Raw genomic sequence first — 144,179 nt, 5'->3', positions numbered from 1 at the left:
TTTTAATTAGGTATGGCGCTTGGAGATACATGGTGACTTTGAGGTATCCAGAGTAAAAACACTATAGATTATGAATAACGGGACTGCAGTTTGACTTCGAGAGATCAAGGGTTTCGAGAGATCAAGAGTTCGAGAAATCAAGAGTAAATTTCCTTAGTTATGTAGGGAAAAGAATCGGGACCCTGGACTCAGTTCGCGGGATCAAGAACTTCGAGCGATTGAAGTTCGAGCCATCGAGAGTTACCTGTATAAGGTCTGTTAGATATGACCCTGGGATCATCCCCACTCCCCAGGAATTGAAATGGTCCATATATCTCAGAAACTGTTTGAATCCCGACCCCTAATCCATCTATATTCTTGTTCCATGTGTTAAGGGGCATCAAATGGTATGTAGGTCATGGACCCTGGGGGTGGTCCTGATCCCCCACAAACAGGAAGTGCACAAATAACTTGAAAACGGATAAGATCCCCACCCTTAAACCATATATATTCTTGTTCCTTTTGTCAAGGGGTATCAAATGGTTTGTAGGTCACTGGCTCCGGGGGAAATATCTTGAAAACTGTAAAAATCCTCATGCCTTAACCATACATATATTCTTGTTCCTTGGGTCATGTTGGTTCATCTGATGTATAGTAAAGGACCCCTGGGGAACATCATAAATCTTTAGAAATAAAAATAATCAAGTTCTAAATCTGTTTGTCTGTAATGTTTGACCCATGTAGGTCATCCCTACTCTCAATGATAGCTTCGTTCGTTTTGGAGACTTTATAATCACCCTGATTATTCTTACATCTTGTTTATAATTTTTCTACACCAAAATGAAACCTAATTAAATAAATGCACATATGAGACTCCTCAACAAGTTTGTGTATTGGTTACATGCTAAGGTGACCGTTTAGGCAAATTGGCCTCCTGTTAATTTCAACTTTGAGAATAGCAATTGATAAGTTCAAATAGCTAGTGCAAAACAGTATTATCAGAATGAATTTAAAAAAGTTAGAGAATTTAGGTTATTTAAAATCATTAATCTGAATAAAAGTGCACAACTAAAATACATAAACTGTATATTGCACTAAATACTTCTTTAAAATGCAGGTAAATATCAGGTAAAAAGCAGACTATAATTGTTAATAGAATATAATGCACACCTGTTGTTTTGTACTTACTTATTAAATGTATGAAAAGCGGGAACACACCTTAGGATAGTACCGTTATAACAACAATGATATACCACAGTCTTCCTATCAACCATTGTTAATTGTAATAAAAGCCTATACCAATTTGCAGTCTAAGTTCAATACACATAAGTACAGTCATTTATGTGTAAACGGTTATCTGTTTAATCTATGTAATTAAATCTGTTTCTTGTTTGATGGATGAATTAACGTCCTTTCTCATTGGAACACTTAGATATTTACGCAACTCAATGAAAATAAGGTGTACTATAAATGCTTGTAAAAATTGATAACTTGATATCTGAATTAATTCTTCCGTCGAGAATTTTTGTTGTTTAAAAACATTAAACATCTAAACTTAGAGAGAAAATAGAGAAAAACCTACTAAATGCTGGTAAGTGTAATCGAAAGTAATCATAAGTAATCATGGTTACAAGAACGAAAAGTAATCCAATGTAAGCGATTACTCTTAAAATTGTAATAAGCTTGTAATCGATTACTTTTGAAACCCAGAGTAATTGTAATTTAATAGATTACTTTTGAAATCATCGACCCATCCTTGGCTGTTGTTATTTCAGAATTCACCGAAAATGTAACTTGTCCTTCAAATGACATAGCTGCAGATCTGTGAAAGAGTTTCAAAAAGGCCTCTGTAGTACGTCGGTCCGCAATTGATTTTTATTAATATAACATTATTAATATTCTTAACTTGTACTGTACTCATTGATCTCATTTATAGGTTAAAATCAAAATGCAAAAGAATTAGTTTATAGTAATCACTGATAATCATTTACCAGGACATATATATGTCTTTGTAAATTAAACTTGCTTGAATACCACGTTTGCACTTAATAAAATATTTGCATGGTCATAAGCAACTAAAGGGAATTTTAGTTAATTGCTTCCTTGGCAAATTTTCTATCTACTTCGTGGTCACTAAAAAGATAAAAAGAAAGGATATGTGACTTCATGTACAATACAAAACAAAATGATGTACCAAGCTTATTAGTTTTAATTGACTTTGAAAAAGCTTTTGACACTATCTCATAGACTTTTATTCTGTAAGCATTAGATTTTTTCAGTTGTGGACCCTCCTTTAAAAAAGTGCCTTACAGCCTTCTAAAATGGAACAAAAGCTTGTGTAATGCAAAACAGTGTATTTTTACACAGAAAGAGACCGTAAAACAAGGCGATCCAATGTCGCCATATCTATTTTACTTTGTGTTGAAATTTTAGAAATGACTATAAATGATAAAGATATCAAAGATAAAATCTTAGACGGAGATGATATTTTTTTTTAATTTATGGGGCGATAAAGTGCAAAGAGTAAGGAAGAGTACAACTTTACAAGATTACTGCAATGGGGTTCTCAACGTTATTTAATTTTGGCGATTCAATTCAAATCTACTTGGAGAAAAAGACTTATTAGGACTGACACAAATTAAAATGGATGAGGCTTTTTGAATTAATTTTGGAAATTAAAATTCCAGAAATATGGAGAAACGACACATATTAATAATATAGTTTCTGTGAAAAGGAGAATTTTTTCTGGCAAGAGGTGTTTTGCGGTTGTCATAACAGTGTTTCACTGAAGTTTCACGTCAAAACATTGCTGAGGCAAAAACTTGAATTCCCCATTGAATTAGGGGCGTTTCCGCACGGGACAGGAGCTGATTTTTTATAAATTGAAATACAATGTGTAAGAGGTCTAACTATTCCAGTTTTGAAATAATTCGACATTATTTGAATTGTTGATGCGTCTTGTTTCCTGAGGGTGGGGGATGAAAAGGCCCGAGCTTGATTTTCAAGCACATGTGCAACTTCGAGAAATAAAGTCTCACGCCTTGCTGGATGCACATGTGTATTTTGCTAGAAAATTGTAAATGGAGCGTTGTTTAAAAAGATGTCAAGAGGATTTTTTCCTGAAGTTCGTTATGAATTTTGAACCTGTTTCTAAAGCTACGCAATTTCGGTAAGAATATAAAAAAAAAGTTAATACTGTAGAGACACCTGCAGCTGGTTGAAAATAGAGAAAAAATGTGTTTGGTTAACCCTAGGTTATAAATTAACATAATTGGAGCAATTCAAAAATTAAAGTAAACAAAAAATAAATATTTTTAAAAGCTTTGCTAATACATGATTTATTTTTGTCAATGATTTACTTAATGTTTTTGGAACATTCATAAGCTTTGAGAAATTGAAACAAATTAATCCAACGACAAACTGTTTAGAATATGCATATTTAAGAAATGCTGTAAGGACCACTTTGTATACACAAGATTGGTACTTACCAAACTTAACATAAAAGAATATGAACCTGTTATTCCTATTAATATATATTAAAAAAAATGAATAATTCTATGATTTAACTAAAACTATGAATCTATATTTCTAAAACATCTATAATTCAAATTTACCATACATGTAAATGGAGCTGTCTTTGTACATACATAAATGAGGCGGTGAGCTTACAAGAAAGTAAGCGTCCATGTACCAAATACAAGCAAGCGACGTATCAGATAAATGTTAGATGTAACAACAAAGTAAAATTTACCGTGATTTTTTTCTCTACAAGGTCATGTATCGAAGTTATGAAAATATATTTCAATTCAATAGCTTTCATGTTTTCCCGCTCTTTTTTTTAAATCTTTGATGTATTCGATCTATGCTTTCAAGATAATATCCTCATCCAATTCATTATGTCTGAAAGGATGAATTTTTGTTACTATTTTATAGAAATAGTATATATCTTATAAATATATGCATTATTTAGCATGAACACATTTTTCACAATTATAATTAACATAAAAGTTTTAAATTTGGTGTTTCTTTTTAAAAAAAAAAATTCGCTTATTTTTTATTTGATTATTTACATCATAATGAATTACAAATATTTTAGTTACTTTTCACCTATAAATATAAAAGAAACTTACAAAGAGAAAGCAAGACGTCTTGGTCTGTGCTTCATCCTAAATGCAAATACATGTATGTTTGCTACAAAAAATATGCTTTAAAACTCATCATATATTTTCACTAATTTTCTTTTCATGAAATAAAAATAGTAGCATTTTCTTACCTATTTACTTATTTTTCTGCTTAAAAATATACCTTGTGTATCCTTTGAATGCAGTTTTGTCCTAGTTTCAGTGTTGATACAACTGTACTTTTCTCACTGTCAAGGTCAGTTCGTGTAGGTGATGACATGTTTAATTCATGAACTTTGTAATTACTAAAGAATAAAATTTTGATTTAAGATGATTATTCCTTATCGTTAGAGGCTAATACGATATTTGTAGAATATATTTTAAAACGTGTGTAAAGAGAAAGTAATTCATATGAAAACTGTTTAATCGTTTCACTAAATAACGAATCTACCAAATTCGATATATTGTATTTTCTAAACTTTTTTTAAATTGTCTGTTTTATTGTACTGTTTATTGTTTGATACAGAGCTTAAGTGTAACGTAATTTAAAGTAAATAACTCAAATTTAGAGGCACCGGGCCACCATTTTATTGGTAGAATAACGTATTTTTCTAAATGTTACCTGAGTTACTTACGTAACATATTGCCATTTGTCTTCGTTCGTCGTCGAGTGTTGTCCGATTATTAACTTCTAGTAAAAAAGGTAACAAGCTTATTGTTAGCGTTTTAGGTTTTAATCATCTACAGGTTCTAAGGAATATAAAATGTGAGATATATGACATTATCCCAAAAGTCGATTACAAAAACAAAAATAAACGTTTAAAAAACAGCAAACCATACTGGACTGATCAATTAACTGAATTATGGAAAACCACTAGGGAAACTGCAAATAAATTCTTACGATATAACGGTGGAAGGAAAGTCAAATCTTATTTAAGGTAGTCCTATACTCGGCACTAAATGCGCTCAATCATTAAAAGCTTAGCTTTAAATGATAGATATACATTCTAGCAATACAAATACAAAAGAAAATATGTATGTTAACATGCTAGTTTGTTTGCTATCACCTCTCAGACGGGTGTACCCCCTTGAGAAAATTATTGACAATTATGAAATTTGCCAGACGTCCGTTTTTCCTAAAAATAATTACCAATTTTGGGAAAATTAGAACTGAACATACAAAATAGAGTATATATATTTATATAAGCCATATCTTATCAATAATTTTGCGCAAATTTTTGTAAGTAAGTACGCTTTATGGACCTGATGTATCAAAATAGAATACAAAAAATGCAATGCTAGTATCGCGTTTGGTAATTTTTTTACTATTTTATGGACTCAAACTTAAATTCATGGTGTATATTCTATAGATTGACATCTTAGAAAAAAGATTTGGTAAAATAAATTATATGTTGACGGATTACTTTTCACTCTATAAGCTCTAAACTAAGTAGACCCTGACGAAAAAATCCGTAAAAATCACATTTTGCTACAGTCTACTGCCTAGATCTGTCAACAATGTTAGATATCATTTAAACATTAATTAATTGACGATTGATTAAATTCGAAATAGCTTATGTCTCTAAATTTAAACCGGTTTTAGGAAAAGAAAAAGAAAAATTCGGGGGGGGGGGGGGTCAAAACAAAGAAAATATAAGCATACCTGAGATCCTGGTTAATCAGAAACTTCGTTTTTCATTTTACTTCAACAGAATCGAGGTTCTCAACATTAATCATTTCTATCTCTCTTAGAATACATATATTACCGCTCTGATTGCTTATTATTGCCATTGTTTACAACAGCGATGTAGGGCAAAATCAATACCGGGTATCAAAAACGCTTTGTAAAAGTCGAACCAATATTGTAAATCCGTATTATGACGTAGTGCGATACTCGGACTACTTTAAGAAAGGAATACATCAAAGCACGAGATACATTTGATAAATCTCTTAGACGTACTGAGCGCGCGTATAAAAGATCAGTTGCTAATGATATTGAAAACATGAGCTTTAGAAATCCCAACGACTTTTGGAACAAAATAGAAAACCTGGGACCCAGGAAACACCACAGTATACCGATGGAGGTATTAGACAACGATGGTAATATTATAACAAATGAAGAGGACGTGTTAGAAAAACGGCTACTCGATTTTGAAAATTTGTGTAATAGAGGCACAAGCAACGAATTTTAGAACGACCATTATATTATTGCGAAATCTGATAAATGTACTAAAGATATCAACATGGAAGAAAAGTCGTATCGGGTTAATAAAGAAATAAATTGCGAAATATCTTTTCAAGAAATATCTAATGTTGTGATGCATGCCAAATCTAAATCTTCATATGGATTCGACGGAATTCCTTACAGTGTCCTAAAATTCTCCGTAGTTATCGATACGTTGCGGCATCTTTTTCAACATATTTTTGATTCAGGCATTATTCCGTCGGTGTGGCGGAAAGCGCTTATTTGTCCGATCCTCAAGGATCCTACATCAGAAAAACGTCTCCATATGAATTACCGTGGAGTGAGCCTCTTGTCCTGCATAAGTAAACTTTACAGTTCTTTTATAAACGAAAGAACCGTGTGTTATTTAGAGTCAAACGACCTATTACCAGACGAACAGAACGGTCTCAGAAAAGATAGGTCATGCGAGGATCACTTACTTACTTTGAATAGCTTAGTACATAACAACTCAAACCTTTAAGTCGCATTTATTGATCTACAAACATATTTCGGCTTTGTCGATAGGGATATGATGCTATATAAATTGTTAATCAATAACATAGATGGTAAAGTGTATAATTCGATAAAAGATATCAATCAGAGTTCAGAATCATGTGTACAAATTAATGGTGTCCCCACATACTGGTTTGATTATAAAACTGGTGTAAAACAGATGATAATTTATATCCAAACTTATTTTCAATTTTCATCAATGACCTTGTTCAGGAAATTAATAATCTATATGTAGGAATAAATCTTGTAAATCATAAAGTATCTATGTTATTATACGCAGACGATATTGCTTTCATAGCCAAATCTACAGAAGATTTACAATGTATGTTAAATAAATTACATGAGTGGTGTAGACATTGGAAAGTACTTATAAACACCAACAAGTCAAAATGTATGCATTTTAGAAAAAGTAGGACAAGAGCAACGAATTTTGAATTTACTATTTGGTCTAATAAACTAGAAACAGTTGATAATTATAAGCATCTGTGAATAACATTTACTTACTCAGAAAACTTTATGGAAAATGGAGAAAGGCTAGCTAAAGCAGGGGGACGTGCTCTTGGGAAGATTATTTCCTCAATACTTGATAATAAAGACTTAAGGTTTAACTCATACGAGAAACTATTCTACTCTTGTGTCATTCCAGTTTTGGATTATGCATCCAGTGTCTGGGGATTCAAAAAATTTCAATCGATAGATAATATTCAAAATAGAGCTATTCGTTATTTTCTTGGAGTTCATCGATTGCGCCAAATTTATGGAGACACTGGATGGATACCTAGTCAATATAGACGTTGGATTAATGTAATTAGATATCGGAATAAAGTTTTTCCTTTGAAAATGAACGGATCACAAGAAATGTGTTTGAAATTGATTACAACAGATGTAGGAATAATTGGTGTAGTGATTTAAAAGAAATATTTCACTGTTTAGATTAAGATTACTACTTTGACTCTAGAATGACCGTAGACACAAATATAGTTCAATCAAAAATACACTTCGTCTATTCAAATTTCTGGAACAGTGAGATTATCAATATTCCAAAACTACGTACTTTCACTCTTTTCAAAACAGTTTTTGGTAGAAAAATTATGTAGTTTTAAATACGCCTAAACATTTGCGATCGATTTTGGCTCAGTTTAGATGTGGGATTTTACCATTGAAAATTGAGACGGGTAGATACCACGGTGAACCCATTGAGGAGCAAATTTGTACTTTTTGTTGTAAAAGTGCAAACTATGTAAATCGTTTCGGGCAAAGCGTGCGAGAACCGTGTGAAACGTTCATCAGATTTCATTTGGAACTCTCTGACAATTTAATTGTTTCAAAATAGCGCTCGTGTTAAACATTACTTTGAACTGTTTAATTTGTGATTGGCAAAACTCCTTTGTAGATATTCTCGTGAAAAAAATCTATAAGAAATGATATACTTATGTTTTTACAAAATTGAATTAATTTTTAACAAACAAAAGAAAGGTACGCGTATTGAAAGAAGACTAGTTACTGAGACTATTCGGCTGTGTACAACCAGCACACATAACCTCGGACATCGGGTACGACCTGCACCTGGCTGAACCTGTCAATCAAACTCTGTGTATTCGTTTTCATTGGATGGCCACGCGTCTCTTCTTTTGTCAATAGCCAATAGAAATTTAATGACTTCATGGTAGTCGAAATCAGTATTTGTTGATGCACACAATTTAAATGATTGATTATTCAACACTAATTTGAACAAAATTAAATTTAAACATAGAAAGAAAATATACTGTTCGTTTCTATGAAATGCGAGAAGTAAATTCTTCTGAATCCCGATAAAAAATATTTCTACAAGTTATTATTTTAATTATTTAAACACTGATAACAGAAAACAACAAGTAATTAACACACTGAAATTTTCCTAAAATGTACACATGCAATTAATTATTATGGGAATCTATATGGTACTTAATTCAAATAGATTATGATAGATATATTGTACGCGGTTATGCGGGGCGCCGGCTATGTATACGAATATTGAGACAAAAATTTAAATCAATTTTATTTTTTGTTCTTTCCGAAATCCGAAATAGTAGTGACAACTTTCTTTATTGTTTAATCGATTAATTATTTCTGTGATTTTATGTACGAAACATTTATTTACGCGACATAAAAAAATAAACCGTTGTTTTATAGCATTTTTCTAACTTATCTGACTAATTTTATATTTTACATAACTTTCAAAATTATCAATGTAAATAATTACAGGTTTATTTACTGTTAGTATGTTTACATCGTATTCTCTGAAACCAATAAAATACTAATATGAGAAGAAAAAACAAATCCCACAGTGACCGAATACTGAAAAACCGGTTTCAGTTTGTAATCATACGGATTTTATTTTTGGTATTGAATATTGTGTTACGATAACTTTTTTCTCTGGAATTTTTTATTATTTACGGCACTAATAAGAATCATGGATATTTCTTTTGAGCAATAAATATATTTATAGAAGTAGTATTTTTGGCTAATTCTGTGAATAAATATTTTTTTTGATTTACATATTAGTACCTTTATTTTATTAATCAATTCGATACTTATGTACATAATTATATGTTTCTAATATCAGAATTTCTATTATTTCGTGTTTTCATAAAATTAATTCTTACAAACAGATCTGTTCAGGGTAAAAATCCGAGAGCACCCGAATCGATCAGGATTAAAAGCGTGTCTAAAGCGTGTGAAAAGCGAGCAAATCGTTTCGTGCGAGAATCGTTTCGTGTAAACCGTTCAGCGTTTCGTGTAAATCGTTTAGCGTTTCGGGCAAAGCGTGCAGCGTTTCGTGTAAACCGTTCAGCGTTTCGTGTGAACCGTTTAGCGAGCGTGTAGCGAGCGTGCAGCGAGCGTGTGGTGTAGTAGTACGTTTCAGGGTCTGTATTCTAATTTTTTTTATTACTCCCTCAAGTGAATTGAATTATTCCAGGCTCACGCCTAGCAGTCTATTAAACCTTCCTGTCTAGTATTTTATCTTTTTATCAGATAGATTATGTCATTTTTGAAATACCATCAGTCTGTAGTTTGTTGGGGGTTTTTTTGGCTTGAGAAAGTGCTTACCTATGTACTGGCTATAATTATTGGGACAATTGCAAATTTATTGTTTCCGAGACAATAACTATATCCCGAGGCGAAGCTGTCTAAATCTTTCTCTGAAACAGGATCACCTACCACCAAATATAAATTTATGTCCGTAAAATTCTGGAGGAATAGCCATCTGTACTTGTAGATAAACCACACTTTTCTCTTAACGGAGCTATTTAGAGTGTATGAGAGATTTTAGAGCATTTCCGAGACAGGTAAATGATATAATTGGGAAATTTTGTCATTATTTTCAAAATGGACATCGTTTACTTTTTTGTGTTTTTTGTGGTCTTTTATTGTGTTTTTTGATGAATCAATTTTTTTAAAGGTACTTTTATCAATTTTTTTACTTATGCATATACATGTATGTTTTTTCTAAGAAATCAAATTAAATAATTTAGGTTCTTATATTTTATTTTTTCATTTATTTGAATGTTAAGATATTTAATAAACAGAAATGTAACAGAAAAAAGTGCTTAACTTATAATGTGTTTGAGAACTAAACTATTAGGAATGAAAAAAATAAAATAAAAGACTCATAAGCAGAACAAAACGTGTATTATTATTTTTTTTTAGAGTCCAAAAAGGTAACAAGTACATATAAAAGAAAGAAGCATAAACCATTTTTAATGTTTTTAGGGAAAGAAAACTTTCTGAACTGTAACGAGGTGGATAAACATTTGTCTGATTATAAATCACAATGACAATGCAAAACAGAATACATCATTTTGCCTGACTATCCATTGACAAACCACGAAATAAAAGGGTTACTCTATTAGTCCAATCTGCTTTTATTTTCCTTTTTATAATGCACATTACAATGCATACTTGTCTATTTCATGAGCAATCGATTTCAAAATTGAAAGGAATTAAAAGTACCAATAGTTACGAGGTTTTATTTTTCAACATTAATAGATCTTTTATATGTTTAAAAGATGTCATTTACTGAACCTGGAACGCACTACTACACCTAAAAAGCGTATAAGAAGCGTGCGACTTTCGTATCGTATAAGAAGCGTATCGTATCGTGCGAGAAACGTACCGTATCGTATAAGATTCGTTTCGTTCCGCGCGAGAAAAATTTATCGTTTCGTATAAGAAACGTATCGTATGAAAAATGTACTTTACCGTATGAGAAACGTATCGTATCGTACAAAGTGTATAGCAAGTTGCTGTCCTTTAAAAAAGGACTACAATACGGTGACCATTTGCATGTGTTTCCAACGAAAACGCGATAGCCTTAAGATTATCAGAGATTCCACCCACCCTTGCCCCCTGCTTTTAACCACCAAATTTGTACGTTGTAATACGTATATGTATATATAGCCCTGACATTTAATCTCAGAATTTAAAGGGTTCATACTTCTAAGATACATGTAATTATGATATATCTATTAATGAAGTTTGCATGTATAATATCAGGCATTCTGCGAATTCAACTACTGTTAAACAACTTTTATTCGCTTGCGAAAAAATCCGCAAGGTTCGCGAGGGCCTCGTTGTCGCGAATATTTCTCGCAGCGAACCACTAGTTGTCGTATGGTTGTTATAGTAAGACTGAGAAGGCTTAGCCGCGAACATTAGTCGTAGCGAACCAATTTATCAGAAGTAAATCGCGAAATAAAGTCGTCGCGAATAATAGTGGGTTTACAGTATTTAAAGGGTTCATACTTCTAAAATAATTATGATCTATCTGTGAATGAAGTTTGCATGTATAGTATCAGACATTCGGTGAATTCTACTATTTGCGCACACATTACGATTTGCACTACTTTTTTAATTATGCAGTGACAGGTTTGTGTAAATTAATTTCATATTTTGATGCATTTTTCTTGAGATTTAAACTTTTATACAGTGACATAATTATTTAATAACACTTCAATGCTTAAAAAATTTTAATCGGAAAGTACATGTACTCTATCCTCGCCTATTATAAAAGTAAAGTTAAAGCTGCTTGGTCCGATTTTATATCAAATTTTATGCACGCTTTTAAACGATGGCTATGCTTAGTATATGTATAATAATAGACATTGCAGTGGTTTTACCCGTCAATCATGCCAAATTTCAGTGAAGAAAAATACGTACAAAATTTGCTAACAAAACAAACGACATCTAAAGGTACCGCATTATTTCGCCTCATGTTAAATTTCACCCCTGACGACGAGATGGGTATGGTTGTATTACGAATTTGTCATCGCTTTAAATAAAGGTCGGAATGATCAAACAAATTACAAATTAACATTGTACGTTTTGTTTGCTAATATCTCTAAAGTCTGCTTTCTTTATAATCGATGCACAGCATACGGGTTGAATAACCCCAATCATTCGGGGGACGAAACCAAGCGGTTTCTTTTTCTAAACATTCCCGTGATGCATTTTGGTTTGTTTTTTCGTTTGCCCAAAGAGAAATTATTTTATTTTCTTTGACTATTTTTAACTTTGAAAGGAGACTGATTCTGCTGGTGTAAATAGGAGAAAGTCCATAACTTTCTAAGATAAATGATTTGTATGAAAAATATTGTGATACTGTAATTACAAAAAAATCGGACCATGCAGCTGTAAGTTACATGTGTATTCGGAAAACAACAAAACATTGCAAATATGCTATTTGATGCATGTTATAGTTTCGGCATAACATTAACTTATTTCAAAATACTGACATTTCATATCACATGCCGATCATTTCTTTTAAAGGAATACTTTGTTTCTGTACTGTTTACCGACAACTTTACAATTACAGCACCTTTAAACTTATGTGTGCATATGGCCTGTAATCCCGATCCCGATTCAGATAAACGTGTGCTTGCCTGGTTCCCTAAGCTACCCATTACGCACAGGAACCAGGCTAGCTCATGCGCAGGCTGAATTTTCCCCATAGCAACCGGTTTAACCTCGCTTATATATTTTCTTCGTGGACCTCAGGGTCCACGCAATAACCGTATAAAAAGCGTGCGAGAAAATTACAGCTTTTTATGAGAACTTTACTTCCCGGTACGTAACGAATAACAAAAATTCATGGGGGAGGGGGCAAAATGGCCGGATGATTTTATTTCTGCATTTGCTTTGAAAAAAATATCAAAATGATAAATGAATTTGACCACAAAATATAAGTGCATTCTTTACAGAAATATATTTTAAGGTCAGACGACATGTTCCTCAATTTTAGATAACTTTTTCCAGGAATTTGTTTATGGTTTACTACTACTTTGACAAGCCTTCTTGCAAAAAATTAGGGTACCTTACCAGGCATTTCTGCAAAATAATAGAGTATGCAATTTCCTATATAATCTTCTTGAAAATACACTTGAATTGATGATATAAAAATAAATACATCTATACCACAGTGAAATTCACAATATTAGAACTATATTTCCGATGGAGCGGGGCTTTGAACTCATGACCTCTAGAACCTATAAGCTTCTGACAGTGAGTGGCCACGGTTCTAACCACTCGACCATATAGACATATAACCACATCTAAGTAAATTTTGATCATTTTTAAAGTAAGTATAAAACTAGTATTTTTTATTGGAAGTCTTTATTACTAGGAGATAAAAAAAAAGATTCTCGAGGAACGTGTCGTCTGACCTTAAACTTGGACACAAATAAAAGACCGGTACCGATCAATGAGTTGAAATTTCCGTTTTAACTTTTAAAACATGCAAACATGAAAATAATTCTGGATTTTCTTTGATTTCGTCTGATTTGTTTTCTTTGTAAAGATACCAACTTTTCAGGTTAAGAATAATATACACCCGGTTTTCACACCTGGCCGCGGTCACCTGTTCACCTTACAAGCCCGGCGGTGCGTTTGTATACTGCTGTGTTTATGTTGCTGAACTGAACTGTTGCGTAATTTCTGTTGATCCAGACCATTTAAGGTTCATACCTTTTTTTAGATATACACTGAGAATTAGAAATGTGCTGCAGATTACCAATTAACGAGGAAGTATTATCCCATACAGTGATGGCATATGTACATGTACATGTATTTGTATTCGTAGAATTAAAAAGAAAATGTAAAAACTCAAAATGAATACTCTACGGATATTTTATAACCATGAAATAATTATTGAGAATTTTTTAAAATAAAATGCTTACTTTATCGCATGTTTTTCAATTTTCGGAATTTTTTAAATAAAATCATTCTATACTCATTATAAATCAAGTTTATTAACGTTTTCATAAAATATTCTGCCTAATTCGTGAGTTTGAAAGCGATGAAATTCAAATGTCGCGATATGCATATTTTCTCTCTCGATCTACCCGCCATGATGTGTGACGTCATATGCGACCTCGAGCGAGAAGGTGCTGTTAGCCATCTTAGTAATTGGATTAGATTTAAACGACAATTAAACTAATTATCACCTATTAAATTGTCGATAATGGGACATGATGGTGTTCTGTGCCTCCTGCGGGTGATTTAGCCACCGAAAATGGGGATTTGAACTGTTGTTTGTTTAAGTTTCCCTTACGAAAGTATGCGGAAATCCTTTGACAAATAGGGGTCTATCTGTCGACGAGAGGATTTATAAATAAACATTCAATTCATATATTATTAATTATATGGTACATTTTTGTAATTATAGTTTCATAAATAAATCTTATTCATTTCTCAAAAAGAAAAAAAGAAAAGTTTATGCAAAGGGGCCTGTGTACAAAACGCAAGTTCATCGGAGAAAAATAACGAGAGGGGACGCCATTTTGGATACCGCCTCGCTTCATTAGCTGTTTTCTTTTTCTTATTGTTAAACTATACGTTCATGTATGCATTGGTTTTGTATACATGATTTCTTCATTCATACATGTAGTTCACCTCTGCAGAAATCATAATTTTAGTACGGGAGGTGAGATTTCTATGAGTTTTATTTTTTGTGGGAGAAGTCATGGATCGAGTTGTCGATATTGATTGTTTAAGCAAGAAATAGACAAAGTTTGTTGATATACATTTATACGTACATGGATAAAAAAAAATACGGAGATAGGATCTTACAGAAATAAACAATAATTAAGGAAAACGTTCTTGCTTACTTTTATAATCCAGTGTAATATAGAGTAAACAACCTTAGAAAGTCGTGATCACTTACTGCCGAAGAAACAAACTTCTTGTGCACCACAGTTTTACAATAATGAACATTCTGAGTCGTTAGGAACGCCAAAAACCAAGACTGTTGTAGATTTTAATAAATAAACACCTTTATCAGATTTATTTGAGCTACAATCCTTACTAAGTTGTGTTTACAATGTTTACACGTCGATAAATTTGATCGTTATTGCCGACTTCATCGTCGCTTCTTCGGCTATATCATCGTATTTTATCAGTACTGGTGGCTCAAACATGTACGACTGAATAATAAGATTCTTTTAATTTAGTCAGCATGTAAAAAAAAATAACTTACATGGTGAATGAATGTCAAAATTTAAAGAAGATAATGCTAATCCTACAATTTGTTTACAATCAGCTGTTCGAAGAAGGTCGCATGTGACGTCACTGTACCACGTAACACGCTATCTAATTAACGAGTTTTTAAACGATCGGGGCTATAATTTAAATTGATATTATGGCTAATTACCGCTTTTATACCGTTAACAAACTATTAGGAGTAATTATTAGATACACAAGGAAGCCAAAAAATGTAAAATGTCGTATACTTTAGAAACATGCGATATGTCCTTTAATGCGAGTACAGAGGTAGTGGAGAAATTGCCCGGAAGATGAAAATATACAGCGTTAATTCGCACTAAATTATGTTACAATTTCTTTCTTTTCTTATTTTAGTATAAAGGGTTAAACATTGTTACATGTAGTAAGAAGGTTTATTTGCAGAAAAGAGTTTCTGCGAGAGAGAGAGAGAGAGAGGAGAGAGAGAGAGAGAGAGAGAGAGAGAGAGAGAGAGAGAGAGAGAGAGGAGAGAGAGAGAGAGAGAGAGAGAGAGAGAGGGAGAGAGAGAGAGAGAGAGAGAGAGAGAGAGAGAGAGAGAGTGAGAGAGAGAGAGAGAGAACGTGGTACATTTACATAACGGAAACTTCCGATTGTTATAATGCTAACCCCGGTTATACCTAAGTAGAAATTATTTATTCATCAACGGATAAACTTGCTGTAATGTACAATAAAATCTGATTTAATATCATACAAATGTAATGTTCCTTTCTGAACGAATTCCCAAATCAATGCGTGTCAAACTAAATACGTATCTCTGAAATCTCTCTCTCTCTCTCTCTCTCAATCTCTCTCTCTCTCTCTCAATCTCTCTCTCTCAATATCTCTCTCTTCTTTTTTTCTCTCTCTCTCTCTCTCTCTCTCTCTCTCTCTCTCTCTTCCTCTCTCTCTCTCTCTCTCTCTCTCTCTCTCTCTCTCTCTCTCATTAGTCCGTCACCGCAAGTTTTACAGCAACGTTATCGGCGGGCATTTGTCTATAAGGCCATATTTAAGTAGTTATTGACGATATGAATTATTTATTCAAACTTGTGATTATCATAATTACTTTGAAATTAAATGTGAATAAGATGTTGGTTTTTTTTTATTATACTCATCGATTGTTAGAAATTAAATTCATATCGTACAGAAACCGTACAAACTGTATGGAAAGCATATACAAAACGTATCGTTTCGTACAAAAAACGCGCTATGAAATATTAAAAAGTTTTGTTATAGCCAAAACATTTTTGAGTAATAATAAAATTATTATCAAATACCAATGTATGTTTTATTTGAATTTTTTCATTCGAAAAGTACTTTTCCTCGCAATTTTCATTTCATTATGCTGATTTTAAATTTTTTGTTTTTGACATTGGGCCGCATGTCGAATTTCTGATCTAACATGCTTTCATTTCACTAATTTAATCTCAAACAATATTTGATTTTAAAACATTATTTGAATGCAAATTTCTTGAACCCTTTGTGGCACAAATTTCATCTTCCTTTGTCATCGATTAACTGAATAACCCACTTGTCTACGCTATTTTGGGACAACCCTCGTTTGTCCTTGTAATTTATGATTTAAATACATGGTGATAAACTCCGAGTGTTCTGCATGTCCATTTATCATAGAGTTACTTTGAGTTAGTTATTTATGAATAATAAAATTGGAATATCAAATTACTCGCCGACACGCCTTTTTGACGGGCATCAGTTAAATAGATTTACAATGTTACTAAATCAGTCTAGACAGCTTTGTTATGAAAACGGTTTTAGCCCACAAAAAGCACAGTGTTTCTAAATCTCTATGTTAATAAGTACATACTTACAAAAAAGATTTTTTTTTAAAATCAAAATTTAAAACCTTAAGCCTGATCTTCTAATATATTATATGTAGAACCTAGTAAAAATCTTAAATTGGCCGATTTTGCTTTAGTTATGCATATGACTTTCATGCATTCTCGAAAATTAAAGCTTAAAATAAGTAATGCATATTCTTAAGTAAAAAATCATCATTTTTGTAATCAATAAGTCGCAAGTTCTCTTTAAAATGTTATTGTTTAATTATTACGAAAATAAGATTTGAAGTAGAAAAGTATAAAACTAAAATAACGCTTTTTTACATTTGAATACGCCATTAAGTTAATATAACATTTAAATGCTTTAAATTTCAACTTGCAATATTTATAACGTATGTCTTTTTTAACGTGCGGAGATCATAAGTACAGATTTTGCAGAAAAAAAAAAAAATTGTTACCCTTCCTTTATAACCTGTCATCACTAACCACCATTTTTGTTATTTCGTCGATTTAATACTGAATACATTAAACTGCTAACGTTACTGTATACAGACATTCGCACAATTAGGACTGCACAGCCCGTACTTGTAATTAGTGGATCCGATTAAACGGATCTAGCTGAATAAAAAAACATGTTCACTGTACACCGCCTAAAATAAACACTTTACGTTTAGCACATGTATGACTGAGTGATTAATATAAGAAAAAGATATTATTCTCTTCTGAAGTCCTTTTACATTGTGTCTGACGAATAATTTCTATAGCTAGCCAACGACTGACACAACACATCTAAAAGCCGTCAAAGGATAGCCCAATGGCATATTTCAAGAGCTATCATTTGCTTCGTATAATTAATCAAAGAAACACAAAAGTACGGGCTTGTAATGCTAAAAACAGAAATTGCTCTTTATTTACTTCCGCAAATTATGTAATATTCTTGAGATCCTGATACACTGTCCTTCTGAACTTTTCCTTTGAATTTGAGCTTGACTTCCTTTAACATTGTAGCTTATATTTGATACTTCATCTTTTCTTATAATTTGAAAATAGGGATTCTCATGAATCTATTAAAAATTCTTTTTAAATTTTTTTATCTTCCATAAACAAATCCAAATTAATTTTTGTCTTGACGTTTCCAATATCTCCGAGACTATTTTAAACAGCATTTAGTTTTATCCAATATACAAGTTTGACTTTGGAGTAAAATTCATATATGATGGAATTGCTTGTAAAGAAAATATTACATTACCTTTGAATAATTTCATTTTTTAATATGTGCATACGTAAAATAAGCGAGACACTTAGATATAAATTCTGTGTCAGAAACCTCACCTTTTTACCTTCAGAGAGTTCTCAAACAACACATAAGTTATCATCAGCAATCAGGAATTCAGTATTTGATTGTTTTTTTTTATCTGAAATTAATATATTGCTTTAGTACGCTTTTTAACCTTTAAATCTTCGTAATTTGTTCTCATTTGTGTATATTACAGGAGAACTAGAGGATTTTTCTATCGTTCAATTACATGAAATGTATATCCAATTTCCCTTTTTTATCATACATATTCCTTGAAAAGAGAACAAACTAATTTTTAGAGCGTATATGTAATCTATGATATAATTTCTTTGTATCTTCTTTGACAGTTTATGATGTAAATTAAATCAATAAAACTCAGTCTCTTTAAAGATACATTCAGTATTGACACGGCCCTCTTTCTTTGGCATGAAAGTTTTAATTTAGGACAGTATGATTTTAAAGTTCTTCGAAAAAAGTCGTATCCGAAGAAAAAAAAAAGGCGAATAGAAAATTTATACCTAAGGCGGAATAATTCACGTTTAACTTAGCGAAGAGCGTCATTTTGTTTCGTACAAAAATACAGCGATATTATGTCTATTCGTGTTCATTCTAGCAAAGACGAATACATAATTCAGCAGTGTATTACATATATTAGTATATCTCAATATGATTATTCTACATAACGCAACATCTGATTGGACAATCACGTCCTAGGGCAATAAAATTTCATATTTCCCTAGCTGTCATCGTCATATTCTTTATCATATTTCACCCCCTCGAATCTTCTTATAGAAAATAAATAGTATGAGCATGTGATGCAATTAAATGAATAACTTTATTAACAGATCGTTTTAAATCCTTTTTATTTCAGAAACTGTATTAGAAAAAAAAGGTAAACATTAACCACGTTATTGCTTTACTAGAATTGAGAAACTGATGCATTCTTAATTATCACCTGTCGTTCGGTATGAAAAAAACAATTTATTGCATGATTGTGAGGGAAATATGAAGATTTATTCCCCCAGAAAAACCGTATTTTCCTCGGGCGTTGCCCTCGTCAAATATTTTTTATGGGGGAATAAATTTTCATATTTCCCTCACAATCATGCAATAAATATATAATGTCATTACATTGTTTTAAATAGTCATTTGAAAAGTGAACAAGCCACAATTGCATCTTCTTAGTCAGCTCAACAATGCTAGTATATTGAATCTCTTTAACATCATTTAATTTCTTGATGATTATCGGAATAAGACATTAAGTTTGAAAATATGTTCTTCATAAGAATTTGAAAAAGAAGCTAACATAATTGTAAGGGTTTTTGTGTAAGTGAAGTAAACCGGAGGTTAAATTATTCACACTGTTCATAGTTTGGTATTTTGAAACACGTGCGAGCGTATTTCATATTATATAAAATTGGTAATAAAGAAAACAAACTGCCTATAATGTCAAACGTCAGGTGTGGAAAAACGTTAAACAAAATGCAATGATTTGTGAAAAAGCCCTTGTCAATTTCACATCCACCAACAAAAAATAGTAAATAATTGTGTTACCATTTGTATGCTACAAACATCAGCAATGCAGTATATCATATATCAAATCCTGTATGAATTACCCTTAACCTATAACTATTAAATAAATCAAGTGTGTTCAGCCTATATGTACATCAATGATTGTTGATACTGGTGGCAAATAAAAGTACATATACATAAAGCACCAGTACGTAAGATGGTTATTCTGTTCATAGTCCAACAACAAATCAAAGGACTGAAGTACTGAAAGCCGGGCTCTTTTGGTGTGTCTTTATGCTTATTGTGTAGTAAGGACTGAAAATCTCTCTCTCTCTCTCTCTCTCTCTCTCTCTCTCTCTCTCTCTCTCTCTCTCTCTCTCTTAATGTCGTCAAAGCGTCAAAGAGCGACTAAATTTTGTAAGCGGCTATAAACAATAAACAAAAATATGTCTGTCTAGTTCAACAGTTGCTGCCTTAAAATTAGCAACAAGCGTTATATATTCAATCCCAATTTCTTCAACGCGCAGCAAAGTAGTTAATGGAAATTTATGCTCATTGTATGTGTCAAAAATGCAAAGTCTTGTTTTTAAAACATTATTGATAAGAAAACTAAAAAAGATAGACAATTTTCTCGAAATAAAAAAAAAAAATGCCAACACTTTTGACAAAACGTGACTCTGTGTAACTATTTGGTATAGCGGAAGCTTTTACTTTGACGCTGTTTGGTTTTTTGTTTACTTTTGAAGTTGTGCTATTCATAGTAGCATTGGCGATTTGCCTGCTTACAGCCAGGACTCTGCTTTCAGCAGAGCCCGGCTAAAAATATATTCGATAAATGAAGCAAAATCCTTTAATTAATAAACCCCATAACATAGAACATTTAATATGTGAATTAATCAAAACAAAAAACCAAAAACTAATAATATGATTATATAACATATTGTTTGTCTGGTTGCTGATAATGTTTTTAAGGTAAAGCTCAGTTTATTTTCTATTGCTTTTTTTATTGTATTTTAATATCACTACTAAAGAAAAGATAAGAAATAATAACAACAATATTACATATAGCTTTCTCAAATATAATTTTTTTTTGCACAGAATTATTCACGCCTAATGAAACTCATATAAATAATTTAAGTGGTTTGAAATTCAGCAATGATTGATAACATATTTACGCATAACTCATAACGAAAATTTATTGATACAGTGTCAACGCTTCTTCTATGAAGATAAAGCACATAATTTGTTTATAAGCAGTGGCTAAGTTATAAAAACCGCATTTTTCTGGTTGAAACGAAAGTGAAAAAGGAATTAGGTTTTCGTCGCCCCTTTTCAGACAACAAAAGGCTTTGCTAAAAACATTTTTGTTTTTAAATTCTCCGAACTTTGACTTCATAATAAGACCCAAAAATGTAAAAAAAAAAAAAAAAAAAAAAAAAAAAAATTAAAGAATCTTTTCCATCACACATTCGGAATTAACAACACAGAGGTCTTTTAAATCTACGACGTCTGATATTTTGAATATCGTTCACAAGTAATTTTTCCCCATGCAAAAAGATTCTGACGTAGTTAAACGTTTAAGGTAGGTCGTAGCATACAGTTCAATGTTATTGGAACATGTGAGACGCTGGGAGACGATTTGACGGACATAAATCCTGACATCCAAAAGAGGAATCTTAAAACCAAACTAAGATATGCTACTGGAGTAAGTGTCTCATAACAATCAATACGGAACTGTCGAAGCGCCGGTAAACGACTATCCAGGCGTCCAAGATAGCGCCGGTAAACGTCTATCCAGGCGTCCAAGATAGCACCGGTTAACGACTATCCAGGCGTCCAAGATAGCGCCGGTAAACGACTATCCAGGCGTCCAAGATAGCGCTGGTAAACGTCTATCCAGGCGTCAAAGATATTTTTTACCATACGTCACCGAAGTTTCAATCTAATCAGACTCAACTTTATGTCATTGATGGGATTTTAATTTTGAAAATAAACTATTGAAATTCTTCAGCAAGATTGTATTCATTTTCTTTTATGACTCGAAGAAAACATCAATCTTTATGGTTACATGCATGTTGTCAGATTCTAGAAGAGAATAATTAATGACTAATTCATCTGATCTGAATCCCATGCATTGAGTAGGGGTTTAATGAATATAGAAAAAAAAGTAAAGAACAAGCCCCCCCCCCCCCCCCTCAAAACACAATGATCCAACTTAGCGACCGCATACACCAAAAACAAAATAACATCCCTTATAATAGCATTAGGGATGAATTGTAATTGTAGCATTTGGAAGCGTTGGATTGCCTTTATAAAAATTAACACTAATAAAGGACATAGTCAATGACATTTGACTTGATGTGACTTTGCAAATTAACCCCTGGTGTTTTTAATTTATTGTATGTATAGTAGTTAACGTTTTGAAATATATGTATGTTATCTATTATAAACCGTCCAGAAGACTTTGAAAAAAAGGATATAATAATTTGTTGCAATGCAATCCATGTTAAACTGACAAATATAATTCATAAAGATTTTTTTTGCAATGTTTGATTATAATTAACTACTTTCAACATATTATAAATTTCATAGTAAACTAATTAAAATGAACTACTTAAAATAAGCACATGCAAACGGCCCATACCTTCTACTTTTTTAAAATCCCACAATTACATACATGCTTATACTCACAAACGTTTTAAATTGTTTACCTCTAAAAATTGTTTTCATTGAACATTTTTGATAACGAAATTGATAATTTTGTTAATGAAATTGTATATGACAAAGTAGCACACATCAACTTTATTCCTTTCAGATTATTAAGCGGAAAATATTGGTTATTCTTTCAGAAATATAAATTACCTCCAAAGCATATAAATTCATGTATTGTATTTTGTTCTTTATTATTGCTTTTTTTCGGATGTTATGTTTTGCATGTTTTGTTCATTGTTGTTCTTTTGGGGTGTAATGTTTCTCTAACGAACAGTTTGGTTTTGATATGTCGAAATCTGTGACTCATATGCATAATTGGTCTTTAGCATAACAGGGAAGTCAATTAAAAATGTTGATGAGTCAAATTAATCCAATAATGATTAATGGTGACGTGTCTGATCCCGGTGGCCCTCTTAATTTTAATAGTATTCTACAACGGTTATTGCCCCGAAATCAACGTCATCAGTAAATTATCTGATCAGAAATATCTATTTGTCTCGCACTGATCATGAAAGTACAAATTCAAACCGTAAAAAAGTTTAAAACCAGGTCAATTTCACGTGTTAGTTCCAGTTTAAACAATGAGATCAATGTGGCTGTTACTAGGACCTCCCTAGCACATTTTCACTGCTTTTTTTCATAAAATATATAACGTGTAGTAGTACTAAATGTATTAAATTGCCTTTAAAATATCAGGAAAATGATTCAAAGATGTTTTATAAATAAGTGAAGAGTTTTAAAAATCCAACGAAAAATTCAGTCGTCTGAATGATCGATACACATGTAAACATTACTAAACAGAATCGTTGGGGTTACACAGAACAGCCGTCAAAATGACCTAAATCGTCTCTCTATAGGAGAAACAATCTGTAGAAATACTAAGCTGTTAAAGTTCTTGTTATCATGAATGTTGCAGGATAACTTCCGAGGTCGAGAAATGTTGTTTAAAATATTAACGCCTCGGCTTTTGTATTTCAAAACAACATTTCTCGACCTCGGAGGTTATTCTGCAAAATTCACGAAAACTAATACTTTATTTCTTTATTGTTTAGTAATTGGCTTACATATTGCAACAACGATTGATAACAGATTGAGAAACAAGCCAAAAGGCTAATGTCAATCTTGCTCCCGTCAGATTACAAAGGAGAGGTGAATGAAGTACAATAACAAACACGGATAAAGAAAGATGTAGGGAAAAAAGGTGAAAAAACCAAGAGAGAATCGAATAGGAAAGTGAGTTTCAAGTTTCAAATATTGCTATCGAACAAATTCGCAAAAATCAATAAGGCAAGTCGTCTTAAAGAACACGGTTTGAACGAATGAAGAAATTGAATTTTGTCTAGTAAATAAATATAATTTGGATAAGCAAATTCCAAATCAGAAACATTCTAAAAAAGTTGGAAGCAAATTTTAACATAACTGGATTATCAGACATTGTAAAATGATTTTACATTGAAATTAAAGGTCATTCAGTTCCCTTATGTAAAATGTGAAACTTACGTTGCATAATCTGGCTCTTTTATAACAAAGAGCTTATCAATATGCCTTACAGGACAAGATTATGAAACAAATTTTTTCCATCTAATTATTCAAATCTCAAAAAGGGGGTGTTCAACAATTAGCTCATCACTTTTTCAATTTCCTTGTCTAATTCATTTACATAATATATACTAATATAATGAACAATTTTTACATTAATTATTTTCGAGTTGGTTCATCAAATGTAAAATCATACAACTTTTGGGGTAAGGTTGTAGCTAATAAATGCAAATGTCGACAGAACATATGCATATTAAATAATAAATCTTCTTAATATTATTTCGTATTTATATCTGTATTCAATGGTTGTCCCAAAATAGAGTAGACAGAACACAAAACTTAAAATATGTTTCCTTTAATTTCATAAGACCTCAATGTCTTGTTCAAAAACCAAAATTGTTTTTTAAATTCCCTTTATTTATTTCTTGAGAAAATCAATTTAGTAACAAGTTTTGCCAGGAGGCGCAATGTACGACATCAAAAATGCTCAGTCTTTTCGTCGTTGCTAAACCCCTTACATCGTTTCGATAACATTTAGGTTTAATTTTCGAAAATATCATGCTAGATTTTATTTTCCTTGAATATGTACACCGCTTGCACATTCAGTATACATTTCTTGTCTCGTTTTAACAATATTTTATAATACAAGCAATCTGCCGATTCATCAAATGCCTCGTATTATTGATTGTATAATGTGTGCCTTTCCGATATGTGTCTATCAGCATTTTTTCGTCTTTATCTATCGGTAGAGGTTTCATATTTGCTGGATTACGTAGTATTTGTCTGATTTTTTTCTGTGTTCGTTGACAGGCAAGTAGCGCCGAGGTGGGGGGGGGGCAACAAATGTTTTTTCTTAAATTACATAAAAAAATTGAATTAATAACAATTATCTTACAAGTTTATGTCGGCCCCCACTTTTATGGGACCATGTAAAAAATTGAATTGAACCCCCCCCCATTGTATTATGATTTTCAGGATTTCGGAAAGTAAACTATTTTTTGGCTTCTCAAGATTTTTTGGATGAGTCTGCCCCCCCCCCCCCCCTCCCCCAACGATGCTACGTGCCTGGTTGACAATATAATCAATGAATGGATTTATGATCGATTTTGTTTATTTATTTACTTTCAAATTCTCATAGATCTATTTCAACATTTTTTACAAAATTGTGTCAGTAAACGTTACGCCGCCTCAAAGGCTGACATCACCATTTTACTACGAATTCCAACAACAACTTGTCGCACAATTACTCGAGATTTTTTAACTCCTTTTCCATTTTCTGAAATAAAAAAATATAAAGTAATAATCACATACTGTGGTTTCATTAATATTTAAGGGTATCAATTTTTGTCGATAAAGAGAAAATCACAGTTTCAAGGATACGTAAATTCGTGGCCAATGACCCTATCAATACAAAATGTTAATAGAAATCGTACTTCAATGAACATCAAGTTTCGTGGATCAACTAAACAACGAAATCAACGAAAATTGGTATTCAACGAATATTGATGAAACCACAGTAAGTTTTATTCAAAAACTGTTTCAGATATTTTGGACATGTGTCTTTTCAGGGAAAGGGATATTCTATTATTACACATGTCGAGCTTTAATGAAATATATACTGGTGCAAAAATTTCAATAAAAATGTCATAATTAACTTTATGTTACCAAGACATCATTGCAGCTTGTTTGTGTCCGTAATGTAATGGACATTTAACCATATTGACCTGTGAAATATTATCATTTATCGAAAAATTCGCAAATATATAGATATCTTAAAAAGCAGTAAATGTGACTGGAATATAAAAAAAAACAGTTGACAAAAAGCCAAATATATTAGTATAAGAAATGGATTTCCCAGCCATAGAAATGTTAGGATTATTACACATACTAATAAACTAAAAAAAATTACAAGAATACATAAAGTGGCGCAAATCTTTAGTAAATATGATTTTCCTACACGTTGCCAAACTACTGCTTGTTTCAAAAATTTGGCTCTGTTGGACCTCATGATATTTGCAAAGCAATATCACATATAGTAAAAATGCGTCCTCTACAAGATTATTCGAAAAATGTTTCCTGTTAACCCTTATCTTTACTTTTCTTTTCCTTATCTATTTTTGAAAAACTTCGTATCGTTATGTGTGTTTATAAACGATTTTAACATTTTCATAATAACATTAGTATTTGCTTATGTTACTATTTAAGTGATGGTTGTATGTTTTAACACGGTTCAGTACTTAGAAGAAAATAAAACACGACTAAAGTTTGTTGACAGACATACAGATAAACATTCAATTAATTTTAACAAAATTTGTTAAAAATATGCAAGAGTTAAAATAATATTATACCATTTTCTATATATATACCGTGATTTTTTCGTCCAGTAAGTCATGCATCATATTTATCAAAACCTGTCTCCATTCAATAGTAAGGACTTTAATTTCCTTTCTTTTTGATTTTTCAATGTAATCAATGAAAGTTTTCAGGGTATTTTTCTCCTCCAAATCCATATTTCTGAAAGGTTCAAACATAAAAGGTGTAGTCATTTTTTTTTCTTTGATATAATAATAGTAATTTAGATGATATCATCATAATCTGGTCGTAAACATCTTTTATATATTTCACTGACATGTATCTAGTAATTACCATATTTTTTTTATATAGCGTGCTTCTTTTTTACCCGTTTTGCTTTAATTACATGTAATTACAAACTATTTCAATATCTTAGCTGAATTGGAAAAATGCATATAGTAGGAATAACCGTACGAGCTACAAAAGAAAAGAAAAGAAATTTCTATACGTGTACATTGTTATTATCTATGTTGTTAATAATTTTCTTTGCTTACCCTCCATTCAAGAGGAATGTACAGTTTCTCTTAATACCATATATGCCATAAAATTCAAAAGTCTTAAGAGGAAGTCATTTATTGTAATAATTTTTTTTTTCAATCTTTGGGTGTTCTTCAGTATTTCGTTTACTCAAAAGGAACAAAGTCCACTGATGACAATGAAAACCATTTATTGTGTGTCGTAGAATCTGATTGTCAATGATTTACATTTTAAGCTAATTCCTTTTGAATAACTTTTGAATTTTTAAGAACAATTTGTTAAAGAAACTACACTATGATTGCGATTTTCTTGATTGTGAAAATTACACAAATTGTTAAACTTTATTAAATACGAAATACAGTTTAAAAATACATTATCCACCTAATAGATACAATTAATGACGTTTTCATTGACATCTTTGTTTAAAATATTCTAGTCCGAATTTCCTCTCTAATGTTTCAAATCCCTACCAATCTTTATTCAATTTAACAAAACTTTGAATGATGATAATACTAAAACAATTATAGAATTAAAACAATTATATTCACCTTATTTTGCTGGCATAAAAAGATAATGATCAAATTTTTGAGATATAGAGTTTTTGAGCATTGTTCAATATTTTTTAACTTTTTAACCATTAAAAATTTGAGAACTCAGAATCCTGAACAAACAATTTCCTAAATAAAGTAAAAGTAAATAAAGCAAATAATAGATACAATTTCTTTTTTTCTGGGGTGAAATTTCTAAAAATCACTTGAAAACAGGAAAAAAATATGACCTTAACTGTACTTTACGTAACAAACATACCTTCCGAGAACTTTAATTCCTAACTGTTTTATATATATATATATATCCCGAATACAGTAAAATCACTTTACTTTTATATTTATTTTGTAGCTGCCTGTCGATTGCCCCGTGATTGATTGATGATATAATAAATTAGAACATTCAAACGTTTTATAATTGAAATTCCTTTGATGGTTATTAATCTAAAGAGACAAATATTATGTTTTTGCTATACGATTTCATGAAACTGACCAGTAGTGTAGATTATATATTGATACTCTAATCCAATTGCAATTAAGGGATACTTTATCAAATGCTTCCAATCACAAATATTTTGGCGCAGTTCTTCGCTTTAACGCTTCCGTGACAAAACTGTAGTTTCGAAGATTTACAAGTATACTACCAACAATTGATTTACGATAGGTTCTAATGGGTATCAACACCGAATACATGTTAAGTTATCATTAGAAACCAAACTTATAATGAAATAATACAAAATGTATGAAGTAAATCATACTTACTGACAGATTGTGTCGAGGTAATATTTCATCCGATCTTTTTAACACATTCAAATTTGCTTTCATTTCTTTGCTATGGTAGGGAGTTTTAATAATGTAATATAAGCTTTTTTAATGATAAGAAAAATTCTTTGAAAAGAATTGAGAGCATTATTTGGTGTAAAACCTTAGTAAAGCACTTAAGGTCAGACGACACGTTCCTCGAGAATCTTTTATGCATCTCCTCATAATAAATATTTCCAATAAAAATTATGAATTTTATAATTAGTTTAAAAATGATCAAAATTTACTTGGATTTGGTTATATGTCTAGATGGTCGAGTGGTTAGAACCGTGGCCGCTCACTGCCAGATGCGTATAGGTTCTAAAGGTCGTGAGTTCAAAGCCCCGCCCAGGCGGAGATATAGTTCTAATATAGTGAATTTCGCTGTGCTGTAGATGTATTTATTTTTATATCAGCAATCCCAGTGTATTTTCAAGAAGATTATATAGGAAATTGCATACTCTAGTATTTTGCAGAAATGCCTGGTAAGGTACCCTAATTTTTTGCAAGAAAGCTTGTGAAAGTAGTAGTAAACCATTAACAAATTCCTGGAAAAAGTTATCTAAAATTGAGGAACGTGTTGTCTGACCTTAAAAATACTCGAAAAGCACTAACACTAAATAAAGCTTGCAATTCTTATCAAATGCTTGTCGTGCTACAAAATTGAAAACATTTTATGAAATGTACACACGGTATTGTCATGTCAACCTCCTTATTTTAATATGCAATAACGCAATTTTTCAAATTTTTCTTTCGTAATAGTGGTTTGTTTATGATGAAAGCCCTAAAACATCTGTATCAAAGATTTGTAATAAACAATCTTGCTTTATTCTAATTTATTATTAAAAATACTGTACTGCCCAAAGAACAATAACTCAAACATATAACAGCAATCAAATTTTTTACAACCAAGCTTGAAAGTTATAGATTCATTGCTCTCTTAACGTAGCTCGCGGGTTTGCTGACGTCGCAATAGGAATCGACGTTAAGAGTTGACCGTCATAGTAAACTCATAATTTTATTTTAAAATGACAAATGAGATATTTAGAAGTATAAAAGAAAATATTTTAAAAAGCTTATATGCGGTTTATGACTGTTTATACAAAGATTTATAATATCAAGTGCTGAAAATTTAAAGATGTCACATACATTGGCACATTTTGTTCTAGAAAGATAAAGAATGAGTGTGCGTTAGAACTCTTCCATTTAAAGTCATGTTTTAAATTAGAATGTATGCATTAACTTCGCCTCTTTTTCTTTTACAATCATAACTTCCGTAATCTGTACTACCGATTAGATTCTTAAATTTCTTTTGGCTTGAGATAACTGTTTTATTCGATTACTTACTTATAATGTCAGTAGTTGCCTGGCATTTTATTTTTGCATTGATTGACACAGAGTTTCATAAAAACAAAAATAGCAATTTTCTGTATCTTTACAGCCTTACATTAATTGCATTTAATAACATTCACAATAATGTGTAATAAGCATTAACATGTTCTAAAATTTGTTAAATAGCTAGTCTTGTCATTAAATGCATTTCATTTTGGTGTTCTAAGAAGTAAGGAATGACGTCAGGCTAACGTCGTAATGAAAAAATAAGGTTTTGAGAAATCTTTTAAATCTTTGAAGATTTTTTGCCAAAAATTGGCTGAGAACACATACTGATATTTTTTATGAATTGATTCATAATTATCTCCTCTGTTTTTGTGTTGAGTATGATTAATTTCGTCTGAATCGTTTAAAAGTTTGGAGCATAGTTTTGATATGCGTTTCTCGGTTAAGATGTGCATTTTACTATATATTTCATTGAAATGGCGTTGCTTGATTTTAAAAATGACACTGTATTTGAAACACGATAACATTATTACCGCGCAGACGAATCTTAAATAAATTTTAGAAATAAAACTATGAAACCTATGGATCACGTGGACAAATTTTCAAGGTAGGTTTTCTCACAAGCAAGTAAACCCGCGAGCTACCTTAAGGGAAACACTGTTCGCCTTCAAAATAACAAACAATTTGAGAAATTTTACAAATACTGGGCATTTTTAGCCAAAGAAATGTCCAATGAAGATATAAGCGTTTCATGAATCGAATAAATCAAATCAGTTAAGTGTAAGATAACAACTTAATTAAAATAGTTTGATAGATCAGTGCATTTTATAAAACAATAATGTAAATGCTACATAAAAATTCAAACAGATCAAAATACATATGTAACACATGAGATTCCAGATATTGTCCTTACAAAATAAAAATTTAGTATACCAATGAAAATCTTCAAATCATTTATGACGTGAATATCATCAGCAACAATTTGCATGTTAAGAACGAATTGTCATTTTTACAGGAAGTGCGATATCCGACTTTAATTCTCAACATCGTTTCCATTTTAACTTTGTAGTTTAAATTGGTGTTCATACTATTTTACAAAATATAAACAAGTCACAGCATCATGGCCATTATTATGTTTTAGTTTTTTTTAAAGATCCAGAGTGTCTTTAAATATATTAGATCGCGTTTATGGAGTTTATGGTTTAAGAAATGACAACGATTATTTGGTTTTTCATAGAAAAGCTTCTTTGTGGACAACAGAATCCACAATCTGGTAGTAATTTCAATAAAAATATGGAAACAATTCTCAATACACTTTAACTCATATATACAGCAAAGACAGGTAATGAATACCTCCTTATTTTTATATGCAATCACGCAATTTTTCAATTTTTTTTTTCTTTTTTAGTAGTGGTTTCTTTATAATGAAAGCCCTAAAACATCTGTACCAAATATTTGTTATAAGCAATCTTGCTTTATTCCGCTTTATTCTTAAAAGTACTGTACTGTCCAAAGAACAATAACTCAAACATATAACAGCAATCAATTTTTTTACAACCAAGCTTGAAAGTTATAGATTCATTACTCTCTTAAGGGAAACATTGTTCGCTTTCAAAATAACAAGCAATTTGAGAAATATTACAAATACTGGGCATATTTAGCCAAAGAAATGTCCGATGAAGATATGAGCGTTTCATGAATCGAATAAATCAAATCAGTGAATTGAAGCACAACAACTTAATTAACAAAGTTTATTAGATCAGTGCATTTTATAAAACAATAATGTAAATGCTACATAAAAATTCAAACAGAGATCAAAATACATATGTGACACATGAGATTCCAGATATTGTCCTTACAAAAATAAAAATTTAGTATACCAATGAAAATCTTCAAATCATTTATGACGTGAATATCATCAGCAACAATTTGCATGTTGAGATTGAATTGTCATTTTTACAGGAAGTGCGATATCCGACTCTAATTCTCAACATCGTTTCCATTTTAACTTTGTAGTTTAAATAGGTGTTCATACTATTTTACAAAATATAAACAAGTCAAAGCAAAATGACCATTATAATGTTTTGGTTTTTTTTAAAGATCCAGAGTGACTTTAGCTATATTACATCGTTTTTATGGAGTTTATGGTTTAAGAAATGACAATGATTATTTTTTTTTCATAGAAAAGCTTCTTTATGGACAACAGAATCCTCAACCTGGTAGTTATTTCAATGAAAATATGGAAACAATTCTCAATACACTTTTACTCATATATACAGCAAAAACATTTAATGAATAAACAAAACTTCAAGTTACTAGATAAATAGTCTTTATAAATTTCATGCAGAATGATATACAGATTGCAAAACCTAATTCATATTTGAAAACTTGGCTAACAATTAACCAATATCCGTGTGGTTGGGGATCTGTTGTCGTCTTTGAAACTAAACTTTTTGCAGGTGACGACACAATTGTAAGGATTTTAATCATGAAAGGGAATTACAGTCAAACTTCATTATCACAAACTAGAGAGGACTGTTGAAAAACTTCGAGATATCCGAGCATTCGAGATATCAAGGGCATAAAACTGAAAAATAAGTGGTTGGGACTTACAAATCACTTCGACATATCCATTGTATTCGAGATATCAGGTTCGAGATTTCTATGTTCAACTGTAAATTATTTTAAAGAAAAGGTAACGATTACAATTTTTTTTAAATCATAGTGATATTAAAAGTGGTTAAATGAAACATATTGGATTGTGGTATCGGTTATTTGGACATCTTATCTTGACTGTTGAAAGCGAAACAAAGACTTTGTTCCCGGCCATGGAGCTGTCTGATTTATTTGGAAATTCACAATGCCACTAAAATGTTTTCATATTTAATCAATAATTAATACAATATTAATAAAACACATCAAAGGACATTCTTTTAACATAACAATGGGTGGAAACTATGAGTTTGAGGTAGTAAATGCTGCTTTCCAGCTATTTTCCATATCCACAAGCAGGTCAATTTCACGTGTTAGTTCCAGTTTAAACAATGAGATCAATGCAGCTGTTACTAGGACCTCCCTATCACATTTTCACTCCTTTTTTTCATAAAATATATAACGTGTAGTAGTACTAATTGTATTAAATTGCCTTTAAAATATCAGGAAAATGATTCAAAGATGTTTTATAAATAAGTGAAGAGTTTTAAAAATCCAACGAAAAATTCAGTCGTCTGCATGCGATCGATAAACATGTAAACATTACTGAACAGAATCGTTGGGGTTTCACAGACCAGCCGTCAAAATGACCTAAATCGTCTCTCTATAGCAGAAACAATCTGTAGAAATACTGGGCTGTTAGAGTTCTTGTTATCATGAATGTTGCAGGATACCTTCCGAGGTCGAGAAATGTTGTTTAAAATATTAACGCCTCGGCTTTTGTATTTCAAAACACATTTCTCGACCTCGAAGGTTATTCTGCAAAATTCACGAAAACTCATACTTTATTTCTTTATTATTTTGGAATTGGCTTACATATTGCAACAACACTTGATAACAGATTGAGAAACAAGCCAAAAGGTTTATGTCAATCTTGCTCCCGTCAGATTACAAAGGAGAGGTGAATGAAGTACAATAACAAACACGGATAAAGAAAGATGTAGGGAAAAAAGGTGAAAAAACCAAGAGAGAATCGAAAAGGAAAGTGAGTTTCAAGTTTCAAATATTGCTATCGAACAAATTCGCAAAAGTCAATAAGGCAAGTCGTCTTAAAGAACACGGTTTGAACGAATGAAGAAATTGAATTTTGTCTAGTAAAGCAATATAATTTGGATAAACAAATTCCAAATCAGAAACATTCTAAAAAACATTGGAGGCAAATTTTAACATAACTGGATTATCAGACATTGTAAAATGATTTTACATTGAAATTAAAGGTCATTCAGTTCCCTTATGTAAAATGTGAAACTAACGTTGCATAATCTGAATTTGGCTCTTTTATAACAAAGAGCTAATCAATATGCCTTACGGGACAAGATTATGAAACAATTTTTTTCCAACTAATTATTCAAATCTCAAAAAGGGGGTGTTCAACAATTAGCTCATCACTTTTTCATTTTCCTCGCCTATTTCATTTACATAATATATACTAACATATTGAAAAATTTTTACATTAATTATTTTCGAGTTGGTTCATCAAATGTAAAATCATACAACTTTTGGCGTAAGGTTGTAGCTGATAAATACAAATGTCGACAGAAGAGATGCATATTAATTAATAAATCTTCTTGATTTATTTTCGTATGTATATCTATATACCTACGAAAGCCGAGAAGGATCATTCGAGATTCGAGATTCGAAATACGAGATTCGAAATACGAGATTCGAGATTCGAAATTCGAGATTCAATATCTAAATTAACCAATCAAATCATGGATCTGAAACCTGTATCCTAGCAACATCAAACTGTTCTAAATAAAGATCATTCGTACATGCTCTTTCCTACAAATAAATGTCTTTATAGCTCTTAATAAATGCTATGTTCACTTCTCCCTACCTAACTAAATAATTATGTGTATTTACTTTTACACAGAATATCTAAGTAGACTAGTAATAATGCAGTGTGCTTCGCGGATCTAAGTGATTTTGTTTGCCCTGGTGCATTTCCACCTGATGCGTTTGAACCCTGGGGTATTTCACCACCAGTAATAGTTTAAAACCCGGGTTTATTCACCCCTTTTGTGTAAAAATGCGGTTATGGTAGAGAACTTCATAAGCGTAGCTAATTTTTTCTGTAGGGGGTCCAAGGCCAATTTTAAAATTTTACTATGTAAATTTGATAAGCTCCAATTTTCCCGAGGAGGGGGTCCAGATCCCCTGACCCCCTCCTTTCTAGATCCCCGCATGAAGATTAGTACATGTATCTAAATAATCTAAATATAAATAACCTGTCCCGTTTCACTAATAAATATAAGCATTACTTATCGTTTTTATGTATGCATACAGTGATACACTAGTACTATGATTATAAACAAATCATTGAGATATTATCACATTATCCGGAATTATTAATAAATACTATTTTTTTTCCTTTTCCGCAGTAAACAACTTATTATGAGTCTTACTTTTGGAATTGTTTTCAATATAGAAGGATACCTACTCTCTACAATTAAAGGTAGGGATGATAGGGTGCCAATTTGTTCACATTGCCGATTTCTTGTGCAGAGAACAGTAAAACTTTTTAAAAATTTGATTGTGCATGAATATTTCAAAATTAATTGTTGTACATGTATTTTGTTATAATTCATTCATTGATATATCAATAAGAAAGATTAAAAGCATATGTTTCACAGCCAAGTTAAGTTTCTCTGTAGTTTCCTACCCCCCCCCCCCCCCGCACCAAAATTGACAATAATAACATATGAGTCATACAAATGTTTACTTTTTTTGTAAGTAAATCTCTAAGGATGTAAATAAGCACTGCAAACAAAGATGTGTGTATTTAATATACTACTACATTACACTTAGCCAGATCAAATGTAATCAGGATGAAGCTACAAGGGGTGAGTGGTGCAAATTTACCAATTTGTCGCCATACACACATAACACCAAATAAAGAAACTGTGAGTGGTGTGTGGAATGCATAAAAGATGGCGGCAGATTATCTCAAATAATCACTGCAAAAACCAACAAATAGACTGTTATTTGTTACATATCCTGCAAAAACATTGATAAAAAATGTTATCGTCCCATAACATAGCCGATTAAGTTAATGTGTACATATGGTCAACGTACATGTAATTCTAATATACAAGAAGGCGGACGTATCAGGCGTGGATCCAGAAAATAAAATTTCAAAATTGATCGGTTGAATTACATTAAATGCTTTGAAAATTGTTTTAAACTATCGCACGGGTCAAAATGCATGATAGAAGCTATGTACAGTGTAATTTGAAACTTTCATTTTATATCAATATGTAGTATTACCTATTATAACAAATGAGAGTAAAGCACAACTGCCACAAGCAATACATGTCCTTTACCGGCACCACCTCCCTCCCCATAAAAAATGAAACAATTGTCGTTTTATTTGCTAAAATGTGTGTGGTTGAAGATTTTTCTAAAGGACATACCCGATTAGAATTGAAAAAGTCGTACGTTTAAAACTAATTTTGTCAAATTTTTTAGATTCATTTGGTTATATTTTGGTCCATTTGGGTAAATAGATGCACCAGCGCAGCTCTTATTTATATATAATCAGGCCATAAATTCAAAATATTTTCAAAAATTGATAGCTTTAAATCCAGTGGATGAAAAAAAGGAAAGCAAGTCGAACTCGATGAGTGCTAATACCTGTGTTGAATGAATGGTACAGTAGGATATGCGAAAAAAAGTCCCGTCTACTCTTTCCTATCCTATATTTATTGGAATATTAAATCCGATTATAAGAGTCAAATTCAAAATCAAGTACGGATATGTACCTCTTTATCAAAAGTAAAACTACTCATAATTTATCTACAGTGCATCGTTATGGAGCTACACAAAAAGTTTTATATTAATTTGCCGAGCCAAATAAAAAAAAACTGGAAAACGAAGAGAAAAGAAAGTGGGGACAGAATAATTGGCAAACTAATTAGGACTTTATACCCCCCCCCCCCTCTTGAAATGTATATACTGAAAACAGATTATTGGAGTACAACATCCGCACACAATTTAAAGAAAATTTCATGGTTTTTTTTTATCATTTTCGCTAGCTAATGTAAGACATCACAATTACCCCAAACCCCCTCACGGAAAAGGAAATGCTAGGTGATGAGAGAGAGAGAGAGAGAGAGAGAGAGAGAGAGAGAGAGAGAGAGAGAGACGATGTAAATCACAGGTGCGCTAACACCGTTAAAATTAAAGCTTGCTTGTTGGTCTGCCCTATCCTAGCTACCTTCTCTCTTTTTTCCTTTTAGAGGCTTAATTATTGTCTATATATGCTTGTAACAAATCAAATCAATTTCAAATTCTAAATCAAAACTGAATTTGACACTACAAAACTCTCTGTCTGTCTGTCTGTCTCTCTCTCTCTCTCTCATATAGACAATGGCATTGCCATACCCTACAATACACTATTCTTATCTGGATTTTTGTCTTTGAGGTTGTAAATCATTATATCTTCTATGGTTTAAAACTTTATCATAACCTATATTTTGACATGTCGATTATTTCATTGAGTTTCGTTTCATAGCTAAAACATTGAGATTAAACAGATCTTTCTTCGCGAGCCGATTTTTACACAGTTGGGGCAAATACACTTCGGGTTAAAATTGTTCGGGGGGAAATACATACAGGGCAAACAAAACCACTTAGATTCGCAAAGCCAACAGTGTTATTTCTAATCTAATTGTTTATACTGTGTGGGGTTAATTCATCAATGTTAATTTAACCATGTTATAACCACTATATAAGAGCTATTAAGACATTTATTTGTAGGAAAGAGCATGTACGAATGATCTTTATTTAGAACAGTTTGATGTTGCTAGGATACAGGTTTCACATCCATGATTTGATTGGTTAATTTAGATATTGAATCTCGAATTTCGAATCTCGAATCTCGTATTTCGAATCTCGTATTTCGAATCTCGAATCTCGAATGATCCTTCTCGGCTTTCGTAATATACCAGAGTTGTCCCAAAATAGAGTAGACAGAACACAAAACTTAAAATATGTTTCCTTTAATTTCATAAGACCTCAATGTCTTGTTCAAAAACCAAATTTTTTTTTTAATTCCCTTTATTTATTTCTTAAGAAAATCAATATTTAGTAACAAGTTTTGCCAGGAGGCGCAATGTTACGACATCAAAAATGCTCAGTCTTTTCGTCATTGCTAAACCTCTCACATCGTTTCGATAACATTTAGCTTTAATTTTCGAAAATATCATGCTAGATTTTATTTTCCTTGAATATCTACACCGCTTGCACATTCAGTATACATTTCGTATCTCGTCTTAACAATATTTTATAATACAAGCAATCTGCCGATTCCTCAAATGCCTCGTATTTTTTATAGTAGTATATGTGCCTTCCCGATATGTGTCTATCAGCATTTTTTCGTCTTTATCTATCGGTAGGGGTTTCATATTTGCTGGATTACGTAGTATTTGTCCGATATTTTCTTTGTTCGTTGACAGGTAAGTAGCGCGGGGTAGGGGGTGGGAGCAGCAGCAACAAAGATTTTTTTTTAAAATTACATTCAAAAAATTGAATTAATAACAAATAACTTACAAGTTAATGTCGGCCCCCACTTTTATGGGACCATGTAAAATTGAATTGAAAACAACCCCCCCCCCCCCCCCCATGGATTATTATTTTCAGGATTTTGGTAAGTAAACCTTTTTTCGGCTTATCAAGATTTTTTGGATGAGTCCCCCCCCCCCCCCCCCCACACACTTTAAAAGACGATGCTAGGTGCCTGGTTGACAATATAATCAATGAATGGATTTATGAGCGATTTTGTTTATTTATTTTCTTTCAAATTCTCATTAATTTATTTCAATAATTTTTACAAAATTGTGTCATTTAACGTTAACGTTGCGCTGCCTCAGAGGCTTACATCACCATTTTACTACAAATTCCAACATCAACTCGTCGCACAATTACTCGAGTGTTTTTAACTCTTTTCCCATTTTCTGAAATAAAGAAAAATAAAGTAATAATTACATAAGTTTTATTAAAAAACTGTTTCAGATATTTTGGACATATGTCTTTTCAGGGAAAGGTATATTTTATTATTATTCACGTCTGTTGCAACCACTATTGAAATAAAACCACTATTGAAATAAATTATTTAAATAGTGTTCCAGGATGTATTCCATTTTGAAAATCAATTTACAAACACTGTTGAAGTACAACTACTATTAAAACAAATTTTCATTTGTAGCTTAGAATGCATTTCTTTATAAATATTACTTTGAAAATTTATTTTTTTTTTCTTTACATTTCTCCTTCTACAAACATATCATGTCCTATGAATAATGATTATTATTTGCACAATAGTGAAAATCTTGTAAATTGCCAGAATTTCTATTCAAACCCCCGCTGTACATTGAATAATTAATTATTTATAAATATTATTATAAATATCACTATTGAGATTAATTATTTCAATAGTAGTTGGGGGTGGTCTTCATTACGACCACTATTGAAATATATTATTTCAATAGTGGTTAAGGCTGCGTTTCATTTCAACCACTTTTGAAATAAGTTATTTCAATAGTGGTTAGGGATACCTTTCATTTCAACCACTATTGAAATAAAGTATTTCAATAGTGGTTGATGATGCATTTCAGTTTTATGTCTCTTAATATGTCTGTTTGTAACACTTTCCTTTCTGCTAGGGGAGTTTCTGAATATAAGAAGTATGTCTTATGAGATGATAAATTCCTTTTTTATTATAATGTTCTTTGATTTACCTCTATATGGTCATGTTTCCCATACCACCTGTCATCTGGAACCGAAAGTGTTATGCACAGTCGGAATAGGCATTAAAATGACATTCATGCATCCCTACAACTATTGAAATATCTTATTTCAATAACTGTTGTAATGGACCGCATTCCACAATTGAAATACTTTACTTCAATAGTGGTTGTAATGAAATGCATACATAACCACTATTGAAATAATTTATTTCAATAGTGGTTATAATGAAACGCATACCCAACCACTATTGAAATAATTTATTTCATTCAATAGTGGTCATAACGAAGTACATCCCCAACCACCATTGAAGTTATTTATCTCAATAGTGATATTTTTTATAACATATATCTCTAATGACAAGTAAGCTATAAATTATTTTTTAATATGCAGGGGTTTTGAATAAAAGTTATTGGGTTGTCATTTAGTACAAATAATTTACAATTTTCATAATACATGATATATCTATAGAAAGAGAAATAGGTAACAAAAAAAATGAAAACAATTATATATGTTAATCTGAGAGGATTGGTTATTTCAGCACAACAGTAAAAATCCTTAAATAAGTACATTTATTTCACAGTCTTGATTATTATTACCGTAAAATATGCAAGTCTTAAGTACCTTTATTGTGTATTTGAAATTGTTTGTTAGATAAAAACAAATGTATATATAATGATTATTTGCGAGAATTGGTTATATTTTCTACGCAGCAGTGAAAATTGTAACATAATTGTGTATTTTAAATTATTCGTTAGATTTCTTTTATTTCAAAATCGTTTGCAAATATGATATTCAACTTCTTTCTTTACAAATGTGTTAAAATAGTGATTATATAGTTATATCTATAAAGTAATTCATTTCCTTCTGCGAATGAAAAAATAAATTTACTAGTAGTTGAACTTTAATGGTGTCTGTAAAGTAGTTCTTATAATGAAATACATCCCCAACCTCTATTTAAATCATTACTTCTTAGTAGTCGTATTTTAATAGTGGTTGCAAAGTGATCCTTCAAATGAAATACATTCCCAACCACTATTGAAATAATTTATTTCAATAGTAGTTTTATTTCAATATGGGTTGCAAAGTGATTTTCTAATGAATTGCATTCCCAACCACTATTGAAATAATTTATTTCAATAGTGGGTTTATTTCAATAGTGGTTGCAATACACGTCGAGCCTTAATGAACTGGATACTGGTGCAAGAATTTCAATTAAAATGTCATAATTAACTTTATGTTACCAAGACAACATTACAGCTTGTTTGTTTCCATAATGTAATATACAGTTAAACATATTGACCCGTGAAAATATTGTCATTTATCGAAAAATTCCGATTATTACACATACTAATAAACTAAACAAAAATACAAAAAACATAAAATGGCGCATAACGTTAGTAAATATGATTTTCCTACACGTTGCCAAACTACCGCTTGTTTCAGAGATTTGGCCCTCTTGGCCCTCAGGATATTTGCAAAACAATATCACATATTGTAAAAATGCGTCTTCTACAAGAGAATTCGAAAAATATTTCATGTATACCCTTATCTTTACTTTTTTTTTCCTTATCTATTTTTGAAAAACGTCGTACCATTATGTGTGTTTAGAAACGATTTTAACATTTTCATAATAACATTGGTATTTGGTTAACAAAGGCTGTTACCATTTAAGTGATGGCTGTATGTTTTAACACGGTTCAGTACTTAGAAGAAAATAAAACACGACTAAAGTTTGTTGACAAAAAGTTTGCTATATACCGTGATTTTTTCGTCCAGTAAGTCATGCATCATATTTATCAAAACCTGTCTCCATTCAATAGTAAGGACTTTAATTTCCTTTCTTTTTGATTTTTCAATGTAATCAATGAAAGTTTCCAGGGTATTTTTCTCCTCCAAATCCAAATTTCTGAAAGGTTCAAACAAAAAAGGTGTAGTCATTTTTTATAATAATAGTTATTTCATGATATCATCATAATCTGGTCGTAAACATCTTTTATATATTTCACTGACATGTACCTAGTAATTACCATATTTTTTTATATAGCGTGTTTCTTTTTTGCCCGTTTTGCTTTAATTACATGTAGTTACAAACTATTTCAATATCTTAGCTGCAATAGATTGTGCATGTAACTTACAGGGAATTGGAAAGATGCTTAGACATATCTCGCATATAGTAGGAATAACCGTACGAGCTACAAAATAACAAAAATAGAAATTTCTATACGTGCCCATCGTTATTATCTATGTTGTAATAATTTTCTTTGCTTACCCTCCATTCAAGAGGAATGAACAGTTTCTCTTAATACCATATATGCTATAAAATTCAAAAGTCTTAAGAGGAAGTCATTTATTGAAATATTTTTTTTTCAATCTTTGGGTGTTCTTCTACGGCGGCGTGGAAGGGCCAGATAAAAAAATAAAAAATTCTTATTTGTTCGGACAAATAAGTTATTTGTTCGGACGAATTACGATTTGTTCGGACGAATTAGGATTTGTTCGGACGAATAAGTTATTTGTTCGGACGAATTAGGATTTGTTCGGACAAATTAGATATTTGTTCGGACAAATAAGTTATTTGTTCGGACGAATTAGGATTTGTTCGGACGAATTTCGATTTGTTCGGACGAATTACGATTTGTTTGGACAAATTAGATATTTGTTCGGACGAATTAGGATTTGTTAGGACGAATTAGGATTTGTTCGGACAAATAAGTTATTTGTTCGGACGAATTAGGATTTGTTCGGACAAATTAGATATTTGTTCGGACAAATAAGTTATTTGTTCGGACGAATTAGGATTTGTTCGGACGAATTTCGATTTGTTCGGACGAATAAGTTATTTGTTCGGACGAATTACGATTTGTTCGGACAAATTAGATATTTGTTCGGACGAATTAGGATTTGTTCGGACGAATTAGATATTTGTTCGGACAAATAACTTATTTGTTCGGACAAATAACTTATTTGTTCGGACAAATAACTTATTTGTTCGGACGAATTAGGATTTGTTCGGACGAATTAGGATTTGTTCGGACAAATAAGTTATTAATAGTGGTACATGTATGAGAGAGAACGAGAGAGAGAGAGAGAGAGAGAGAGAGAGAGAGAGAGAGAGAGAGAGAGAGAGAGAGAGAGAGAGAGAGGAGAGAGAGAGAAAGAGAGAGAGAGAGAGAGATGTCATAATCATGGATACATAAATGTGAAGTCTAATCAGTTTACATGATCATGCGCGGATCCAGAAAAATTTACCGGGGTAGTGGTGGTGGTGGTGGTGGGGGGGGGGGGTCTGATAGATAGTTTTGTTTGCGGGTAGGGGTGCAAGGCCCCCGACCACCCCGGCTCTAGATCCGCGTATAGATGTATGCCAACTGTAGGCAGCGCAGGTTTTTTCTTTGCTTACTATAAGTTTTATTTCGCGCAATGCCAGAAGAAATGATTCCACTAGTCATAATTATATGATTCCGCAGGTGGATTTAGATTGTCGATGTTTATATTGAAAATGTAGTCATTCTCCTGTTTACTTGGGACACTGGGCATACGAAATTATCTTTCGCCTTAACTTTATACATATACATGTATACGATCAAAGTTAACTGATATGCTTCGTTGAATTGTAATAATCGCACAATTACTTAAGTGACTTATAAAACAAACTAGTTTTTACTTATACTTTATAATATAAAGACAACATGTATATTTAGACTACATGTATCTGCTCTGGTAATGATGTAGATGAAAGGGGGGGGTCAAGCCACCCCTTTCCTTCAAATGATAAATTGCTAATAATATAGACATAGGTGTTACATGTATACTATCTGACATGTATGCAATATCTGACATATTGTGCTGTCAAGCTCAATTTTCAAACTCTATCTATCTAAAGGATTGGAGTTATATTATCATGGTGCCATTGGTTTTCGATAGTCTAAAACTAATGTTAACCTTAATGGTTGTCTCATTAGTCAACTTTGAATCTATTTCATTTTTAAAATCAGACATCAAAAATCGACGATACAAAATCAAAGTTAGTCGTCATCATATGCAGTTTTTATCTATAAATAGCCTGGATGCCGCATTCGACCGATGAAAATAGGCGTCAGATGTTTACGATAGTATGATTCATAAACAATATTTTTCAATAATAGTTAAGAAAAATGAGATACAACCTTTTGAAAATATTGTATAAAATTGTCAATTGTTTTGTAAGCTTTTATTTCACCTTAAATCGTCTAATTATTTTAATTTTCCCCATAACTTGATTCAATCAGTTATGATTATTCAATCAGTTATGATTATTGATAATGTTTTTATTTGCGCTCCTCAGATTCCAAAAATAGGAAAACTTTACAAAGCCATATGATAATTTTAACATGCAAATACGTCATCAGAGGTCTATTTGACGGACAATAAGTATTTTTATCATTAAATTCTATTTTTATTACTTTTTTGCATTATAGTTAGGATGTTGGGATATTTTGCTGACTTTATATTATAAAGTATAAGTAAAAATTAGTTTGTTTTATAAGTCACTTAAGTAACTGTGCGATTATTACAATTCCACGAAGTATATCAGTTAACTTTGATCGTATACATGTACATGTATATGTATAAAGTTAAGGCGAAAGATAATTTCGTATGTCCAGTGTCCCAAGTAAACAGGAGAATGACTACATTTTCAATATAAACATCGACAATCGAAACCCACCTGCGGAATCATATAATTATGACTAGTGGAATCATTTCTTCTGGCATTGCGCGAAATAAAACTTATAGTTAGTTAAGAAAAAACCTGCATCTATACGCGGATCTAGAGCCAGGGTAGTCGGGGGGCCATGCACCCCCACCCCGCAAACAAAACTATCTATCAGACCCCCCCCCCCACCACCACCACCACTACCCCGGTAAATTTTTCTGGATCCGCGCATGATCATGTAAACTGATTAGACTTTTCACATTTATGTATCTATGATTATGACATCTCTCTCTCTCTCTCTCTCTCTCTCTCTCTCTCTCTCTCTCTCTCTCTCTTTCGTTCTTTCCATATATGTACCACTATTAATAACTTATTCGTCCGAACAAATCCTAATTCGTCCGAACAAATCCTAATTCGTCCGAACAAATACGTTCTTTGTCCGAACAAATAAGTTATTTGTCCGAACAAATAAGTTATTTGTCCGAACAAATATCTAATTCGTCCGAACAAATCATAATTCGTCCGAACAAATCCTAAATCGTCCGAACAAATAACTTATTTTTCCGAACAAATCATAATTCGTCCGAACAAATCCTAATTCGTCCGAACAAATATCTAATTCGTCCGAACAAATCGTAATTCGTCCGAACAAATAACTTATTCGTCCGAACAAATATCTAATTTGTCCGAACAAATCCTAATTCGTCCGAACAAATAACTTATTCGTCCGAACAAATCCTAATTCGTCCGAACAAATCGTAATTCGTCCGAACAAATAACTTATTCGTCCGAACAAATCGTAATTCGTCCGAACAAATAACTTATTTGTCCGAACAAATAAGAATTTTTTATTTTTTCATCTGGCCCTTCCACGCCGCCGTATTCTTCAGTATTTCGTTTACTCAAAAGGAACAATATCCACTGATGACAATGAAAACAATTTATTGTGTGTCGTAGACTTCTGCTTGTCAATGGCTTACATTTTAAGCTAATTCCCTTTGAATAACTTTTGAATTTTTAAGAACAATTTGTTAAAGAAACTACACTTTGATTGCGATTTTCTTGATTGTTAAAATAACACAAATTGTGAAACTTTTTTAAATACAAAATACAGTTTAAAAATACATGATCCACTTAATAGATACAATTAATGACGTTTTCATTGACATCTTTTTTTAAAATATTCGGACTAGAATATTTTTTTAAAATATTCTAGTCCGAATTTCCTCTCTAAGGTTTCAAATCCCTACCAATCTTTATTCAATTTAACAAAACTTTGAATGATGATAATACTAAAACAATAACAGAATTAAAATAATTATATTCACCTTATTTTGCTGGCATAAAAAGATAATGATCAAATTTTTGAGATATAGTGTTTTGAGCATTGTTCAATATTTTTGAACTTTTTAACCATTAAAAATTTGAGAACTCATAATCCTGAATAAACAATTTCCTAAGTAAACAATAGCTACAATTTCTTTTTTTCTTGGGTGAAATTTCTAAAAATCAATTGAAAACAGGAAAAAAAATATGACCTTAACTGTACTTCGTTCTTTACCTAACAAACATACCTTCCGAGAACTTTAATTCCTACCTTTTTTATATATTTCCCGAATACAGTAAAATCACTTTACTTTTATAGATACATTTTGTAGCTGCCTGTCGATTGCCCCATGATTGATTGATTGATGATATACTAAATTAGAACATTCAAACGTTTTATAATTGAAATTCCTTTGATGGTTATTAATCTTAAGAGACAAATATTATGTTTGTGCTATACGATTTCATGACACCGACCAGTAGTGTAGATTACATGTATATATGAATATTCTAATCCAACTGCAATTAAGGGATACTTTATCAAATGCTTCCAATCAGAACTATTTTGGCGCAGTTCTTCGCTTTAACGCTTCCGTAACAACACTGTAGTTTAGAAGATTTACAAGTTTACTACCGACAACTGATTTACGATAGGTTTTGATGGGTATTAACACCAAATACATGTTTTGCTTTGAGGCTATGATTATATGTGGTGAATCAATTTTTCTAATTCATAGTACATGTACCCGAAAGTACGCATGTTATACTTTACCACTGAATGTAAAAGTTCTTTATAACGGTTTATATTAATGATAGTAGAACAAATGTCTATACACTTCTTCACATAATGAAATTTTAGAGAAATACAGTTGATAAGAAAGAGGCAGACATAAGAGTTTGCATAAACCAAATTATGACAATTGAATGCATTGCAGACGATATTGAGGCACAATTGTTATCATTAGAAACCAAACTTATAATAAAATAATACAAAATGTATGAAGTAAATCATACTTACTGACAGATTTTGTCGAGGTAGTATTTCATCTGATTTTTTTAACACATTCAAATTTGCTTTCATTTCTTTGCTATGGTACGGAGTTTCAGAAATATAATATAGCGTTTTTAATGATAAGAAAAATTCTTTGAAAAGAATTGCAAGCATTTTTTGGTGTAAAAACTTAGTAAAATACTTAAGGTCAGACGACACGTTCCTCGAGAATCTTTTTTGTATCTCCTCATAATAAAGAGTTCCAATAAAAAAATATTAATTTTATAATCAGTTTAAAAATGATCAAAATTTACTTGGATTTGGTTATATGTCTAAATGGTTGAGTGGTTAGAACCGTGGCCGCTCACTGCCAGATGCGTATAGGTTCTAGAGGTCGTGAGTTCAAAGCCCCGCCCCGGCGGAGATATAGTTCTAATATAGTAAATTTCGCTGTGCTGTAGATGTATTTATTTTTATATCAGCAATCAAAGTGTATTTTCAAGAAGATTATATAGGAAATTGCATATTCTAGTATTTTGCAGAAATGCCTGGTAAGGTACCCTAATTTTTTGCAAGAAGGCTTGTCAAAGTAAACCATTAACAAATTCCTGGAAAAAGTTATCTAAAATTGAGGAACGTGTCGTCTTTCCTTAAAAATACTCAAAAAGCACTAACACTAAATAAAGCTTGCAATTCTTATCAAATACTTTTCGTGCTACAAAATTGAAAACATTATATGAAATGTACACATGGTAATGTCATGTCAACCTCCTTATTTTAATATGCAATAACGCAATTTATCAAATTTTTCTTTCGTTATAGTGGTTTGTTTATAATGAAAGCCCTAAAACATCTGTATCAAAGATTTGTTATAAGCAATCTTGCTTTATTCTTCTTTATTCTTAAAAATATTGTACTGTCCAAAGAACAATAACTCAAGTATATAACAGCAATCAAATTTTTTCAACCAAGCTTGAAAGTTATAGATTCATTGCTCTCTTAAGGGAAACATTGTTGGCCTTCAAAATAACAAACAATTTGAGAAATGTTACAAATACTGGGCATTTTTTACGAAAGAAATGTCCAATGAAGATATGAGCGTTTCGTGAATCGAATAAATCAAATCAGTTAAGTGTAAGATAAAAGATAACAAGTTAATTAACAAAGTTTGTTAGATCAGTGCATTTTATAGAACGAGTATGTAAATGGTACATATAAATTCAAACAGAGATCAAAATACATGTAACACATGAGATTCCAGATATTGTCCTTACAAAAATTAGAATTTATTTTACCAATGAAAATCTTCAAATCATTTATGACGTGAACATCATCATCAACAAATTGCACTGTAAGATTGAATTGTCATTTTTTTCTGAAGTGCGATATCCGACACTAATTCTGAACATCGTATCCATTTTTACTTTGTAGTTTGAATAGGTGTTCATACTATTTTACAAATATAGAAAAGTCACAGCATCATGACCATTACAATGTTTTCAGGTTTTTAAAGATCCAGAGTGACTTTAACTATATTAGATTGCGTGTATGGAGTTTATGGTTTAAGAAATGACAACGATTATTTGTTTTTTCATAGAAAAGCTTCTTTGTGGAAAACCGAATCCACAATCTGGTTGTAATTTCAATAAAATTATGGAAACAATTCTCAATAAAACTTTTACTCAGATATACAGCAAAAACAGGTAATGAATATCTCCATATTTTTATATGCAATCACGCAATTGTTCATTTTTTTTCTTTTGTACATGTAGTAGTGGTTTGTTTATAATGAAAGCCCTAAAACATCTGTACCAAAGATTTGTTATAAACAATCTTGCTTTATTCCACTTTATTCTTAAACGTACTGTACTGTCCAAAGAACAATACCTCACATATAACAGCAATCAGATTTTTAACAACCAAGCTTGAAAGTTATAGATTCATTGCTCTCTTAAGGAAAACATCGTTCGCCTTCAAAATAACAAACAGTTTTAGAAATATTACAAATACTGGGCAATTTTAGCGAAAGAAATGTCCGATGAAGATATGAGCGTTTCATGAATCGAATAAATCAAATCAGTTAACTGTAGCATAACAACAATTTGCATGTTAAGATTGAATTGTCTTTTTTTCAGGAAGTGCGATATCCGACTTTAATTCTCAACATCGTTTCCATTTTAACTTTGTAGTTTAAAAAGGTGTTCATAATATTTTACAAAAGACAAACAAGTGACAGCATCAGGACCATTATAATATTTTGGGGTTTTTAAAGATGCAGAGTGACCTTAGCTATATTAGATCGCGTTTATGGATTTTATGGTTTAAGAAATGACAACATTTTTTTTTCATAGAAAAACTTCTTTATAGACAACAGAATATCGTAGTAATTTCAATAAAAATATGGAAACAATTCTCAATACACTTTAACTCATATATACAACAAAAACAGTTAATGAATAAACAAAACTTCAAGTTACTAGATAAATATTCTTTTTGAATTTCATGCAGAATGATATGCAGATTGCAAAACCTAATTCATATTTGAAAACCTGGCTAACAGTTAACCAATATCCGTGTGGTTGAGGATCCCTTTGTTGTCGTCTTTGAACTAAACTTTTTGCAAATGACGACAAAATTGTAAGGATTTTAATCGTGAAAGGGATTTACAGTCAAACTTCGTTATCTTGAACTAGAGAAAACTGTTTAAACTTCGAGATATCCGAGTATTCGAGATATCAAGGGCATAAAACTTAAAAATAAGTGGTTGGGACTTACAAATCACTTCGACATATCCATTGTATTCTAGATATCAGGTTCGAGATTTCTAAGTTCAACTGTAAATTGTTTTAAAGAAAAGGTAACGATGACAATTTTTTCTCAGTGATACAAATGAAACATATTGGATTGTGGTATGGGTTATTTGGACATCTTATTTTGACTGTTGAAAGCGAAACAAAGACTTTGTTCCCGGCCATAGAGCTGTCTGAGATCTGTTTATTTGGAAATTCACAATGCCACTAAAATGTTTTCATATTTATTCAACAATTAATACAATATTAATAAAACAAATCAAAGGACATTCTTTTAACATAACAATGGGTGGAAACTATGAGTTTGAGGTAGTAAATGCTGCTTTCTAGCTATTTTCCATATCCACAAGCATATTTGGTACATGATATAGTCCCATCGCCGTCTTTTGAGCAAGTGCATTCATTACATCCGTCTTTAGCTTGAAATTTATCTCCTGGTGAATATTTCTTTCCGTAGTAGATGCATTTCTTTGGACAAACTCTCAGTGTACAAATGGCAATCCCATTAGATCTACAGGTGCAACCATTGCAGTCTATTTTAAATGATTGTCCTTCTTTGTATACCTCGCCGTTGGGCCCTTCACAAGCTGAAATGCAAATCAGTGACTGTTTGACAGGTAACATATCGTAGTGTTCATATTTTTATCTCAAATACCTACAGATATAGTTTAAGCATATCAGTGATACAAACAACGGGACTTTTATTTCTTGCTTTTATTCATTTATTGCTTTTTATAATTTTTGGCAACATATTTGCCATTTTCGGGCAAAAAAAAAAGCCAGTTCAAGGAATCTTTTCATTCTTATCCTCAAATGTATAAATGGCCGCACATCCCCCTTAAAAGATGTTCTATTTTTACAAAATACATGAACAATAATATACTAACTGGCAGGTTTTCTACACCTGACTGATCCATCCTCACCGCACGTGCATATCTGTCCATTCTTGTCATAAAATGTGTCCGAAGGAAAATACGATTTGCCCTTGTAGGTGCAACCTATAAAATATGCAAGTTGCATCAGAGATAATCATTTAAATTCAAATTCAATAATTGTGACTTTTAATAACAATTTATCGAATGAAAGTTCTCAGTATTTGTATTGTTACCTTTTTTTCCTTTGCATGTTTTTTTTTTATCTTTTTTACGTTCGGAGAGATTACATGTATAATTATAATTATTTTTAAAATCAAATTAAATATAACTCCTTTACAATTTATGTTCATACTTTTTGTTAATTAAAATCGTCCTTTTTACTGATACTGAGTTTTATAGCTCATGTCACGTTGAATTATCTGACAGTATCTCTTACCTTTACAGCAAACTGATGAAGAGGTTTCAGTTCCTATACAGGTGTAACCACGAGGACAACTGATTGCAGATTTACCCAGGCAGTGAGGGGCGTTACCGTTACGTGAATAGGGCTCTCCAAGTTTACATGGATTATCAGCTATAAAAGAATGAATAAAGTAATACAAATAAGATTTTCTAGACAAATCTCATTTATTATACTAATCCTTAAATATTTTGTAATAGCAAATAAACCTTAATTTGTAAGCATGAGCATCTTTTACCGGTTATAAATATATTGTAGTCTGAGAAAAATTTCAAAAAATAATATAAAATAATGAAGATGAAATAAAACGTTGGGATCCTTTGGGTTTAATAAAACAAAAATCCACGCCTAATTGAAAAAGAAAAAAAATTGATTATAGAAATTTGATTACAAATATTTTTTGTTTTTAATAATATGATTTTCTGTTGCACTGACAATATTCAATGGATTTTAAGTACCCGAATGAATGGAAACTGAATTTAAAGGATGTGAAAAATAATTCTTTTACATTGTATGAAAACTGAGTGAAATAAACAATTTAGTATAATATCTTACATTTACAACAAAATCCAGGTTGATCGGCAGGGCCTGCTCCACAATAGAAACCTGGTGGACAAGACTGACCGAATGGATTGCAGGTGGGAGGTTTACCTATGTCTGAGAAATATTTTCCATATGGGCATTTGAGATAATCGGGGACTGAAGTCTGGTATTCTAAAAAAAAGGGAAAACACATACTTTTATGTAGTCAATTTTTGTCTACTACATATATATCAAAGTTTAATAATAGTTTTGATTAAAGTTTGAACACAAATCAAAATGTCGAACCTTATGATCTGTGTATTTCAAACGATAACGAAAAAAGCATACGAAGCAAATTAGAATTCTTTATTTGTTAAACCAAATAAAAATTGCCAATTCTAAAGCATTGGTACAATGATTAACATAAAATCACAAAAGTACTTACTACGGATTCCATTAACCGAGGCAGAAATGGTTAACGTACAAATGATAAAGAATACAAACATGTTGACTGGTGCACCTGATTGTATATTGAATGTCTTATACCGTCAACAATTTACTTATATAGTGTTTTGAAAACAAAAGGTAGAGGTTAACAACGTATGAATAAGGAGCCCAATCAGGCGAAGCGTTCATGATGTCGGCAGTTTGATCTGGAGAAAAGACCTTGTCAATTGTCAAACAAAACAAGGGTTTTCCCGAATATGTTGCACATTATAATGTGCGTTCATGAATTGAAAATAATAAGATCTATTTCTATATACCTATTTACAAAAATTAATGGTACAATTTTAATATTCATATTCTACATCTTTCTTTGGCTTTTACAAACTCGATTAATGAGAAAATTTGTTTGTACTCTTCTGCATTACATAAACTTATTTAAAACATAATATTAAAAGAAAAATTACAATAATCGATGTACATGTACCTATTTTGGAATACGTAGGTCAAAGAATTTTTAATTCATTTCTGGTTAAATTATGATAAACTAACCTGATATTCGTCTACCTAATATCATAGAAACATGAATCAGATTACAATTATATATTAGTTGTTCATTAACAGGTTTATTGTAATTATATGTATAAATAGACTTTATTTTGAATATGATAAATCTTCTAAATTTTTGGATACATACAGATCGATACTGTGTAGACTATACAAAAAAGTTTGGTAGTATTTAAAATGCATGTCACATGAGCCATTTAATGCAAACTAATTTCCGACATGTGATTGCTTCCATTGCGCAATCTTCTATCATATTGAATAATCTATTGAATTAGAAATTTTAATTGAGTCAAACCTTTTTCCTTTTTTTAATAGAAAATGTAACTAATTTTATGTAACTCGAAAAATTAGATGATATAACCGAGTAAAAAAGATAGCTTGGTTGTCCATAACAATAAGTCTTGTCCCGAAAGCAACACTTCGACCCAGGTGTCGAGGGTCCGACTTAATTTGTTCTCCCTTGTATGGGTGTAGTTAGGTAAACACAGAAACATTGTTGTAAATGATGATGGTGGTCTCTGTGACCGCTTCAGATTGTTTTTTCTAAAATTAAGCGTATCTGCTTTTTCCAACTCTGACGGAAGGATGCCTAAATGATCAATATTTAGGTTCGATAACACTTACCAAATCTTTCAAATGTTCGCCTTTATAAATAGAATAACTTTTAAATCCAGAAAAGAAAATATGAATTTTTGATATTTTATTAACGATGTGTCTTCTAGGCAATAATTAATGTTTTAATGAATAAATTAATGATAAAATCCAATTTCTGTAAAAAAAAAAAAAAAAATCTTAAAAAAAACAAATGGGTAATTTTCATCACGTTCTTCATTCTTTTTAATCGATATTAGTCTTTAGTTCCAAATACAATCGGCAGCCTGGAACAATCCGAACGATCTTGGCGAATATCAGCCAAACTAAAATTGATGGACAAGGTTTGTTTCACAGCAAGTGCAGATTGGTACATTGTTCTAATACTTTGAAAGATATGTAGACATAAGTAGTTTCGACGGCAAGACAGTCAAATGTTTTCTATTATCAGAGTTATAATATATCTAATACGTATTTTACGATGCTTTTCTTTATTTAAAGACTAGTCATCATAGAATGTTTGCATTCAAGATATGGTTCACTCAGGCGACTTTTTGTTTTAAATATTTGAATACAATAAAAAATGCACCACACTTGTGAAAGGGTAAAATGACAAAGTTTACAGGAATAATACTCAATCTAATATATTTAATTTGATATAAAGAAACCCAATTTAAAAAAAACAACAATTTAAACAACTTGTATAAGTTTACAAGTTTTGAGTTTGCAGCACGATGTATTCATGTACCAAGTGTTTATTGACGTAAGTATTAAAAAACAATGCACAAATAGCTAGGGATGAACATTGAAATTGATGTCAATGACTAAAAAAAGCATCCAAATCTGGTCATATTGATGTGATGTATAATGCAAACATCTTATGGCCAGTGCGTCCAAAACTGTAAGCCTACGTTGTGTAACAACAATCAAGCTATTGTACACGATGTTTAAAAGGGGGTCGTCGTACTGAGATAAAATAACATGCTTCTCATCAGTAGGACATGTGGTGATAATGACAGTGTTGACCAGGGTACAAAGATGTGAGAAGGAGAGATCTTCTAGACGATTAAGATGCATTCCCCGAAAATTCTACGATTGATATTCTGTGATTTTAAACAGATTTTGAATCTGATTCAGAAATGTTACTCTTTTTTGTGTGGAGTCGTAAAGAATAGATTAGCTTTTGGGTTCAGTAATTGTGTTTTATACACGTTATATGAAGCAAGAGATGTTAAAGCTTCAAAAATTAAGAGTGTAAAAAAACAATTCAAATACACAGACGTTTTGTTATAAGTCCTACTAATACATGTTGGTTTGACATGAGTTTTGTAGTGCATTTTAGGACGGGCTTTTGAAATACAAATAGCTATCAGATCAACTTTAAAGTTTAAAAGATGATTTCGTCAACCGTAAACTTAAATTAAAAGAAGAACAATTTCTAGTAGTTTAGCTTTTAATTTTTAATAGATTCTTATATATTAAAACAGTTATACGTCAGTTTAATTTATTGGATTGTATAGTACAAAATCAATACAAAATGATATTACACGCAAAGACGCTGAAGGTGTAAATATTGCAAGATATTTTGGACTTTTTTCTTTTTAATATGTATCTGCATACACTCAAGTTTCTTTTATTTATATATCAATGGTTAACATGAATTATGCTTATTTAAAACAAAAACCGTAATCCATCAAGAATATTGGTAATTAAGGAAAGAATGTCATTCAAAAAACCAAAAATAAAAGCATGAGAAATTGTTGTCATATTTATTGTACACACAATCAGTATAAATTATGAAAAACAAAATTTCACATACGAACACACTCGCAAATTAACATGCAAAGAGGACATTCTTGAAAGTCATCAATTGGGGAACAGTTTTGTTTTGAGAGAGAAAATATGTAGAGACCTATTTGCCGTATCCACAGGCAATTTCTGTACACGATACACTGCCGTCATATTTACATGTACATGTGTTACAACCGTCCCTTGCTGGAAATCTGTCTCCCTCTGTATACACCTTGCCGTAGTATTTGCATTTTTTCCGACAATCTATTAACGTACAAACGATCCGACCATCGGATCTGCAGGAACAAGTGTTACAGTCAACTTTGAATGATTCTCCAACTTTGTATACTTTGCCATTAGCCCCTTTACAAGCTGTAAAATACAATACATCGTCTGTTTGAAAGATGACATTTCAAATTTGACATAATTAACACGAACTTGTACTTTACTTTTTAAGAGCACCATTAAGCCAGTCTTGATCTGTTTTATTTTAACGAAAAATTAATTTATTTACACAAAATATACTAACAATATGTACTTACTGACTGGTTTTGTACACCTGACTTTTCCATTCTCACCACATGTACATCTCTCTCCTTCCGTGTTATAAAATATGGCTTTGGGAAAATACGACTCGCCTCTGTAGGTGCAACCTACAGAGCAGATGTGACCATAATTCTCATAAGCTACATTCTGATTACATTTAAATTTGTCCGCGTCAATTGTCGTGAAAAAACCACGTTATAGAAAATCAAATATCGAACTAGCTATAAAGACATACATTTTGTTGTGTATTATTTTCTAGTATTATATTTTCTTTCTTTCTGTTTTTGTTGTTGTTTTTTTTTCTTTTATTTTGCATTAGTAAAACAATTAGTAAAAATTATAATAATTTCAGACCTAACAATCATCAATGTTACAATTTCATTACACAAAAACAGCACAGGGAATAAATCATATGTCTTATTTAAGTATTTCCGTTTCTTTATTTTTCTTTGTTTTTTTTTTTTTTTGTGGGGGGGGGGGTAGTTATCCTACCAGAAGATGTATCTGCCTGCTATCACATAAATATAAAATTATTTTTAAAAACACTTACATATTCTATTTCTTGATTTCGATGTCATGTAAAACTGACTGACAGTATCTCTTACCTTTACAGCAAACTGATGAAGAGGTTTTAGTTCCTATACAGGTGTAACCACGAGGACAACTGATTCCAGATTTACCCAGGCAATGAGGGGCGTTACCGTTACGTGAGTAAGGCTCTCCGAGTTTACATGGATTATCAGCTATAAAAGAATGAATAGAGTAATACAAATAAGATTGTCTTGACCCAGCTCGTTCTTATACTTATCCTTAAATATTGTGTAATTATAGCACACAAATCCTAATTTTCGAAAAGTAAGCATTTTTAGACGGTTATAAATATATTGAAGTCTGAAAAAATTTCTTAAGAACAATATTAGATAAGAAAGATGATATAATACATTGTGATCCTTTAGGTTTATTAGACAAAAAAAATCATGCCTAAAGGAAAATGTTAAAAAGGTTTTGATTAAAGAAACTTGATCACAAATATTTTCCATTTCTAATTAAGGTCTTCCGTTTCCAACGGAAGACCTTATAGTTTTCGTACTGTTTCTTCTTATTATTATTTTTTTCCCAAAATTTTGTGCACGCGATTTCTCGAAAACTATTCGGTCGATTTCGACCATTTTTTCTCAGATGATTGCCAGTGGTCATAATTCTAGAGGTTTTTTTAAATTTTGAAATCGGCACTTCCGGTTCCGATTTACGGCCGATTTTGTAAGTTTTTACGACTAATTTTGTGCAGACATAAACTCAGAGACTATCAGAGATAGGAATATGAAATTTTCAGGATAGGTAGACTATAGGTTGAAGTTGTGCACAATGAAGTTTTTTTGCGCCAGTGGCGCCATTTCTATGAGCTCGCATAGGCTCGAAAATTGGGTACGAATTTTGAATCAAATTTTTCATACGTTTTGATCTGTATCTTTTTATGAGTTGATATTTTGTTAAAACATATATAACAAAAGTGGTAGATAATCAAAAGTTCTTTTCAACAAAATCAAGAAATAGGGGCTGGCCCCTTAAATTAGGGGCCAAGACAGTCATAAACTCTATTACGAATAACTTAAAAACGATAAAGATTTGGTAATGCATTATAGAAGCAAAGTTGTTGATCGTACCAATATCCATTTGAAAAAATCATTGCCACGCCCATTTATTACGTAATTAGGGATTTTTAGGGGCCAAAGTACTTAAACTTTGACGAAAAATAACTAGAGAAGTATACATATTTTGTTAGACATCATAGAAGAGAAAATGTTGGAAAAAATGATTTAAATTGATTCCACTTATCAAAAGACGAATTTCTGTCCCCATTAAGGATCTAGAGGGCTGGCCCCTAAAATATTCAATCATTTGTATCTCAAAAGTGATCAACAATTTTAGATGGATGTAAGAACAAAAAATGTTAGTATTCATGAGACCTTTCGTATAAAATCAAGAAAAAGGGGCTGGCCCCTTAAATTAGGGGCCAATAGACTCCTAAACTCTATTACTCATACCTTAAAAATGATCAAGATTTTGTAATGCATTATAGAAGCAAAGTTGTTGATAGCAGCAATATCTGTTTGTAAAACCCATTGATGACGTAATTAGAGATTTTAGGGGATAAAAATATTAAATCTTTAATGTGCTGTATGTTAAAAAGCAAAACTCTTTGTTAAGCATTTTAAAGGATATTGACAATCGTATACATTATCTAAAAGCAGGTGGTTGAGGGAGAATTCTGAAATGTCATTGATATTTCAATCGAATCGTTTAAAAAATTAAACGGAAGACCTACTCGTTACTCGTAACGAGATCGTATCTAGTTCATATAATTTTTCTGTTGCGCTGACAATATTCAATAGGTTTTAAGTACACGTATGAATGTAAACTAAATTTTAAAAATGTGAAAAATAATTGTTTTACGTTGTATGAAAACTGAGTGAAATGAACAATAGCGTATGATATCTTACATTTGCAACAAAATCCAGGTTGATCGGCAGGGCCTGCTCCACAATAGAAACCTGGTGGACAAGACTGACCAAACGGATTGCAGGTGGGAGGTTTACCTATGTGTTTGTAATATTTTCCATATGGGCATTTGAGATAATCGGGGATTGAAGTCTGATATTCTAAAAAAAAAAAAAAAAGAAAGAAAAGAAAACATACTTTTATATAGTTAATTTTCGTCTAATACATCTATATTAAAGTTTAATTATAGTTTTGTTTAAAGTTTGAAAACAAATCAAACGTCAAAGCTTATGATCGATGTATTCCAAACGATTACGAATAAAAACATTACGAAGCAAATTCAATTTTTTTTATTTGTTAAAACAAATAAAAATTGCCAATTCTAAAGCAATGGTACAATGATTAGCATAAAAACACAAAAGTACTTACGACGGATTCCATTAACCGAGGCAGAAAAGGTTAACGTACAAATGATAAAGAATACAAACATGTTGACTGGTGAACCTGATTGTGTATTGAATGTCTTATACCGTCAACAATCCACTTATATAGTGATTGGAAAAGCAAGAGGTTGAGGTTAATTTAACACCTTAATAATCGACCCAATCAGGCGAAGCTTTCGTGTTGTCGGCAGTTTGATCCGGGAAAAGACCTTGTCAATTCACAGAACGTAAACAAAACAAGGGTTTTCCAAAATAGGTTGCATATTGTTATGTGCGTCATTGGTTGAAAATAATGTTTTTATCTATATATTTTTCTTTTCAATTGTTTAAATTGATTGATGTTTGTTATAAAAAAAAATTGATGGTACAATTTAATTATTCATATCTTACATTTTCTTTGCATTTGGATTCTACAAACTCGATTTCAGAAAAAAATTGTTTGTGCTGTTCTGCACTATATAGAGTTATTAATAACAAGTATAAATCATTTTTTAAAAATTATAATATTCTATGTACCTATATCTGAATGTATAGGTCAGAGGATTTTTAATCAGAATCAGATTACATTTGTATATTAGTTGTTCATAAACAGGTTTATTGTTATTATAAGTATAAACAGTCTGTATTTTGATCATGATCAATCTTATTCAAGTGAAATATGTACCTTCTAAATATTTAGTTCGATAATGTGTAGATTATAAGTTTGATAACATTTAAAATGCATGTCACATGAGGCATTTTATACAAATAAATTTCCGACATTTGATTGCTTCCTCTGCGCATTCTTCAATCACATTGAATGAACTAATGATGTTATTAATTCTATGTAACTTGAAATCTTAGATGATATGACCCAGTTAAATGTTTCATATTTCATAGCTTGGTTCTCCATAATCATAAGTCTTAAGCAACCATTCGTTCAAAAAATGAAGACACTTCGGACAAAGTGTAGAGGGTCCGGCTTAATTTGTTCTACCTTGTAACGGCGCAGTTAAGGTAAAGAAACATTGTTGGAATTGATGATGGCGGCCTCTGTGACCGCTACAGATTGTTGTTTCAAAACTTAAGCATATCTATCTTTTCCAATTCCTCAGGAAGGATACCTTAATGATCAATTTTAGATTCAATTACACTTACCAAATCTTTTATGTTTTCGCGTTTATAAAAAAAACTTTAAAATCTAGAAAAGAAAATATGAAATTTTCGCATTTTTTTTACGATGTGTCTTCTGGGCAATAGTCCAGATAGAATAAGAGGATTAAAATCAAATTTTTGTTAAAAAAAAAAAAAAAAAAAAAGAAAAGAAAAGAAAAGAAAATTAAAAATCCTGAAAACAACGAATTGCTTATTTTCACCACGTACTTGATGTTTTCATCGAAATTAGTCTTTAGTTCCAGTTTATATCGGCAACCCAGAACAATCCGAACGATCATGGCGAATTTCCGCCAAACTAAAAGTGATGGACAAGGTTTGTTTCACAGCAGGTGAAGATTGGTATATTGTTCTAACAACTTGAAAGATAGGTAGAAATATGCAGTCTCGACGGCAAGACAGGCGACTTTTTAATATGTTTTAAATATTTGAATACAATATACAATGTACCACACGTGTAAAAGGGTAATGTTACAAAGTTTACAGGAATAATATTCAATCTAATATATTATTTGATTTAATATTAAAAAACCAAATTAAAAAAAAATAATTTAAACAACTTGTCTAAGTTTACACGTTTGCAGCACGATGTATTAATGTACCCAGTGTTGATTGACGTATGTATTAACAAGACAATGCACAAATCGCTCGGGATGAACATTGCAAACGCTGTCAATGATTGAAAAAAAACATCAAAATCTGGTCAGATTGATGTATAGTGCAAACAACTTATGGTCAGTGCGTCCAAAACTGTAAGCCAACGTTGTGTAACAACAATCAAGCTATTGTGCACGATATTTATAAATCTCATTTTTTGATGATTGTTGTCATACTGAGATAAAATAACGTGCTTCTCATCAGTAGCACGTGATGATGATGACAGTGTTGACGAGGTAACAAAGGTGTTAGTAGAGATCTTTAATACTAGTAAGATGCATACATCGAAGATTCTACGTTAGATCTTCTGTAATTTTAAACAGATTCTGACTCTGATTCAGAAATATTGATCTTTTTTTGTATGGTGTCATAGAGATAATGGCTCTTTGGTTCAGTTATTTTGTTATATGCACGTTATATGAAGCAAGGGGTGTTAAAGCTTCAATAAAAAAAATTAAAGAGTGTCAAAAAACAACTGTTGTTATAAGTCCTACTAATACATGTTAGTTTGACATGAGTTTAGGACGGTGTTTGAAATACAAATAGCCATCAGAACAACTTTAAAACTTAATACTTTAGAAGCACATATTTTCGTTGGGTCAAAATTTCGTTGTTTTTTAAACCAAATAAAATTTGTTGGCATTTAATTTCGTCAAATCATAATATCTTTGTATTCATTATTACTTTGGTTAAAAATTCGTCATGGATTTAATTTCGTTGATTTCTACTGCCAACGAAAATAACGAAATTAAATCCTCAACGAATATTTCTGCTTCTACAGTAGATGATTTCGTCATCCGTAAACTTCAAATCAAAAATTAGAATTAAAAGAAAGAAAATTTCTAATAGTGAAGCTTTTAAATTTTAGTAGATTCTTCTATATCAAGACAGTTATACCTCAGTTGAGTTTACTGGATTGTATAGTAAAAAATCAATACATAGTGTTGATACACGCAAAGACACTGAAAGATGTAAATATTGCCAGACATAGAAGTTTTTAGAAGATATTACAAATATTTTTGGAGGTTTTTTTCTTTTTACTGTATATGTGCATACACTAAAATTTCTTTCTAAGAATAATATTGAAAACAAATAAAAAAAAATAAAGGCATGAGAAATTGTTGTCATATTTATTGTACACACATCAGTATAAATTATGAAGAACAAAATTTCACATACGAACACACTCACAAATTAACATGCAAAGGGGACATTCTTGAAAGTCATCAATTGGGGGGACAGTTTTATTCTGATGAAGTCTGTCGATACCTATTTGCCGTATCCACAGGCAATTTCTGTACACGATACCCTGCCGTCGTTTTCACAAGTACATGTGTTACAACCGTCCCTTGCTGGAAATCTGTCTCCTTCTGTATACACCTTACCGTAGTATTTGCATTTTGTTGGACAAGCTATTAATGTGCAAACGATCTGACCATCAGATCTGCAGGAACAAGTGTTACAGTCAACTTTGAATGATTGTCCAACTTTGTATACTTTGCCATTAGCCCCTCTACAAGCTGTAAAATACAATTCATCGTCTGTTTGAAAGATGACATTTCAAATTTGACATAATTAACACGAACTTGTCTTTTTAAAAGCACCATTAAGCCAGTCTTGATCTGTTTCCTTTTAACGAAAAATTAATTTATTTACACAAAATATTCTAACAATATTATACTTACTGACTGGTTTTGTACACCTGACTTTTCCATTCTCACCACATGTACATCTCTTTCCTTCCGTGTTATAAAATGTGGCTGTAGGAAAATACGACTCGCCCCTGTATGTGCAACCTGTAAAGCAAACATGACCAGAATTCTCACAAAATATATTTTGTTTAAATTCAATTTCTTCAGCGACACTTTTCGTAAAAACAGTTCCTTGTGATAGAGAATTGTATTACTAACTTCGAAGACATATGGGTTTTTTTGTGTGTATTATCCTCTTTTTCCTTTGTTCTTTTTTTTATTTTGAATTATTTATTTTTTTTCATTTGTAAAAAGGAGATAATCAGTTAATATTAGGATATTTCTATATATTGAAAAAAAACCTCAAATTTACAATCTTATTGCCCGAGAACAACACAAAGAATCGTACATGTGTATCTAACTCGGGCATTTCCAGGATATGTATTTTTGGGTGGGTTTAATTTTTTTTCCTTTGTTTCTTTATAATTTGCATTTATTCCCATTTTTTGTGTCTTTGTGCTTAGTATTTTACTGCTTTTAGATATAAACAACTTTGACATTATGTCGTCATTAATTTGATGTCACTTATAACTGACTGACAGTACGTCTTACCTTTACAGCAAACTGATGAAGAAGTTGCAGTTCCTATGCAGGTGTAACCACGAGGACAACTGATTGCAGATTTACCCAGGCAGTGAGGAGCGTTACCGTTACGTGAGTAAGGCTCTCCAAGTTTACATGGATTATCAGCTATAAAAGAATTTAATAAATGAAGCTATACAATTAAGACTATCTAGACAAAGCTTGTTAAGTCATACTTATGCGAAAATAATGTGTTAACATCAAGCAGAACTTGATGTTTTAAAAAAAAAATCTTTAGAAGGTAGCCCGAGAAAAAACTCGAAAATGATAAGATATTTACTATTGATTTAAAAATAGAATAGAATAGAACGTTGGGATCTGTTAAGTTTTATATAACAAAAAAATCATGCGTATAGGATGATATCAAAAAAGGTTTTGATTAAAGATATTTGTAGACAGATATTATATCTGTTACTTAATATATGGTGTGAAATTTGACTATATTCAATGCTTTCAGGTATGAATATAAAACATTTTTAAGTAAATCGATAAAAACTGTCCTACGTTGTATGAACATTTAGTGAAATTAACATTTTAGCGTAGTAAAGTACTTACATTTACAACAAAATCCAGGTTGATCGGCAGGGCCTGCTCCACAATAGAAACCTGGTGGACAAGACTGACCGAACGGATTGCAAGTAGGAGGTTTACCTATGTCTTTGAAGTATTTGCCATACGGGCATTTGAGATATTCAGGGATCTGAGGCTGATCTAAAATTAAAGCAAAACAAATAAAATTTATACGAAGTTATATTTTCAAGACAAGAACGTTGTTTGCTTGTCAGGAATTTCGATAATACATTCTAAATATCATTTTGGGGGGTGTAAAAAAGGCTGAAAACCGAAAAATTTTATTCAAAGACTCATCTATAAATGATACTAATTAAAAGTACTTACAGAGACTTCCATAAGCCAAAGAAGAGATGGTTACGGTACAAATGATTAAAAAAGTGAACATGTTGACTGTCTGGTAGGTAGGTCTTTACTGTAGTGTATCGTCTACAGTACACTTATACATATATATAGGGGTTGGTAATCGCAGTGTCAAGGCTAACGATGTATGAATAATTGTCCCTTTGAGAGACTTTCCCTTGTTTCATATTAACGATGTCAGCAGTTTGATCTGGGGAAAAATATCTTGTTAACTTCTCTAAGCGTAAAGAAAACATGGGTTTTCCAAAAATGTCATCTTGTGTAAATCTTCGTGCGTCACAAGTTACAGGTAGTTTTTGAAAATAAAGGTCAGTGTAAAACTGTCTGATAAATTATTTACGGTTGTCAAAATAATATGTTATTTTAAAGTATACATAAACAGTCTAAAAATTCAAATTTGACATTTGCAGTATATCTAAGTTTGTATACATTTCTATGAGCATGATTCGGCATTCTGACTTTTTTTTGATTGGTCGTCCCATTTTCGATTCATTTATGTCTTAAATAAAATTTAACAACTTAGTATTTATTACCATAATATAATCTTTGATCAAAACTACTTGTAATAATCATAGTCTTAACTGAATTACTAAAAATCTTCAATAAATAACAAAAAAAAAACCTAAAATAGATACAGGTGTATGGGAATTATTTAATCATTTGTATTTATAAATGTATAATGTATTTTTGTATTAATGTGTAATTTAACTCATTTATTATTTGTAGGTTTTTGAAGTTGGTTCGTTTGCTTATGTTTGCGAAAAAATTTTGATAATGGTGAAAACAATTGTCGTAGAAACTCAGTTCCGACAAAATAGTGTTTATTCAGCTTCTTCTGTTTTCTTTTCCATGAACTAAGGAAGTAGTAAAAGGCGAATGTTTACTTCTGAAATCCTAAGATATTAGAATGAAAAATACAATATTTCAATGAAGAATAAAAGGATTGAAAGAAAAAATCCTTTAATTTCGGCTGGATATATAAATCATGTACTTCTTCTGGTAAATTAGTAGTAGTATTCATTTGTTTTAACTTTAAATATTAATTAACCTTAATAAAAGAAAACGCAAAAAATTAAATATGTAATTGGTACAACTATAAATAATCAAACTCAATCTTTTTTCTAGACATTGCGAATATTTAATTGTAAACAGGATTTTTTTAAATCATTATCAATAAAAAAAGAATCTATTTTTATATATGAACACGTCAATTTCTAAACGCTCCACACCAGTATTTATCTGATGTTTTCCAGAATATTTATTGTTGAATGTTGTGGTTTTCAGCTGGCATTAGTCTGTTTCAATGAATAGATATAATTAACGAATTACCATTTGTTTGTGCATGCATAAGTGATAAGACATTCATTCTGCAAACATGGTCTCTTTTTTTTTTTTACGCTAACATAACATTAGTTTTTAGATAAGTAAAACTCCATTTCAGACATTTGTGGCGACATGAATTTTTGTCCATAAAACTTAAATTATTTATATTAAAATTAGTTTGTTGCAATGTTTATAGTTTTAAAAAGACAGGAAAGAAGTAATGCTGTCTTTTCATGTAAACGAGTTTTACCGTCTATACTGTTCTTGTCTTGTCATCAGTTCGAATGATAAATTCTAATATTAAGTTCTAAGGTATTACCTTACTACAATCAAACTAACTTGATCAATTCAAGAAGTGTATATAATACATGTATTATATAATACAAGTTGTTTCGGGATTTTGTGTAATAAGTATTATATTTGGTTTTTTATACAAATGTTAATTATTGTTTTAATTAATTCAATGATAAAATCGTTCGTATTAAAAGTAAAAGGAAGGAATTTTAAATATTTTAACTAGACTTTGGGTTGATATTGCATATCGGACATTTACGAAATTACTACATCGTATTGTTGACATTTACTTAACAAAGCTATAAGCATACAATAATGCTATTAATTTCACAACACTTTCTTTGGCTAGAACAATCTAACTGTGTCTCGGGAAAGGCCCTCACCACAGTTAGAATGCCTCCCATATACCCGTAATGTAATACAAAATTGAAGTTGCATTGACGATAACAGTCAAATTAATCATAATAATCCTTTTTGAGACTGTAAATACCTTTCTTCTAAAATTTATTCCATATAATGAAAGAGTCCAACACTTTTTAACCAATGTGCACGTATTTTCTTTGCTACAAAGACAATATATGGAACGCATTCTATCGTAAAATCGGGTCCATAGGACATTTATTATTCCAATGATAAAACATTCCATCTTTACACTCCTAAGAAATATAATGTGATTTTTTGCACGGAATCAAATATCTTTTTGCCATCACGAAAACAAAATTTATAAAGACTAAGTTGATATGTATAATTGTTATTTTATTTTTTATATAAAGCAAATTTCCAATGAAAATGTACACGAATTTGTATTATTGTTTCTGAAATTCTTTTAATGATGCTTCATAACAATATCTTTGTTTCATAGGGTGTAACGGGTCTTAAATTTTTGGCAGACACAATTAAAAATCATGTTTAAAACAACCGTTTTCTATGAAATCTCAAGGATAAAAGTAACAAATCTTGGATTTTTGTCCATTTCTGACTAATGAAATATATCTAGATTGCCTACAGTCTCTCCAAAAATGGCATAAAACGAGTTCTTGAACTCCTCTTTAAAATGATGTCAAATTGAATACATGTTCCAGGATAACTTTTCCTGGGAATAAATATAGAATATCAAAAGATTGTTTTATTTTCTACATTATTTCTTTAAAGCCGTAAAATACGGGAAAAGATTAATCAAATCAATAATGACGTCATAATGGTTCTAGCACCAAAAATAGACAGTCTGGAATCATTTACTAGATATTGACCTTTATGTTTGTATATCAACAAAAATATCTAATTTTAAAGTTTAAGGCAGTTCTTAAAATGGTTAATCTGTTGACCACTTAGCCTCCTTAAGAACTCTATGTAATGTAAAGTTTAAAAAAACTTAAGAAAAATTTAAAGTAAAGTAAATCAAAAGTTGAATGGCTTGGATATGGGTTAAACCATTAAGACAGTGGTCATTTTTCTATGGGGGTCGTTTCTTTTACTGTTTAATATGAAGAAGACTGACCACTGGGTGTTTTTTCTTCAAAATTATCCAATTATTCTATAGCTAGGGGGCCATTATTCTATGGAGGTCATTATTTTTTTAAACATGTATTCATTTAGTCCGGTGTCCAAGTAGTGTAGTGGACAATGCACTCGCTTTTCACTGCTGCGATCCGAGTTCGATCTCCGTGATCGACAGTGGTTGTATGTGATAGGGTATGACGTTCGTCCGCTTGGACACGTGGGTTCTCTCCAGGTACTCCGGCTTCTTCCCACACCAATGACCCCCTCGCGCTAACATTCGTGCCAACGAGAGATATTAATATAAGCTGTTGAACTTGCTTATCAATCGTTGTAAAATAAATAAAGTTAAGGTCTTCGGGTTCAGGTTTAGTCCGGTGAAATCTCGCTTCATGCATTAATGACAATGCTCATATAAATTTGAAAATGTATCGTGTATTATCTGCATTGCCTCAATGTTGAGTTTAAACTGTAACTCAAGAAACCCAAAATATGAATACTTGGGATAAAAGAAAATATATTAATTCTTGTTATTCCATGACCTTTGCCCAAATAGATTTATACTATTTCATGTTTCTAGCTAGTACCGATATCAAAACAACAGACAATTATAATTCAGATATTGTGAATATTTGGGATAAAAGAAAATATACTAATCTTCATTATCATGCAACTGTGTGACACAGCAGGTAATATCAGAATGTTGCACGAAAAATCTGCATATTTTGCTGATGTTTTGAATTAATACTAATTACGTTTTATAGTAAATTGTGTTTTTCAATGCAGAGAATTCATGAAAAGAATAGTAAAGGGGGCATGGTCATGATTTTGGTCAAATTTTATTTTTCTGTTTTTATTATTTACGATGCTTTAGGAATGCATTTCTAATGATCAAATGAAATTTGGGTGCCAGTCAATGAGTAAATTTAAGCAAGATGCAGAGCTCACAATTCTTCGTCATCTAAACAAGGCTCGTGCCCTGTTTTTTTTTACATTGGTTCGATTTTAGGGTTTGGTACATGGTGCACGAGCCGGAGGCATGTGCACTATGTATCAAACCCTGACTACTATTTAGGCATAGTACATGCACAACACAACACTATTATATAAATATCATATCATATAATACATTATAATATTGTTGCATATGATATTATAGTGTATAATAAAGTATGATATTGTATTGTATGATACTGTATCATAATTGATACATAATATGATATTGTATCATATGATACAATATAATTTGATACAACATTGTATCATATCAAATAAAACATAATGTGATATAGTAAAAAATTACATAATACAATATTGTATGATAAATTTTGCCGAATGTTGTATATACTGACGTGCTTTGCTATAAGTAGCTATGACGTTTGAGTATTGTCTTGTACCAAAACTTATCACCGGAAAAGCTAGCGTTTGTTCTTTCAAATTAATCAATTGATTTCAAATTGATTGATTATTTAATCAACAAGTTGTTGTACAATAAAAAAAAATTAACAAAGTTTTATGTTCTTTTTAAGAAACGAGAGACGTTTCACCTTACCGAGATAACTCGAAATGTTTAGCAGACGAAATCTCATTGAATTTTGTTCTTGGACATTCTGTATCAAGCGTTATTTAAAAAAGCGTTTTTGTGATTCTCATAGAATTTCTTTCGAAATTGTTTAATCCATTTGTTCAATTTAACTTATAGAATTATCGTCAATAATGAGGTGTTTTTGGAAAGATTAATACTTTTAATTGCTTGATGTTAATCGTATGTTTCTATGTTTTATATATATAAATACCGTCAAAAACACTAACGGCTACTGTAGCGTAATGGTAACGCGTTGGACATCAAGACATAATGCTTTTAGTGGCAAGAGTTCGACACCCGCTGTCGGTGCTTGCAGAGTTTTCGTTGTAAATATTTGCCGTGCTCTCTTTCGGCATAGTATGCTTACGCTATATAAATCCATTGTATACTATGCGAAAATAGATGAGTATTGAATATATAGCGACAAACTACCAGGAGGCGTAATAATGTATCATATAATACTATAATGTATTATATTTAATGATATTCTATTATGTGATAAAATTCAATTATTTATAACACAATAAAATGTCATAAAATATGTTGCAATATCAACTAATCATTGTTTATGACAGCATTTTATTGTATTATATGATATATATTGTATGTATGATAAGATGCAATATTGTTTTTTATATTATTGTATTGATAAACATTGTATCTGACTTATAATACGGTATGAAATGAACATATGATTATCATACAATTTTTAAACAGATGATATACGATATTGTGTCAAAACAATATTCATGAATATCAAAGATCATAAAATATGATTTTCATATAAAAGGATAAAGGCAGTCTCATACAGGTGATGCCTCATAAAGGTGATGCCTTGTCTCGTTGAGCTTTTTAATCTGTGACTACCTATGTTTCTAAGAGTTACACAATTTATCAGAATCAAAAATTAATGTCTTAAAAACTTATCTCAGTTTGCTAACGGGACTTTTTTAAACAGTTTTTGTAGTTATTGTAAAAGGGCCTTGTTTAGTTTTTCCAAAAAAAGGCCATTACTGTTCCCTCTAATATCTAAAATGAAAACAATTTGAAAACATGTGCACGTTGATACGTGTCGCAAAATAGCCCTCTTTATCATTGCAAAAGTAAATAAAAAGACATGTGGGTGCTGAGAAGACAAACAATATAACTTTGCATATTCTCAAGGAGGAAGACAAGTGTAAAGTTGCAAAACAATCCAGGATTGTGCACTGTGTATTACTGATAGCCATGTACAAAGTTTATATTCTCCTCATAAATTTACAACAACATTATTGCATTTCTATGTATTTTTGTGGTATCAATTTATAAAGCATTTTAGATAAGTATAAGAAGGCATGATATGAGTTTGCATAGAACGTTTAAAGAAAATGTTGCTCAGTAGTTCAGTGATTTTGGTAAGAAATTGAAATGTTATTATTATATTGAAAGCATTATTTCATGAATTCTGCATTTGTATGCTACATTGATTTTTTATGCACATGAATGTTTTTCTGTGTGTTAATTTATATGTTCATTGTATAAAAATGCAATTAAAGCAATCTGAATATCTTAAAAGCGTGCAAAAATATAAAGTTAATTGTGGCATCATAATAATTTATATATAGTTGTTAAAATGTATTCTTTAGAAATGGTTTCTTAGAATTATTTTCCACCAAGTTGAGATTTCCGATAAAATCATATTAAAATTTACATGTTTTTTTTAGTTAATATGCGTAGGCTTCAGTCAACAATATACAGAAGATCAGCTACGGAGTCTCTTGAGTTATGGTAAAATATAAGTTATTCATATGAAAATCGTTTGAGGATACTTTGCATCATTCCTAAATACCATTTTTTACTAGGTATACGAAGAAAAATCTGATCCCTTATGATTTCTCCCTAGATTGTTCCACAGACGGCAGCATTGAAGTACGAGGGGTCCCAAATGAGTATACGGTGTCTGTGATCAGTACCCCTTGCACGATCTACCTAACTGCTCCAGGGGAATATAACATTCCTAATGGATGCAAGGTATTTAGATCTGCATTCTTGATTAAGAATTTTTTGAAATATTGCATCAAAGTTATTGATAATTACTTACAAGTGATATGAGTATATCACTGCAAAATACGCTACGGCTCACTAAGTGATAAGAACATTGACTGAAAAATCTACACTTGTAAATGAAGACAGTTTAATTAGTTTTGATGGATAAACTCTTGCCTAGCATGACCTCTGGTGGAAAAATGGGATAAAACTTTCTTTCACGGGGTTATCAAGAACGCAGGTTGACAAAGGTGGTTGGGGATAGTTTCACGGGAAAGATCCATTACAATTTTGATATAAAGGAAGAACCTGATGTTTGGTACATTTGGATCATTTTGTTAATAGAGGTGTTCATTGATATATGACACTTTGGTGATGGTAGCACTTTTCATGAGATATTGAATGAAAATGTGAAATCGTGATTAAAATGTTCACTTTCGGTTTTGTGCTTGAATAAAAGGGTGGGTTCCGAACACAAAATATCACTCGTAAAGAAGGTGATTGACTCCCAATTCATTGGTGATATTTTGCAAAGGTAGACATTAAGCTTAACACATCCTATGTTAGTTTAAGGCAGTTGCTTGGGATTGAAGCATGGTGAAAATGTGAAAAGATAATTGTTCAGAAAATTTTAGATCTTCCCTGACTATTCTATATAGTGCTATATGTAAGTTGTACTTGCTTTATTTTAAAATGTTTAGAAATTTTCAAGAGTCAGGATCATGTGTCCCCTGCATGCAAACCAATTTTAGAAAATTGAAAAATTCACTGAAAAATTAGATCACAAATATAAGCACAATCTGCTTCACATTTCATCGACCAAAAAAACAATTATCCTCTGCAACCAGGACGAGTTTACCATGCATCACAGGCAGATATAATCTTGGATTGGCAATCTAAAAACTTCATAAATACAAGAGGCCATCGGCCACATGCTCACCTAAGGAACAATAGGTATGATAAACTCAGCTTAATGGAGTTGTAATACAAACTATCTGGACAATGTTCAATTGACATGTAGATCCTGTATAAACAAAATTCCATTTTTTCCTGGACATTCTTATGTTTATAATCATTAGTCCAATTTCTAACAGGAGGATTGTATAGTCACATCATATGTTGGGTATTGTAGTTCTCAAAAAGATCCTTAACAATTGCTTATATACAGGATATAAACCTACATCAAACTCTGAACCCCTTGTGAGGCCCAATAAATATCTAGGACCCAAAGTTAAAACAATTTTAAAGAATCATCTGGATGATTAGTTTCTGAGAAGATTTTTAAAGATTTACTCTATATATTCCTATGTAAAAGTTTGACCCCCCCCCCCCCCCATTATGCCCCCCCCCCTACTCCTGTGAGTCATGATGTTCACAATTTTGAGTCTACACTACCTAAGGATGCTTCCACACAAGTTTCAGCTTTTCTGACTGATTAGTTTCTGAGAAGAAAAATTTTAAAGATTTATTCTATATACTCCTATGTAAAACTTCGACCCCCTCCTTTGTGGCCCCACCCTACCCCCGGGGATCCAGATTCCCACAACTTTCAATCAACAGTACCTGAGGAAGCTTCCACACAAGTGTCAGCATTCATGGCTGATGAGTTTTTGAGAAGAAGATTTTTAAAGATTGACTCTATAAATTGCTATGTAAAACTTCGACATCCCCCCACACACACACACAGTGTGGCACCACCCAACCCCTAGGGCTTATGGTTTTCACAACTTTGAATCTACAAAAAATGAGAATACTTCCACACAAGTTTCAATTTTCAGCATTTCTGGCTAATTACTTTCTAAGAAGAAGATTTGTAATGATTTTCTTTATATATTCCTATGTAAAACTTCGACATCCCCCTCCCTTTGTGGCCCCTACCTCAGGGGGCATGGTTTTCACAACTTTGAATCTACACTACCTGAGGATGCTTCCACACAAATTTCAGCATTCCTGGCTGATTAGTCCTGAGAAAAAGATTTTTTAAAAAGATTTATTCTTTATATTCCTATGTTACAATGGAAAATTTCGACCTCCCATTGTGGCCCCACCCTACCCCCGGGGTCATGACTTTTACAATTTTGAGTCTACACTACCTGAGGATGCTACCACACAAGTTTCAGCCCTCCTGGCCTAATGGTTATAAGGTTATTCTTATCCACTAATGTACAAGATGGCCGCACACACCCTTTAGAAACCGTTTTCTCTTTATAATGAGAAGATTGAAATAAACTTAAATTATGAAAGTCAAGTTTAATCAAATTGTCTTTCAGTTGTATCTGAAACAATTTCACAATTATTTCAAAAAGGAACTTTCCTATAAAAATGGCACAAGCTATATCTAACACTTTATTGCAAACATAAACTCATGTACATTACAATGACTCTCAATCATGTACGTAGTTCCTTTTTGGGAGTTGATTTTTAATCAACTCTCCTATGCAGTCACTCGGACAAACCGAAAGTGAAACAGTGTTTGGACCTCAGCACAAATCATTGCTCCTGACAAGACTTAGTTCTTGAAAATAATTGATGAATTCGATGTAATGTATGCTGAAGCATTGTTTTTCAAGGAAACTTATTTACAAATACCTTTAAGATAGTCAGATTTTAAATGGTACGAACAATTTAAATATTTTTTGTAGTCGTATGTATTCCTACGCCAGAGTTCAATATAGTCTCGTTCAACTCGACGCTCGGCTGTCTCCGTAAACCCTTGTCGGAGATTTACGGTGTCAGCCGAGCGTTTGGTTGAACGAGACTAGAGTTCAATATTGCTTGGATCCATACAATTTTCGAGAAATATTTCTACCACTGATACATAGTTTGAGTGAATTAATTTTATCTTTAAATATTATTTAACATGATTCATATGGAGGTTTCTCGACATTCTAGTCGAAAAAGTTTTAAAATTCATATTATAAAAATATGCGTAATTCAAATTAGAAACTACGTATACATGTACTTGTCATGCAAAATAACATATCACTGATTTGAAAATAAATAAACATCGACAAAATCAACTCCCGTTAGTTCTTCAGTACTTTGATTATTGTTTTGTAGACTTATAACTACTGGGGATACCAGCATGGCTACCCAACTGATGGGTATTATAGGACCACTTATCGGTATTACACAACTACTCAATGGTACTACACCTCCACCACTGATTACTATGGTGAAGTCGACATCTCCGTATCTCACGGAACTCACTCTGGGATTGTGGGAGGGAGAGATCATCATGAGTTCCGCTTGATCTGTGACAGCCTGCATTCGGGTGGAAAGATGTATCGAGTGACGGGTGTTGTCAACATAGACACAAGGTTAACCCTTACCAAAGTAAAATTATTGCTGCAACAATGCCGCAATATTGCGGCAATATTGCAGCAACACATTTTTGTTACCAGAAACCAGATTTTAAGACTAGTGAAATGTTGCCGCTAGCTGCAACAACTTCTGGTAACATTTTGGCAATACTGCTGGAGTGTTGCCGCTAGCGGCAATAACTTCTGGCAACATTCTGGCAATACTATTAGAGTTATTTCTGTAAAAAATTATATTAACATGCACCTAGAATATTGCCACTAGCTGCAACGACTTCTGGTAATATTCTGGCTACACTCAGTATCATACTGCCAGAAATAATTTTCTGGTAACATCTACATGTATTTGATAATTTAAATCATGAACTAATTTATACATAATATATATTATTCGATCTGGCAATACTGCTAGGCATCATATTTGATTTCTGCTTTAATTAAAATTTAAGGAGAAGCCGAGCAGTGGAGGGGGGTTAAATATTGTCAATTATTTAGATATAATTTCAGTTATAACACTTCAAAATTTGCCAGAAGTTTACCACAAACTTGTCTTTTTCCTCTGATTTATTATGCTTACCGAGCTTGCAAAAGCTTTAGCAAAATTTAGACTTATGAAATTTTACACATTCAGCACAAGTCTAAAACTGGTATATAATTGCATGAATTGCTTTTGTATACATGCCCCCCCCCCCCCCCCAAAAAAAAAAAAATTAATAAGTCGAAAAAATTAAATCTAATAAATATTTTATGATTAAAGTCTTATTCTAAGAAAGTCTCAATTAAAAAAAATCCAGTGATATTCTCTTCAATGGCATATAACTGTCATGCATGGTTAATTACGATGTTTCACTATAAAAGACAGTTTGAATCACCCCCCCCCCCCCCCAACTCATGTTTTACGTGAATACCTAAATGTCTGTTCTTTTGTAACGGTATGTTCTTTTTTATTAAGTTTAAATATCAGTCTACTTAGATTTGAGTATCTAAACTGCTCGATGCATGCTGAATTAAGAATTTTCGTATGCTGTTTGTTTCCACTTTTACTTTCGTTTCAATGTTAAGTTATGCGCGCGCTGATTGATCGATCAAATCGCTAGCCGCCAATTTTCACATTCGAAGCTGCCATGTTGTCTGCCATCGAGCCTCCTGCCATCACTGGAGATGGTGAAATGAATGAAATACGGGAATTATCTGTAAACAAGGTTAAAAAAAAACCACTGTTAACGGAGTGTTTATCTGTAAAAAAAAAAATCAACGGCTGAACTGAGGACGAATCTGAGTGAACGAATCGAGTGTTGACATCCCCTGCACCATCTGCATGAGCACGTTTTTGAAAAAGTAAGTTTAGCAATAAAAATATATTCATTGAATGGCAGTTTAAACATGTTTGTTATAAGAAAATAAACTGAAAGACTGCGATCTACCATTATACCATTACCAATGGGTTCAACACTATTTGAGAAGCATGCGCGGATCTAGAATTTTATTCGGGGGGGGGGGGGGGGGGGGGTCCGACGGTTATTTGAGTTTGCCAGGGGAAGGGGTCCAAGGCATATTTTTGGTAATTTTATAATGTAATTTAAAAAAATTTGAAGGGGATTTGCTTAAAATATGAAAACAATTGCCAATGTGCTTATGTATGAAATCCATTTATCTTCCCAGTAGGTCTGCCCTGTGTTACACAGACCTGAAGAAAACCATGAAAAAAGCTGTCACCTTACTGATTAAATGAATGGTGGAACTGGCAACCAAAAAAGAATGATGGCTTAATTTGTTTAAGATTATGGAGAGGAACATATACTCAACAGTGCTGAATTCCAATGTGGATATTGTTGTGATATTCTGATACCTGTTTTTGTGATTGTTTATGTGTGAAATCAGAATGCCCACGAGACTGTCAAAAAAAGGACATTTGGAATGCCTAGGACGAATGCCTTGATCAATCGTAATACAGCAAGTGGTTGTGCAGGACTTGTAAACAATATGGTTTGAGCTTTGCTTACGGTAAACAGTGAACTTTTGTCCATATCTGTCTGTGCGCGTTGTGTCAATCCGTCTGTGCGCGTTGTGTCAATCAAACTGCAATACATGTTATTCTGCAGCACCAAATTGTCACTGATTAGCTGAGTACTTTAAGTCAAGTTTCATCATGATTTGTTCATCATATTTGTGTTTATTGTATTTATAAAATGTGTTAAATTAAAGATTATAAATTTTAACTGGTGTCCTTTATAAGCATGTTGAAATTCCAGTTTCAGGTCTCTAATATTATACATTATATTTTTAATTCAATACTTATTTTGTGCATGTCACATTGAATAAAATAATTTTTTTACTTCTTTAATATTGTGTAATCACAAACTTTTTTTTATTTTTTATTTTTGAAAAGTCCAAATTTAATGTAATGCAAAATGTTAGCCTTGTTGTAACCTTTTTGCATCTTTAAAAAAAATAAAACTGTAATGGCAATTAAAGATTTTTTTTTCATTTTGGTTGTAGATTAATATAATATACATGACTGATTTACTGTATACATTTATTATTTATAAATATTGCATATATTGTACCATTGATGCCAGAGCACAGAAAATGCATTGAACAAATATTTCTGCAATGTCATTTTTCTAATGCAAATGTATTGCCAGAAAGGTGTTGTCGCAACAATGTGTTGCAGCAAAACTTTTGCGGCAACATCTTTCTGGCAATATTGCCGCAATCTCATTTGCATACGAAAAACGCTACTGCAGCAACATTGCCGCAATGTATTGCCAGAAAGGTGTTGTTGCTGCAACATCTTTCTGGCAATATTGCCGCAATCTCATTTGCATACGAAAAACGCTACTGCAGCAACATTGCCGCAATGTGTTGCCAGAATGTTGCTGCAGTATTGCTGCAATAATGCCAGAATGTGTTGCCAGAAGGTCAATATTTTGGTAAGGGAAGTGCATTTACAATTAATTCTTATTATTTCAAAGACTTGCCCCACCTTAATTTAAAAGTTGTTTTATGCGACTTATGCTTAAAAGAATTTCTTTTTTTCAAATTCATGATTGAAATTGCTAAAAATGTACCACAATATTGTAAATTCTAAATTCAGACACAGCACAATATATATTTGTGTGTTCTGAACATATTTTTTTAAAGGACATTTATTAAATAATCACAAATCCCTTCCTGCATTTGAACACAAGAAGTCAGTAAAAAGGACATGTATATTGGTGATATTAATTATAAATCTTTGAACATAATATCTGATGTCTCACACACACACACACACACACACACACACACACACACACACACACGATTTGGTATAAAATAAAGTATATAAAAATTTACCAAATAAAAAAAAATTTTAATTGTTTTTTATTTTAAAAAATCTTCATAAAATTTGTATCTTATAATTGGGACATGATTTTGTCAGCTCCAATCATGTGCTACCAACCTTATCATATCGACATCAAAAACAACATCGTGCTGGCTACTACCAGTATCCTGATCTTCGTATGACGGATAGTGAAGGGCGGTCAGTCTATAGCACTCACACTGGACAGCTGATCTACCTCCTTATATCCTCCCACGGTAACTATGATCATTCAATAAGCATCTTAAACTTAACAGAAAATAAACCGAGTTTCAACGTTTAAATTTGTTTCTTGTTTCTTTTGTAATGACAAACCAATAATTGGAATAATATGAAATATATGTAGTAAGTTTAATTTGTATTGCATACCAGTTTATATCATGATGTATTAATTCATTGTTTTAAAGGGGAAGGAAACTAAAAATATGTTGTACAATAAATCAACTAATTATCACCTACGATAATTGTAAATCGTATTTATTTGCATTAAGAACCATCGGAACAATGAATAAATCAAGAAAATCGATTGCTTAATTTAGAGAATAAGTACACTTAGCAATAGAGAATTGGCCCTTTTCAAAGCCGTTTTTATGTAGAAAATATCAACAAATTGCTTTTTTCTCATAATATTTAAGAACTAGTGGTTACTGCTGATTTACATGCACGCTAAATTTACCAAAATTAGCATAGAATTTAAACAATTGATGATTTTTCAACGCCTATAGATAATATTAATCCGGAACAATTGTACCGAACCTACTTGAATTGTGTCTATTTAAATCAAAGGGAGGAGACATTTAATTAAATCAACACTATTAGTTGGTGGATCGATTAGCGCGTTTGCTGAATTATACTTGATGCATTTTTTTACGTCTGGAAAAAAATCGAATAAAGTTTTGAAGTTGAATTTTACCATAGTGATCAAACAAACATTCCTGACCAAACATAGTCTATAGAAGGCTATGTAAAACGTGTCAGTGTTTTACAGTGAGCATATTTGACAAGACTGCCTGGAAAGAACCCACGTGACTGTTTGAAATAATTTATTCCATATGCGAGATCAAACATGGGTCACTCAGGTAATAGCTGTCACTTGCTATAGGAAACACCTTAAACTTTTCATACATTTTTTATATTTAGGTTGCAGCCTAATGTTTTACAAACTTCTTATTTTCACAGGAGTTTTCTAAATGTATAATGCGTCTTTTTTTCTTTTCCACAAGTTTGTACACAGTTAGGCTGACAGTATTAATAAAGGCTTTGAATTGAATGCCCATCCTCTATCTACAATATATTAGACTATATATATATATATATATATATATATATATATATCTGCTTTCAACCTTAGGGTGACTATATATTTTTTTGAACCTTAAGGGGACATTTCGTATAATTTGATATGTTACTCTCAACACTATATGAGTTACATGAAAATTAATTGTATGGTTACCAAAGGCCAATTTTCGATAGGAAATCATAAAACTCGTAAAGATAAAAAATATACAATTTTCGTGTCCCCTTAAAATTTAGAAACCATGTCGCACTGTTTACGGGGACATTTGTATATTTATTTACAATGGGCACTTTAAGTAGACCAGATGTATATTGATATATTCCAACTTAAGGTGCCCAATATTTTAATGTATCTCATTTAAAGTGTTACATTGTGTTCTTTTTGTATTTATAATGAGATAATTTTAAATAGCTTAGTGAAACATTCCTTACATGGCTGAAGGCCCGCCATTAGGTTAAATTTATAATATCATCAAGTTATTCTTACAATAAATAAACTTCTTTTCTTATCAGTTCTTTAGTTCTTTAATTTCTAAATTTGCGATGATTCCTACTTTTTATTATATATTTTTTAATCTCTAATATTACAGAGGTTAAACTTCAGTTAAAGGCATGTCAAAAGGTGAAAAGGTGTAGGTATTTTCTGACTTTGAGAAGCGAGTGACAAATAAAAAATAACTACACAAATGTATGAAATATTTCAGTGCCTACATAAGTGTCTCAAACAATATCAAAGTTCCAAATTAATGAATCAAAAACACTAGAAATAAAATGATGAAATAATCTTTCATTATCTGCATCTCAAAATACAACTATTGGGAACTTTAAAAAAATACCAGAAAAACAAAATTGGGCTTTCTAAAATTCTTTTATTACATATTCAAACAATTTCATAGGAAAAATTCAATTTGTTCCATCTTATTATTCATTTCTTTAAAAACAACATAAAAATTAAAACATCAATTGTACTGTTTTCAAAAATTCTTGAGCAAAAGTCAAAGAGAATTACAACAATGTGGAGCATTTTAGTCAATGTCTTTCATTTCTCCCTTGAATGACCAGTCTACATTCAATCATAGCTCAAGGCTGAATTTTTAACTCAGCAAATATAATGCAGTCTGTCAGTTAAAAGTGATTCTTAACCAAACTTTTTTTTCAACACTTTGCACTTTTAGTTGAGCAAGACTGTGTTAAAACTAAATAATATGATGTTCAGAAGACAATCAAGTTTTAAATTAAACATCCATTTAAAGTTAAGAATCAAATGATCATAAAAGTAATTCATTATTGCATAATCTACTACTGTGGTTTCATTAATATTCAAGGATATCAATTTTCGTGGATAAAGTGAAAATCACAGTTTCAAGGATACGTAAATTCGTGGCCAATGACCCTGTCAATAACAATTATTAGTAGAAATTGCACTTCAATGTACTTTTAATTTCATGGATAAACTTAACAACGAAATCCACGAAAATTGGTATTCAACGAATATTGATGAAACCACAGTATATATAAATGTAATCCAAATATCATTACAATCTAATTTATTTACTCATTGAACAAATTAAGACTTAAATTCTTAAAAGCAAGTTCAGAACAAAAATGTAATTCATCTTCAGTGCATCATTAATATTTAATACTTTAACTTTTTTTCAATATTTCATAGGATCAAATTCAGAAAATTGATGAGTTGTTTCATCAAACTAGTAATCTAATACATAAGTTTACATCATTACTTAAATCAATGTCCTTTTAATCAGAGTTATTTCATTCAATTCTTCAGTAGACAATTTCACAATAATTCAATGTTTTTGTTTAAATTTATTCTATATATGCACCTTTTCCAACACACGACATTATCATAACTTACTTTAAAAGAAAATTAAACAAAGCTTCTTTAAGATCAAGATCTTGTACATGCAAGGTGCCTACAGGATTATGAAATTCAAGATATAAATATTTTTATTGATGCTTCATAAAAACAGCTTTGTTTGATTCGGTGTGGTGGGGCTATGAACACTATGAAAACTCATGTTTCAAACTGTCATTTTCAATAAAATATAATGGAAATAAGGCTCATGCCATGTTTTTGTTTACATAAGTTCAATATACCGGCAAAGGTTCTTTTTCTAGCTGAGTTTTCTAATTACTAATTCGTTTTTAACTTAAAGAAACAGTTCCTAGCGTTTGTAACATTCATTTTTGGTCTAAACCTGACATTTTTCCTCAACATTTAAAATGTACCGGTAATCAAAATCATGACCTCAGCTTTGGTTACATAATCAAAATTGTGAGCTCTATATCTCGCTTATGACTTCACGACTGACACTCAAACTTTTGGTTGATTATTAGAAATGCCTATTTAAGTAATTGTAAACATTAAAAAGAGAAAAATTAATTTTGAGCCAAATCGTGACCATGCCCCTTTAACATAAAAGGCATCAAGTTATTTGCAATATGTAACATTTTGCAACACAGATCTTTTCTATAGGGATGTACAGGTTACATCTGCAATTATTCTTGGTAACAACAAATATCAATTTTTTTTTAAAAGAAACAAAATTCTAAAGGTCAATTCATTACAAACAAACAAGATATCTGTGAGCCAATACTCAAAAGTGATACCCCTGCTCTGATCTGAATATACAAAATATGCAGTCGATATTTCACAGGGAGTTGACATCATTTTTTTTTTAAATGGATCCCATCATATGGCAATGCCTACACAAAGAGGTTAAAATTTTAAGCCTCTGCTATTAATAGGTGCCGAAAAATTTTTGACAAAAATTTGTTTGAAAATTTAAGCTAAAAATAAACAGTCGTCATTTAACAAAAAGTTGACACAAGGGTAACATAAGTAATGTAAACAAGACTTGTGCCATGTGTTTGTTCACATTTTGAAATTCCAGGTTAAGACATGAAATGAATTTGACAAATACAAGGAGCTGTTTATTGATGTACAAAACAAATAAGCAGATAAAAAAAAATCAGCTTGAAAAAGAACTTTTACCGGTGTATTGAACCAATGTAAGTTAAAAAAATAAGACACAAGCCTTCTTACAAAACAAAGAATTGAAGCTCTGCATCTGGCTAATAACACTACAACTAACACTCAAATTGTGGTTGGTCATTAGAAATGCATTATACTAATGCATTATAAACAATAAAAAATACAAAAATAAAAATCTGACCAAAATCGTGACCACTCCCCCATGAGATGTACTAATTGCTAATATCTGACTAGAAAACTACATACTATTCATATGCATATTCACAAGTCATGTTCATTTCTAAATTGTTCATATAGCCACCAACTCCAACTCTGCGAGTTTTTTGGAAGTTCTTAGCCTCGCCGTTTTTCTCTCATTAAAAATCTTTGTTCTGGCTTTGGAAATTGTTGTCTTCATATGAAGACCATCTAATGATGATATATTATTTGTCTTCAGGAAGTCCTCAATTTCTTTCTTACCTGTAAAAAATAAGAGGATTGAATGATTTGTCATTGATTATATTTTTAAAAACATGTTCATGAACACCACATAAATAGGCATAAAGTCATCATTTTAAACATTAATATTTTAATCAATCTCAATGAAATAATCCTAAATTAGGTAACAAATTCCCCAACCGACTTCACTGAAGGGAACTACAGATTTTTTCTCCATCTGTCTATCCCACTTCAGTTTTTCACAATTTTTTTCATTATGGGTTTGAAGAATAATTATATTAACTTGCTTCAAAATGTCAAACAACAGATCAAGTTTACATTTTAGTAGCCTCTGGTCGTCATATTTTTGAGAGAATTGATTTTGATTTTTACTTTCCAATTTTTTTAATGACTGGATTCGGTGTATGTTCTCAATAAATGAGGCCAGTATGTAGTCAGTAATAATATCATGTATTACTTGTATCATTACTTTTATCATTTCTTACAAACAAAAAAGTTTTGTAAAATATGTCAAGTATCGTGCTGTACATTTTATCGGCAGTTTTTTTTTTGTATTATAACAATCCAGTGTTATCGTGTCTGGGCTGTTAAATATTAAAGTTTGGTTTGAGGTTCAGGGTACAGAAGACTTTAATGATATTGTGTATAAAACAGGGAATACTTCTAGCAGCGAACACTTAATTGACTTGGCAAAATTATACGAGATAAAATAAAGAGTATTAGTTTACCCACTTTGTATTTAATTTCAACATCGACTGTGTCTGCTTCGCTTCGAATATGTATTTTTAAAATGGATTTTCAAGGTTGTTAGCTGTTTGTTGTAATTATTTTTCATAATTTCATACTATACAAGAAGTCATTAATTTCTGAATATTTCAACATTTATGATGGGGGATATTTATTACAAAAGGTCTCAAAATTTTGCCATTCTTAATTACTTTATAATGTAAAATTCAAATTATAATATAAAATATTATATGATAAATATTTAACATCTAATACAGGTTATGTATTTTTCGGCATGTCGCTACAATCATATTCTGCAGGAATCACATTGAAATAAAAACTTTAACTTAAGTCTATTCTCATGCAGTTAGTGGTCTTGTGACAAAATAGTCAACAGACAGGAAGGCTAACAGCCACAACTACATGTCATTAGCCAGGCTCGCTTGAAGTAACAATTCAAATGATCACCTTTAATTTACAGTTCATGAGCTAAATAAATTGTTACTTACATGGTAGATTCCCTGTGTTATTGTCTTTCTGAGTAAATATGTACTTTCTAAAATGAGATTTCAAATCTGCTGTATCTTCCTTTGACCACTTCACTGTTGAAATACAGAAAAAAACATTGATAATTCAAATTTGCATGGGTTAGGTGACATAAAATTATCATTACGTTTCTTGGGCCAAATTTCTCCTAAATAGATGGAGGAGGGTGGCAATTTTTTTTAAAGTAGTAAATAAGTAGATGCGGGAGGGCTTTTTTATATATTCATTAGCCATCTTGAGTTCCAAAAGCACATACCTAATGAAATTGTCATCAACACAACCCGCCCCCTCCTCCCCCCAAAAAATTCAGGGCCATACTTAAACAAGAAATAAGCTGTCAAAATGACAGCAAACCAGGTTTTCTTTTGTGTGAACAGTATCCATTATACATTTGTCAATCCTAAATTGATATCCAATCCAGAAAATTGAGGCACTTTATAATCTATAAAAACATAGGTAATCACAGATTACAAAGCTCACCGAGACGAGACATCACATTTATGAGTCTTCACCTTTAAGAGACCCCCATTATCATATTAAATGAAAATCATACTTTATGATCTTGGATATTCATGGATTCTGTTTTGACACAATATCGTATATCATCTGTTAAAAAATTGTATGATAATCATATGTTCATTTGTTAATCAATACAATAAAAAAAACATAATAAACAATAATGAGATATGATATCGTAACATATGATATGACATTGTATTGTGTTATACGTTATTGTATTTGATCAAATAATACAATATCATTATATAATATATATAACAATATAGTATTATATTACAATATCATATTACATAATACATCATAACATTGAAACATATGATATTATATTGTAAAATATAGTATGATATTGTATGATACTGTATCATTTTTAATACATAATATGATATTGTATCATATGATACAATATAATTTGATACAACATTGTATCATATCAAATGATACAATATTATGTGATAAAGTAAAAAAATTTATAATACAATATTATATTATACATATTGTATCATATGATACAATAATATGTTTTACAATATCATACAATACAATAATATGTGATGTGATAATTATATAATAGTGTTGTGTTGTGCATGTACTATGCCTAAATAGTAGTCAGGGTTTGATACATAGTGCACGAGCCGGAGGCGAGTGCACTATGTATCAAACCCTGACTACTATTTAGGCATAGTACATGCACAACACAACACTATTGTTATTATTATGCCGACTGTTGAATATACTGACGTGCTTTGCTATCAGTAACTGTGACGTTCGAGTGTTGACAAGTCGCTTAAAATAATCACTTGAAAAGCAAGCGTTTGTTGTTTTTTTTTCAAATTAATCAATTGATTTGATTCTTTATTTAATCAACAAGTTGTTGTACAATAAAAAGTCAACAAAGGTTAATGTTCTTTTCAAGATATGAGAGACGTTTGGCCTTACCGAGAAAACTCGAAATGTTTAGCAGACGAAATCTCATTGAATTTTTTTCTTGTACATTCTTTATCAAGCGTCATTTAAAAAAGCGTTTTTGTGATTCTCATGTAGAATTTCTTTGAAAAATGTTGAATCAATTTGTTCAAAAGTTTATAAGAAACTTAAACTTTTAAATTACCGCCAATAATGAAGTGTTTTTGGAAAAATGAATAATTTTAATTGCTTGATGTCAGTCGTGTATATCTACGTTTTATATATATAAATACTGTTAGATATAATAACGGCGAATATAGCATAGAGGTAACATGTTGGGCTTCAAGCTGGAATTATTTTAGCGTCGTGAGTTCGAATCCCGCTGTCGGCGCTCGAAAGATTTTCGTTGAAAATGTTTGCCGTGCTCTATTTCGGCATAGTATGCTTATGCTATATAAATCCTTTGATACTATGCGAAAATAGATGAGTATTTGAATATATAGTGACAAACTGACAGAAGGCATAATAATATATCATATTATAAACCAATATCATATTATACAATATCGTATGATACAATATTATATAATATTACAGTATCATATTATACAATTTTATGTGATATAATTCTAGTATATTACAGAAACTAATATCATATTATACAATATCGTATGATACAATATTATAGAATATACAATATTGTATCATAGGATACAATATTATATTTTGCAATATCTTATCTAATAGAATCATGTGATAAAATAATAAATTAATAATACAATATAATATTATACAATATTGTACCATAATATACAATACTATAATAACGATATCATGATACAATATCATAACATAAAATATAAAAAAAATTGATACAATATCATATCGTATCATACAACTTTTTTATAATATTACATATGATATTATATTGTGTCATATCAAACAATATTGTTTCATACCAAACAATACTATATCATAGGAATCATGTTATATCATTAATCAACAAACATTCTTTAGCATCCTTGATAATGGAGATCAGGCTCTGCATCTGAAGCAACCTCTGCGTTTCATTTATAATATAGTTAAATCAACTACGCAAGCTATCATCTATAAAACATGTGACATGCTCCAAAAAAACTAAACCTCATCCAGCATCCGAAACCTATGGCTCAGATTCAGCATTCAAGCCTGTCAGGTGCATCAGTATACATAAGACGCATCTCCATGCAAGTTTGGTGAAATTCAGACCAGTAATAACTAAGATATCATCATCAAAGGGCACTAGCAATTAAAACCTTAACCTGCTCCAGCATCCACAACCTATGGCTCAGATTCAACATCCATGCCTGTCAGGTGCATCTGTATCAAAGGACAAACCATCCATTCAAGTTTGGTGAAGTTAGGACCTGTAATAACTAAGATATATTTTTTAGCATCCTTGATAATGGAGATCAAACTCTGCATCTGAAGCTTCCTCTGTGATTCATTCATACAACAGTTTAATCAACTATGCAAGTTTGAAATAGTACTATTATCTATTAAACATGTGACCTGTTCCAAAAAACTTAACTTTGTCCAGCATCTGAAACCTATGGCTCAGACTCAGCATTCAAACCTGTCAGGTGCATCAGTATCATAAGACGCACCATCCATAGAAGTCTGGTGAAGTTAGGAAAAGTAGTAACTAAGATAAAATCATCAGAGGGCACCTGCAACAAAAACTTTAACCAGCTCTAAAAACCTTAACCTCCTTCAGCATCTGAAACCTATAGCTCAGATTCAGCACCCAAGCCTGCCTAGTCCATCAGTATCATAAGACACACCATCAATGCAAGTTTGGTGAAGTATGGACCAGCAGTAACTTAGATATTGCTATCAACGGGCACCTGCAACAAAAACTTTAACCTGCCCCAAAAACATTAACCTCCTCCAGCATCTGAAACCTATGGCTCAGACTCAGCATTCAAACCTGTCAGGTGCATCAGTATCATAAGACGCACCATCCATGGAAGTCTGGTGAAGTTAGGAAAAGTAGTAACTAAGATATAATCATCAGAGGGCACCTGCAACAAAAACTTTAACCAGCTCCAAAAACATTAACCTCCTCCAGCATCCGAAACCTATAGCTCAGATTCAGCACTCAAGCCTGTCTGGTGCATCAGTATCATAAGACACACTATCCATGCAAGTTTGGTGAAGTATGGACCTGCAGTAACTTAGATATTGCTATCAAAGGGCACCTGCAACAAAAACTTTAACCTGCTCCAAAAACCTTATCCTCCTCCAGCATCCGAAACCTATAGCTCATATTCAGCACTCAAACCTTTCTGATGCATCAGTATCATAAGACGCACCATCCATGCAAGTTTGGTTAAGTACAGACCTGCAGTAACTTAGATATTGCTATCAAAGGGCACCTGCAACAAAAACTTTAACCTGGTCCAACAACCTTTACCTCCTCCAGCATCTGAAATTTAGGACTCAGATTCAGCATCCAAGTCTTTCAAGTCCATAAGTAGGTCCAGATGCATCATCCATGCAAGTTTGGTGAAGATAGGGCAAGTAATAGCTTAGATACAGGACCTGCAACAAAAACTTTAACCAGGTCCGGACGCCGACGCCGACACCGACGCCGACGCCGACTATTAAAGTAGGCGGTAATGTTTTAGATACTGTCGCAAAGGAGGCCAAACTTCCTGCCTTACAAATAGATGTATGTCTAACTTGATCGGAACATATTGATTAATTTACATGTATGTATGCGAGAGACTCTCACAGAATATTTATTTTTAAGTCAAATGGTGCATTATTTAAAATGTACAACACTTTTATTTTTCACATCTTAACAATTGTTGTACTGTTTCGTGTTCGACCAAAAATTAAAATTATGTTGAAAGGCTTTTATAATCTATAATCAATAATTCTGGATGCATCCAGAATTATTGATTATAAATTATAAAAGTAACAAATACTGCTACTGTAGAGATGTTTAGCACTTGTGAATGACTATTTTGTAAATAGAACACTTTGTGCTAGCTATTTAGAAATGTTCTAAAAACACAAACTGAATATAATAAACAGTCATTTAAACAATCAACAATTATGGAATCAGCATTGGAATTCGTCTCGGTGAGCTAAAAAGTACATTGTTATACCCCTGTAAAACAGTTACTATATAACTCTATACAAAAAAAAGTCCAGCATTTTGACTGTTGGACTGGAACTGTTAGACTGGAACTGTTAAAATCGACTGTTAAAAAAGACTGTTGACCGGTGACGTCACATTCCGCGAAAACGTGTTATTGATTAGAAGGGGTATAACAAAACAGTTGTTGACTGTGTCTCAGGCAACAGTTGATCTGTCGGACCGGCTCGCAAAATGTTGCCCGCGGCCTTCGACCTTGGGCAACAGTTTGCGAGCCGGTCCGACAGATCAACTGTTGCCCTCGACCCCAGTCAACAAATGTATAATATTGTGTATATTTAAGAATAAAGAATCATTTTTGGGGTATTTTAAGGTGATAAATTTGGTCGAGTGTGATCAAATCCATTACTTTATTTTTAATTCAACATTTACTTGAATGGAAATATATGCATAAAGGAAAAGTTTTCCACCTCAAACAATATCTGACATTTCAACTGAACTAACTTGTAAACAATGAAGACAAGTATGCACATTATTTTTTAGCAGGGGTGGGGAATGGGGGGGTATAGTTTCAATTAGGCTGGAGGCAATTCCAAACAAACAATAATTCTATTTTGCCCCAAAATACATTGACATTAATAATACATAAATATTTACCAGTCCTTGGGTTTTTCTTCTCTTTTGACTCTAGAATTTCATCTAAGGAGGAAAATTTTTTTAATGATAAGTCTATATGATATGTTAAATATATGGTTTCACATCATCTGTCATTCAAGTTGCTTTTAAATAAGTAATATTAACATTAAAAATTTAAAACTAAGGTGGCCAACTTTGGATTTCATTGCACATGCTTTTGTGCTTCCATGTATATACAAATTTGTTGATACCATTTACCAATATTTAACCAAATAACAAATTACCAATCAAAACAATTTGGGGTGTTTTAAGATCTGGTAATATAGTAAGATAGTTAATGTATATTTTATGATGCCCCCTAAAATAAAAACAAATGATTAGATTTTCATAAAACACTGCAGGTACATGTACAGGAGCATTTAAGTTGACGGAAAATTAAATATTTGTTTTCCTCTTACAGTGCTGATATCATGAAAGTTGACAAAACAAAACAATCCTATCCTATATCCTGTATCGTGTATCCTTTCCTGCAAACAAGCTCTATCCTATCCTATCCTATCCTATATTTAGGAATAAAAGATAAATGAAACGAAAAAAGAAATTAATAACTTTATCAACTAATATTATGCTCAAAAGATCCAATTAATACAGGTACATAAACCCGACGATTTTCAGAGCGAGGTAGTATTTTTACCTGCCTTGAATAATCCATTATTTGCCTCCTGTCAGTTTCTCTATATATATTCAACACTCTTCTATTTTCGCATAGTATACAAAGGGATGACAACCGCGGATTTTACATATATGATACGTAGATACATACGATTGACATCGAACAATTAATATAAATAGCACATAATACTGACGGGAATTCTAAAGTTAAAGTTTCAAATAGACATTTGAACAAATTGATTAAACATTTGTGATCAAAATTGTACTTGAGAATCCCGAAAACCCTATATTAAATGATGCTTGATAAAGAATATATGGGATAAAAATTAAATGAGATTTTGTCTGCTAAACAACTTAAGTTTCCCCGGTAGAGTCCCTCGCATCTTATTTCTTGAAAAGAACATAAACGTTTGTCAATTTATTTAATGAACAGCAACTTGTTGATTAAATAATCAATCAAATCAATTGATTTATTTGAATGAACAAACGTTTGCCTTTCTGGTGACTAGACAACATTCGAACGTCACAGCTACTTATAGAAAGACACACCAGTATATTCAAAAGTCAGCATAACAATAATAGTGTTGTGCATGTACTATGCTTAAATAGTGGTCAGGGTTTGATACAGGCTCGTGCACTATGTATCAAACCCTAACTACTATTTAGGCATAGTACTTGTAAAACACAACACTATTATATAAATAAGCAAAGCATTGTTTTCAACATTGAATAACCTACATGTAATTTAAGAATGTGACACTATTAAGATTTCTTTCCATTAATTCTAAACAGTATAACACATCAGTTAAATTCTTTCAACATTAAGTTCTGCTTTACTTACCAAGAGAGTGTGCTCAGTTCAGAAAGAGGAACTGTAAAAAGATTTTGTTGAAAGATTAATGCAAGGCAATAGTAAGAGTCTTTACATCCTAGAAACAGAGGTTTTATAAATTATTTAAAGGGAAATAAGTTTAGTGAATTGCATGCACTTGACTGCCTCATGTCCATCATTAGGCATAACTTCGGTTAAAGAGGGCTAGATGGCCGTTGCTGTTTTTCGACAATATCAGTCTCCTTCAAAAAAAGAGCTCTGTATAAAACTATATACAGTGGGGCCTCAGATATCCGGACGCCAGATAACCGGACGCTTCAGTTTACGGACGATTTTATTTGGGAACAGATTTTTTATACGTTATTTTGTCTCATTTATCCGGAATTCCGCGTTCCGGATCCGGACGGTCTGTTTTTACCACAAAACACTAATTTACTACTAATCTTGCTTCATTTAACCGGACAGTAAAATTTGATGATACCCTACTCAGTACAAAAGATTACCCCTGTCAATTAAGTTTCACACCTTTTTTACGTGCTAGACCCTCATGAGTAGCTTGTATAAATACGCTGACTTCCCAAATCTCTTTCAAAAATTGGAAAATTGCGAACAACAGTGTATCACACACATATCACATTTGGACAGAAAGAATTCAGCTAGATTCGGTTATCATTATTGTCCGGTTAATATTTCATGACAAAATAATAAAATAAAGCAGAGTTCTTTATCTCTTACAAACGTTCACTCTAGCATGTGTTGCTATATGGTATGAAAGGCAAAAAAAACTATTATCAACACTGGGAGCCATTGCATACAAATACATTATCAATCATGACAACACATTTCAGATATCCGGACGCTTCACCTATCCGGACGATTCAACTTGGGAACGAAAGCGTCCGGATAACTGAGGCTCCACTGTATATAAAAGCTAAGCTATTTGGATTTGTGTTTTTCTGATTATTATGGCCAAAATAAAAAAATTGCTGTAGTTTTCAAGTAGATTTGATAGGCAAGTTGTTGATTACCCAATGCCCTTAAAAATTACATGATCAGAAGCCATATACATGTATTTTTTTAAAGGGACCAAAACGCGATTTGAGCTACAATTTTTCATTTTTCATTCAGTTCTCCATTTTTAATGTTTAGAATTGTAAATATGGTTATCTTTAAGGCTTCATTTAAATTTGAAAGTCAATATCGAGTAACCTCCATGGAAAGAGTTTAGAATTCTTTGTGTGATGTAGTGGTATAAATTTTGATCAAGTGTTGCTTTCTTTGCTGACAATATTATTTATGAACATATTAAATCAAATGATCTTGTTTGCCACAAGTCATTTGTGACTAACTTTACTTTACATTATCTGTAAACAAACACAAGACTTGAGATTTTTTTTACGTAAAAATGAGCTTTCATCCCTGTATTTAGCTTGTAATTTGACTCCTAACATTCAAATTTTGTCTGATCATTCGAAATGCACATTCAAACCATTTTATACATAAAAAATAAAATGTTGACCTCAAATCATGTCCAATTCCCTTTAAGTTATGTATAGTAAGAATAGGGTATGTAGGACTAAGAGCTGGTCCTCTTATATTTATCCCAACTTGGAAGGAAGCTACCCAAAATGGCTCCTTAAATCATCCTAACAAAGATACACAAAATCTAAAGTACACAAACAAAAGATATGAAATTGGTCCCCTTAATCATCCCAGCAAAGATATACAAAAGTGGTCCCCTTAATCATTCCAACTGATACATAAAATGTAAAGTATAAAACAAAAGATACTAAATTGGTCTCCATAATCATACAAACAAAGATACTCAAAATGTAGAGTATATATACATAAGTTATTGAATTAGTTTTTTTATCATCCCAAATAAGATACATTTAATATGATAAAAAAAACACATTAATGAATAGGTCCCATAATCATTCTATTTAGGATAAACAACATGATTATCACCTACTCTTTAATAACAAAGTTAACTTAACTGGTCCCCTTAATCATCCCAAAGAAGAAACACAAAATATAAAGTACACATAGATCACTTTATTGGTCTCCTTAATCACCCCACAGAAGATACACAATACCAATGTCTCTAATTTGGTCCCCTTAAAAAAAACTCAAGATGAATAAAGAAATGTATGATGAATTCTTACCTACAGAGGAGAGACTATCGCTATATGATTCTTCCACCAAAGATGACTCATTTAAGTCAAATGGATCCGAGTCACTATCTGCAAGAAAGTAACAAATATATACATTAATGTCATTTTTCTAAAAATAGATTTGCAGCAGTTATAAAAAAAAAAAATGAAAAAAAGTGGGCCCAAATCATTCTTTCACAATAACTTATGATTTCACAACTGACAAGATTAGTAACAAAAATGATTTGCAATGACCAATCTTTCATATCATAAACTCTATGTAAAAGATCTTGAATATATCTAAGTTGGCATAATATTGAGTTCAAAGCCTGATAACTCAATCTCCAAATTGCACAAATTAAGTATTTTGGGGGGGGGGGTATTAATATGATAAAAATCCACAGACTATTTGGAAAACAGCAATTCATTAATGGTCAATTCCCCTTTCTCTTGTGGTGCATAATTACCACACGATGCATCATCCAGCAAAATTTGGCAAAGGTAGACCCAATAACTACTTAGATATGGCCATCAAAAAGCACCTGATCCCAAATATTTGACCTGCTTCAAAAACCTTAACTTCCTCCAGCATCTGAAATTGACTGCTCAGATTCCAAGCATCCAAGCATGTCATTTGCATTCAAAGTATCATAAGATATACCATTCATGCAAGTTTAGTGTAGTAAGGACTAGTAATTAATAACTTAGTAATGGCCATCAAAGGGCACCTGCTCCAAAAAATTTAACCTGTTCAAAAACATTAAACAACTCAAGCACCTGAAATCTATGGGTCAGATTCAGCATTCAAGCCTATTAAGTACTTTAGTATCAGAAGATGTATCATCCATCTAAGTGTATATAGTAAAGCTAAAACCAATAATTCAGATGTTTCTGTTTAAGGTCATATGCCCAAAAAACTTTCACTTGCTCTAAAAACTTTAACCTCCTTCAGCATCTAAAATTGATGGGTCAAATTCAGCATTCAAGCATGTCAGCTGTAAATGTATCATAAGATGTCATCCATGCAAGTTTAGTAAAGTAATGACTAGTAATAACTTAATAAGACCATCAAAGATTGATAAAATAACAGGATTAAGTTAACAAAACATAGAAATACAGCAACAAAAATACGGCCTGGTGAGTTATAGGGTAGGACCAAAGATATCCTAAAATAAGCTTTTATTTACATTCATTTTTTTGTTTATTTGTAATGAAATATTCTTGTATCACACTAAAAAGTCATTATACACGCTCCTTGTCAGAAATATGAATAACAAATGGAGCAGCAATAAAAAATGGTTAACAGTGTGCTTCTGCTGCTAAAAACATTGCCTAGAAAATTCTTTTTAAGATTGAATTTTTATGATTTAACAATTATTTTTCAAAAGTATGTATCAAATTGGTTATGTAATTTTGAATGTTTCATTTAATCTTACAATAAGAAATATATTCAAAACTTTTAACGTTCACTTGTGCTCGTACGCCGTGTCAGATTTGACATTATTAATCAAAGTACTGAAGTACTGACGGGAGTTGATTTTATTGATTATCATTTATTAAAAATCATCGATATGTGATTTTGCATGGCAAGTAGTATCAGGAATCGAAATATTTCTGAGAAATTGTATGGATTTAGGCAAGATTGAACTCTTGTCTTGTTCAACCAAACGCTCGGCTGTCTCCGTTTATCTCCGACAAACAAAAGAGACTCTGTTTTGTCGGATATTAACGGAGACAGCCAAGCGTCTGGTTGAACGAGACTACATTGAACTCTAGCGTGGGAATACATACGACTTTAAAATAAAAAATATCTAAATTGTTTGTACAATTTATAAATCTTATTATTTTCATGGTATTAATAAATAAGTTTTCCTGAAAAACAATGCTTCAGAATACATAGCATCGAATTTATTTCGATTATTTTCAAGAACTAAGTGTTGTCAGCGGTACTGATTTGTGCTTAGGTCCAAACACTGTTTCACTTTCGTTTTGCCCGAGTAAGTGCATAGGAGAGTTGATTAAAATCAACTCCCAAAAATTGAATGTTACAGATTTCCAATGCAAACATAAGGGAAAAATAACATAAACTGGCATATGAGAACTTTGGCATTTTGTTAATTCTTGCCTTAATATTCTAAACTAAAAGTTTCAAATATTTACAGAATCTTTTTTTTTATTTTTTTTATAATAAACCATTTCTGCACTGAAAATGGGGTATATAATGTAACTTTGAATGCTTTCATCATCCAAAATTTTTGTAAATAGCTGTAATTATACCCTATCTAAACTGTACAACTGTACATCACATCCCTTCTCCAAAATTATTACAGTCAATGCACATTTTGCACAAAATACAACCAGCCAAAAAAGCATAGTGCCTGTCCAGCAAAAACATCTCTAAATCAAATAAGATGAATACTATTCATTAAGCTAATAAGATTTTATCGTTTAATCTTAATTTAACAGGCGTTTATCACACTCCTAGTTGAAATATTGACTAACAGACATTGCATTACCTTAATTAAAATTCTTCATGATAAATAAAAAATAATGCATTTTAAAATTAAGTTTCAAAATAAACAGAACATGCCTTATTTCTCCACCAAAGATTTTTGTCATCTCCATATGGATAAGACAATTCTTCACCTACTCCTATGTTTTTGTAGCAAAAGACATAGTTTCGGCCTCCCATCGATATCCAGTAGTTTCATTCTGGCGTTTGCGTCCTTCACATTGTTGTCGTTCACATACTGACAAATATGTTCAACACAAGATGCAGCATCAATGCTGAAAGAAAGAGCAAAATGAAAGCATCATAATAACTATATATATATATTTATATACATCATTAACGTAGTAAATTACTTATATACATGTATAACTTTTTTGGGCAACTTTTATTGATATGAAAAATGAAGATACTGTGATAAGTAAATAGTCATCGATATTGATTTTCATGTTTTAAGTGAAAATCAGTTTAAAGGGTAGAGTAATGACCCTTTAAATTCAACTTGTTCTTTGATGTTGCAATACAAGAACTCGAGATTTTAATAAATTTATGGATCAACTCAACAACGAAAACTAAAATATTGGTATTCAATGAATATTGATGAATCTACAGTAACTTACCAGTATTGCTTTCCTTTATATAAAAAAGAAATATCATGTTACAATCCAGCTTCTTGGAACAAACAGCAGCTTCTTCTGGTGAAATATTTTCACCGAAATATTCCAGCAAAAACTCTCCTTTTTTGAACTGTTCTTTTGCAAAAACACCAAAACCTTAGGATGATAATGAATAACATATTTTGAGTGTTTCAATTTCTTCCTTTCAATTTAGCGTCATTTTGGCTTTTCTTAAATACCATGAAGTAAGAAAGTTAATCTAGTATTTACACCAATGTAAATTATGCATATCAATTGAAAATTTGTTATGCTTTGTCTATAACCAAGCCCCACCCCTAAACAGAAAACCTTCTATACTTTCAACAATATGTGTCACATACAGTACCCGCAACATTATTTTTTACAAGATAAACGATAGGATACACGCACGATAGGATAGGATTAACGCACAATAGAGCAGGACACACGCACAATATCATAGGATTCATTGATACACGATAGGAAAGGATAAATGATGTTCAGGATAATCTCATTATCCAGTGAGTATATATATACAATATTCACACTAAACCTGATGATTGCATACTTTGATAAACAAAAGGTACGAAGCAATTAAGTTATAAGCAGAATTTCTATTTTATTTTCAAACGAAATGTATTGCTAAATATAGATGCCTCATTTGAAATGAATACACTGAAAATATAATTGAGGTGGGCTAAAATTATCTGTATTGTACATATACACTAATGTTGTTTACGTTACCTATCAGCCAATCGCGGAACAGCTCAGCCTGATGAAAATTCACCTGGAAAATAGTGGCCTAGAATAAAATTCAATCTTGTTCTGAATTATTATAAAATCTATTATTAATATAATTATTTTTTTGAAGATTATTGCATAAAATATGTACATCGCGTAACGTACAAGTTGTGTGAAGCAGTAAGACACTCTCCGCGTACGATTTAATAAATTAAATGTACGGGTAAATAATATGTTACCTTGTTCCTTTAAATTTTGACTGCTCATATTACTCATTTATCTCCATTTTGTAGAGATGATTATATTTTGTTTATTTCTTTTTAAAAAATCTTTGAAATAAAGTAATTGCCTACAGATAACTCAATATTGTTCATCTGATTGAGTGCTTTATCTAGTTGTGCATTATTATTCGATAAATTATCGTTTGCGGCTTACTGAACGACTTTTAACTTGAATATAAAATCACTTTCCCACGAAAAGGCAGCATACGATTAACACGATAGGATAAACGAAAATACTGATAAACGATAATTCTGATAGGATTAACGCACGATAGGATAGAACTAACGCACAATAGAACAATATACACGCACGATACAATAGGATTAACGCACAATAGGATAGAATAGGATTGTAAAAAATAACGTTGCGGGTAGCTCACCTGAGCAACAGTGTCTCTAGATAGAAGTATATATTGGTAATTTGCTTATGAACCAATGAAATGCTTAAATACACAGCTTCATTCAGGTGAACTAAATATGTATTGTATAACCTCAAATTTACCTTCGAAATCAGAAATGTATTTAACTTGAAATCCGTCTTTATCTAGACCAGACCGAATATAAAATTTTAGCATCCTCCTCTGGTGACAGTCGCCTTCTCTAGAAAAAAAATTATGTAGAAGAACATTATTAAGTAATTTTTGAACAAATATTGTGATGCTGGCTAAAAGAAGAATTGCTAATTTCAGACAAAATTGTGAATTTGCCATTTTGAATCAAGATTATGGTGTGGTTGTTTATAAACCCACACCACTGGGGATCTTCTGACTTTTCTGTATCTGTCTTAGTCAAAATATCTTAGCTATAGAAACACCTAATATGCCAGTCATGTTATGTTGAATGATGTTTTACTGAAATAATGCAATTTTACTTCTGCTGCAAATATTTTTTTCTTTTCATGCTATATTCAATATTGGCATTTTTGGTGATGCTACTTTTTAATTCAATTCAACAATGTGTCAAAAATTTATTTGTAAAAAATTTCATCCGGCACGTTCTCCAGACAAAAAAATTAACCAATAAGCTTATATTGTGTCTAGTGATATTTACTCTATTGCAATATTATATTCATCTGTTATTTCATATCACTAATTAAGCTACAATATGCTTTTCCAATTTAATTACCATTAAACAGGAATTTATAGATATCGACAGGAAGACATATTTGTTTTCTTTTTACACAATTTAGTTTAATAAATAAAAAAATGTGTTATTATGCATATTGTGCAGTAAAGACCAACAAACTCTCTCTCTCTCTCTCTCTCTCTCTCTCTCTCTCTCTCTCTCTCTCTCTCTCTCTCTCTCTCTCTCATGCTTTAAATGTTGACAAAGCATCAGAAAGCAACTTAACATCAACATCATGCTTTTAAAGGAAATACAACAATATTCTTCTGACTCGTAGGCAATTCTCAGGAGAGTTTTTAAAACGCCAGAGGACACTTAACCAACATAAACTCTGACTAATCAATAACTTTTTATAAAAGGAAATAACTCTAACTGTAATGGACAGTAATTTGAATTTACACCGAAATCTCTCTGAATTATTGAATCTAAGAATCTCGCAACAGCTATCAAATGAGGACATTTCTTCAGAGTTGGATAGGTGTTTGTAACCTGCCTTTATTTGAATGACTACATTTGGTGAAATAAGATTTTCAGGATTCCATTGATTTCCTTAAATTCCAGTTATTAGTGACTGTACATGATTCTCCTCAAACCGAAATGACCCGTTTAGTGAAATGCGAACTGTAAACAACATGTTGACAAACTAAGAGTACTGGCTACGTTTCATGTTCTACTTTAAGAAGTTTTAATTCATTTGACTCAATCAGGACAATTTGTTAAAATAAATTCTTGTTTGAATCACTCATTCACTATGCTGTCGTGGAAGTTACAATTTTTACAAGTTAATAAAGTAGTTGCAACATTCAATTTCAGTTTAATAAACTTAAGACGAGTTAAGTTATTAATTATCTTAATCCATATAAAAGTGTTTTTAATAACATTAACATGTTAATTTACACCATCTAATAGTTATACAGAGTTGGAGAAATGGCCTAGAAATCCACCAGACATTGTGTCCTATAAATTTTCAAAATATGCCAGACATCTTGAAAATTATTCAGACAAGGAAATAAAATGACAAAAATACACGTTTAATATGTGAAAACATTTTCATTGTTTATATTTAAAGCCACTCGGCTTGAATTCTGTTTACCGTACTTCAATATGAACAGTTCTAAAATGGTTCTGCAGTGTTTGTTTCGCTGCAGTTTTGTCCAAATTTTGTAATGCCTTCTCATGTTATGTAGAATCTTGGTAAAGTCTAGAGGCTTTATAATCATATATACTGCTGATGTTTAAAAATAAGTTAGAATACCCTTAAATACTGAGCCTAGCAAGGCTTATATAAAGGTAACACGTACCTATATGAGAAAATCATTTTCAAAAATAGAAGTTGAATTAGGGTTTCAAGCATCTCATTGGCGCCGCCATATCGGACGCCATTTTTTTTAACAAAGTTAACTCGATCATTAAATGGTTGTTGGTCATTTATGTTTACTACTTTTAACTTCCCCTGAACTTGATACGAACGTCTTATTAAATTGATAAATGGAGGAAACCCCCAAATATCAAACAACCAATCTTTGAGTTACTCAATTGAATTTTGCTTTCTATACTGCGTTTCAAAATTTACCAGACACAATGTCCAACGGAGTTCTAACATTTACCGGACAAACATAAAAACAACCACAGATCACCTGCAATCCGGCACATTTCGCCAACTCTGGTAATAGTAAAACTAAAAGATTGAAAACTGTTCACACTGCTCTTTCTCAACGGATATTCTCGACATTTAATTAACATTTGGTGAGTAGATTTAGTATTTTTTATTAGAAAAAAAGCCTAAGAACAGATAGTTGTAGAAATCTAAATAAAGCTAATATTTGTTCAGTTTTTATGTTGGGACATCTTTATTTGATAAACGGGGAAAATGAACTTTTTGGCGACCTGGGGGTAACGGTTTCCATAGAAAATTGTCAATAAAACACCTATTTTTTGATGCACTGGTTTTCTTCCTTTAAGAAATTTATTTAATAATCTTTCTTTGGTCGACATATCAATGCAAAAATTGACCAGAAAACTTCACCACTGCGTGTATTACATTGATGAATGTTTTCCGGTGAATGAACATAGTTTAAATGTCGACAAAAATAATATGTATGTATAATTTTTGTAAATGCCGTGGTAATTTGATAGCCAATGTGGTACTTAGGGATAACAGACCGTATTATCTTCGCACAAATTTATCTCGCATGTAAAATGAGCGATTGTTACTAACATCGAATTCACAATATTACGTCACAATAACTAAAACTCAATGAAAAATCGTTTATGACGCAATATATGGTTGTTTAATTTCATATATACACACTTTATAAGGCGCAAGTAGTGGCTGACCTTGCTATAATTTAACATGCTAAAATACGCTTTTCAACATAATTTAACATGCATAAATTTCTTTTTAGGATGTCACAGTACTGTAGTGAGATTTTTATTTGCTCAAGTTATTTATTGCCATCTATATACTATGTAGCAGGTTTGAAACTAACGGTAGCCCGCTAGCCCGGGACAACTGAAACTTGTGGTCAGGCTACCAAACAAGTCATAAAGGTTGTACTGTGGGGCTACTGAAATTTTAAATACCATACTACCACTGAAAGCAATGTGTTAATATTTTTTTTACAAATTCCCAAATATTTGCTACCGAGATTTTTAAACATCGGTGTGAGATCTACTATGTTATTGATCGACGTTGTTTTGGTCCGACTTAACAGAGAATGCAAGTGGTGCACCGATGTAGACATTTGATCTGGGAAAAATATGGCATTGCCTGGTGGATGGTTCTACCGCATCTATAGTAACCGGGTGTCAATTTTCTTTAAAGATTTGGCATTATTATGGGTTCTAACTCTTAAAAATCTCTTTATTTTGGAACAATATATGGATTCCCATGATAGAAATCTTGGTACCAAAGTAAAAAATTGACAGATGACGGTATGATAAAGTCATTATTTATCAATAACCTGTGGGTGAATTTAATCATATATCCGGTCGCAGCGTTAACATTTTATCTCTTTGTTATTGTTTGAAAGGGTATGAAATAAATTGAAATATCTTACCAGGATCCGTTGAAAGTTCCCAAAACTAAATGGCTCATGGTGGTCTACCATTTCTTTAACGGTATTTCAATAACTCGTACATCAATGAATTCGAATTCTGTTTTAAAACCCAAACACAAGCAAGCAAGCAATATAAACTGTGCGAGTACGAGACCTTAATCGATCGACAATAATTATTTGAATCAGTAATTTGATTTAATTCATTAATATCAAATCTATCGACGACAAATTGAGCCCAGCAGCCCGTGGTAAACTTGTGAACTCCGGACCCCCCCCCCCCCCCCAACACACACACCGCGAGTCATACAACGTTAGATATTCTATATTGCAAATTAAATTTTATAAAAAAAAAACCCCACTCATTGGAAAGTTGAAATAATTAGTATACAGACAGAACACTGTATGAAATTTGTAAGAAGGTTGTGTGTATTGTACATGTGGCGGCGTTGGATGCGATGTGCATTGTACATTAAAATATCGTCGGCTATTAACTTTATTGTTGTTTGAGGTAGTTTTCCCTACGAATAAACAAATCTAAAGAATAAAGCAACATTTACTCACCTTGTGACCGGTGACATTGAAAATGCAAGATGCCATTTTTCTTTGGAAATCCCCGGATTATGTACGAAGTACCCGGATGATAATGTCCGTAGACAAAATTGAATTCTTCACGGTGAGGTAAAAATTCGATTTTTTATGTGTTTTCATATTACGAAATAAACCATCCAAAAACCTTCCAAAATGACCACTGTGACTTATGATTTAAAAATTTTAACTACATACATGGCAAAATTGGGAGAAATCGTCGAATTTCCGCGGTACCCTTGTTGCGTATTTTTATGTATTTTGACATATATGTGGTCAATGATTGTGGCACCTTTTAAATCTTTAAAATGCAACAGAACAAAAAATTTTAACAGGCTACAGTAAGGATATGTCTTTAATTATAAGGCAATTAACAATTTACTATTAATCAAGGTTGATTTGGCATACAAATTAAGCATGAATATTAGGGAACCCGGTTTGGTGTCCCCTTATTCTACAGGTCCCCTTAACATGTATATAAATTTACAGCCGGTGTCCCTAATGTTGAAACTCTGTATATATATATATATATATATATATATATATATATATATATATATATATATATATATATATATATATTACAATATTTATTGTCTTGTCTAAAATTGTTCTTAAACTTGCAATTGGTAATGAATAGTATATATAATCGCGTCTGATCTTAATCTGAAAATCCGCCATTAGGAGCCCATTTGCTGCACAGATTATTTAATTACGTAGTTAAGAAGTTAGCATATCTCCCTAATTAACCACAATAAGGTAGTAACAGGTCTCCAAAAACGATCACAGGAACGTAGTATCAGTTGGGGGGGGGGGTATTTTTGGTGCAGCAAAGATTTTTCTTAAATTTAGTTTCATGGAGTTGTGTCCCCCCCTCCCCCTTATTTGGGGACCATATAAAAACGTAGTGAAAGTCAGGAGAGAACAGGAAAATTGAAGTTATAGGTATACTACCCCCCTCCCCCACGGATTAGGATTTTCATGATTATGGGAACTTCGGGGTTCTTTAAAAAATAATATGCTTGTCAAATTAAAAAAATTACTTGCTTGTCAAATTGTTTTGGAATAATTCTCTCCCCTCCCACTTTCAAAAACGATGCTACTTGCCTGGATCGACCCATCAACACCCAATTTTACAACCGGCTCAACCAATACTATGCTGATAAAAACAAACCGGAATAGCGGCGGGAAATTAAGCAATTGATTTTCTTGATTTATTCATTGTTCCGAGGATTCTTAATGAAAATAAATACGATTAACATTTATAGTGGATGGTTATTTATTGATTTATTGTACAACATTTTTTGTACTAAATTACAAACCAACCTCAGAAGGAGCTTCGCGTCGGTTGACAATGGTTTTCTTTGGGTGTCAATTTCAACTGTTACCCTCCCAAACATATTTAATTGAATTGTGTCAAATTGCACAGATCCACGATATATCGTCCGTCCAGAAAACTGTTCAGCCGAGAGCACCTATTACCCAAGCCATAAAGTGGAACTTTTTGATGTACATCATTCTGGGTAAGTGCATTATGATACTTGCACATATATAAAATGTATGGCTACTTATTAAAAAACAGTCAGTATTTCTAAAATAAAAGATGTGTTTGAGAGGAAATGACACCGACATTTATAAATTCAATGGCACGATTTTGTAAAAAATCAATCTGAAAGCTCAATTGAGCTGTTCTGAACAAATTGTGTCGTCCGTCTGTCTTTTTCTACATCTTCTCCAGAACCACTGGACCAATTTTAACCAAACTTGGCACAGAGCACCCTTAGGGTAAGTGGATTCAAGGTTGTGACTGCGCCTTTTTACACACGAAGATAATTAGAAATAATTACTATTAATTCAATGGTTTATTGACTTCACCATGTTGGCATACAGTCAAAATGAAATCAAATGACAGACAAAAGAACATTTTAACATAAAAGCTACAGCATGTAAGACAGTTTTATACAATACTTCATAGTCCCTGGAACTGTTTTCTCTGCATAAAACATTTATCAAAGTAGATACAAAGACGTTTTGTAGTATTATAACCACATAGATTAAAAATTTCTTTTATGGGATCAATACCACAGTACAATTTATCATTGAAAATATCACAATAATGAAATCGAAGATTGTCATTCACAGAACAGTGAAGTTCAAAATCTTTTTCATTTTCGACTAATAATTGACAAGCATAGCATACACGTTTTTCTTTTGGGATAATTGGTTTACAATATCTACCTGTTTCAATGAATAGTGAATTCGAATGTTCACTTATTCTTAATCTTGTTAGCTGGAATCTTGAATGCTTTTTCAAGGAAAACTTTAAGTAATCTTGCAGCTTGTACTCGATAGTATTTAATATTTAACATTCTGAGGATTTTAGATCTAGTTTATAGTCTGAGATCCATATTTCAGATCCATATGTTATAATTGGTACAATCATTGAATGGTAAAATTTAAGTAACACTTGAACTGAAAGATTATTATTTCCAGGTATACTTGATTTTAGTGCATAATATGCCTTTTTAGCTCGTTTTGAAAGTTGCTCAGAGGCAAACTTAAGCTTTCAATTTGATGTAAACACTAGTCCTAAGTATTTATATTGATCTGTTATAGGTACAATAGTATGCTTATAATAAAAACCATACATATCTTTTACTGTTGTTTTTCTGGAAAAAATCATTGCATTGGTTTTATCCATGATAACTTGTAACTGCCAATCAGTACAACATTTTTCCAAAGCATTTAGACAATGTTGGAGCCCAGATGGAGATTCAGAAATTAAAACTAAGTCATCAGCAATTGATTAACAGGCATTGAATCTAAATATGCTGGTAAAGTATCTGAACTATGCAAGTGTAGAATCAAATTCGTTAAAATCAAAATCTTGAGTAGTCGGGTGAAGCCACATTGGGGATCCAATTGTACAAAGGAAAACATTTTAATTTTTCACCAAAAATGAAATGTTATCACATATGGTTTTACTTATATGCAAGCATTTTGACATATTGCTGATTCTTTAAAATTGTTAAGACTCTGGCACCTGGTCGATTCACAAGAAATTCAGAGTTTTATATGATTTTATCTCCATATATAAACAATTGGTTAGGATCTTGTTGAGAACTACGATGTTCAACATGTGATATGACTATAAAATCATCCCGTTAGAGAAGGGACTTGATTTTAAACATAAAAATATCCAAGGGGAAATGGATTTTTATAATTACAGGATCCACATGTTCTCTATTACATTGTCCAGATATTTTGTGTTATGACTTCATTAAGGTGATTTTATCATTCCTATTGTTACTCAGGTGAGCGATGTGGCCTATGGGCCTCTTGTTTCAAAATATGAATACCAAGATTAGTTAATGATGCATTGTCTTAAAAGCCATATTATGATATGTTTACTTTTTTACCAAGTATATTATATTTACATAAAATAGTCGAGGTAGAGAAAATTGAAAGTTGTAAAAAATGTAAAAGAACCAAAATAAATCAGTAATTTTACCATTTTCTCTCACATGTTTGTTTCCTCAGCTGTCTACTGGAGCCCTACCTGATGGAGATGTTCAGTTCCGTGGGTCACGGCCAGAGCAGCGTCAGGGCACCTGTCTACTCCTTCCACTTCCCAGGGGCAAGTTATGTCACCTTCATCTGTAACGTCCGCATCTGTACCAAATCCTCTTACAACTGCGACCTGGTTTGAATATTCACATTTACCTTTTTAATATTGAATGGCAAAATTCTAAACTACTTACATAGCTATTTTTTATATAAATCATATATTTACTAAGATAGAGGTTCATTGTATTTCATTTCCATAGAAAGTTCGTATCCATGCACATGAATGTAGTTAAATATGTACTCTGCTTGAGGGCATATAAACACTATCAAGACCGATAAATAAAACACACATCCCTAAATGATTTGTTAAATATTTAATTTTGATACAGTTAAACTTCGATATCTTGAACACTGATATCCAGGGTTTCACATTAAGTTCTTTAATAACTACTCACTGACCAGTCGGGCTACCTAAGCAATGTTTCACTAGCCCTGACTCTTTTACCACTAGCCCTGACCAATTTTGACAAAAATAAACTAAAAGTAATGAGAAACATAAAATTTTAAAGACTTGGCTCTGTTTAGTTGTACTGGATTATCTTTACCAATAATGATTCATTCAAACAGTATTTTAGGATTTTACAATCTTGCGCATGCGCATTACATTCACGCTTAATCACAGGATGCTCTTTACTTAATGTTTCCACAATATTACATTTGCATGGATAAACTAAAAAACGATGCTATATATTCTGTTCGTGAAAGAAAATACGGGAGATAAATCTAACTCAGTGCATTTTATATGAAAAATTCCGAGAGTTCTGAATGTCAACATGGTGTGCAAATTTGATGTATCTAATGCCCGACATAATATGCAATGTCAACCCGTGCAGGCACGGGTCAAAGTCTAGTTTAAATTAATTAGATTTGAAATCTATACTACTATATTAATTTTTGGGCTTTAATACCGAGAAATCGGAAGAGTACTGTGTCTTTTGTTTTATATATTTTAAACATCATTGAAGATTACCAATTTGTTTTTATTTTTTCTCAAACAAGCTTTGCTAATTAATAAATCACGAAAACTTCTTGAAAAAAATCCGGAAGTCATCTGGATTTTCTGGTATCCTCTCGCCAAGGCTTGGGGATAGAAAACACACAACTCGTTGGATAAAAATCATAAACCATTGCAATCATGAGAGTTCCTAGTATACATAATCATTAATGGTCAGAATGCTGACCACCAATGCATCTTTATATCATTACTGGATACTGTATCATTAAAGGTCGCTTATATACATGGCAGCTAGTCTGTTTTTCTCCGTAGTTGATCAACGCCAAATAACAGTTTTTGATTCCTTCCTTGGTCTTAATTCTCCTGTCCGTGTCCGTTGAGCGAGTCCGTATTTGATTCATTAGCTCGGTCTAAAGCTATTCTCCTTGATTTTGACTGTTCATATAGAACTCAAATTTTTCATTTTTAGCTCACCTGAACTGAAGGTTCAAGTAAGCTTTTCTGATCACCTGTTGTCTGTTGCCCGTCCGTCTTTTCACATGTTTTACTTCTCTAAAACCACTGGGCCAAATTTAACCAAACTTGGTACAAAGCCTTATGGGTAGGGAATTCTAAATTGTTAAATTAAAGGGCGTAACACTTTTTAAAAAGGAGATACATTATATGTAATTGTAAAACAATGAGTATGGGGTGTGTTTTTAAAATCTTCTCCTCAAGAACCACTGCACCACAAATGCCAATATTTACAGAAAAGCTTGTATATATAGTGAAAATTCTAAATTGTAAAAATTGTGACCGTCGGACCAAAACTGGGGCCCAATGCGGGGTTCAAAGTTTAACACAGAAACACGTAAGAAAAACTATTAGACCAGAAAAGCTGTTACTTGTATGGAAGTATCCTCAGGTCATGTAGATTTAAGTTTGTTCAAATCATTGTTCCCGGGGGTAGGATTGGGCCACAATGATGGGATGTGTTTTTACATAGGAATATATAGAGAAAATCTTTTAAAATCTCTCCTAAAAAACTATTAAGCCAGAAAAGCTAAAATCGAAGTTGAAGCAGCCTCAGATATTGTAGATTCAACTTCTTTCAAATCATGGTCCCCAGGGGTAGGGTGCGTCACAAAGGGTGGATTAACTTTTACGTAGGAATATAAAGAGAAAATTTGTTAAAATCTTCTTCTTAAAAACTATTTGGCCAGAAAGGCTCAAATCAAAGTGGAAGCAACCTCAGATATTGCAGATTCAAGTTTGTTCAAATCATGGTCCCCGGGGGTAGGGCGGGGCCACAATGGGGTTGGGGGTGGGTGGGTGTTTTTTACATAGGAATATATCGAGAAAATCTTTGAAAATATTCTGGGAATGTTTTCAGTCCAAAATGTAATAACTTGTGTGAAAGTACGGGTTATGCAGATTAAAGTTAGATCAAACCATGATTCTCTAGAGAAAAGTGGGGCCATAAAGCGGCTTTTTTGGGGGGTGGGGGTATAGGAATAGAGAAAAATCTACTTACAGGTACAACAACATAAGGGGCTTATTATTACCATATATGTATGGAAGAAAATTTGCAGATTTAAAAACAAATCGAGCAAGATCTACTGTACTTAGTTGTCAAGATATTTTGATTTGACACCTTAATGCTGATTTGATCAGAGTCAAGGCTGTTGTTGCTCAGGTGAGTCATGTGGTCTCTGGGCCTCTTGTTTTTAAAAAGACTTAAACTTTTTAATGGTCTAACTCAGGGTGTGTGTAAATCCAAAAGAGCCGCTCGTGACGTCAGTGATGACGGGGTACATGGTCGTGATCAGCTGTCTGTGTCGGTGTACGTAGGACGTCAAGCGTCAGGTAATCTTTGGTGGCTCTAAGCCTTTTTCATTTGTGTTAGGCCAGTGCCAAAGATCGTAACATGTCTAATAATCGGCAAGTTTGATGTTGATGACAGTTTATTGTTTGCTTCCGTTGATCGTTCATATTTCTTAATTTTATTCAGCCCTATATATTTACATCTACCAAGCATAATTTCCTCTATTTCTTACGGAAACTTATAGTTAATTCATAGCTCTATAGAAACAGCAAGACTGAAATCTACACGCCCTATTTATCGATTGGTCGAAATCTACAGCGTCTGAAAGTGACACAGGACTGAAATTGACACGCCCTGTTTATCGATTGGTCTGAACCTACAGCGACCTTAGTAAAATCCCGGACTGCACGAAATAATCATGACGATGCCAGACTCAAAGTCTCACAGGATATGATTTGGCTGTTTCTTTTAGCTAACGTACTTTTGTACATTAACAGTAATTTAGTGAATTTTACTAACTTTTCATAATCAGTTTATTAATTAGTTAAAGAGAGATGTAAATATAAACAATAAAATGCTTTCTTTGATGATCCATGCGGATTATGAAGGTAGCGATCATTGCAGGAAAAATTTACATAACCCGCTAACGCGGGTTATGTATTTTTCCTGCAATGTCGCTGACATTATGTTGGACTAATGTCAATAAGTAAACACTGCGTTTGACATAATTATGTAAATACATGTTTTAAAGAAAACGATACTTGTAACAAAGGAAAGACACGTTTTAATTAATAAAGGATCCTTTATTTTTCGTATGAAGCCTAAAGTTTATGTTTTGTATATTGATGTGATATTTAAAACAATACGAATTTCTAGAGTTGCTGAGATGTCGGAAATATGATTATTTATGTTTACTCATATAATATACATGTATCAATGATATACATGTTAAACATAAGGTATCAATACCAAGGTTTCTAACAACGCAAATTCTTTGAAATCAACTTTTTTTCGATGTTATCAACAGTCTCTTGAAATACACGTTTAAAGTGGTTTTAGAACAATCTTGTGATTTATGCCCTGTGTCTGCCTTTTGCTGCAATTTTCAAAGTTCAAGAAAAGTAATTTGATTTGTTAACACGATAAATTAAATGATATATTTTTGAGGAACTAATTACCCTCACCGCTCAGAGAAGAGACGTCACAATGATTATTTATCAATTATAATACATCTAATAATATGTACCTGTTTTATTTACAGGAGTGGGGAAGCTGTTGCAATCGTCCACGCTCGCTATTGTGATCATTCTCGCCTGGATCAATGTATTTCTTTAATGATGTCTGTACAGGAACAGTGACAGACTAAGCAGTTATCCGATATGTCGATACATACATGTACATGATGCATGACTTTAAAAATCTGAAATACATTTATATCATTTGAATTAGTGTTTCTTATTCATTATTAATCTAAACACAGAATCATATGTTCAAACTGAGTCATCAATCTAAAATGTTTTGATACATGATGGAATTGATTTGTATTGAGCAGCCACGTTTAAGGAAACAAAAACTTTCCTTTCCTGGCGGCTTTTAAATAAATCTGCTGAATTTACATAATGTCATATGAAAAAGAATATTCTTAAAAAGTTGTGTATAAAATGATTCACACATTAAACAAACTAGTAGTCTTTGTCTTGTTTTTGATGATAGTATCTTAAAGTCAGAAATTTTCTGTTAAATGCTCCACACCTTTCTTCCCGCATACCAAAGAAAGAATTTTAGTAAGAAGCAAAGTTTACAAACATTGTTCGTAATGGATATTTTAATGAAAAATCTGAAATATATAATCTGAAATATAAAAGTATTTTAATGAGTTCATCCGGTGACAACCACCGGATGAACTGAAAACTGCTATAGTAAGTAATGTGTCGGAAGGCAGTTTCAAGCTATAGGAATTAAAACGATGTCTCTTAATATTTATATTTTCCAGTGTCTTTGTATATGATTACACTGCGAATCGATTTTGTAATGTGTAGTCCAATAGAGATCATCAAATGAATGATTATTCAAAATGATATTCAATCAAACAATTGCTGAAAAATATATAAGTAATAAGGAATCATTCTTAGAATATTATGAGGTGGTTCAATACGGTCTAGCGCAGGCACGTAGCATCGGAGCCCCCCCCCCCCCCCCACTTTTTTTGCGCAGCAAGGATTTTTCTTAACTTTACATACAAAAAAATGAATTAACGTGGAGCCTCCCCCCCTACTTTTATGGGACCATGTAAATAATTAATTTGAAAATAAGTAAATGAAATTGAAGTGAATGGCATACTTGCCCCTCCCCCCCCCCCCCCCGAATTTGATCACCCCAAACGTGTTTGATCACCTCATAATACCCACGATTTCTTATTCCTTGAATATATTTGATGTATGGAATACATGTACATGTATTTGCATATGGACTGCAGAATCTGAAACGCAAGATAATTTCAACAGAACTATCTAATTAAATTACTATATGTAATGTGAGCTAATTAAGCGAGTTCCACTGCTGTTTATTTGTTACACCATGCAAATGATGTTGAATTCACAGGAGCGCTGTTCCGTTGTGGGATTTGGTACCGACAATGAATTGTTTTTAAAATCTTTTGATATAGATTCAAGGCTAAAAATACAGTAAAATACTTGCTTTTAGTGGTTCAGGAATAAAGGAGCCTGTATGGAAACTCTCCAGGTATACAAAGTTATCAAACAGTTAAGCGAATTTAAGTGGCATATGTATATGCCTTACCCTTATTTTTTCCTTTCCGATGAACCACAAAACCAGGCATTTAGCAGATGGGGGGGGGGGGGGTCACTTTCTTTCGCAGTAAACTTTTTATCTTCTATTTACAAATAAAATAAAAATTATGACCCCCCTACTTTTTCTGGACCATGCTTGAAACAAACAAAAAAGAAGGAAATTAATTGTAAAATTGAAGATATAGCTAAACGCTAGCCCCCCCCCCCCCCCTCCAACCAACGGATTAGGATTTTTTTCCCGATTTATGAAAGGTGTTTTTTCCACCCCCAATTTAAAAAAACAGGATAAGCACTACGTGCCTGTAGTTGTACGTGCCTGCAAAGTTTGAATCATATATTCAATTGTTCTGGTGTGCAATGTTGCCCATGCCTCTTGCAAATTTCGCGATGATTTTCGCATTGATTTTTTTTCAAGCAGTAGTTTATCTTATTACACCCCCGTCCTTACTCAACCAAAGACTGGTTTCATGTACACCAGTTACAGAGGGTCAAAATTCATTTGACCCTCTCCCCATGGATCTATGCAAATAGATGAGTTCATTATAACCATATCAGATCGAGATCTCAGACGTTGCGTGAATGGTAAAGTAGCTAGGACTTCGTACGATGATGTCTTATTCATAGTTTTTTCGCGCGAGTGGGCGCGAATCAAAATTGGGATCACAGTAACACACACACACATACTTTCAAAAAGGAATACTGTTAACCAATATTTATTCGCGGCGACTTTATTTCGCGATTAACTGCCAATAAACTGGGTCGCGACTACTCATGTTCACGAACATGCCTTATCCAAATTTTTATTGTTATAAAAACTATAGACAAAGGATTGGTTCGCGGCGAGAAATATTCGCGACGACAAGGCTCTCGCTAACCTCGCGAAAATTTCTCGCACGCGAATAAAATTTGGTTTACAGTTCCACCTGCTTGAATATCCTTTCCTATTTTTTCTATGGTTTGAAATTTTAAAAAATGCAGCTGTGTTTTAGTTAATTTTGTATCTATATAACAAAAACATTTTAAAATGTGACTGTTTTATCTTCCGCTTTTAAGCTTACGTGCATTTATGACATCTCTAACATGCGACGACTTTCTGTACCTCACGCTCTATAAAATATATTAGCATCTTTATATGTAATGATCATAAAGCATTAAAATTCTCAGATATGTAAATTGAAATCAGGTGAATATCTCAACGCACGAAATTTTGTCATTTTACGCCGATTTTTCACAATTTAATCGCATTTGTCATTTTGTGACATTACTATTGGATTAACTCTCGTATTGAAAAGCAATTTTTCACTTGATCACTCTCTTTATCTGATGTACTTAGTCTGATAATGGCAAGACGTTCAAGTTACCTAATTTCCTTACTTATAAAACAACTGGCAAAGCGACTAAGTACAACATTATACGTTCCCAAAGTGTTTTAGGCTTTTTTAATTTAGCTTTGATTTTTTGTAACTGTAAAATGTGATTCCTCTTGACATATAAGAGACGCGCTTCACATAATGTTTTTGTTTTTGTTTATGTTTTTTTATGTGTTGATTGTTTCTTTGCAAGACAATGTTTTAGCAATTATAGCGACTGTAACATGTAACATGTATAACCTTATGTTATTGAACTTTCCAAACATAATGTGTAAAAGATTCTTTCTAGCAATGAGACTGTATTTAAAAAAAAATCACTGGATTTTTTTTATTGATTTTGTCAATAATACTATGTAAGAAATATTGTAAGTTTAGAACGGGTAATGTTAAATTACCAATTGAGACAGGTAGATGGTCAAATATTCCAAAAGATAACATAATCTGTAAATTATGTGACTGCAATAAAATTAGATATTATGTTTGAGAGAGTAAGCTCTCTTGGTTAAGTTGAATCAATTATCTGTAATTTCTTATTCATGCCTGTACCAATGATTTTCATCTTTGATATTGTAGTGTGTACCTACTGCACATATGCATTTTCTCTACAATGTAATTTCTGTTATGAGTATAAAGTTCATTGGCATTGTCATTGACTGTGTTTCAAAATATTACTTTTCAGTCAATGTGAAAGATAGCATGATCTATTTAAAAGTAAAAAAATCTGTGTTGTCATCTATGGTAATTTAGTAATTAAACTAAGTATGTTTATCTAATAGTTGCATTACAGTGAATCTAATATATAATGTCTATAACATCAAATCTAACATCTAAGATTAAGAACTTTGGACAAATCCTTTTGACTTTTGTCAAAATTAATATTCAATTTAATTCGTCCTTTTACTTGTTCATATGTTGCCTTATTTCCAATGGTAGATGTATTTAATCTTTTCAATTGTTACTTCTAAAAGATTGTTCTGACATTGTTTTTTTTTCAAATTCTCAAGATTACTCGATACTAATAAGACATGTCAATAAATCTCAAACCCATCAGATAACTGGCACTGCTTAATAGAAGGACAGCATTCCTACAATGGGGGATACCTCTTAATAAGCAATATTTTACAATGTGTAATTTGCGGTGGACAGTGTTAGAAAATCAACAATCTTTATGAAAACAATGTCAATCTTTCTTACAAGTTTCTTGTACATTCAGGTATTGAAGTACTTCGTTAAAGATTTGAAAAAAAAAAACAATGCAAAGGAATAAAGATGGCATGTACTTGGGTGAGTAATGCTTTGTTTTTCGGCTTACAGAGAGATAAAAATTTAGGTAAAGGAGTCTTTAATGATATGCACATTGTCATAGTTTTCTTTGATGTGCCATGAGTTCATGCTTTGTTGTATTTTTTTTTGGCTGACAAAAAAGTGTGTTGTAGGAGTCTTTAAAAAATGATACAATGTATACAGTTTGACATCGCTTCTTTAAGACGCCATGAACTTGGCACGAGTTGATACTTTGTTGTTGTTTTTTACTTAATATAGAAAGGAAAAGTTTGGTGTAGGGTTCTTTAATGATATGCACATTGACATAGCTTCTTTGACTGGTTCTCCTCTTGTAACTATTGATTGGTTCTCTACTTGTGACTATGTCCATGGTCATGGCCGTGGTCACCACCTGTAAAACACGTGAAATTATTTTCAATTAATACATTTATGTGATCAACATAAATGTTTACTGATCCATCGTTATAATAGAAGTGTAACTACGGAGCGGGTGAAAATCATTGATTATCTCCCTTTGCAGATAATTTAAACATGTCAACACAACTTTGTTTATGGTTAATACATATGTAAAGCCAATATTATTTGGGATGAAAACACCATCATGCATTAGAAAAATTCTTTCAAAAGGGGTAGGATATGCTAGGGCAGGTACGTATTTAATGCTCATTCTTTATCAAAGTGGGGATTGAGTTTATTTACCCTTAATACTACATGTTGTACTTGACAAGCAATAAAAATACTGATTATCAATAATGCATGTAAATGTGCATGTATCTTGGGCTGTTACCCTGTAATTATTGGGGTTTTGATATGTTCAAGGAAATTTTGTAATCAATCAATAGAGTGTCTTACATTTTTTAAAAGCCCTAGTATTACCTCTACTAATTGAAGAGCCACTATTAGAGAAGTCGATTTGACCACCGCTCCTAGGAAAGCCAATTGAATCACGGTCTTCGGGAAAGCCGACTCTTTGAGTACGGCCATCGGGTAAGGCGATTGGACGACGGCCATCAGGTAAGCCAATTGGAAAGCCAATGGAACTTCCAGGGTCAGGGAAGCCGTTACACTGACGACGCTGACAGCTGACTCTTCCATTGTTCCCGCACGTGCACTGCCGGCATCCGTCAGTGCTCGTGAACGTCTGTCCACGGCTATAGTGGATGTCCTCAAAGGTACAGTACAGTTGTCCTGTAGAGATGTGCAATGGCGTTAAGATAGAATGCACCACATTGAGGTGTTGGAGAACATTATTGTAATTGTATATATATCTAGAACCAATTTAACAAGACCTTGGACTTTCGGTAGGATGTAACTATCTTTTTCTTACGTCAAAACTGGTTAAAAATGACGCTGGTTTCAAGTGAAATATACACAGATTGCGTAGTCGTATCTCAAAGGCGAGACAAATTTTGTTGATTTCAAAGAGCGATGACCGAGTGGTCAGCAATGTAATAGACAGGCCCACGTCACATTTCTGTTTGACCCAACTACACAAAGCCCAAGCTCCTGTAAAATGGTTCTAAATGTTACTAATAGAATAGTTTCATTATTTTGACGATGAAATGCATTTGTTAAATTGAATTAATATATCAGTGGCAGTTTACTTTCAATGAGATCAATGTATATTTTCAAAATTCCTTATGTAAACAAATGATCTTAAGTTTTACCAAAGTACGCTGCTGTCATATTTCATCTCCTTTAAAGAGTTATCATAAACGTTGTGAATTTAAGGCGACCGTTTTGAGTTTTTTTGTGTGTGAACAATTACATGTATAAGTGTTCCCAAAGGCTATAAAAATGGCTTTCCTGTTGATAAACATATATCAACATATAAATACGGAACATCTTGTAATATCAATACTTATGATTCGGGCAATATTTGACAGATATCGACTTTTGACTTGACGCTTCATAATAGAAATCCCATCGAGTCACTTCTCTAATCAATATGGTCATGTACGTACAGTAAAGTAGACAAAAGAACGCCGTTTTAAGGGTTGATTCTCCTTAATGAGTACTAATATTATTTACCTGGGGTACCATGTCTTCGGTCAACGGAGAAGTCGGGACAGGGATATCTGCTACACTGGATTCCCCCGTCTGGTTCACACGTGCACTCATTGCAACCGTCGGAAGCCACGAATCTCTGGCCGGGTCGGTAGCTTCTATCAAAAGCAGTACAGTATCTGTCTGCTCCTGCTAAAATATAAATGAAAGCCGGGGAATCAGCTAGATTACAATAGTAATACAATGTTTGTTTCCGCCAGAATACAAATAGAATACACATGTAATACAAAATCTGTCTCTACCAGCTATAGAATACAAATGTAAGACAATATCTGTCTCTACCACCTAAAATACAAATGTAATAGATATTTGTCTCTACCAGCTATAGAATACAAATGTAATGCAATATCTGTCTCTACCAGCTATAGAATACAAATGTAATACAATATCTCTCTCTATCAGCTATAAAATACAAATGCAATACAATGTATTTCTTCCAGCTATAGAATACAAATGTAATGCAATATCTATCTCTACCAGCTGGATAACAAATGTAATAAAATATTTGTCTCTACCAGCTAGAATACAAATGTAATACAATACATGTATCTACCAGTTAGAATACAAATGTAATACAATACATGTCTCTACCAGCTAGAAATGTAATACAATACTAGTATCTGTCTCTTCCAGCTAGATTACAAATGTTATACGGTATATGTATGTTATGCAATATCTGTCTCCTCAAGCTAATCTAAGAATACAAATCCAGCTATAATACAATAAATGCAATGTAATACATGCATGTCTTCTCCAGCTAAAATTCAAAAGTAGTGCAAAATCAGTCTCCTTATCAGTCAGTTCAATATCCGTTTCTCCAGCTAAAACATCCAAAGCAGAAAAAATGCTCCCTTGTGATCAAATACAAAAATCATTTTAATATATGCTTCTTTCAGCTTAACATTTTACATGTTAAAAAATTAATTGAAATATTTCATCACTTGCATAATTTCCAACATTTTTCTTTCTGTCGATATATTTCAAGAAAAACAGTGTCGCAACAGAAGTTAACGTTGTCGTACTTACATGGAAGTTTATGACTGTTTGGAATGCATGTGGCACGTCCGGTAATTGTGCACGTGCATCTATCTCCGGCGATGTTATAAAAGACCTCGCCTGGCTGGTATAGCCCACCGTCAGCAATGCATCCAAGGCCTTGATTAGAATGGTCAGGGATGTAAGGCCCCGAATGACCCGATCCTATCAGAGGAAAGTTATAAAAGGTGAATTGCTTTCATCCAAGTGCTGAAATGTTTATTTAAGGAATTTCACAGTGTTGTATTTGTTGCATGAAACCCTTATTGTTAATCTTAATAACTGTGCTGCAGTTACATACACGAATGTTAAAAATGTACTCACGGAATAAACTGTAGAAAATTATCGTAACTATTTTAAGAAATTTAAATTCAATTTATATTAGCTGGCATTATTTACCAGAAACAGAGAAGTTAAAATTGGTACTTGCAGAAATGACAAGACCAAGACCAATGACATTTTTTGCTAGCCTGATGAGGATACATGAATACATGTATATAGAACTATATAAAGTGACTAGCTTACATCATGGATTCCATCTCTAAAACTTCATCTTTTGTCAGAATGGCGCCCCGGGACAGACGAATTGACCTTTTCAGAATTTGGTTACACGACGAGAAATATGTAAAGCCAGGTTGGTGCATTTAGGAAAGAACCTATGTTAGTTACCTTATAACCGTTATTTTGTCTCTCGATAATAGTAAATTTTCAAAGATATCATAGCAAAAATGTGTGCATTCATGAATTCCTAGTTAGTATATGATAATAAATTTGGGATGTTAGATGTAAGCTGATCCCTTGGAAAAACCTATGTTTTACAGTAATAATTAAAAATCAGCTTATTTTTCACCAGGCTAGCAATGCATTTTTATGATCGTGTATAAACAGTTCCTCTGGAGCGTTAGCTGGCCTACTCAAGAACCCAGTCCTTACAAAAGATGATGGTTTAATCAAATATGGGATCTTTGACATTCGGTAGCTCCTTTAACACGTTATTAAGTCTCTAACCTCTGACTGCCTGTTTGCTGTTATTATTCACCTATTATACAGTACCGACTAGATCCAACCTTGCAGAAAGCAGACCCCAACCAAACCCCAGGTCTTTGGTGTAAAGTGGTGTCTGGTCGGTACTGTACTTGATTGCATAAATTCTAAAGTCAAATCTAATTAGGTTAAGAAAACCATATAAAAATTGTTTGTAAGCGGGTTTTTTTTTCTAATAATTCAGCTTTTCCTTTTCTTTCTTGCTTTTTTTTGTTTGTTTTTTGTTTCGGATACATTATTGTAAATGTACATACCTGGACAGCACACAGAGGAAGAATAAGCGGTCCCGACACACGTATAACCGTGAGGACACCGGAAATCTCCCCGGAGGCACGCGGGGGCATCTCCCTCCACGTGGTAAGGGGCACCAGTCGTGCACGGATTGTGAGCTGAAGGATCAGAAATTACAGGTTAATGTAATATTCTTACATCTATTGAGTATATTTTGTTATCTTTTCTACTAGTATTTCTTTAGAAAAAAAACCCAGGCAAATGGTGATTCACTCCTCACAGGAAAAAAATCAGTGTTACAAACTTTACTGAAAAAAGTTTCGAATATTCGCAATATCTGTCGGTTTGCCATCAAATGATATTCCCTATGTTGCTACAAATGCTGAGCGTAAGCTACGGTATTTGCTTTGATGTTCTATGTAGTTTTTTACGTTTCCGTTAAGGTAATATGTAATATGCAAAACATTCGCGATAAATTTCAAGTCAATTGTGTTTCGAGAAATACTACCGAACGGATTTGGAATTATTTATGAATAATTAACTTGACATGCATGGATGTGTATAAAAATGGCATTTATGGTGTAAAAAAGAGCAGAGAGAGAGAGAGAGAGAGAGAGAGAGAGAGAGAGAGAGAGCTGTTTCTTCAGCTGTTTCCTCACTTTTGCAGCAGCGTCCGTTTTTGTCCTGGGTATCCCCGCTACAGAAATAACCCTCAGTACAGGACACGCCCAGCAGGTTACAGTTGGCCTGGTTACCGATCTCCGTGTGGTGCCTACCGTACGGGCATCGTAGTGCGGGGTCAACCTCAGGCTCCCCTAAACAGTGATAAAACAGAACAGGAGGGTTTAAGCAATACATGTTGTAACAATAGGTTTCAGCGTAACTAGTGTCTCAGACTTTATGGTTCAGCTTTGACGACTTTTTCTCTATGGTTTATTTACTTTAAGCTTTTAGGTCTTTTTAGCAACAGATATGTACCTTTGTTGGAAAATTCGGTGTGTATATCCAAATTTTCCTGTTGAGCTACAAATCTTTAGCAAAAGTTTTTTTCACACAACCTTTTGTGGATATGTCATTTTGGCTAATGATAAGATACCGTAAAGAAAGCATTTAAAAATACATTTACAGATGATAAACTTGTTGGGGGATGAGTTCTATTAAAGTAAAGTGCATGTATGTGAATTCAAAAACAACAACAACAACTTTATACAAAATTATTTAATTCTATACGTGATCTGATATATGGTAAATAATCGTACTCACATGGGTTTAATATGCCTAATGCAATATGAAAAGTTGCCAGAAAAACTGCTATTCGAACGGTAGCCATTGTTGCCTCTTTGGATTATCCAAACAAATTCAATAAGCTGAGTACAGTATGTGTACAAGGAAAAAGAAAAAGCTAATGTCATTGGTTAAGACTTGTATAGAACTGATTTGAATTTGAATATCAAATTGATCGCACACGGTGTGTTCTCTCCAGCAGTTTCTGTCACTTCAGAGCGCCGGGGCACAGATTAGTATTGAAATGTATTCATAAACTGGAGTTATGGAGTAAGACTTTGGTCCCAAACAATTAGATCAAACTGAACCGCTCTGACACGTTTTCGATAACTGGTCGTTTCCTCATTAAGAACTTAAACCTATATTATTTTAATTAATGCATGTAAATTGTTTCGAAAGCTGGCCTCGGTGGATTAAATTATGACAAATGAAAATGATGAGCTAGATGTGGTTTAATCAATGTTTGGATTACTGAATAACTTAAAGAGGTTTATCAAATTAGTCTTTTATTCATCTCTACCTGAAAATTAATATGTCGTTGTGAAAACGTGCATGTTGAACAATAGCCAAAATGCATGCAATCCTATGTGTTTACAAAGCAATACACTGATATTATTGTTGAAAGATTAATTTTGCATGCATTAAAATTTGATTTATATTTGCCGCACATACTTTAACTCCATTCGGGAATCTATTCATGCCTTTGCGAGAACATGGTAGTTGCAGGGAACGGCTTGATCTGAATGCCTCTCAACAGCCTTCATTTTGTGGGTTAAAGGTGAATAATTGCGAAATACCTTGACAGCTTTGATGGTGCATATTTTTGTTTTGGCCAGAAACTAACCTTATTTATTAATTATTCTTAGTATTATTTTAAAATTTATAAACCAGTGTATAGTTTTTAACTTTTTAATTAAGAGTTTAGAAGTTTTACAGAGAACAAAAGAAAAAAGGGTAAAAATTAATTTAATTTCATTGTTGGATATTCTTATTCTCCAGAGATAAGGTGCTTATTGTGAAATGTTCAATGTCGTTATATTGCAATAAACCCTCGTATTGTTCTGGTGTGGTTTTCATTTACATATATGGCAACTTTTAATTTCAACCTTTTTTATTTTTCAATGCTCAAATTAATGACACCGTCTCTGTTTTGTGGTAAACAAACGACAAGGAAAAGTGCAAATCTCCTGGGGAAAAACACAAATTAACGTTTCTGATTTTCATTAAAATATTGTTAGATGATGCACGTAGCAACGAGGGGAAAGATCGGGGCAGTCCCGTGCCCCCCCCCCCCCCCCCCTTTGCCCGCTTTCTTCTCGAAGCAGAATTTTTTTTTCTAGTTTACAAATAGAAAAAGAACCTTGAATACACCCCATCCCCCACCCACACACACTTTATTGAAAGCATGTTAGAATTTATAGGAAAAAGGAGCATTACAATTGCTGCGTGACTGAAGGTTTTTATACCAGAGATATAGAGGATATCTATATTGTGTGATTTTATATTTGCTTTATCCAACGAGTTGAAATGGTGTATTTATTCGCGAGGCTTGCCGAGCGAATATAACCATTTCAACGAGTTGGATAAAGCAAATATAAAATCACACAATTATAGATGTTCTATTTATCTCATACAATTTGATTTATATTATGAAGCTTTTGAGACAGTCCCTTGTGTGACCCAAATTGGATTTTTTTTTTCAAAGATTAAAAACGATGATGCAACGTTGTGTTATGCGGCTATTGTGACCTTGCGCAATACAATTTAGTACGTCATTCCTGAGATAAATCTAACTGTTTTAATGTAAAGTTTCACTGAAATAAACCTTAAAATAATTTTTTAGCTCTAGATAATTTTTCTTAGAGCTTATTCACTTGATTAAATGGAAATTCCGATTAGAAGACTTGAATAATCAGTTTTGTTTACATACACAAAGTTGCGAATGCTCGTTAGTTTGAATTGACTCGAACGAGGAACAGTTGTTGATGCATGATGTTTTATAAAACAAACACTAGGCTAGCCTTATGATTCAAGAATAAGGATGCTTACTGGTGGTGGAATAAAAGTCTTATGAAACATTATTTCGGTAAGTTCTTGTATATAAACACAACCAGAGCGCTCTGTTTTCATCGCATCGTCAGGATGAACTCGATCCTTGACAGTTAACGTAATTTGTAACTGTGTTAGTTTTATAAACTTCACAAAGCAAATTGAAAGTTGGAAGTGGGCTAAATTTATCAAAAATCTTGACAAACAAGAAAAAAGGGTATTGTGGTTACGGTTTTGAATATCTTTGCAAAAAAGGTAGGGGGGGGGGGGGGGGCTAACCTCCCCCCTCACAATAGCCCCCCGGTTCCGACGCCTGTGCTACGCAGTTATGTGTTTTCCTTCATATTTGTAACTTTGACAAAATCAATTTTATATTAATTTTTGTAGTAGATATAGTTATGTTGAAAGTACTAGCAAATTTTCGAAAATAGGTCACTGAAGCGTTGAAGCGAGGGGCTGTGTCAAAAGTAGTTCCGACCGGAAGTATTTGATATAGCATCACCCGTGTGATATAGCAAAGGTTTATCACACGGGTAATATACACCACACGTATGAGATAAATGTAAATATAATTAATTGTGTCAACATTTAAAAAAAATCTAGTACTACGTTTTGTACAAAATGTACTATAAAGTAGAGGCACAAATTTTAATGTTTTTGAGAAAAAAAGCTTCGATAAATGTTTATGATTTTCATTAAAACAATTTCGATCGTTTCTTCACAATTCATTTCAATGGCATAATGTACTCTAAAATGTAGATAAAATTTGCGGCAGCATTAATTAAGAACCATATTTTGATCAAAATGCACTTTTTGTCACGTTCAATGAACTTTGTCAAGGTCAAGACCATATGACAATAATGAATAATGAATATGAATTTCCAGTATAATGCGATTTTCTTTCTATCCTTGTATGAAAATCATCAAGTCAAGTTTTTTTCTTCCAATTCATTTAATTCATATTCACATAAATTAATTTTTTAACATCATATGTACAATATCCCCAAAATGTTTTAAATAACAGATTCACTATCAACAGGCAAAAGTTTATGCTGTCACGATAAACCAAAGGTTTGGAACATTCTGCAAAATAAATAGGAAAGATATATATATATAATACTCGTAAATCAGCTGAATTATAGCTTAAAAATTAACTTTCGCATGTTTTAAGCATGTTTCATCAATAAAATATAAACTTCAACAAAGACTTGGTGATACCTTATACATGTGTATAGGTTATTTTACTAAGTTTATAAATTAACATTCATTGAAAAATATCATTTTAATTGTCAGTAATGTGAAGACCCATAAAAATTATGCACTTTTACCGTTACTTTCCATAAACTTGTGAGACGTGCGTACCCGTCCCTTTCCCCAAGTGTTGTTGATGCTTTAATTTTTTACCTAGATCTATGGTAAGGGCACTCTTCCTCTGAGCAGACGACTTTGCCCCTCCCTTGACACATGCAGACTTTGCATCCATCTTGAAACGACTCTCCAATAGGGTACCTCCTGTAGTTGTACTCACAATCTTTGGAATCAAAGAATATGGCCTAGTTATGATACATTTTTCTTGTATATCAACAATTTAAAATTTTATAATCAATTTAATAAATTCGTCGAAATAACTATGTCATTTATTCATACATGCAGTGTTCAAATGAATGTATATATATATTTTTGTGGATAATCTTCATCAGTATATTTTATAGTGATATCAACAATACCGATGCCACTTTTGTCTCTTTCTGGGGATGAAAATGTTTATTAACTACGAAAATTAATCGAACAAACGAAGGGGCAGATTTATATGACATTTATCTCCGAAAACTGATATAATATGAACTATTATTTGATGTCAAACATTGTAAGAGTGGAGTGGGGTGGAGGGGAGTGCCAAACTTGCTAATTAACATTTTTTATAACTTTTTTTTAGTTGCGTCGGTGTACTTACCTGGACATAAATCTACACAGTACACATAATCCCTCGCTTCACAGGTACAGTGAGTGCATCCCAACACACGAGTGGCCCCGACCCTATACCAGTTACCATCGGCCATCTTACAACCTATTCATAAAAAAAATCATTTGATATTTTTTTATGTTAGTCCTCCTAGTAAAGTCCAAAGGTACAAATGTATATGATTATGCAACTTATTGAAAAAGACGTGGCATATTCAATGAAATGTCCACGGTTTCATGAATAATTCATGCCGTATTCCGATTGGTTTCTTCACCATTTAGTAATAGTAATTTTACTAATCGTTCAATCGTTAATACATCTACGAACTTGTTCACAAACATTATCTTTTATTTATATAACCATCCTTTTTAACAAGTGTTAATAACTCATAAAATAAAGAATTCTAAATTTAATTATTCATTGAAAATTAACAAAGAATATTTATGAAACTGTGGAACGTTTAGCAAGCGTGCGGTAGATAAGCCTTGGTTTTTGTTAACAATGGATGTTTTATTTTTCTATGCAGCTTGTTACAATATCATAGATTTTCAGAAATATAGAATATGTAAATTGCATTATATACATTCAATTACAGACAATAAGGCATGTGCAGGTCTAGAATTGGGTTCCGGACCCATCCACTGCTTCCCAAAATATTCAAACTTATTAAATTCACGTAGTAACAATTCCGAAAAAACAATCCCCTCTGGAAACATTTCTGAATAATAATAATAATTATAACCGCATAAAGGCCATTGCAAGTCGGTCTTCAAGGTTCTGGATGCAATAACAGATCTGAATAAATTGAGGAATTAATTCCAACAACCAACGATTAAAACCCAGCCGCAGCACATGAATAAGAAATTTTAAATTTGAGGATTCAACGAAAAAATCCTTAATATATAAACAGTTTTATAGACAATACCGTGCATAAATTGATAAAGAATGATACGGCATACTACAATATAAATAACCACACTGTGAAACCCTTGGTACCGTCCCTTTGACAGTCACATAATTAATCTTCTCGAATGCAGATCTTAAATGATAATTAAATTCTATACATATCTTGCAAATGCTTTATATAGATTTTTTTCTTTTATTATGTATGCATTAAAGTTGCAGAGAATTAAGCTCAAGTTGTAAAATATATAAAAGAGCGTATAGTATTTATATATGTGTTGCTATAATAAAATATCTATTGCATTCATTTGGTTAGATAGTGCAGCACATGCCCATTTTATTGAGATAACACACTTTGGTACTGGTAGCATTTTCATTAGATATGGAATGAAATTGCGAAAAGCTAGCCCAAAATTAATTTACACTTTATGATTTAAGGAGGCTGGGGGGTCAAAAAAAAAAAATTCTCCAAGATTCACCAAATTTGCGGAAATGTTTCATAAAATCTTAATTTACATTTTGATGTGAAAGAGCACATCACAATCATCGTTAATTTTATCATTTATTGCATCTGAAAAAATTGCACATTATGTAAAAACAAAATTATGAAAAATATATGAAATATTAATAAAGGCAAAAAACATACCAATAACATCACAAAAAATTAACACATTAACAAAAACTTAACATTATTTGTTATAAAGAAAAATATCGCAATTTTACCAAAAATATATTTGTCACACAAATGCAAATATGCAAAGAAATAAAAAAGTAGCAACAAGATTATTTCCAAATTTTAACATGATAACAATCAATACATGTGTAATAAAGATTGAGCATTAAAAAAGATTTTCGATGGTGAAATTAAAAAAAAAAAAAAAAAAAAAAGAAAGAAAGAAAATATTTAAACAAAATATTTGGAGTTTTATAAGTTACCTCCCTTTGAAAAGTTAAAAAGGTGCTGAAAAACAGTTGAAATGATTTTTTTTTTTTGCATCTTGTAACCCTTGGTTTACCATCAATTGACTCTTTAAATAATGCTTCAATACCATCAATCCATTTTTTCAAAAGACAATTTCAGTACAATGTAAGAGTTATAGAACCTTAAAAAGAAAATCTTTTTTGTGTAGAGATAAAAACGCTTTAATATGGCAGCCACCCCCAGCCTTGTTAAATGCTTGCAGGAGAGGATGGGTCCAGAACATGAAATGTCAATATAAGTAATTGTGACTGAACACCCTCTTCCAATAATTTGGTTATTATTTGCAAGAGTAAATGTAAACCTTAGCATACATTTCTTATGGTAGTTTATGGTTTCTCGGGACTTGGGGATCTAGTGGGACCCCTGAAAAGGCAGGCACGTAGCATCGTTTCTTAAAGTGGGGGGGGGGGGTGTGGCAGACTCATTCAAAAATCTTGACAAGCAAAAAAGAAAAAAATAATAGATATATAAATTTTAAAAAAAAGAAAAGGAAAAAAGTTTCCAAACTTTGCTGCTCAAAAAAGTGGGGGGGGGGGGGGGGGGGGGGGGCAATGCTACGTGCCTAATAGGTGAAAAGGGAAATTTGAAAAAAAAGAGATCCTCCCGCGCTCTTACAATTATATGGTGTTATATGTAATTTGTTCAAATTAATTTCTAAAATCTTAATTTTACTATTTATTTTGACCTGCATGATTTGCCTACAGAAAGACGATATAAATTTGATACAAATGCAGAAAACTCAGATTGTGTTCTCTTTATATATACATGTATTCGAATAAATATGTAAAGAAATATTTGTAAATGCAAAATCAAAAGTACTATGTGAGTAAATATGCAAATACAAAATCAATCCAAAAAAAAAAAGAACTTCAAATTTTAATCTTTCTTTTCTTTTTTATTGGCAAAATAGTCATTTACAAAAGCTTGAAAAAAATACATGTACATTTCCGGTATTTTGAGCGACTGGTTGACAGGTCACAAAAAGGTTCCACAATATTGTTGAATGAGACTTATAACTAAGTGAGCTCCATTCAAGCTTTATTACTCGGGAACGAGTGAAGAAGTCATTCATTCAAACCATCCCCCTCCAACCATGACCACGCCCCCCCCCCCCGACAAAAAAAAAATTTCAATTATTTGTAGAAGATACTTGTGAGAGATATGATTAGTAAATACTGTACAAATTATGAATTATTGTAATTATTATAACTTTTAAAACATGAATACTAACCTTCTGCATACAAGATGGCCTCAGTTTGAAAATATGATAAAGAACAGAGGAAAGCTACTCCAATGTATGAAATGTACGATGCCATTATTCTGGTAATAATCAAAATGTCCAGCAGATCTTCACAGGCAAGGCTTTATATATATACAATTTATTAAAAGTTTCAACTAAAAACTATATTCTCCAGTCATAAATCTTTTATGATGGCAATCACTAAAGCTTAATTTTTTTCTATTTCTGGGTCGATGTCTCTATCTTTTTGGTTGCAACTTTGACCTCCGTTTCTAATAAAAAATGTGGGATGATTAGTGACATGAAGGAATTCGGATTAAAGCATAAAAGTCTAAAAGTTAAATTTAGAACAGAAACCCGAAGCATACATTAATTTCATATCAAACTCGAATTTGCAACGTTGTTGTCATATTCAATGTCACATAAGCATTAAAATTCTCATGCAATGAAAAAATAATTCTTTTTTCATATGCAAATTTTTTCTGATGTGGTAGCAGATTTTTAATCAAACATCTTGAATTAAAAATTTTAATTTTTCTTTAATCTTACAGAAGGAATATATTTAATTGAATTATATCACTAGTTATTAAAATTTGTTACAGCAATGCATCTCGTTAAAATGATTTTAAAATTAATTTGTTAAATACCACTTTTTGAAATAATTTCTTACCTTGAAAAATATGTTTTTTAGGGGGAATAAAAATAAAACAATAATTAAGTCTATATATTTGTATCTTTTGCAGATGATATGTTAATATGCTGTCCGTTTAAAACCCAGAATAATTTCTAATGCAGTATGCAGTCTAATTTAAAAAAAAAACATAAACAGAAAACAAAAAACAAAAACAAAGAAACAAAAAAAGACTAACATATATTGAATAATTGAATAGAGAATAGAGAGCGTTAAAATAATATCAAATGAACTCTATCAAAATCAATGAGTTGACCTTTCAGTGCTTCACTATGACTATAATAATTTTAGCCAACGTTTGGCTTAATTTGAAACTTTAAGTCTTTCAGAAAAAAAACTACACAAAAAAAACATTGAGTCCCTTGCATCTATAGATCAAAATTGCAGTTGTTTACAACTTAAAGATATCGGTATTTATAAGCACTCTACATAAAAAACAACCCCATCCCTAATACCCTTTTATATGATATTCCCTTATGTTATCAATAATTATTTCAAAAAAATTTTAACCTCCAAAAGTAAATCATGATTACAAACCCGATTCAATCCCTTTGAAAAAAATGTACGTCCAATCGTTTACTATTTAGTGTACAAAATAATTGCTACGTTTTATATAATTATAAGATGGGCTACACATGTTTCCCTTGGTTATTTTAAGTCTAGAGTTCTCGGTTATTATCCCAAAACGAAATAAAAAGAAAAGAAAATCTAAACCTATAGGCAGCCGCTCTGTAGAACTCGCGGAGGAGTACGACAATAAAGCTCTAGGAGTAAGAAGTCTTATTTACGGTGTCTTAAATCAGTGCAGACGGTCTACTTGAGATTTATATTTTCTTAAGGGGTGTATTCGTTTGGTCGATTGGAGAGCTGCAAGAGTAATCCTAATTTGCTCATTTGCAGTATGGAGATCTCCGCGGTAGATCTGCATTGCCTACTTTCCAAATATCAGGTAGAGACTGGATTCTGCTGGAGATATTCAGGACCAGTTCTGGAGGTAGCAAACAATTTAAATACACCGGGGCCTTTGACACTGTATTAAACATCGGCAGCCAGGGAGTGCAGGGGGCGAAGACACTGGGTGCTCTTGGATTTTATAGATTTTAGCTTTTGGATTTTCAGGTTTTTATGATGATGAGAAATTGTCTCAAAATGTTACAATTTTACATACTGTATGTGTAAGGGAAATAGTGAATTTTAAAAGAATGTGTATATATATATATATATATATATATATATATATATATATATATATATATATATATATATATATATATATATATGAAACACGGATGCCCCAGCGGAAACCAACCTCATATGACTTTTAATATAAGGCGTTTTGAAACAGCTCTATGATATGCTATATTAAATACTATTTCAAGCAGTATGTCTCAGACTCCACTCTGGATCTGGGTAGTTTTAGTTGAGCACAATTGCTTGAATGGAGAGGTTCAGACTTATTAGGTCTGGGAGCTAGCCTAAGGGTTCAAGCTCAAAGGAAAATCATTATTTCATTCACTCATATTTGTGATAAAACGTAAAGTAATGTTAAGGAAAATTAACAGTATCTGTGATTAGAACCCACAAAACGAAAATAGATAAGGTTCAGGCGCGTTGTGGGCTTCAAGGTAAAAACAAAGGAAAGCTATAGGCGTGATGTTTTTTTTGAGAATCAACCAAAATGTAATTCTAGAGAAACAAAATCAAGAGATGAAGACTTCTGTGTGTATTGGACGAGTCTCGACAATGACAACAATTAACATGAATCGACAGACATTTTACAGATACTCTGTCTCTTCTGCAACCACAGAGTCCAAAATAATGCATTTTAAAAAGAAATAACCCTAGTTAATATCCAATTGCGACAAGACACGATAAATCACATGCTGAACCCAAAAGGCAAATTCTGAAATTTATTAATGAATAGTGAATTTTGCACTGTGATAAAAACACCAACAAAGCTTAAAAATTGCTGCATTTTGAATACGTACGCCGCTTCGATGCCATTAATTTGTTTCCAAAGATGTGATAATGAGACTGACATTTAATAACAAAACGTATAGCTTATGTAAACGTACATTGTGCAAACAACATTGGCCGCAGTTTGAAAATAGAATAAAGAACAGAGCACAGCTATTCCCATGGATATGTACAATGCCATGGCTATAGTTATTGAAATGTTCAGCAGATCTTGAAAAACAAGGTTTGATATGTACATTTTAAAAAGAATCAACTTAAATCATATTACGTGTATCTTACCATAATGTTTATGCATATGATGAATATCAAAGTTTTATTTTCATTTAAATATTTTTTGGGGTATTTTTTTCTTTTTTTTTTTAATTTTGCTTTTAATAAAATTGTCAGTTTATTAGTGATTTGAGAAGCTTTGAAATTAAACCGTTTTTTTTTAAAGCTTAATTAAAATAAGAAGAAAATGCAAAAGTATGGTTCGAAACAATACCTAGTTTGCAGTATTGTAGTCTTATTCGATGTAAAGGGAGAATAGATATTTCCAGCAAAACTTCGGGAAAAGTACTCAAATGCAAATTAGTCTTGTGTGGTATCGGTTTTTAATCGAATGTCTTTAATTTAAAATGTTAAAGTTTCTTTAATCATAGAAAACGAAGATATTTAACAGAATAAAGCAAATCGCTGTTGCAGTATAAATCAATTCATGACTTTAAAGGGATGAAAAATTATATCTTTAGATGCGTTTAGAAATTCCTGACCTTGAAAAGCTGATTTATTATGGAATTCAAAACGAGGCTAATTGAGGAGGTTGGCGGCGCAAGTACAATCAATTAGTTTTATCACTATATTCTTTCTTCATGTGTCATTTTTGTATATTGCCAACAGCTGTCTCGTAAAAAAAAACCGAATATTTTTAATGCACTTAGACAAGAATATCAAATTAAATTTGTGATGGTAATTCTCTAAATTATACCAAATTGCAATCAAAATGCTCAGGATTTGAACATACTTTGTTGGGGGGGGGGGGGGGGGGTCAAGAGAATGTGTTTTGCACATTTTGCATTGCACCGTCAATAAGAAAACAATTCCTGTTTTTATTGTATATCAATGATATTTGTGACGATCTTGTTAATCATATAACATTAATACACATATAATATAATGTATGATACATTGTCAATTAAGGATCAATGCAAGTATGTTGTAACCAGATAGCCGTATATATATGAAATATAATTTTATGATTGTATTCTGCTTTACGTTAATTAGTCATTAGCTTGTTGTGCACTCGATACGAAATAAGTGTATAGTGAACAATGTTAAAGGTCATTGACCGAAAGGGACAACTGCGTAGTTAGAACTTGTGGTGTTAGCGGAATGACCAGGAAGAATAAAACTCTCGATGATGATTGGACTTTGGAAAGCGGTCAACGGATGCAAGACTCTTAATTGTAATTAACCTTTAACAATGGACTTCGTTATAAGTCACTTATGAACTGTGACCCAAAAGGATGTTCTAACAATTGATTATTTTATTTTACTGATTTATATACTTATGATTTGATTTATAATTAGGAGATGGATTTTGGATTGATAGCAGATTGATTATATATTGCTTTTATACCACTATACGATTACAGTGCTTAATAAATATCATAAAACTCTAACTGACTTATGATTTCAAAAGTCTAAAGAATAACAACAGAAGGATCACATAGACTTTTATGGTGCCAGTGACCAGGATAAAACGAAGTGCTAAAGAAAAACTGAACTGTTAAGGTAAGAACTTTTTCTCAATATCTCTGTTCACTATCTCAAAGTAAATAACTCTGATCAGCAACCTATATGGCAACTGGAAATGGTTATGATAGAAAAGAATTTAAAAATCAAATGGAACAATTGGAAAAACAATTTGCGGGGTTGGGTCAAAGTGAAGAAATGGAAGGGCATGAAACAGGTCAAAAATTCTCAGAACAAGAACAGGTAAAACAAAACACTTTTGAAAAACAAACTGACACATATTATAATGCAAGGTTGTATGAAACTAATGAACCTCGACACCGAGTCCCAAATCAGGATGATGATAAAGATTTTTTCATTGGTCAGGTTAAAGCTATAACATCCGCGCTTACAGTGCCCCTATCATCTGTGATAACTCCTTTCGAAGGAGATGCTAGTAAATACAAGCAGTGGATAAAGGAAATTGAAAAATATGGTTTATTGTCTGGGAAACAGGGTCATGAAATCCCCATGCTCGCGTATATTACGAGTAAAGGTTCGGTAGGGGACTTTATCAAACGATATTTGGACGAAACAGACGCGTCGGAAGAAATGCCGTCGTGGAACGATTTAAAAGAATCCTTAAAAAACAGATTCGCGGAGATTACCGACTCACAACACGCGTTAGCAGTAATGCGCAGGACGCGGCAAAATTCAAATGAAAGTGTACAGTTATTTACGGAACGGTTGTTGCAAATCGCGGAAGACGCGTATAGTAAAGACAAATTAAAAGATCCCTTAGTCCAACAACAACTTGTAGACATATTCTGTGACGGTCTGACCTTTGACTATCTCAGGATGAAAATTCTCAGAGAAAACCCCAAAGACTTGGAGTCAGCAATTCAGGTAGCAATGCGCGAGCAAAATTTAAGACAAAGACTAGCTATAAGGGGGTCAAGTATAATAAGTACTACGCCGAATGACAATAGACAGACTGTTTCAAGGTTTGACAGTACAACGCCTTTATTAAGTGAAAGATTGGTTAACTTGTCCTCGACAGACAATAGACAGGAAGAACCCATGGAGGTTGACCACACGAGGAACAAAGGGTGTTTTAAGTGTATGAAAATTGGTCATAGGGCCAGATTCTGTCCACTAAATAAACCCCAGGTAAGGCCCCGCCCTCAATTAAATAAACGACTTCATAATACTCAGTCTGTGCATTATGTTGAGCAAAGCCCCCGCCCACCGATTGAGTGTTGGAATTGTGGTAGAATAGGACATTTGCGTGCAGATTGCTGGAGCAAACGCAGGTTTTCCAGAACGCAGCAAAACAGAGGTAGGTCAGCTGATCGTCAAGATCGATCACGTGATTTTAAAGACCAAAATGATAGGAGATCACCCAAAATCTGGACCCGTCGCGCCACTTTTGATAAACAAAATCAGGAAAACTAAGATGTTCTTCCTTCGTTGAAGCCCGAAGGAAGAACGTTCATAAAAAACCTACATTTGAAATTAACTTTACAAACAACCCCAGTAGCTGTTTATTAAAAATTGGTAAAAATAAATTCAGAGCGTTAGTAGATACTGGCGCGGCCGTATCTTTGATTAGTAAAAAAATGTATGATAATTTGTTCCCCCGCCCCAAATTGTGTAAAAATGATATTCCTTGTCTTCAAGCAGCAAATGGTAATTCTTTAATTGCGTTAGGGTATGTAAATATTTCATTTAAGATTGCAGGGTTAACTTTAGACCATAAACTTTTTGTGACAAAGGGACTCAACCGAAACCTGATTCTCGGTCGTGATTGGCTCAAGAAAAACAATGTCCGTTTATACTTTGATCTTGGACTCATGCGCATTGATGGCAGGGCTTATGCCGAATTAAAGGAGGATCTACACATTTCAACGATCGTAAGAACACCTAAGAAACTTATGGTGAAACCAAATACTGTGACTGTATTTTATGGAAAAGTGAACAATAATTTTCCCCTTGAAGATAAAGACTTAGTGGAAGTGAACAGTATAGACAATAATTGTATTATGGAGGACCCAGGACTATATTTAAAAGACTCAGTTTGTGTTGTCCGAAGAGACAGAAAAATTCCCATGATCTTCGTTAATCAAACCAACAAAAGTTACAAAATTCCTAAAGGCTACATCGTAGGACGTGTCACCGCATTAAGACCAAAAGAAATCTCGGAAATCCAAACCCAACAGGACAATGAAGAAAAGATTGATGTGCCTGAAAGATTCGAACACTCCATCCAAAGACTTGTGAGGAAAAACAATGACTTATTTGCTAAAAAGGACAGCGACCTTGGAGTGACCGACACCGTCAAAATGAAGATAGAAACTAGAGACCATCACCCGATAAAGAACAGACCATATCGAGTTCCCCTCAATAAAAGACAGATAATCGACAAGGCCATAAAGGAGATGATGAGCGCAAGGATTATTGAAAGGTCACAGTCGCCTTGGTCATTTCCTCTGGTAGTAGTAAAGAAGAAGGACGGATCAGACCGGATGTGCGTAGACTTTCGAAGTTTAAACAAGATAGTGAGACCAGTATCATTCCCATTACCATTGATTGATGACATTCTTTGTTTGCTCGGTAAGGCCAGGTACTTCACTGCACTAGATTTAAAGAGTGGATATTGGCAGGTAAAATTAGAAGAGTCAAGTAAAGAAAAGACAGCTTTTGCATGCCACAAGGGATTGTTTCAATTTAATAGGATGCCATTTGGATTAAGTAATGCCCCAGCAGTCTTCCAAGAACTCATGAACATCGTTCTACAAGGACAAGAGGAGTTTGCTATCGCATACCTGGACGACATACTCATCTTCTCAGAAACACCGGAAGATCACCTCCGTCATATCCAGGAAGTGTTTGATCGTCTAAGGACGCATGGACTAAAACTGAAGTTAAAGAAGTGTAGCTTCTTCAAAGAGCAGACTGAATATCTTGGTTTTATTATCAATGAACATGGCGTCAAACCGGATCCGAAGAAAGTGGAAGCCATTAAGAAATTACCAGCCCCCACTACAGTTAGAGAAGTCCGTGGTTTTATAGGTATGTGCAGTTATTATAGAAGATTTATACCAAATTTCTCAAAGATTGCAGAACCATTGATTGACCTAACCAGGAAGTATGCCAGATTCAAGTGGACATCATGCTGTCAAGAGGCGTTTGACTTCCTTAAAGAGAGTTTAACAGTAGTGCCTTTATTAGCTTATCCAGATACTAATAAGCCATACATCTTGTATACCGATGCCAGCGACAATTGTATAGGAGCTTGCCTCACCCAAAAGACTGACGAAGGAGAAGATAAGCCGATATACTATCTATCCCACAAGCTGAGTAAAACCCAGGTGAAATGGTCAACCATAGAAAAGGAGGCATTTGCAATCCACTATGCCCTCCAGAAGCTGGACCATTACCTTCACAGCGCTGAGTTTACTATACGGACAGATCACAAACCGCTTAAATATATTTTAGAATCCCCTATGCAAAATAAGAAGATCCAATTATGGGCTTTGAGTATCGCTGGATATAACTGCAAGGTAGAGTACATAGAAGGAAGGTTCAATTGCTGTGCAGATCTTTTATCCAGGTTACCGTCCACTATCTCTGATGATGAAGCGGAAGAAAAATCTGAATGTGATGAACCGGATGTTAAAGACAATTTCTTTGAAGTAAACGTATTAAACTCAAATGCTTTCTCACCCAAAAGATTAGCCCGGTGCGAAGTTAAACAGCAGGACGAATTGCTCAAGCCTTTCATCGACTTACCGGAAGAAATAAACATAAAGGAGAGCCAACAAAATGATGAGCAGATCAAAAAGCTGAGGAATAGGTTGACTAAAGGAAAAGCAACGGCGACCGAAGAAAAGAAGTTTCTTGAAATAGATGGCTTAATGTACTATCTTTCAGATGGAGATTCTGAAGGTCCGAGACTGCGCTTGTATATACCACGTGAGTTAGAACTTTTGGTAGTACAACAATACCATGATGGACTTGGACATATGGGAGTGGACAAAACGTATGATGTAATCAGACAAAAATATTATATGCCAAACTTATACAAGAGGTTATATTCTTATATAGAAGGATGCGTAATATGCCAAACGAGGAGCAATAAGAGAACTCAACCTCCACTTCAAGAGACAGACATACCACCTTTTCCAATGGCTAAGGTAGGACTCGATTTGTCAGGACCATATCCAACTTCAATGACAGGAAACAAGTATATAGTTTCTTTCATTGACATTTACTCTGGATGGCCGGAAGCCTTCCCCGTTCCTGACAAGTCAGCTGACAATATAGTGCACCTTATATTGGAAGAAATATACCCAAGATATGGCTGTCCTCTTCAAATTCTCACAGACAATGGAACAGAGAATGTAAATCAAAAGGTACAAGAAACCTTGAAAGAACTAAACATTAACCACATCACAACATCTTACTACAGTCCTCAAGGCAACGGCAAAGTAGAGAGATTCCACCGCACTCTTCATGACGTAATGGCTAAGAAGATAACAGACAACGCTCAAACATGGGATATTCATCTTAACCAAACATTGGCAGCCATTCGATTTCACCCGAATGAATCTTCAAAGTTTTCCCCATACTATTTGATGTACAATAGAGACGTTGTATTACCTCTTGATACTTTACTGAAACCTCGTCGAAGATATGCAGGAGAAGATCAACATAAGATCGCCCTTCAAGAACAGCACAAGGCGTTTATGCTAGTACATCGAAATATGAAAGAAGCCAAGAAGAAACAGAAAGCCCAGGCTGATAAGAAGAGCAAAGATGAAGATTTCCAGGTAGGAGACCCAGTCTATCTCAAGAACAACAGGAGACAAAACAAATTAGATAAAAAGTGGCTCCCCTATTACCGAATTATTGAACAGAAAGGACCAGTCAGTTTTGTGGTGAAGGATCAATTAACTGGATCTATCACCAAGTGCCATGCACGACAATTGAGATTGGCAGATATTTCGCACTGGCCCCTCTCACAAGATATTGAAGAAGGTGGAAGAACTCTGAGAAAAACCAATTATGTGGTACCACCTGAGGAGGAATCATCTTCGGAAGATGATGGCGAGTTGCAGCCAGAGCCATTAGAAAGAGCTATTCGGTTTAAACAACAAGAGAGAGAAAATTCTTCAGACGAAGAAGATATACCCTTAGCTGAACTTCAGAGACGCATAAGAGCTAAACAGATCATGGATGGTCGACAGAGTAAGGACGAGCATGAACAGACTGTTGGGTCAGAATCGGATGAGAACCCTGAGTCAGAACAAAGCGAATATCATGAGCAAAATTATGAGGTACCTATAAATACCCCAGCTATACCCTTAGACGAGGATATGGAAATTGGTGAAATAAATTCTAAAGTAGGTCTAGGCTTCACCCGTAAACCAATTCCCAAACCGCGTAAACCAGTCCCTAAACCTCGTACGAATATAGCTGTTGGCCAACAACAGCATGTGGAAAATTGTCTTGCCATTATGGCTGACGTGATTAAATCATTGGTATAATGTGTTGTAAAAATAAATAATAATGAGTAAACTTGCTTTGTATGTATTGCTCGCTTTTGAATAGGTACAGTAGTGTGGTCCCTTTGACATTTTGACTGATAATGAAATACCGCAGACGTAACAGAGATTACACATATTCGAAATATCGGAACCCGCGATTATGTAAAGAAACCGTAAAACTTTGTCGTTGTAAGAAATTTAAAATTACTGGTAGAATAATAATTGTAAAGATAAACATCTTGAGTTTGGATAAGGTTGTTCTGGTTTTCATGGTCCATTATTTCTTCTTCCTTACTATAATCGCGAAAGTCAATTTAATATGTGTGACTCCTTTCAAAATTTTATTGATGGCATAAACACATACACACTTTGGGATCCCCTTAACATCAAATTTCCGGGAATGGGACACATTAAGATCCCCGATAAATTAAAGGATATTAAAGTTTTCCCTATGGACACACTAATGGCGGAATTGCCAGTAAGCAATGAACTACAACCTATGGAATCATTACCTTGGGTGGGAAGTCTTTGGTTTTATGTATTTTTGATTTTTGGCAATAATAATTGTATTCGGAATTTGTATCATCAAACGTAAAACTATCAAAAAGTTAGGATATAAGTGCCGTGGTTGCTGGTCGGGTTGTCGAAAAAGGGGTGGTGACGGGGATGAGGAAAGTTCTGGCAGAGACAATTTGTCTGGTGTTAATCCTGATCAACGAAATTCCCAAGAGACTATTGAAATGAACCCCATAGTAAAGGACACTACAACCCCAAAGAAACCTCGCCGTTATGGAAAACCACGGCGATCAATTACAGACGCTCACGCTATTGGACCAATCACTGAAGAATTAGCATACCAGTTGACCGGAGAGAATAGGAACTCCGATTATCCGAGGCCTGAACGCTATGGACCGGACCCGGACTTGGCACGCGAATACCTTGCAGAAAGGGCGTTGATGTCTAAGAAATAGAGGAACGCAGTCGATGTTCCGCGAGGAGCAAACTCGCCATCCGCGCAGGAAGTGCCGTTGGTGTGCTTATGAAAATTGTGTATTCAATATGTTAAAATTTGTGAAAATGTAAAATGTTTTTGAAATAATTATGTAATGTCATATTTGAAATCAAATGTGGTGAGCTGATAACTGCGAATGGAATTCTTCGAATCCGAATTACACAACGTTTTCTTGATTATCGTTCCGATTATTCGAAATGGATGCAATTGTGTGAAACCGATAACTTTAGTGTAACTTTTATGTACGCTGGACTGTATAACATTTATATATGCTTATGTATTTTATTATAATTTTAGCGGCGCTTATGCTTGAATTAACATTTTATAATGGACTTTATATGTTACCTGTGTGGAACTTTGAACATTGGACAATTCTGATTGCATTTAATTGCAATTATATTTGATTTTGAATATTTTGTATTGATTACTATTGTTGTCAAAAGTTATATGATTATTACTGACTTTTGCATGAATTGCTAAACAATTATATATTGTCATGAGTGAAGTATACATGTTTGTTGACAGACTATTATTGTGTCTCAAGCCGGTATAGGAAATTGGTCACTTCATTCAACCTCTTAACATAGATGTTCTGACCGGTATGTCACCAGGAAGTTCATCTGACCTAGAAGAGTTTGAAGGATAATTTCTCACACCGGGCACCTGGCGAAAGAAATCTCCCTCGGGGATATTTCTTTTGTTAGGGGGACGTATGTAACCAGATAGCCGTATATATATGAAATATAATTTTATGATTGTATTCTGCTTTACGTTAATTAGTCATTAGCTTGTTGTGCACTCGATACGAAATAAGTGTATAGTGAACAATGTTAAAGGTCATTGACCGAAAGGGACAACTGCGTAGTTAGAACTTGTGGTGTTAGCGGAATGACCAGGAAGAATAAAACTCTCGATGATGATTGGACTTTGGAAAGCGGTCAACGGATGCAAGACTCTTAATTGTAATTAACCTTTAACAATGGACTTCGTTATAAGTCACTTATGAACTGTGACCCAAAAGGATGTTCTAACAATTGATTATTTTATTTTACTGATTTATATACTTATGATTTGATTTATAATTAGGAGATGGATTTTGGATTGATAGCAGATTGATTATATATTGCTTTTATACCACTATACGATTACAGTGCTTAATAAATATCATAAAACTCTAACTGACTTATGATTTCAAAAGTCTAAAGAATAACAACAGAAGGATCACAATGTAAATGGCAGATACATTGTATGTGAAATCATGGTTTCAACAGAAACTGCAATGTGTGGTAATTGTGTAAATTCTGTCAAAGATGTTTATCATTTTTTCAAATGTTCCAAGTAAATATGAATTATGTAGTATTAATCTTATTCAAACCATAAAAATATCATAATATCATTCATAATTAGTTCTGAACGTCAACTTTTACTTGAATTAATTGTATACGCCAGTCCTTATCATGAACTTAATATTAATGTTCAATATTCGAAGCAGTACATACTTTCCTTGCAGCAACAAAACGATCTCTCTCTCTCTCTCTTTCTCTCTCTCTCTTCTTTTTTGTGATTTGTATCTTTTCTTTAATCTGTGTTGTGTTATGAATATTGAACTTTTGAATACTTCAATTTGTTCCCTTTGATCTTGATATTGGGAAAGGGCTAAAGTTAGCTGTGCCTGTTGCCCAATCCCACTCAATATATTTTACTGAATAAAATATTGTTTGAATGAAAAAAAAAAACAACTACTGCGTACATGAAATTTCGATGTATATTTCAGGTCATATGCAACGTAAATAAATTTAATGTCCTTGAACAATTACCCCCAAACTGACCTTTCATAATTTACAACTTTGATGACCATAACGATTCCCCATGCACGTGTCCGTCAAATGTTAAATGTGGGCTATTATATTGTACTCAAATTACTATAAATTTGATATATTTTATACACCCTACAGTTTATAAAGCCGAATTGAAACTTTTTTTACGCAGAGTTGGAAGATTCCTGGAGTCCTGGATTAGCTGAAAAAAGTAAGTTTATTTTTCTCAAAAAAGGGAGTGTATGATAGTGTTAAGTACTCTTTAACGATGACATTTATTGTTTTTCGCTTCATATACATGTAGGCAAAATGAAATCCCTGTAAGCACATAGGGGCCCCGGGTTATTTGACGGTCATATAGTGGGTATTGGAATTAAACAAATATATATATATTTTTTTTTGGGGGGGGGGAGGTGGTGATGGTACGTTCAATGAAAAAACCCAACCATATATTTAGTATTTTAACAAATACTTAAAAACACTTCGTTTCTAAAAAATTATTATAACATTATTATAGATTATATAGTCCGATCACTTGATCTATCAAGTGTTGATTAGATACGTTAGATGAATTGTATCTGCAAAAGTAGAATTTCAATATTATAGCGAGCGCAGCTCGCCGGCGCGCAGCGCCGGCGCGAAGCGAGCTCTACCGGCAAGGCGTGTGTGAATAGAAAATTCGGACTATTTGCACATTCATTCAACGGATTTTTTTGGCGTCAGTAAATCGGACCAGTAATGCCTTGTTTTAATCGTCCCAGTAGTTCCCTGTAATTATGGTTTCCCATTTCACACTCTCACGAGAACAAGATAAAAGACTACGTACATGCATTGAAACAACGCCAATTTCCGGAGTTATCGTCCTTTCGAGTGACGTCACAATGGATTTCTTACACATTGATCCGACAGAATTTTTCGGAGTCAGTAAATTTAGACCCACAATGCAATTCCTCAATGTCGGCCGATCTCACTAGACTGGATACCATCTCGCGAGAATCAAAGTAAAACTTTTGAGAAACAGATAAATTGTGTAATTTCCAGAACATCATGCTTTTTAAGTAAACCAAACAGTATTTTTCGCGTAGTTTTTTCTAGTGTGTTTTCAAAGAGACAGACTACACTTGACTGACGTGAACTTTGACGTCACAATAAGGGGAAACTACTCTAAGTAGTTATTGTAAATCTGCTGAAATATAAATACCAAAATCTTCTCAAAATCTTGCAGAGCTAACGAATCGGGACATTTCTTCAGAGATAGGAAACAGCTGTAACTTGCTCTCTATGGATGAATGCTCACAATTATTTTATTCACTATATTTACGGTAATTTCCAGGAACGTTTTTTAAATGGGGCGTGGCAACATCATTCAAAAAATCTTCATAAGCAAAAAGAAAATAAAATTCTCAAAATCAGGAAAATTCTAATCGGGGTGGGGAATGGGGAGTGCGTGGTATGCCTTTAGCTCTTTAGCTGCTCAAAAGTGTCTTTATTTTCACTACTATTTACGATAATACATGCTCCCGGGGGATCCATTTTCCTTATGTGATCAACAAATTTTTTTATACGTAAATTTGATTTTTGTTTAAACGAGGGAGGGGGAATCTGTGATGAGTCAATTTTTATTTGTAAGTTTAATAAAAATGTCTGGTGCAAGAAAAGAGGAAATAAACTGCAAAGTACATTATGTTAAAATCTTTATTATTCAACAACATTTTATCTGAGATAAATTCTATATTGGCGTGCGACCAGTATATAAACAATCTGATTAAAATCAGATCTTTGATCCGTTCCGACAAATTCTGATGTCGCTACACTTTGGTTAGCGACTATCAGAATTTCGGAGCGTTACAAAGATCTGATTTTAATCAGATTGGTATATAAATAAATAAAAAATCTTATGAATTATGAATAATGAAAATGTACTGGAAAAATAGGTATATTTATTTTATTTTGCATTCAAATTCATTTACTTTACGTCATTACTTTTATTTTTATTGATTTATCATAATTCATTTTGATCACCTGCTGCGCTCGCCCCAACGGTCGCACCGTAAAACATATTAAGTTGACGCTTGAATTTGATATAAATTTAGAATTAACGACTATTGATCGAGCATATTGATAAGTACATGTATATACATGTATACAATATAACAATTTTCAGAATGGCGGACTATAGAAAAATGTTTCTGATTGTCACGTTATTGGGAATAGTACTGCAACTCTCGCACGTGCATGCGTCGGTCATCGAAGACAAGGCTCTTTTGGAATGCGAGAGCGAGTGTTCTAGTAAATTCCTGCCATGCATGCAGGGGTACCATTGCACCGAGCGACTCGAGAAGGATATGGACAAATGCGGATTGTACTGTTCTGCCTGGGTGGAAGCGTGCATGGAAACCTGCGGCTCCAGGAAAGCCGCATCGTAAACAAGCTACAATGTGAAAGAATTTCTGCCGAATCCGTCATGTGGAAATGCCAAAAAAAATGTATTGGAATTCTGTTTGAAACATGATTTTGGAAAATTCTGTAATAATTGATTAAAGTCTGTACAACTACGAATATTTGTTGTCTTGTGATTATTTTAAGAATTTAGATTGCTTTTGTTTGTCTGTCAACTGTTGTCATCATCGCGTACAGCTTTTACATTTTATTGACTTTGAAGTCGCGGTGCCTTAAGACCCATAGAAGCACCCGATCCGTACCATTATCATCTTTTCCTAAAAGAAATCTATCAAGTTTTTTCATCTTTTAGAAGGAGACAACGGAATTCCGTGGTTCCGTACAGATTGACAAGACACTTTTAGTAAAAGAACTCTGTCTCCGTATATAGGCCTTACGCGAAGAGCAAAACTTGATAAAGAGCTGTTAGAAAAAAATCCGTGACGGATTGAAAACAACTGTTAGAAGAAGACAATGTTCTGCAAGCCGCAATTTATGGACGAACCCGATTTAAAAATAATTCAATATGTGCTTTTGTACAGAACAATGAAATGATTAAAAAAATTATTATTCATAAATAAATTTCTCTATAATACGGAAAACAAACAGTACCGCAACCCATGGTACATAGGAAAACTTGATAGACTAATATGTACAACATTAATTTTAACGTTTTTTTTATAGAGTACATGATTTAAATGAAACTTTCTCAATGCAAATAAAATCATTGAAAACAAGTTGAATGATTAATTAAAAATAAGACCCCCCCCCCCCTTTGTTAACATCTTGACTTTTCACTTTTAATATTCTACAATGTAGTCGGGATCGTCTTCCTCCATTTTGACCGTCGGATTCGGCAACGTTCCTAAAAAGGTGATGTATAAAACGTTTATTAACAAACTAATATCGTATTAATATACACCTGTATCATATTGTTTACAAATTAATGGAAATTTAACTTTGGCATTTTTGTTTCACGGTGGTTCAAACACATTGTACATTAATTTGTAAAAAAAAATCCTTCAATCGGGAAATATTATTAAAACTTTTAAAACATGAATACGTACCTTCTGCATACAAGATGGCCTCAGTTTGAAAATATGATAAGGAACAGAGCAAACGTACTTCAATGTATGAAATGTACGATGCCATGATTCTGGTAATTATCAAAATGTCCAGCAGATCTTAATAGGCAAGGCTTTATATATATATACAATTTAATAACAGATTCAACTAAAAACTATATTCTCCAGTCATAAATCTTTTATGATGGCAAACACTAAAGCTTATTTTTTTCTATTTCGGGGTCGATGTCTTTATCTTTTTGGCTGCAACTTTGACCTCCATTTCTAATAAAAATGTCAGATTATTGATGACATGAAGGAATTCGGATTAAAGCATAAAAGAATTAAAGTTAAATTTAGAACAGAAAAACGAAGCACACATTAATTTCACATCAAACTCGAACTTGCAACATTGTTGTCATATTCAATCAAATCATTGTCACAGAAACATTAAAACTCTAAAATGATATAAAAATTCTTTTTTCAAATGCAATTTTTTTCTGATGTGGTAGCAGAATTTTAATCAAATATCTTTAATTTAAAATTCTGATGTTTCTTTAATCTTACAGAAGGAATATATTTAATAGAATTATGTCACTAGTTATTAAAATTTGTTACAGCAATGCAGGACGTTAAAAACATTTTAAAATTATTTTGTTTAATACAATGTCTTTTCAAAATAATTTCTTACCTTGAAAAATATATTTTTATGGAGATAAAAATAAAACACGTGGAAAGTTGGGGGGGGGGGGGGGGGGTAAAGCGGCATGAATATAAACAAACGGTTAAATTAGTTCTCTTTTTGTAATTTTGTTGATGATATGTAAATTAAGCTGTCTGTTTAAAGCCCCGAATAATTTGTAATGCAGTCTGTATGTCTACTTTTCTAAAAGAAGAAAAATAAAATAAACAAAAAAACAAAGAAAAAACCTTACATATATTGAATAATTGAATAGAGTACATGTACTAAAATAATTTCCAATAAACTCTTTTAAAATCAATTGATTGACCTTTCAGTGCTTCGCTTAATATTAACAATTTTAGCGAACGTTTGGCATAATTTGAAACTTAATTCAAGTCTTTTAAAAAAAAAATGTCACCAAAAAAAATTGGGTCCCTGCAGGCACATTATAGATCAAAATTGCAGTTGTTCACAACTTAAAGATATCGGCAATTATTAGCACTCTACATAAAAAAAAATCAACTCCATTCCTATTACCCCTTTATATGATATTCCATTATTTTATTATTAATTATTTTAAAAAATATTTTATCTCAAAAAGTAAATCATGATAACAAATCCGAATTCAGCCGATCGCAAAAAGCCTACATTTTATTTCTTATAACTGTGTGGGTTTAGTACTCTCATTAGACATATATAGCTATGCTATATCAGGAGCTAGCAATAATATTCAATCACATTGAAAAAAAAATGTACTTCCAATTGTTTAATATTAAGTGTACAAAACTACAAAATAATTGCTACGTTTTATAATTATAATTATAAGATGGGCCACGCATGTCCCCCTGGATTTTTTTTTAAGTTTAGAGTCCACGGTTATTATCCCAAAACGAAAAGAAAAGAAAAGTAAATCGGTGAGAGCTCGCGGAGGAGTAAGACCATAAGGCTCTTGGAGTAAGAAGTCTCATTCACGGTGTCTTAAATCAATGAGATTTATATATTTTTGGCAGTGGCGTAGCTAGGACTTTTTTAGTGTATTCAAAATCGGCAGTCAGGGAGTGGAGGTGGGGGAGACCCCGGATGCTCTTGGATTTTAGGTTTTACAGGTTTTTTGATGATGAGAAATTATCTCAAAGTGTTACAATTTTACATACTGTATGTGTAAGGGAATGTTGAATTTTAAAAGAATGTGTATAATATATGAAACACAGATGCTCCAGCGGAAACCAACTGCAAATGACTTTTGATATGAGGCGTTTTGAAACAGCTCTATTATTAAAAACGTAAACATATCATTAGATATACTATATTAAATACGTTTCAAGCCGTATGTCTCAGACTCCAATCTGAATCTGGGTACCGGTAGTTTTAGTTGAGCACAATTGCTTGAACGTAGAGGTTCGGACTCATTCGGTCTGGGAGCTAGTCTTAGGGCTTAAGCACAAAGGAAAATTATTAATTCATTCACTCATATCTGTGATCAAAGTTAGGTGATTTCAGCTGATTATATACAAGGTTAAGGCGCGTTGTAAGACGAAGGATAGCTAGGCGTGCCGATTTTCGCGTGCAATGCCAGAGAACAAAATCAAGAGATGATAGCATCTGTATTAATTGATTGGACGAGTTTCAACGATGACAACAGGTAGCAGGAATCAACAGACAGACATTTTACATATGCCCTGTCTCTTCATCAACCACAAACATGGAGTCCAAAATAATGCAATTAAAAAATAAATGTAATTAAACAAATAACCCCCGTTGATAACACACAAAAGGCAAGTTCTGAAAGTTATTAATGAACATTGAATAAAAACACCAAGATAAAAACACCAAGAAAGCTTAAAAATGCTGTATTTTGAACACGTACGCATCTAACTTCGATGCTATGAATTGTTTCCAAAGTTGTGATAATGAGACTGACATTTAAAAACCGAGCTCGTCAATTGGCTTTAACCCGACTACGACCCCCCCCCCCCCCCTAAAAATTGCGCTTCATTAAATCATTGGACGATAAAACTATTGGCCGATAATTGTTTATTATCTATTAGGCCTATTATCATTGTCATTTTGTAATAAAAAACGTATAGCTTTTGTAAACGTACATTGTGCAAACAAATTGATCTATTTGAAAATAGATTAAAGAAGAGCGCAATGTCATAGCTCTGGTTATTGAAATGTTTAGCAGATCTTGATAAACAAGGCTTGATATATAAACATTTGAAAAAGAATCAACTTAAAGTCATATAACGTGTATCTTACCATAATTTTTAATGCATATGATGAATAACAAGAAAGTTTTATTTATTTTTATTTAAAAAAAAATTTTCTGGATAATTTTTTCATTTTTTAAAAATTTTGCTTGTAATGAAATTGTCAATTCAATATTGATGTGAGTAGGTTTGGATAAACGTTTTTAAAAAAGTTTAATTAAGAAAAAAAAGACAATGCACAAGCATAGTTCGAAAAAATTTTTAGCTTGCAGTATAGTAGTCATATTCGACGCGAAAGGAGATTGACTATCTCTAGCAAAGC

At 32.4% G+C, this 144,179-nt stretch overlaps 7 protein-coding genes and 1 long non-coding RNA gene across 9 annotated transcripts; 2 read left to right on the top strand and 6 right to left on the bottom strand.

Moving 5' to 3' along the window:
• Nucleotides 1-49,240: 49,240 nt before the first annotated feature.
• On the bottom strand, nt 49,241-51,406 carry LOC128163749 (kielin/chordin-like protein). The gene is made up of 5 exons (XM_052827402.1): nt 51,323-51,406; nt 50,911-51,069; nt 50,332-50,469; nt 49,908-50,018; nt 49,241-49,607 (listed from the first exon to the last, which is right to left on the bottom strand). Exons 1-5 carry the CDS (start codon nt 51,381-51,383, stop codon nt 49,351-49,353), a joined length of 726 nt encoding a protein of 241 aa, XP_052683362.1. The 5' UTR covers nt 51,384-51,406; the 3' UTR covers nt 49,241-49,350.
• Nucleotides 51,407-54,241: 2,835 nt separating this feature from the next.
• Nucleotides 54,242-57,867, bottom strand: LOC128163750 (kielin/chordin-like protein). The gene is made up of 5 exons (XM_052827403.1): nt 57,745-57,867; nt 57,318-57,476; nt 55,422-55,559; nt 54,813-54,923; nt 54,242-54,642 (listed from the first exon to the last, which is right to left on the bottom strand). The coding sequence occupies exons 1-5, from the start codon at nt 57,803-57,805 to the stop codon at nt 54,392-54,394; spliced, it is 720 nt and encodes a 239-aa protein (XP_052683363.1). The 5' UTR covers nt 57,806-57,867; the 3' UTR covers nt 54,242-54,391.
• Nucleotides 57,868-60,683: 2,816 nt separating this feature from the next.
• LOC128163923 (kielin/chordin-like protein) lies at nt 60,684-62,952 on the bottom strand. The gene is made up of 5 exons (XM_052827616.1): nt 62,798-62,952; nt 62,456-62,611; nt 61,871-62,008; nt 61,253-61,363; nt 60,684-61,087 (listed from the first exon to the last, which is right to left on the bottom strand). The coding sequence occupies exons 1-5, from the start codon at nt 62,856-62,858 to the stop codon at nt 60,837-60,839; spliced, it is 717 nt and encodes a 238-aa protein (XP_052683576.1). The 5' UTR covers nt 62,859-62,952; the 3' UTR covers nt 60,684-60,836.
• A 5,881-nt stretch (nt 62,953-68,833) lies between these two features.
• LOC128162921 (uncharacterized) lies at nt 68,834-107,886 on the top strand. The gene is made up of 9 exons (XM_052826339.1): nt 68,834-68,926; nt 69,236-69,299; nt 69,415-69,542; nt 72,618-72,877; nt 76,302-76,459; nt 101,485-101,578; nt 103,596-103,758; nt 106,380-106,482; nt 107,703-107,886. The coding sequence occupies exons 1-9, from the start codon at nt 68,900-68,902 to the stop codon at nt 107,774-107,776; spliced, it is 1,071 nt and encodes a 356-aa protein (XP_052682299.1). The 5' UTR covers nt 68,834-68,899; the 3' UTR covers nt 107,777-107,886.
• LOC128162922 (uncharacterized) lies at nt 78,387-100,556 on the bottom strand. Of its 2 annotated transcripts, XM_052826340.1 has the most exons (6): nt 100,032-100,556; nt 95,789-95,886; nt 91,133-91,210; nt 87,485-87,526; nt 82,224-82,316; nt 78,387-81,009 (listed from the first exon to the last, which is right to left on the bottom strand). In XM_052826340.1, the coding sequence occupies exons 1-6, from the start codon at nt 100,046-100,048 to the stop codon at nt 80,840-80,842; spliced, it is 498 nt and encodes a 165-aa protein (XP_052682300.1). In that variant the 5' UTR covers nt 100,049-100,556; the 3' UTR covers nt 78,387-80,839. The 2 variants fall into 2 exon arrangements, 1 of the variants encoding a protein (XP_052682300.1); XR_008240737.1 differs by lacking the exons at nt 78,387-81,009; nt 95,789-95,886; nt 100,032-100,556 and adding an exon at nt 88,977-89,007 and having other exon boundaries at nt 82,219-82,316; nt 91,133-92,204.
• A 4,287-nt stretch (nt 107,887-112,173) lies between the features above and the next one.
• Nucleotides 112,174-117,703, bottom strand: LOC128163891 (kielin/chordin-like protein). The gene is made up of 7 exons (XM_052827572.1): nt 117,546-117,703; nt 116,942-117,097; nt 116,306-116,440; nt 114,999-115,172; nt 113,937-114,104; nt 112,782-113,093; nt 112,174-112,296 (listed from the first exon to the last, which is right to left on the bottom strand). Exons 1-7 carry the CDS (start codon nt 117,610-117,612, stop codon nt 112,256-112,258), a joined length of 1,053 nt encoding a protein of 350 aa, XP_052683532.1. The 5' UTR covers nt 117,613-117,703; the 3' UTR covers nt 112,174-112,255.
• A 2,858-nt stretch (nt 117,704-120,561) lies between these two features.
• Nucleotides 120,562-124,795, bottom strand: LOC128162510 (uncharacterized). The gene is made up of 4 exons (XM_052825740.1): nt 124,695-124,795; nt 121,570-121,683; nt 121,020-121,146; nt 120,562-120,698 (listed from the first exon to the last, which is right to left on the bottom strand). The coding sequence occupies exons 1-4, from the start codon at nt 124,777-124,779 to the stop codon at nt 120,671-120,673; spliced, it is 354 nt and encodes a 117-aa protein (XP_052681700.1). The 5' UTR covers nt 124,780-124,795; the 3' UTR covers nt 120,562-120,670.
• A 12,716-nt stretch (nt 124,796-137,511) lies between these two features.
• On the top strand, nt 137,512-140,021 carry LOC128163625 (uncharacterized). Its single transcript, XR_008240830.1, has 2 exons — nt 137,512-137,673; nt 139,627-140,021. It is a non-coding gene; the product is annotated as an uncharacterized LOC128163625 (long non-coding RNA).
• The last annotated feature ends 4,158 nt before the right edge of the window (nt 140,022-144,179 follow it).

Source organism: Crassostrea angulata, chromosome 9 (assembly GCF_025612915.1).
Source record: "Crassostrea angulata isolate pt1a10 chromosome 9, ASM2561291v2, whole genome shotgun sequence".
Lineage (NCBI taxonomy): Eukaryota > Metazoa > Mollusca > Bivalvia > Ostreida > Ostreidae > Magallana > Magallana angulata.
The sequence above is the reverse complement of the archived record's forward strand: the minus strand, read 5'-3'. Positions and strand labels throughout refer to the sequence as shown.

Bases quoted from the DNA above. Each gene is read 5' to 3' on its own strand.
- LOC128162922 (XM_052826340.1), bottom strand. The intron at 91,211-95,788 runs GTAAATTTGAGG...ACTTTCTTGCAG, and splicing joins ATACATTTCTGATTTCGAAG to ATAGTGACTCGGATCCATTT. The intron at 87,527-91,132 runs GTAAGAATTCAT...TTTCCTCCTTAG, and splicing joins CGATAGTCTCTCCTCTGTAG to ATGAAATTCTAGAGTCAAAA.
- LOC128162921 (XM_052826339.1), top strand. From the start codon at position 68,900: ATGTTGCTCAGTAGTTCAGTGATTTTG. The intron at 69,300-69,414 runs GTAAAATATAAG...ATTTCTCCCTAG, and splicing joins ACGGAGTCTCTTGAGTTATG to ATTGTTCCACAGACGGCAGC. The intron at 72,878-76,301 runs GTTAACCCTTAC...TGATTTTGTCAG, and splicing joins GTTGTCAACATAGACACAAG to CTCCAATCATGTGCTACCAA.
- LOC128163891 (XM_052827572.1), bottom strand. From the start codon at position 117,612: ATGGCTACCGTTCGAATAGCAGTTTTTCTGGCAACTTTTCATATTGCA. The intron at 117,098-117,545 runs GTGAGTACGATT...ATCACTGTTTAG, and splicing joins ATTAGGCATATTAAACCCAT to GGGAGCCTGAGGTTGACCCC. The intron at 116,441-116,941 runs GTGAGGAAACAG...CTGATCCTTCAG, and splicing joins AAACGGACGCTGCTGCAAAA to CTCACAATCCGTGCACGACT.
- LOC128163749 (XM_052827402.1), bottom strand. From the start codon at position 51,383: ATGTTTGTATTCTTTATCATTTGTACGTTAACCATTTCTGCCTCGGTT. The intron at 50,019-50,331 runs GTAAGAGATACT...CATATTTTATAG, and splicing joins TTCATCAGTTTGCTGTAAAG to GTTGCACCTACAAGGGCAAA. The intron at 49,608-49,907 runs GTTAGTATATTA...TTTGCATTTCAG, and splicing joins CAGGTGTAGAAAACCTGCCA to CTTGTGAAGGGCCCAACGGC.
- LOC128162510 (XM_052825740.1), bottom strand. From the start codon at position 124,779: ATGGCATCGTACATTTCATACATTGGAGTAGCTTTCCTCTGTTCTTTA. The intron at 121,684-124,694 runs GTTAGTATTCAT...TTTTATGAATAG, and splicing joins GGCCATCTTGTATGCAGAAG to GTTGTAAGATGGCCGATGGT. The intron at 121,147-121,569 runs GTAAGTACACCG...TTGATTCCAAAG, and splicing joins CTGTGTAGATTTATGTCCAG to ATTGTGAGTACAACTACAGG.
- LOC128163923 (XM_052827616.1), bottom strand. From the start codon at position 62,858: ATGTTCACTTTTTTAATCATTTGTACCGTAACCATCTCTTCTTTGGCT. The intron at 62,009-62,455 runs GTAAGTACTTTA...ATTCTTTTATAG, and splicing joins ACCTGGATTTTGTTGTAAAT to CTGATAATCCATGTAAACTT. The intron at 61,088-61,252 runs GTAAGTATAATA...TGTATTTTACAG, and splicing joins CAGGTGTACAAAACCAGTCA to CTTGTAGAGGGGCTAATGGC.
- LOC128163750 (XM_052827403.1), bottom strand. From the start codon at position 57,805: ATGTTTGTATTCTTTATCATTTGTACGTTAACCTTTTCTGCCTCGGTT. The intron at 55,560-57,317 runs GTAAGATATCAT...ATTCTTTTATAG, and splicing joins ACCTGGATTTTGTTGCAAAT to CTGATAATCCATGTAAACTC. The intron at 54,924-55,421 runs GTAAGAGATACT...TCTGCTCTGTAG, and splicing joins TTCATCAGTTTGCTGTAAAG to GTTGCACCTACAGAGGCGAG.